Source organism: Cibotium barometz, chromosome 42 (assembly GCF_041138505.1).
Source record: "Cibotium barometz isolate CiBa-2024 chromosome 42, ASM4113850v1, whole genome shotgun sequence".
NCBI lineage: Eukaryota > Viridiplantae > Streptophyta > Polypodiopsida > Cyatheales > Cibotiaceae > Cibotium > Cibotium barometz.
The window spans coordinates 39045824-39190002 of NC_141087.1; the positions used below are offsets into that span (position 1 = coordinate 39045824).

At 45.1% G+C, this 144179-nt stretch overlaps 1 protein-coding gene across 3 annotated transcripts; it reads left to right on the forward strand.

Annotated features, from left to right (window-relative positions):
* Positions 1-31809: 31809 nt before the first annotated feature.
* On the forward strand, positions 31810-110880 carry LOC147614460 (uncharacterized). 3 transcript variants are annotated; one of them, XM_086780992.1, is made up of 12 exons: positions 31810-32011; positions 32480-32703; positions 32849-32973; positions 33108-33561; positions 33652-33767; positions 33897-34788; positions 101804-102229; positions 102309-102497; positions 102667-102897; positions 109204-109573; positions 109727-109910; positions 110071-110880. In XM_086780992.1, the coding sequence occupies exons 2-12, from the start codon at positions 32491-32493 to the stop codon at positions 110540-110542; spliced, it is 3672 nt and encodes a 1223-aa protein (XP_086637118.1). In that variant the 5' UTR covers positions 31810-32011; positions 32480-32490; the 3' UTR covers positions 110543-110880. The 3 variants fall into 3 exon arrangements, with proteins under 3 accessions (XP_086637118.1, XP_086637119.1, XP_086637120.1); XM_086780993.1 differs by having other exon boundaries at positions 31816-32011; positions 32276-32703; XM_086780994.1 differs by having other exon boundaries at positions 31825-32011; positions 32472-32703.
* The last annotated feature ends 33299 nt before the right edge of the window (positions 110881-144179 follow it).

Sequence of the window (144179 nt, forward strand, 5' to 3'; positions counted from 1 at the left end):
TAGTAGACTGTGGAGCACTGTCAGCTAGTTGAATGACTTCATTCACAAAATGTCTGCCTTGGTCACTGATCAGCTCGACTGGGCACCCAAATCTTGTCTCATGATGTTCTCATACAAGAACTTGACCACTGAGTTTGCTGAATTCTCTCTTAATGCCTTTGCCTCTACCCACTTGGTGCAATAGTCCGTTTTTGCCACCAAGATGTATTTGTTGCCTGTCCGCCATACTCGAGGTTTGAAAGGTCTGATGAAATCTAGCCCCCATTTTTGAAATGGCTCTATGGCAATATGGGATGATGCGGCATCCAATTTGATGCTAATGGCTAACCTAGCCTTTGACATACATCACACTATCTGGCATAATTCCATGCATCCCTTAAGACTGTTGGCCACCACAGACCAGACTGCATGATCTTTTTTCCTGTTGTGTCTCCGAAGTAGTGTCCGCCTGATATTTCTTGATGGACTTTTGCAAGTACTGCATGGCAGCTCATGGTCTGGCACACATCTCCTAATGATCTGATCCACTCCGAGCTTGTATAAAGCTCCTACAATTTCCAAGAAACTTCTGCTACGAAGAGCAAGTTTCTTCCTCTGGTCCCTTGACATGCCAGTTGTGGCAAGGTTCCTTCAGCAAAACAAACCACAACATGTCAAAGTACCAAACTATCTGGCATAATTCCATGCATCCCTTAAGACTGTTGGCCACCACAGACCAGACTGAATGATCTTTTTTCCTGTTGTGTCTCTCCGAAGTAGTGTCCACCTGATACCCCTTGATGGACTTCTCCAAGTACTGCATGGCAGCTCATGGTCTGGCACACGTCTCCTGATGATCTGATCCACTCCGAGCTTGTATAAAGCTCCTGCAATTTCCATGAAACTTCTGCTCTGCTGAGAGCAAGTTTCTTCCTCTGGTCCCTTAACATGTCAGTTGTGGCAAGGTTCCTTCAGCAAAACAAACCACAACATGTCAAAGTACCAATTTCTTTCTACATTTGCCGCTTTCACTCCAAATAGATCTGCATCCGGAAATTGGTCAGGCACGCCTGCTGCATCTTCTCCCATGTCAATGTGGTTGAGAAAGTCAGCAACAACATTCTAATTGCCCGGAGTGTGCACAATTGTGAAGCTGAACTCCTGCAGCAGCAGCATCCACCTTGCCAGCTTTCCCATTAAATCTGGCTTCTTTACCAGTTACAGCAGTGCCTGATGATCGAGATGAAACACGAACTGATTACCCAAATGGTAAAATTTGCTTACCAAGTATATCAGTCCGAGAGCTTCTCATTCCGTTGTGTTGTAGTTCTTTTCTGCCTTTAATAGCATTTTGATGGCATAGTAGATGGGCCTATACCACCCTTCTTCTGTCTGCCGCATTAGCACATTGCTGATTGTTGTGTCGTATGCATCCATAAACACATGAAATGTTTGATCCCATGCTTATGGCTGAATGATTGGCGCACTTGCCAACATCTTCCTCAGGTTTTGGTGGAAGGCCTTGTCTCTGTGAGCTATCCAAATGAAATCTGCTCCTTTTTTAGTAAGGGCATATAGAGGCTATTCTATATTTTCCAAATACCTGAGGAATCTGTTGTGCCACTTGATTTGTCCAAGGAATCTGCTCAGTTCTTTCAGGTTTTGGGGTGCTCCCAACTTAGTTATCACGCTGACTTTTGTCGGATCCACATCAATTCCGTCTTCAGACACCACGTGTCCTAGGAGTGCTCCACTAGACAACGAAAGCACACTTGGCCAGATTCAACTTGAGCTTTGTTTGATGGCGCCTTTCCAAGCATAGTAGCAGATGATGTAGATGCTTCATCCGCTTTCCAAAGACACATAAATCATCTACAAACACCTGCATAAAATCCGTTAGATAATCATAAAAGATTTCTTGTACCATGCGTTAGAAGGTTGCCAGTGCATTCTACAGTTCGAATGTCATCACATTGGAGGTGAATGCGCCCCACTCTGTATTATGAATGATGTCTTTTCTTTGTCCTCCGGAGCCATCTAGACTTGGTTGTAGCCGTTATCCGTCCAGAAAAAAATACATTTCATAGCATGCTACAACTTCTAGCGTTGAGTCCGTGAATGGTATTGGAAAAGGATCAGGTATGAAGGCTGCATTCAGCTTTCCGTAGTCCACACATACCCTCAGTTTCCCATTCTTTTGAGTACAATCACTATCAGACTCAACCAGTTAGCCTTCTTTATTGGGTATATAAACCCTACCGCCAGCAGCTTGTCGATTTCATCCTTGACTTGATTTGCTTAGTTGGGGTTCAGCCTATATCTTTGCTGCCTTATTGGAATTGCATCCTCCTTCATATTGATCGTGTTAATAAAAGTTGGGGTCAATTCCAGGCATGTGTATGTAACTCCATGCAAAGACATTTTTGTACTAACGCAGCAGCTCTCGTGGAGTTCTGTCCTCATTTTCCCTTCTAACTTGGCGCTGACTCTGACAATTTGGGGCTTTTCTTCATCCTCTAGATTAAGCTCTCTCAATTCAACTCCCTGCACCTGTATGCATTTCTGCTGCTCTCTGTCCTTGCATCTGAGAGCTTCTACCCAATCTTTTTCTCCTTGTGCTGATGGATCTTCTTCCTCCCTCCTTCAGCGGATTTGTGTCTGCACTCTGTTCTTCTGAACTCTCAGCTGCTTTAGCTTGGTGTGTCCTTTGCTCTTCTAATTCTTCTTCTTGTGTCTGCACATTTAATACATCTACCATGTATCGTGCTAGTATTTTCTCCACATTCAACTGAAACAGAGATATTAGTTCCGGATTTTCTCTAATGATCTGTTCTTTCTCATGTTCCTCAATTCCTTCCAGTAGATTCATTCCTTCAGCATGCAAAGATCTGACTGCTAGTTTTACTTCTATGTTGGCCAGTGTGCTGACCCTTATCTTCTTTTTTCCTTTGCGGATCATAATATGATCCTTCTCCTAGTCATGCTTGATTCTACCATGCCTTATCCATGGTCTTCCTAGGAGCATTGGGTAGGTTTCTGAGTTACTCTCCATCTTGAGAACTAAGAATACAATGGGAAAGTTGCATCCTGCGACATTGATCTACTCTCCTCGGACAAGTCCGAGTGGCCTCACTTTCCAATTGATCCTCCATCCGCACCAAGAATGGGGCTGGATGGAACTTTGTGATGCCAATCTCCTGTTCCATTGCTTCTGAGAGTATGTTTACTCCTGATCCACTGTCCAATATTGCTCCTTCAATCCTCTTCCCCCTTAGCTATACTGTTATTTGCAGCACTACATTGTCTATTTCGTGGACATCATCTACATCTACCATCTGACATGTTGCATCTGCTTCGGAGTCAGAATCCCCCTGTGAGGAGCTAGCTCCATCCCCCTGTGAGGAGCTAGCTCCATCCTTCTATTCCTTGGGGTTTACTAGCTTTTTCAGGAGTTATCTTCTGTAGTTGGGTACCAGTGACAAGAGCTGATCCAGATTGATGTCCAGCTTCATGTTCATCAGGTCTTCCCTCAGATTGTACTTTCTTCCTGCTTCCACGTCTTTGCTGCTTCTTTGAGTAGTACCCTTCTCTTTCTGTTTACTTTTTGTTGCTGCGCCTGAGGCTGCAGCAGCTCTTGAAGATTCTTCCTTCTTTAAGCATCTTTCAGCATCTGAGGACTCTTCCTCATCCGTGCTGACTTCTGATTTAGCTACATTCGAGGAAGCTTCCTTCATGCCTTTTCTGCCCTTTTGGTCTGGGCTTTGCTCTCCCCTCAAGTTTCTCTCCTGACATCTATGCACTACGAGGATTTTCTTTGCACGTCACTTGATTTTCTTTTTCAGCTGCATCCAGAATCTTTTTGATCTCTATCTGATCAGATCATTGTGCAATCTCCTTCTTTCCTTTGTTCTATGCATTCTACACTTCCCTGGTTACCTGATTTCTGATCTTATGCTGCTCATCCCATTTGATGAGAGCCTTCTTCTGAACCGTCGGTGTGGTTTTCGGATACCATGCTGTATCCATTTTTTCTTTTTCTTTTTCTTTTTGAGCTCTGGTCATAGCCATTATTGTCGGCGCTTACTTTTTCTTCTAGTTGCTTGATTTGAACCATGTTTATAGTGGCCGCTGCCATTGAGGTTCCTGGGCCTTCTTGTAGCTCCCGCTGATGTTTCAGATACAGCTAACACTCCGTTTTCTTGTGGCCTTGCTTGTGACAGTAGTAGCACTGAAATGCATTTTGATGTCCCCCACCTCTTTCTCTACCAGCTCCTTGGCCGTAGAATGGTTGCCGCCATTGTTTTGGATGTATCAACTGCATTTACAAACTGCTACTGCACGACTTCGGATGTTGTATCTGCAATTCTCTGTCAGGTGCGTGTAGGTCTGACAGATTTCACACGTTGATTGCATCTTGCAATCCTCCTTAAAATGTCCCTCATTCTTGCAGATTGGAGAGAACACACTAGGTCTGTAGTAAGACTTGTTGGAAGGTTTACCCAAGCTCACAGCTAGCTTCTCAGCAACCCTCTTGGCCAGGACATCCACTTCGTCCTTTTTGCCTTTGCGCTTGCTTTTCTTGCTGGACTTGGCTTCCTCCTCATCCTCTAACTCACTGGCTGATTCATCTGAGTCTGACTCACTGCTCTAGCTGCTATCTGATAAGTTATCCTTCTTTTTCTTCTGTGTTCTTTTCTTTCTGGACTTCTTTTCCAAGCCCATGTTTCTTTCTTCTCTTTTTGCTGCATCAACCAGCCCATTAAGTCCGTGCTGTGTGATGTCAATTATAGCAACAGTTGGTTTAAGCTTCTTAGTCCATGTAGAAACTAATCCGTAAGCATTTCTTTGGATGGTATGTCTGCTTGAGGTAGCAAGTTCTCCATGTCCATGTCCAAGTTCCATGCCCAAGTTCTATGTCCAAGTTCTCCATGTTCAAGTCCAAGCTCTATGTCCAAGTTCATATCCAAGTCCAAGTTTAAGTAGTCCAAGTTCCCACGAGTAATCTCCATAGCTCCTATGACCTTGTCGATGAAGAAAACCATGGAAAAGCTCTTTTTGGCAAGAAAACTAATATAAACTTGTTTTAATGGTTTTTGGGCGATAAAAACCTCCCAAAAGCAGTTTTTGGAGCAGTTTTAGGGTTTTTAAAATTTCTTTCCGCACATGTCCGTACAGCTCTATACACGTGTCCGTATCGCCCATGCATATGTCCATACAAGTCTAGGGTTGACCGTACATTTGAAAAGCAATTTGGAGAAGGTGTTGATGGCGAAGAAGAAGCTCTCCATGATGATAATCATGCCCACACACACTCCATGATCTCCTTCAATCTTCAATGATCTTGTTCATGGTACTATAAGAGAAGTCCAATCCTTTTATACTTGTAAGAGACCTTGCTTTTTGCTAAAAAGCCTTCATGCTTTTGCTTTGTCTTTTTATGGTTTGCTTTTCTCTTTTTGCCTTTGCTTTTGCTCTTTTTACTTTTATTATTAAAATATTACTCAACTTTTGGTGCTTTGCTTTTCTTGCTTTAAAGCCTTGTTTTTTAGCCTTAGAGTTGCTTTTTGAGAAAGCACCTTTTAGCTTTTTGTTCCGGCTCAGTCTCCTCTTTCCAATGGTTCCCTTGGCTTGCGGTCAACCTTGTTTGACTTTTTGCTTTATCTTGCTTTTTGACCAAGAATGGTGCTTTTTCTTAATCAAACCTTATGGACCCTGTCCCTATGTCCTCTTCCACCATCACATTAATCTTAAAGAAAATTTCAAACTAGTAAGGATGGAAATATGCATGAGGAATTTCAATTATGTTGATTGATTAAGGAAGAGATTAAGAAGTTGTTAGCTTTTGGTTTCATCTATCCAATTGGTTTAAGTAGATTGAGAAGTTGTTAGCTTTGGGTTACATCAATCCAATTCAATAGGCCAACTAGTTATTACTAGTAGTGATTGTTCCTAAGAAGAATGGCAAACTCAAAACTTTTATTGACTATAGAAAGTTGAATGATGCAATAAATTTAGGTTCTTTTTCTCTACCTTTTAATGATTTCATGTTGGGTGCTTTAGTGGCGGGTCATGAAAATTATTTATTTATGGATTGATTTAGTGGTTACAATCAAATGTTAATGGTACTAGAGGACATAGAGAAAACAACCTTTATTACGTAATGGGGTGCATTCGCCTACAATGTCATGTGGTTTGGGCTGAAAAATTCTTCCTCATCTTGGCAAAAGATGGTCTAAGATATATCTAGTGAATAACTATTAGTGTTCATGCAAGTTTTCATCAATGATTTTCTTGTGTATGGTCACAAGGAAGATCATCTTTGGCATTTGCAACTGTGTCTCGATCGATGTTAGCAAATTTGATTGAAATTAAATCCCATGATGTGTGCTTTTGATGTCTCATCAAGTATGCTTCTTGGTCATATTGTGTCAAAGATGGAAATGCCATGAACCCAAAGAAGGTTTTTGATGTTGTTAACACTAGTTTGGTTCCATAAGTGAACGTAATTGTGTCCTTATTTTAAATTTGCAGCAAGAATTAACTCTACTCTTAAACTATATGAATTTATCATTCTCCTTTTATAGGGGCTTTTTCCATGACCCATAAAGTATGGGAAATATGCTAAACCCAAAAAATATAGTTACTCATGACCGTGAGAGTGGCCAAGATACATGTCGGTACGTAAACGTGACTTAAAAGCCTAAGTTGATCTACAAAAGTTGGATAATCCATGCTTGAAAATTTTAGTTTTGTTATAAAAAGATATAAAGAATGGATTAAAAATACACAATAGGAACATTTATTGTGTTTTTATAGTACATATGGAGGTCTTGAAGTATCTCCTCCTCAAAATATTCATCTCGTGTGATAGATTTAATGACTTAAAAATTAGCAAAACCTATCATCATTTGTGCCATCATATTTGATCAACATTTCTCAAACAACATTGATCTAATTTATCCAAGTAGCCTCAAAGGGGGTGTAGCCACCCAATACATTTACTATTATAGTAATTTCTCTCCACATAACGGTTTTATATACTAGATGAGAAAACATGTGCCACTCTCCAACATTGCCCACATTTACCTCTTAGTTTTGCATGTCATGCTGGCAAAGGTCTAAGAAGCCATAAAAGCTATGTTAGGACCCCACTGAGGTCTTTAGCCAACTTGCAACAACTAATCATAGCTTTGGTTCTTAAAACTCTTGAAAGAAATCGTAAGGAGGAGCAACACTAAAATAGCATGTATTTTCATTCATGTACTCAATATCATGAGGTTTTTTAAAGATGCCTTGATCATTGTCATTGATTAAGGCGTTAAAAGACCAATTTGCTTTGCAATATTGAATATTATAGCCTTTTAAAAGACCAATTTAATATTGTAGCCTTTTAATGGTCAAAATCACTAATTTGGTCTTATAGCTACAACCTATTGTTCAAACTGCAAAAAAACCAAATGTAGACACCAAAGGTAGCCTTGTAATGTACACAAAGAACTACAATCTAATGAAAAATACATTTTTTGAATGAGCTTTAGGTTATTAGTAGTAAACAAGAAACAAGAGGATGCCTGCAATTGGATTTTCTATTATATAGTAATAAGCCATCACTTTCTACAATACATTAATGTCCATAGGACATTAGAATGTCCAGTAACTAAACTAGTGTTACGGCTCCAACTCCAACCAATGTCAAGGAGTTACAAGAGTTTTTATCAAGTGGCCATGCAACCAATACAACAAATGCCACAAATGCTCACAAATCCCCTCAGCAATGGCCAAATAGCTTTCAAGCTTCAAACTCAGGTAACCCCCCTCTTGTTTATGTAGTAGAATCGGAGAAGGCTCTAGTGCCTACCTTCTCCAATATGGAATCTACTCTAAAAAAAGTATTTAGCCACTACAATCTCAAGCCTGAAGAAGGAAATGATGGACGCAATTGGTGATCAATTGAGAACCCTGAATGTAAACACTTCAATGGCTACTCCTGTAGTGCCAGTTGGAAACGCCTTGCAACAGAATACTTAGTGTGGCAAAGGCCATCAGCTTGGCCACTTGGCCATAGAATGTACCCAAAAGCCTACAATCCTAGGAGCTTTTTGTTCCTACTGCCTATGGAAGAACCATATTGAAGACATGTTCTCTTTAAAGGAAATGCATGAACGCTAGAAGAATGCAGAGGATGCACGCTTGAATGTAAGTTATCAACCTAGGACATTGGTCCCAAACCTCGATATTTTGGAGCCAACTTTGGCCCAAAGAAGTTCCCATCCCAAAGCAACACCACTATTGTACACACATGGTGAACCTAGGATAGCCCCACATGGTGCACCAATTACAAAGCCTAGGAGAGAACCGGCTTAGACGTTGCTAAGCATGTTCCGAAGTACACAGGAGAGGGTGATCCACACTCTCACCTGGATAAATTCCAGCAAGTCTATGCATCTTTGGAAGATACCATGCCCGGGCATCATTCTGGACACAGGCTGGAGACACTGTCTCGCGCGAGTTCTTTGCAGCCTCGGGACCTCACTTCCGACGTGAGGGGATACGAGCTCTCCATGGTCCCATTGCCACCGACCCCCAGCAGATTCGGCCAGGAGAGAGGAGGCCCGTAAGCAGCCATATACAGCCTTGCGTTTCGGAGTCCCTCAGGGCTCACCTGGACTCCGATATGGAGCTTGCAGAGGCTCTCCAGGCCCTTCCTCGCCGCCGGAAGTGCCCAAGAGAGGATGGTCTTCCTGTTCCACTTTTTATCCAGTTCTGGGACCTCATGGGGGCGGGCTTTCGGGCCGCCTTCAATGAGATCATGCAGCGTGGCTTGCTCCCCGAGCGCTTGTTCGAGGGTCTTATCTGCTTGATTCCGAAGGAGGGTGGTGGCCGCCTAGAGATTTGACAGTGGCGGCCTATTACTCTCCTAGGGAGAGCATACAAGATCCTGGAAAAGGCTATCAGCCTTCGTCTCCAGCCAGCCCTCCCCGACTTTTCACGCCTCACAGACAGGCTTCGTCCGAGATCGCAGCATCTTGGATAACATCTTCACCTTCTGGGAGGCGACAGCTACAGCCCGTCAGAGGAGAGGATTTAGCTGTTTGCTTCTCGACTTCGAGAAGGCTTATGACCGGTCCTTTCTGGTGGGGACTATGCTTCGTTTCGGCTTCTCCTCCTCTTGGATCCGGGGAGTTGCCTCGCTCTACTCCAGGGCCCACAACCAGGTACTTCTCCAGGGGGGCAGAGGGGAGAGATTCGCCATCTCCCGCTCAGTTCATCAGGGATGCGCACGGGCCTCCTTCCTCTTCCTCTTCGTGGCGGAGGCTATGAGGTCTTTTCTCAGGGCGCAGGACACAGGTCTACAGGGGTTGCGCCTTCCATCCGCACGCTGGAGGAGATTTTGGATTTCTGAGTTCTCTAATGATACTGCCGCCTATCTCACTGGCGCTTTGCAACAGTGATAACTTGGCTTCAAGTGTGAGGATCAACTGGCACACGTCATGTGGATTCTGGGTCAATAGCACACCCAACCCGACTTGGAGACCGGTTGAGGAGTTTCAATGGATACCCCATGGCAATGCGGTGCGTTATTTGGGATGCCTGGAGGGCATCAACATCTAGGCCGAGCAACAGATAGCCCCTCTCGTCCTCAGCATTCGGAGGAAGCTTTTGTTTTGGAGCTCGGCTAGACTCTCCCTAGCCCGACCGTGCGGTTGTAGCCAACCAGGTTCTCTTGGCCACCATGTGCTACATTACCTCCTACTGGGCATTCGACCGATCTTGTATTGGACAGGTGCAACGATTGATCCGTAATTTCTTGTGGTCGGGAGGAGATGGTCACCCAGCAAGGGCGAAGATTGCTTGGAGAGTCCTCATCTAGCCTTGAGCCAGGGAAGGCCTAGCATCATTGACCCCACCATTCAAAGCAGAGCCCTACTAGACAAGCTAATCGTGCAAGGATTGTAGCCAGGGGAGGAGCCCTGGAAGGATTTTCTGATTAGCTACATTTCCTCTTGCCTCCCCTCCAAAGGAGGCCCTTGGACCCCTGGGACTAGATGGATCTTCTCCGAGGCCCCCCTTCAAGCGCCCAGTACCAGCTTTGCCGACTGTTTCGCGGCACGCATCTTCCACACCTGGCACCTTCTTCACCCAACTCTCATCTAGGTGCCTCCTTTGTGCCAGGAGGAGCGCGAGAGACAGTCCTTGGCATGAAATGCCCTCATTCGTACTCCCTCTGGACACCCGATGGGAGCCCGCTCTCATTTGGCTTGGGGCTTGGCTTGGGGCCGAGACCCAGCAAGAGAGGCTCGCCCCCATCTGAGGTTCCCCCTCCATGATCGTTGACATTGACTCTGCCATTCCTCCTGATTGGCTCATTCCCCTCAAGACTAAGTGCCACGGCGTCTTAAAGACCCTCGTCAAATGACATCAATGGATGGCATTGATGAAAATCGCGACGCCTTTTTTGGACCGTCTGATAAAGTAAACTAGGTCCAGTAAACTAAGGGTGAAAAACATAGAATATAATGGCTTGAAACCACATGGTATCATTCCTTGAAGGTATAGTGTAGTGGTAAGATGTTTCCAATGGTGACCTATTGTCTCAAGTTCAAATCCTCTTTTGCACATAACATCTTGCTCCAAAATTTTCTAAATCTTAAACCCAAATTCACCCTCATTCCATGGTGTGAACTATGAAGTAAACTATGATTTGTTAAGTAAACTATGCCCGTTTAGTAAACTAAAAAGTACACTATGATCGCTTAGTAAACTAGGAAGTAAACTATACCCGTTTAGTAAACTAAGAAATAAACTATGATCGTTTAGTAACCTAGTTTACTGGCCCTAATTTACTTTATCCAACGGTCTCCAAAGGACATTGATGACACGGAAGCGGTATAGCTATATATGTCTTTATAGAGTGTCACACTTCCACACACTGATACAAACACACCCAAAACACCAGACCCAAGAGTATGAACAAAACTTTATTTCAATACAAGTCTTCGTCTTTACAGAGTTGAACATCCATTACATCCTCAGAACCATCTTCATCTAGCACCCATTCATAATCAGCCCACTCCCCTTCATCGACATGAACTATGACTGACCAGTACCCTGCATCACTCTCAGAATAAACAACCTCAAACATTGAAGTATCTTAAAGATATAGTTCTTCGATGTCTGGACCAAACTCCAGGACAAGATACATATCTGAGGTGGGCTACCCTCAAAGCTTTACTTCAAGTTTACAAGACTGTATTTTCAGGACAGCAAACTATTACAAACATGTATACAAGAGCTCAGCTCCAGCTTTGACTCTTTACACAAATCTTCCCAAAAAACATGTCCAGTATGCTCTCACACATGGATTCAAGTGCTGGTTTTTGATTGATCAACCAAGAACACATGCATATATTACCATCATCATCATAATCATCATCATGGCCATAGAATGCACCAATGTCCACAACTCACAAAGGCAGCAATACAATCCCCAACAAGGACCCTATGGCAGCCAACCCTTGCATTCACAGTCGGACAAAACTTGACCACTGCAGGCCCACTCTTAACACTCCACAGTCTTTGATTTCATGGCTAGCATTGATTTTTACATGAGGTGAGAGGCTAATTATCAATAAGATCATGACTAGAAGTAGTGTTGTGATGAGAGTTTTCTATTCAGGGAAAGGGGGTATATCAAACCAAAGGACTAGCAAATACTCTATCTCAAAGAAGCAAATGAGTTGCCACTGCCTTCTAAGCTACCACCTTCTTCAAAAAACTCCAATAAACCAACAACTTCAGGGGGAAAAGAAACCTTGCAGCACCACATCCACTTCTATAAACATTCCGACACTGTGTGGTAAGTGTTTGGGGCACTGGTGGTACACTCGCAATAGCATCACGATCTCAAGAAAAACCATCAACACCTCATACAGCCGACCCTTCCACCATTTCAGAGCAGCAACGAGCAGGTCCCAAAGCTCCATGGCTCTAGCTTAAAGAAGGGTGTCTCCCAGCCAACTCTGCAAACCACCATATCACAGAAGGGCACCCGCTTGTCTTCTTTCCCCTCCAGCTTCCACACCAACTCTTCTGCCCTTGAAAACCTCCAGCGCAGCCCCCAACTAGTCACCCTCTTCTCTGGTTCTTGACTCTGGAGCTTTCGAAAGCCACTTCCCTCTGCGATGGCGATGCAAAACTTCGACCAGCTCTCTATTGCTTCCCTCGGCCTCCTATAGCGAATTCAGCAGCCTTTGCTCGCCATCAGTTCCTCGGGCATTCGTAGCAGCTCCACAATCTCTCCTCTACGTCCACAGCTTCACAGTCCCCCAATTCAAAAGGACAGGCGCACACTTTAGCTTCACGCTCTCCCCTTCATCACCTTCTCAATTTTTTGCCGCTAGCTAGCCCATCGACGTCCTCTCCTCTATCCCTTCTTCCCAATGCAGCAAGTTCACTTCTTTTTTGGCCATGTGGTCCTTTCAATCCCTAATGTCCACGCCATCTCGGATTTTGGCGCACGCGGTGAAGGTAAACCTGCCAGGATGTTGGGCGGCCGCCATTCTGACTTTCTAGAAGCTTGAAGCTTCTAATTTCATATTAGAACTTTTCATTATTAATAGCTATTCATGCTGCGCAGCCCTTTCAGCCAAGTCCCCAAGCCACTTAAGCCTTCCCATCCTTTGCTCACATGCCATTAGCACCACCCTTTTTGCCTCCTCATTCGCCTTAGGTCACACGCCACAAGTCATCCATGCTATATATTTACAAAGGGCATGCTCAGATGCAAACAGTCAGCACTCATGTAGGCACTGACACACACACACACACACACACACACACACACACACACCCGAAGGCTCACCAACAAAAGCAACACGATCACCACATCATGAGGATGCAAGGCCTGATGGTTATGCCTCTGCTCCTCCTGTACAATAGATTTAATCTCAACCAAAACTCAAAACTGACCCAAACTGATTACATATTTCCTAAAACTCTTAGTACTCTGCACAGTATATACACATCATCAGTCTCTGTTTTTGTCCACACATATTTAGCAACCCCCTATTTCTGCTGAGACATTCATGTCCAGCAGCTGTACAAACGGGGATGTAATATTCAGATCTTCCTCTGTACTCTCCACAACCTTCTGACATGCATCACAAGCTTCCTGACCTTCTTCTTTCAAGGCTAACATCAATCGAGCAAAATATTTCTTTAATCGCAGACCATTCACCCTTCTTTTATGCTTCTTTCCATTTAAATCAGTAAGCTGATAGCTTCCATTATCAAACTTTTTCTCAACTTTGTATGGACCTTCCCACTTTGTCTGAAATGCAGTATGAAATGTAGTGTCCAGCTTGCTATTATACCTGAGAACCAGATCACCTTCTTCGATTTCTTTTTGCTTCACCTCCTCATTCTCTTTCTCTTGTCTTTTCAATTGCATAGTGGCATAGTGATCAAAAGCTAACTCTCTGTCTAATTGGACTGTTTGCAAGGCCAATAATCTTTCTCTGTAACAATTGATGGGTTCATGTCCTTCTTCAACCAAAAACTTCAAAGCTGGAATTTCTACATCAATAGGCATGAGTGCTTCTTTCCCATAAACTAAATGAAATGGTGAGAATTGTGTACCAAATTTCACCGCAACTTTGTATGCCCATAACACACGATTCATCTCTACATCCCAATTTTTGACATGACTTTCTGTCATTTTAGTCATCATCAACTTAAATTCACCATTGAATTTTTCATTCAAGCCATTGCATTGAGGGTGATAAGGAGTGGTATACTTGTGGTTGATGTTTAGTCTTCTGCATAAGTGGTCAACTACCTCTCCTCGAAATTCAGGACCATTGTTTGATAATAACTCCAGAGGAATACCAAATCTGCAGCATATATGTTCATACACAAAATTAGCCACTTCCTTACTATCTACTCTCTTCACTGCTTTCACTTCTGCCCATTTTGATATGTAATCCACCGCAGTAAGCATATAACACCTCCCTCTGGCCGTCCTAGGAAATGGTCCAATTGCATCCACCCCCCACCTCTCAAAAATGTCATATACCAGCATGATATTTCTCGGCTCCATTTTTAAGATTCTCTTCCCCATTCTCTGGCACTCATGGCAAGACCTGCACGAGTGTTGAATATCCTTCTGGATGGAAGGCCATACATAACCCTCCAGTAATATCTTCTGCAAGGTGATCTTAAATGCATAATGACCTCCACAAGCTCCCTCATGATTTGAAGATAGAATATGATATATTTCTTCCCTCCAGGGAATTCTTCTCAATACCTGATCAGCTCCTTGCATGTACAATTCATCTCCAATCATGACATAATGCTTACTTTTCCTGATAAAATGATACTTTTGGCCCTTTTTGAGCTCCTCGGGCAAGTGACCTGAGAGTAAGTAATCCACCACCTTAGACATGTATTCTCTCCCTCTGTATAATGGCTCTTCAATTTTTGTAATTACTGGGTCCTGATCAATTACCTCCTGGGCTAACTCATGTGCAATATGATTGTCCTCCCGCTGCACGTGTTGAATACTCCATGCTGTGAATTGATGCAGCAGCCTTCTAACATCAGCCAAACATCCTTTTAATCTCGGATTCTTCGCCCGCCAACTACCCAAGACCTGCCTTACTACTATAACAGGGAATCTCCTTTTATGATTGACTTCTGAATTTTCTGTTTTAGAGCAGCCTGCAGCCCCTTAAACAATGCTGCGTATTCAGCCTCATTATTACTTTCGGCTTTCAGACGTATTCCATCTTTTAGGATCAGCCCGCCTTCTAAATCCTGGATTATATAACCCCCGTTGGCCTGATGTATACTCCTCTTATATGAACCATCAAAGAACAAGAATTAGCTCTGGGAATGATAATTTGTTCCTCTTTTTCTATCTTTGAATCCACTTCCTTCACCAGGATCGGACCCTCCTTATATGTCAGAAGATCTCCCAGAGTTGCCTTGCAAGAATCTTCAATCAAAAATGAGAATTCATATTCTTGAAGCTCCACTAACCATCGCATCATACCTTTTGAGAGCGAAGTACCATTCACCAGCTGAGGGAGAAGAGTATAGTTTGTCAGAACCACAAATGGTCTCATCAGGAGATATGACTTGAACTTCCTGCAAGCATATACCAGACTTGACAAAACCAATTCAGCCTCTGTATATTTCCTCTCTACTTTCGTCTTCACCCTACTTGCATAATATACAGATTTCATGTATCTGGACTCATCTCCTCTTTGCATTAAGATTGCTGCAACCACATCCAGACCAAAAGATGGATTCACATAAAAGACCTGGGAGAAATCTGGGGCTTTTACACTGGAAATACCTCCCAATACCTCCTTCACTTTCTCAAACACTTCCTCACATTCTTCATTCCATTGCAATGGTTCTTTCTTCATGGCCTGTTGAAGAGGATAAAGCAATTGAGATATTAAATGAATAAATCTCGCCATATATTTTACCTTCTGGACAAAAGTCTGCAGAGCTGCCTGGATGTTGATGGAGATAATAAGATAAGAGCTTTTATTTTCTCTGGATCAGGTTCAATTCCATTTTGAGATATCATATGGCCCAACAGCTTCACTTTTGAACATCCTAAATGACACTTTTTAGGATTCAACTGTCCACCTACATCATCCATTTTAGAAAATACTTGCTCCAATTTATCGCCATGCTCCTTTTGAGAACTATATACACATATATCATCCAAAAAAGCTCTCACAAAATCATCCGTAAGAGGTGCAAGTACTCTACCATGAGGGTGCATTTTTCAAACCAAATGGTACTACTCGATAACAATAACAACCCCACAGTGTAATGATAGTGGTTTTAGCTTGGTCTTTCTCAGCAATAGAAATCTGAAAATACCCAAAGAAGCCATCGCATACACTATATCTCTCGTACCCAGCCACCCTATCTAAAATATCATCAATGAATGGCAGAGGATAGTGATTGCTTTTTGTTGCAGCATTTAGAGGCTTGTAATCAATACAGACTCTCCACCCACCTGTATGCTTTGGAGTAATGACCACTGGATTTGCCCAATCTGAGTGATCTATTGAATAAATTAATCCTGCCTTTAACAATTTATTCAACTCTTGTCTCAACACGAGCAATAGCTCTCTATTTATTCTTCTCAACTTCTGAAATACTGGCTTCACACCCTCTTTCAATACTATAGGCATTGGTTCACATTTGAACCCTCGGATTTCTTCATATGAGGTAATGAACAAATCTAGAAATTTATGTATTACCTTCATATATTCCTCTTTTTCCACTGGCTGCAAAGTGGGATTCAACATACCCTGTAAACAGCTTCTCTTTCTCTGCACTGGGTGGTGGAGGCTGCATCAGACTGTCCATATCTTCAAGTCTACTCTCTTCTTCCTCCTTTGACATCTCTTTTGCTTGCATTATATACTCATCTTCTTCTTTCACTAAAAATGATACCTTCATCATCTGAAGTAGAACTTTCTTCCTCAGTTTCACTATCTGTATATTCATCAACACTTGTTTCTTCAGGCTCACTCTTCATTTCCAGCTTGCTACTCATATTGAACTTCCTGGCTCTCCCTCTCTTATTATGTACAGTTATAGTACCCCTCCTCCAATTTCGGATGGCACCCACCTGTCTGAGCCAAGGCCTACCTAAAATCAGTGGATAAGCTCCCAAACCAGCCGACGTAATATGGCAATTTATGCTGCAAATCACACCAAAAACAGTCACTGGTACTCCTGTACATATACCCAGACACTTCACTTTTGCATGATTCGCTAATCGAAGTCTAAAATCTGAATTAGCATTCAGCGTTAACCCCAATCTCTCCATGCAGGACTGAGTCATTACGCTGATTTGTGCACCGCCATCTACATATGCCTCTCCAACACTCACACCTCCACACCAAGCATCAACCGACGGACAGATATCAGGAAGGTCTTCCACAGACATCAATTCCATTTCACCCTGTGTGGGCTCCTGTTCATTTGCTTTCCTCGGATTTGCCAACCTCTTCCACTCTCTCTTGAGCTTCGAACACAATCCAAGCAATTGGGCAAAAGTTATATTGGCTACCCTTCCTTTCAAATCGCCCATCAGCGTGTATTCTTCCTGACCTTGACCGATACGCAAATCTAAAGTTTTATAACGTCTTCTTGGCTTTCTTTTCTTTTTCGGGCTGATGTCAAATTGGACATGTTTTCCTTTCTCTGGTTGAGGGCTGATGTCAAATTGGACATGTTTTCCTTTCTTAGAAGACGGTTCGGCTTTTGCCATTTGTTTTCTTGTCCTCTTGGCCACAGGCATGATCTCTGGAATGGTCTCCACTCCTATCAAGCTAAGAGCCGGTCCCTTTCCTTTATCTTCCCGTTTAACTCCATTGGTAGAGGGCTGATTTGGATCTTTTACCTCAATACTGTGATCTCCTGATCTATCATTAGTTCTTTGCATCACAGGATACATTTCACCACCCACCCTAGGCGGTTTATCACATTGAGGGCTGATATGTCCCCGCTCCCCGCAATTCCAGTAGTTGACATTGCTTAAATAATATCCCCGTTCTCTCCCTGATCCTCCCATATTTCCTTCACCTGTTGGCATAATATCTCTCCTATTATTTGGAGCACCTCTGCTTCTTCCCCTTCCACCTGCTTCCATCCAATTCAAACTTAAAGACTTCATGAGTTCCACTGCATCATGAATGTCTCTCTTCAAAGTATCCTCCTGTTCAGGAACAACAGCAGCTTCTCTTTCAGGATGCATATTCTCAGTCTCTGGCATCTTCACAAACTTCTTTGGCTCTTCCTGTATTCCCAACTGCCTCAGACGCTTCACCTTCCACTCCTCTCGAGCAACTCTGACAGCTTCCTCAAAGCTATCCAGATTCTTCAGCTCTACCTTCAGACGGAGGGTTTGGCTCCAGACCAGCCACAAACCGGTCTCTCTTTATCATTTGCGGGGGTACTTCAGGAATCAAAGCCTTACACCATAGACTCCTCAGTCTACCAAACTCTATCAGATACTGATCCACATCCTGACTATCCTTCTGCTGAATTTTACACAACTCTTTCCACACATCATTCGGACTTCTTACACGGGCAAACTGTGTCAAAAATGTAGCTCTAGCTACACGGTACTCAGGGTCCTGTTGATGAGCATTCCTGTGTGTAGTCACAAACATCTGTAGCCATGCTTTTGCATCACCCTTTAAGCAATAAGTCAAAATCTGAGAGAGAATCTCCGGGGTTGCCCTGTCTTTCATCAAAGCTGTAAATTCCATCTTTTTCAAAAATTTAAACGCACTTTCATGCGGTAATCCCCAATATTCTGGAAAGTCCTGAGCCATCTCTACACAAACCCTTGTCTTATTTCACAAACTGAAAGAAATTTCTTCCTCAGTGGGGGCACCAAAAAGTGATGACATGGAAGCGGTATAGCTATGTATGCCTTTATAGAGTGTCACACTTCCACACACTCATACAAACACACCCAGAACACCAGACCCAAGAGTATGAACAAAACTTTATTTCAATACAAGTCTTTGTCTTTATAGAGTTGAACATCCATTACATCCTCAGAACCATCTTTATCTAGCACCCATTCATAATCAGCCCACTCCCCTTCATCGATATGAACTATGACTGATCAGTACCCTGCATCACTCTCAAAATAAACAACCTCAAACATTGAAGCATCTTCAAGATACAGTTCTTCGATGTCTGGACCAAACTCCAGGACAAGATACATATCTGAGGTGGGCTACCCTCAAAGCTTTACTTCAAGTTTACAAGACTGTATTTTCAGGACAGCAAACTATTACAAACATGTATACAAGAGCTCAGCTCCAGCTTTGACTCTTTACATAAATCTTCCAAGAAAACCTGTCCAGTATGCTCTCACACAGGGATTCAAGTGCTGGTTTTTGATTGATCAACCAAGAACACATGCATATATTACCATCATCATCATAATCATCATCATGGCCATAGAATGCACCAATGTCCACAACTCACAAAGGCAGCAATACAATCCCCAACAAGGACCCTATGGCAGCCAACCCTTGCATTCACAGTCGGACAAAACTTGACCACTGCAGGCCCACTCTTAACACTCCACAGTCTCTGATTTCATGGCTAGCATTGATTTTTACATGAGGTGAGAGGCTAATTATCAATAAGATCATGACTAGAAGTAGTGTTGTGAGAGTTTTCTATTCGGGGAAAGGGGGTATATCAAACCAAAGGACTAGCAAATACTCTATCTCAAAGAAGCAAAGGAGTTGCCACTGCCTTCTAAGCTACCATCTTCTTCAAAAAACTCCAATAAACCAGCAACTTCAGGGGGAAAAAGAAACCTTGTAGCACCACATCCACTTCTAGAAACATCCCGACACTGCAAATAGCCTGTGTGTTAAGTGTTTGGGGCACTGGTTGGTGGTACACTGGCAATAGCATCACGATCTCAAGAAAAACCATCAAAAACCTCATACAGCCGACCCTTCCACCATTTCAGAGCAGCAACAAGTAGGTCCCAAAGCTCCATAGCTCTAGCTTAAAGAAGGGTGTCTCCCAGCCAACTCTGCAAAACCACCATATCATAGAAGGGCACCCGCTTGTCTTCTTTCCCCTCCAGCTTCCGCACCAACTCTTCTGCCCTTGAAAACCTCCAGCAGCGCAGCCCCCAGCTGGTCGCCACTTCCCTCTGCGATGGAGATGCAGCAATACTTCGACCAGCTCTTTGTTGCTTCCCTCGGCCTCCTATAGCGAATTCAGCAGCCTTTGCTCGCCATCAGTTCCTCGGGAATTCGTAGCAGCTCCACAATCTCTCCTCTACGTCCACAGCTTCACAGTCCCCCAATTCAAAAGGACAGGCACCCCAATTCAAAAGGACAGGCACCCACTTTAGCTTCACGCTCTCCCCTTCATCACCTTCTCAATTTTTTGCCACCAGCTAGCCCATCGACGTCCTCTCCTCTATCCCTTCTTCCCAATGCAGCAAGTTCACTTCTTTTTTGGCCATGTGGTCCTTTCAATCCCTAATGTTCATGCCATCTCGGATTTCGGCGCACGCGGTGAAGGTAAACCTGCCAGGATGCCGTTGGGCGGCCGCCATTCTGACTTTATGGAAGCTTGAAGCTTCTAATTTCATATTAGAATTTTTTATTATTAATAGCTGTTCATGCTGCGCAGCCCTTTCAGCCAAGTCCCCAAGCCACTTAAGCCTTCCCATCCTTTGCTCACATGCCATTAGCACTGCCCTTTTTGCCTCCTCATTCGCCTTAGGTCACACGCCACAAGTCATCCATGCTATATATTTACAAAGGGCATGCTCAAATGCAAACAGCACTCATGCAGGCACTGACACACACACACACACACACACACACACACACACATCCGAAGGCTCGCCAACAAAAGCAACAAGATCACCACATCATGAGGATGCAAGGCCTGATGGTTATGCCTCTGCTCCTTCTGTACAACAGATTTAATCTCAACCAAAACTCAAAACTGACCCAAACTGATTACATATTTCCTAAAACTCTTAGTACTCTCTGCACTCTGCACAGTATATACACATCATCAGTCTCTGTTTTTGTCCACACAACGTCGTGATTTTTAATCAATGCCATCCATTGATGTCAACTGACAAGATCTTAAAGACCTCGTGGCACTTAGTCCTGAGGGCTCCTTCCCCCTAAGGACCTCCCTTGATATTCCGTGGATGGCATCCTTTACTCGTACGAGCATCCCTCTCGTGGTATTCGGGTTCTAGCGAGCCCCTCACCAGCACCTACAAGGTAGGCCCCAATGGACCTTTGACCACTTTTCACTCGCTGATTAGAGACAATCTCCCCTCCACTCTAAGTAGTGGGCCGCAAAGGACCATCGATCCTCCCCCCTCTTGATGTCAAAGGCACCGCATCCTGGCGCCTCTGGCTTTGGGAGAAGAGCCCCCTAATCCATGTTCACTGGGACCCTAGAGAGTGGCAATGGCGCGACCCGCCGGTCTTCCCAGATCCCCCGAAGCATCTCACCATCTTCGACTACTCCGCCCGCCTGGGCAAACGCATCCTCCTTCAGGTTATCGATGGCACCCTGCCGCCCATCCACATTGCTGGCTTAGGGAGTCACGACCCCCTTCCTAGAGGACTTTTCGCAGAGCAGGTTTTGTTCCTTACTTCATCTGGCTAATGGCCATAGGAGCCTTGCTATGGGCAACTAGCTGGCAATCTCTGGTAGACGAGCTCAGTGCTCACGATGTGGCCACCCCAAGGAGAGAGAGAGACATTGCCTTTGGGACTGTCCCAAAGCGCAGCACATTTGGCAGCCCATTCTCCGGATCTTTACCTCAGATCCTGGCATCGCTGCATAGCCACTTGGGGGGTAGTTGTCTGGACCACCAGACCGAATAGGCCCTTCACTACGCATTATGCCTCTCCCACATGCACATTGGGGTAACGAACTGATGCAGTGGGCTCTAAGTAGATTTCGGGGTGCCACACAACGTGGCATCCCCGTGGCACGTTGGCCCACCATAGCCGGTCAACGTTGGCCCGTCGTCGGAGCCAGGATGTCAGCACTATTTTTATCCCCATGGAAAGTAAAAATAGCTAGTTTTGGGGTAGATGACTGCGTGTGTGGGGTCAGATCGTGAGGGTCCCTTCGCGATCTTTTGCATGCTCACAGATTGGAAATTGTCCCTCCCCGAATCTGGTTCATTTGGCGCCATCTAGCCTTCTCCAACAGAATTCAAAATCCTCCTCAAGTTCGTTTCTGCCCCTCCCCTTTGCTCCAAGCTTCCCCTTTGCTGTGGCCATTTCTGCCCATCCCCTTTGCTATACGGGCGACTGTGTGTGTTCCGTGTGTTCCACCACGTCTGGTACGCGTGGAAAAGCACCCATTTCTGCTACGCGTGGCAAAGGAAGATGCACGCAGTAAACCCCCAAGGGAAGGGGTGCAGGGCCATCCCGAGCTCCAAAGAGAGGTGAACGCATCCCCACTCCACACGGACTCCACCGGCTAGCCATTCAACAATTCCAGATGAGCACGTGATTCCTAATTCCGGATTGTTGGACGATGAAGCTTATACCGTTCGGAGGCACTCTGATGAGGTTGGCTTTTACACCATGTGCTCTTGTGTCTTTCATTACTTGTTGCTTGTGTAATTTGGCGACAGGCAGAAACATACATTTATGTCCATACATGTGTGTGAGTGTGTTGGCATGTGTGTGCATGTGTGCATGTGAACGTGTGTGTGCATGTGTTCATACATGTGTCCATACGTGTGTGCATGTGTTCGCATGTGTGTGCATGTGTTCGCATGTATGTGCATGTGAGCATATGTGTGTGCATGTCTTCATACGTGTGCCCATACATGTGTGTGTATGCATGTGAACGTATGTGTGTGCATGTGTTCATACATGTGTCCATACATGTGTGTCCATTATTGTGTGAATGTGTTCATATGTGTGTGCATGTGTATGCATGTGAACGTATGTGTGTGCATGTGTTCATACATGTGTGTGAATGTGTGTGCATGTGTATGCATGTGAACGTATATGTGTGCATGTGTTCAATCATGTGTGTGAATGTGTTGGCATGTGTGCATGTGAACGTATGTGTGCCTGTGTTCACACACGTGTGTCCATACATGTGTGTCAATGTGTTGCATGTGTATGCATATGAACGTATGGATGTGCATGTGTGTTCATACATGTGTGTCCATGCATTTGTCCATACGTGTGTCCATACATTTGTTTGTTCATGTGTCCATAGATGTGTTTGTTCATATGTATACACACACACATGATAACATGGCTGTCCATACATGTGTTTGTGTCCTTACATGTGAGTGTATGTGTATGCATGTGAACGTATGTGTATGCATGTGTTCATGTGTGTGTGTCCATGCAAGTGTCCTTACATGTGTCTCCATGCACATGAATGTATGGGTATGTCTCGATGCATGTGCTTGTGTCCATACATGTGTTTGTGCATGTGTGTGTCCATGCATGTGATTGTGCATGCATATGAGTGTATGTGTCTATGTTAGTAGCATTTGTAAGTATGTGTATATGCATATGTACTTATGTGTTTTTGTAGTACGAGGGGCGCATCTACACTAGGTATAAGACAATTCAGTTCTTTTGCAAGCTATGGGCTTGTCGCCATGTATCGGGTGTCCAACGCTGGTTTTCTTCGAAGAGTCGCATGAACAAACATCTGCACGGACATGGTTTGGAGCCAATTCCAGAACTTCGCAACAAGCAGCCTCGAGCATCATCATGCAGACCCTTGCCTAACTTTGGTGGCATTGTATTTGAGGATGGAACATGAGAGCAAGCCATAAAGGCCCTTGCAGCCCATGCACCCAATGTAGACATACAGTCTATGGAGGGTGTGTTCTTTATCAATGGCTATGCTGCGGGTGCAATGGATGTAAGGAAACATGAAGGCAATATAAGTTGATCTATTTAAGATGCAATCCTTTTGCTTCTCCTATTTGCTTGCTTGGTACTTATGCTATGCGTTTGTACATGGTGGTTGTGCTATCTACAGGTGATGCTACGAAGAAGGCCAGGAAGGTAGTACACACTGTCGATCTGTGTACCCCGCCTCAATCTACATACATGCAACAGCCCTCAATGTCTGCAGGTGGTGATGATGACAACATTAGTCATGATTGAGGATGACAATATTACAATAGATGGTGATGAGGATGACATTGTAGTACACACTACATTTGATGATGAGGATGACAATGATGAAGAGGATGACAATGGTGATGACATTTGATGATGAGGATGACAATGATGATGAGGATGACAATGGTGATGAGGATGACAATGACGCACTAGCTTCATTTGTTGAATGAGGATGACAATGGCCCACAAGCTTCGTTTGATGAGGCATTGGATGAGCATGGTATGACAGGGCTAGCAGACGTGCAGCAGCAACCCGCCGCTCTCAACCCGTCTTGACCATGTAGTTGATGAGCTCATTAAAGATGCACTACATATGCAGGAGAAGCATATGGAGGAGATTGAGCACCATGTAGATGAATTGTTGGATCAGGTCCATTGTTTACAGAAACGAAAGTCTATGGAGCTTGAGAAAGAGGTGGACCAGCCTCTAGAGTAAGCCCACAAGCTGAATGTAGACAATGCTACAGAGCCAGTATATGCAGGTGAGGGACAACCATCTGTTGGAAAACGTAGACATGGTGGAAAGGCTATGGCTGGTCATGCAAGAGTATCACGCGTGCCTAAGGTCCAAGCGCAGGACAAGCATATGGAGGAGATTGAGGTGGACCAGCTTCTAGAGCAAGCCCACGAGCTGAGGGACAACCATGATCATATACAGAATGTAGACAATGCTGCGGAGCCAGTATATGCAAGTAAGGGACAACCATGATCATATGCAGAATGTAGACAATGCTGCGGAGCCAGTATATGCAGGTGAGGGACAGCCATATGTTGAAAAACGTAGACAGGGTGGAAAGGCTATGGCTGGTCGTGCAAGAGTATCACAGGTGCCGAAGGTCCAAGCGCAGGACAAGCATATGGAGGAGATCGAGGTGGACCAGCTTCTAGAGCAAGCCATAAAGTTGAGGGACAATGTTGAACAGCCATCTATTGGAAAGGGTAGAAAGCGTGGAAAGGCATTGGCTGGTCGTGCACAGGTGTGGAAGGTCTCCATGAGCTCACCAAGACAATCCTCTCGGCTTAGAGCATAGTGTCCAACGATCCTTGCAGGTTCAGGGTTTTTTGTTGTACTGGCCATGTGGTCTTTGGTGGATAGACTTGATATCTATTGTCTCACCTCTATGGTGTGTGGATAGACCTTTTGTATGCAGAACTCCTGTGTCATGTACTCATGGATTATAATGCGATTAAATATTTCTTTATGCTTAATAGATGAACACAATACAAAAGATGGACACAATAGATGAATTTGAAATCATATCACACTTCAAAGCATGAATGTTACATAGTGGCTATGCCGCAACAACTTTAGCATGGTTTGCCCCTCTCTGATTCTTTGATTACTCTTACATCAATTTTTTGTTGGATTGTGTGTCTTTTACTACTGGTGGTCGGTGTAGTGAATGAGGTAGTTGTTGTGTTATTCAGTTTGCTATCTTTTCTTCCTTGATCCCTTCTCAAAGAATGGTTTTGCTCTCTTTAAAAAGTGTTCCCAAACCCATCCTCAGTGGCAACAAAAGCCTTTGTTGCATCACAAGAATCTTGCCTTTTTGCTTTCAAAGCTTGAAGTTGATCCAAAGTCGTCTTAATGCTAGAGGAGGCTTCCAAGATGAGCTCCGCATCCTATCCTACAAATGCAACAAGCTCTTGGCATAGGTGATGTAGCATTGTAGGGCTTTGAATCTCCATATTTGTCATTCCCGATTCTTGATCCAAAGTTTGAAATGGTTCCACATCTGCCATTTCAACTTCTTGATCAAAAGTTTGAAATGGTTCCACATTTTGAAGATGGATTTTTGAATGACCACTCAAAACACCTTTGTACAAGTCCATGCAATGTGATAGAATTGTGCTCATAGATATACCTGTCATAAGCATGACCTTGATTTGGTGCCAGCCCATTTGTTATTGGCATTGGGTTTGATTGTGACAAACTCATCTGAAATCTTCAATGCACGCATGAATGAGTTCTCCACTACCTTTTCAATTACATTATTCCTAAAATCCACGTTACCTTGTTATAATTTTTACCAGTCTCAAGAACTTCCTTAACCTTAATCCGACAATACCAGGTTCGTGAGTTAGATTTGATTAAGGCGTTAAATTGTCGAAATAGTTCACGTCTCGCAAAGGGAAAATGTTTCACGTTGTGAAATGAAAATGGTTCACGCTGTGAAATGAAAATGGTTCACACCGTGAAAGGCTCTGAATAAACAGTTCACGTCGTGAAATGCAAATGTTTCACGCTGTGAAATGCAATCGGTTCACGTTGTGAAATGCTCTGAATGAGTTCACGTCATGAACATTTTCTCCTAATTCATGATTCTTAATTTTGTCAGACCCATGGTTGCAGGATAAGGCTATCTATTTTTAGCAAGGTAATCCCGTGAATTGCGATGCTAATTGCGGCAATGATGTCGGGAGCGTTTCATGCCGTGAAGTTGCAAAAAACGTTTCACGTCGTGAAATGGTCTCTTGCAGTTTCACTTGGAAAATTTCCGCATCGACTGAGATGAAATTGGGTGCAAAATACCTATCCAGATGCTTCCAAAATGATTGTGTCACGCATAAAGAATGTAATACGAGTTCAAGACACAATCAATGGCTCCTTATTTTTACGATTTTTGTAAATTTTTGAAAGGAAAGAAAAACAGAACATCACCCTGCTCATTCTCGTTAACAATTCTGGTGATACAAACATCAAAATTGACTAGAAAAAATAGTGGAGCGTTCTTCCAAGGCCACTCCACCACACAACTACACAACAAAAACAACCAATTTCTCACATTTTTCACTTTCACTCAAATCTTATCCATTCATTGCATACAGAATGCACTACCAGAATGCAAAGGTAATGATGAATCTTATGTAATGAGAGTTGAAACTCAAAGAGGATGGAAGAAACAAAGGTGTTTCCCTGGTAGCGGTGCTAAAAAAAGGTGTTTCCCTGGTAGCGGTGCTAAAAATGTTATGGACTACCACACCTCCAAGAGGGAACTTAATGCATTCTTCTTTGGGAAGAGCAATAGAACACAACTGTCATAGGGCACTTACCAATGCTTCGAACTTGTGTCCCTTGAGGTCTCCAAGCTCGCTTGAGAAGCTCCAATTCTCCAAGCTCCACCTCCACGCTGTCACCATAGAGTCGCTCACACCACCACACAAGGCAATCACTCTCTCTCACTCCTCAATACAAGCATGCAACATATAAGTATAGAGAAGGCGCAAGTGCTAGAATGTTCTTTGTCAAGACAAAAGCAAGAGCTCTCATAGCACAAAGGGGGATTGTGTCCATTCATTATGAGAAAATGCCTTATATACAATTGGCCCTTATTCACACTTGGGCTCCCAAAACTTACTTAACTAAAGCCTTGGGTGGCCAATATCTCATAATGTACAACTTTTATAGTGCCTTTACATGACACTTATTAATGTCCTCAAATGGAGGAGCATATTTGTTAATCCAAAATGGGATTAACACTCTCCAATCCCCCACCGTCAAGCAGCTCCCTCCTAGGAGGCTGTCTTGCTTCCCCGAAGAGCTGCTAATCTTGGCCACACCTTATTGGTCTCGTATTCTTGCCATCGCTAATTAGGCAAGGAGTCAGTACAAAACCTACAATCGGGTGCTGACCATCTAGTCTTAGGGCACAAAACCTATTCAGGGTGCCCAAAAAAAACTCTAAGTCAAAGAGAACGGACATTCACTCATGAATCCATGACTGTTCACTCATGAATCCACGGCCGTTCACTTCAGCTCCACAATTCCATGGCCGTTTATCTGTAAAGCCACAGTCATCCACTCTTTCATATACGGATGTTCACTGGTCAATCCACATCCGTTCACTCGTTAATCCACAGCCGTTCACTCGTTAATCCACAGCCATTCCTCAATGGAGCCATGCATGTTCCTCTGTGAAGCCACAACCGTCCCTTCCTTGAAAATCTATATAAGGGCCCACTCCCATTCATATCTCTCACTTTTCTTCTTGCCTCCTAGCCAAACTATTCCAAAATTTTCACTCTAATTTTCACTGCTTCTTGCCTGCTTACCCACCCACCGCTATCATGGCCAAGCCCGAACACTCTGAATCTTTCTTTGAGTTCATTGCTCACACTCCCTGGAAGAAGAGACAGCATGCCAACCCACAGGTTCGAAGAGTACAGTGAAGTAGGTTGATGGCAGTGCCATCCACAGCCTATTGAAGAACACCCACAAGGTTGAGCACAAGCTGCTCTATTACACCGAACCTTGCTATCGAGCCATTGCTGAACCCGCTGTCATCACCCGCCTAGAGAAGATAGGGCTCGACAGATTGCCCACCTTGTAGCCATGGGGACTCAACCTCCTCAATTGTCTCTATTTCATCGAGACATACAATCCCAACCATGTTACAAGGCACGTCCTAGACAATGAAGGCGCTCCCCATACCGTCCACCTCAACCTCAACCTTGTCCGCCATACGCTCCATCTCCTCGGAGTTGAGTAGCCGTACATGTGCCACGTGGGCGATGTCTTCAAGAAGGGACCCACCACCAAAGATGGAGTGGACTGGTAAAATATTACCCGACGTGTTTAGTCATGCCCGCTTGTGCTCTTTCTTTTCTCCTCATGACGCGTTAAGCCGACTACTTCAACCGCTGTAACCTATCGACTCTCGCCTACATCCACCAGGGTGTCACAAGTATCTGCACAAAGAACTACACGCAATCTGCTCCAACCCCCAGGGCGGTGGCCTCCTCACTACACACTAAGGTGCTCTACCATGTCGCCAACTGGGAGGATCTTCCACAACCTATCCACCTCCAAGGTAGCACCTCCATCCCTCCCCCTATCCCTGAACCCCAACCTTCACCTACCTCACCCCCCTCCTAGTGCCACCATGCAACACCGCAGAAGAAGAGGAGCTTTAACAAACCGCCCAATTCCTCAAAGAGAACCTCCTCCAAACACCCATCACAGGAAGCCAATCCCTTCCTTTGTTGCCCCTAGCCCAATTCAACTTCCCATGGTTCCTCCCTCCTATGTCCCAGAGCCCGTGCGCAGAGCAAAGCATGCTCGCTCAAATGCATGTTTTCATCAGTAAATATGATCAAGTGCCGGATCCTGCCATCGTTGCCACTATACGCTTCTTCAATCTCATTATCACCCTTTTGGTAGAGTTACCCTAGTGGCACCATTATCGTGAAGGTGCTCATGGCCTTGCCTTCGATCTCAAGAAAGGCCCCACCCTAAAGCAGCTTTTCAGCTACTACTACGAGCGCATCTAGTGAATGCCTGCCTGGCGTCTCCAAACCTTCGAAGACATGATGGAGACCACATTCTGGACAAGCTACAAGGCCTTTTATTGATCCGCCGATTATCCCAAGTCACGGTATGATTTTGTTTGCACATACTCCCTCTACTACTATTGATTCTTCTTGCCAACTCCGAGGACAAACCTGAATTAGGGAGGGGGATATGTTAACCACAACGGTTAACATTATTTTAAAGCGTGGTTACGACCGAGCTTATGACATGTGTGATGTCGGTCATGAGCATAAGCCTAGGTGTACATAGAGCTAGAAGAACCAAATTTGGCCCCCTCCCCCCAATGGTTAATGGGCAGTTGGCTCCATTGTAAAAGAGAGCTCATGTATATAAGTGACCTATGAAATATGAAAAGGGACAATCCCATTATCATAATTGAGTTTTGCTCTCTCTCTCTCTCTCTCTCTCTCTCTCTCTCTCTCTCTCTCTCTCTCTCGTGGCTATGGTGGTGAGCTTGTGTTTGTGCATGCTTTCTTGCTTGGTTGGTCATGCTCTCTTTGCTTGCCTCTTCTTCTTGTTCTTCTCTCTCTCTCTCTCTCTCTCTCTCTCTCTCTCTCTCTCTCTCTTACGCGCGCGCACATGAAGGCATTGAGTAGGTGTTGAGCTCTCCATAGCTCCTTCTCTCATTGCTCCCCACCTAGCTTGAGGAAAGCTCGACTTGGGTTGCACAAGTGGTAGTGGAGTGAGTCCCTAGCAGCTTCACATTGAGGAGTTAACCCTCATTTTAGGGTTGCCTCTCATTAGGGTTGACTAAGTGCATGTTTCCAAACTGACTCTTGCATTGTCTCTTTTCTCTTCTCTTCTTCTTCTCTCATGCAAGGAAGTATGCTCATTTTTGTGAACAATGAGATTTTTTGGTGACCACTATATAGCTTATAGGAACTTTGTTATGTAAGACATTCCAAGTAGCACATTTTCATATAGTTTTCGAATATATTATTTTTTGTGTATAATGTTCATTCATGAATCTAACTTTCGTTTTGGTCATTTACAAAATTTCAAGTTTTGAGAGAGAGAAAGAAAGAAAGAAAGAAAGATTTTATTAACGTCTTCCGAAAGACCGAACTCGGCCTATGAGACAAATCGGTGTACCTGTATGGGGTATCCTCTATCATCCCAACAAAATGAAAAAGTACTGAACTAAAAAGCTGAATCTGGGTGTGCAATAAGTACAATGAGTGGGGGAGGGGATGGAGCTCTCCTACTAGGAGAATGCAAAGCTATATGCATGGAGTATACAATCATGATATGCAACCTAGCTAGCTCCATCCTGTACCATACTGGGGGTATAAAATGGTATACATCAATGAAGGGGGTGTCCACAGCTCCTTGAAGAACATGCTTGGGTGTGCTCTGAAGCGAGCCAGTCGCTCCGCACCCTCTTTGTGAAACTGAGCTCTGATCTCTGTCATCTCTCTCTGGTATAGGCGTGGTGTCCGAAAGCCAAGTGTCCTCTGTCTCCTGCGGGCTCTGAGTGTCTCTGCTCTCTGGAGAGTAATTCCCTGCCGTGTAGGGACTGGGAGTGGGATGGATCTCTGAAAAAATGTAGTAATGTGTGTCTGTCGTCCCCCCTCTGGAGGTGTCTGAGCCTGTAATGATGTCTCTCTGTGGCGGTGTATGTCTAGAATGAATCTTCCTAGTATGCGTTGGTCTGCTGCCTCAAAGATCTGGCATAGGGAATGTGGCTCTGTGAATAAAATGGGATATCTCTCTCTGATGGCTATATATGCTCTGCATCTGCATACATAATGCTCCTCACTCTCCACCTCCTCTCTGCACAATCTGTATACCCTCTCCTCTCGGGGGATCCGTGCTGCTCTGCCAGTCTCAATCTCCAATCGGTGTGATGAAACTCTAAGCTGACCAATAGCCACTCGGGAGCCGTGTGGTAAAAAGCCCTCCATGTATCTAGGCCTCTCTATAAATCCATCATCAGTGATACTCATGAAGTGATCTCTGTAGTATAGCATCTTCGGTGGAAGAGGCTGTGTAGGCGATATCCATGTCTCTCGTGTATAGAGCTGCCATAGGTCCTGTCTCAATACTCTGTTCCTCTCACTATGAGAGAGACGTATATGTGGTGCATCCCTATCATACTGGAATGGTGGTAGATGATCCATGTCTAGGCCATGCTGTGAGAACCAATGTGTGACCTGTGCATACCATGATCGTCTGTCTCCTGCCTCAGCCAGCTGTCTAGATGCCTCAAAAGCTCTATAGAGAAAGAGAGAGATTATATAGGAGATGATGAAATCTACGAGAGAGATTGTATTACCTATTGATTTAGAGTGGATTTGTGCCTATGCCCAACGTATTGTGTTGGGATGAACCCAACAAGTTAGTAGTTTGCTGCATCAGAGTGAACATCTTGCATAATTTGTTTGTGACTTGGTGATGCAAGTCAAGTTACGATCAAATTGATGTTATGATACTTATCATTTGTGTCCCAAAGTGTAAGCTATGGTAGGACCTTGGCATTGGATGGTAGGGTGGTTGTGAGATTAATGAGAAGACCGTAGGGAGATGTGTAGGCCAATATAAAAAGGGCCATGAACAAAAAATATTCACATTCCACTTCGTGGAAGAGCTCTGTTTGAGCATTTGAGTGAAATTGTGTCCAGCCCCTCCTCTCGAAGAGGGAGAAAAGGGAGGAATATTTTTGATTTTTGAAATTTGAAATAAAGGTATAATTTACGCTTGGGTTTTTGTTGTACGGCCCGTCAGTCACAACGGTAAACATTTTAAAAAAAAAGAGAGAGATATAAAGTGTTGCAAAGGCGCGCGTGCGGCACGCTCCAACTTTCGAAGTTGCGCATAGACAACATTCCTTTTCTTTCTCGTTCTCGAGTCGCGTTCTTCTTCCTTCCTTGTCTCACACTCACTCGCACAGGTACTCAAAATCGAAACTTCTAGAACTCCTTACAACAAGTGTGCTCTTTTCGCGATCTGGCCTGCAATCCCTTATTCTCAACTGCGATTTTAGCAGGTTAGTGCTTGCCTTCGCTCTCTCTGCATGCTGTCCTGTTCAACAGGCTCTCCCGTCAGATTGCGTTTTTGTTCAGATCTGCTAGAATTTTGCTGCATTTTTGTACGAGTTTGCTAGAATTTCCTGCATTTTTGAACAATTTTGGTAGAATTCCCTGCATTTTTGTACAAACTTGCTAGAATTTTCTGGACAGATTTGCTAAGATTTCCTGCGTTGGTGTACTAATTGCGTAGAATTTCTTGTATATTTGTATAAATTTGTCAGAATTTCATGCAACCATCGTGAGTTTGCCCCACCTTTCAACGTGAGGGGATGTTGATCATGAACATATAATGGCACATTTCATATTCCTGTCGTTAGAACTTTTCCCTCTCTTCTACAGCAAGTGAAAATTGTTGAGGATCTGCTTTTCTGAAAGATTTCTGCATACAGTAAGCTTTTTGTGTCTTTTCCGTACAAGTATTGCAGTGTCACCCACTATGGATCTTTCCACTGCTTGCGAAGACATGATGTGCAGCCCTGTTCCTGGCATTGCCTTTGAGGTGGAAATATCAGATTCCAATGTATCATCCCCATCCATCCCTAAGCGAGTCCGACGTAGACTGTTGGAAACCTGTGAGCACAGAAGCAGGTCTCCTGCTAGCCTCCAAGAGATTGAAGCAAAGCTGAAGGAAGCTGAATCAAGGCGCCAGGTAGGAGAACTCTTCTCCAATGATGAGGTTGTTTGTATAAGTACTTCTCTTATGACAAGGTTGCAATGTCATTTATACTTGCTTGTAGCTTTTTGGGGAAAACAGAGAATATAGTTTGATTCTCGAATTGTCTCCCTTGCCATAGCAATTCCATGAATGGTTAGCTAACAAGGCTAAGCCAAAGACGAAGATTCCTTTATGCTCATCACCACAACCTGAAAGCCTTGGGCAGCGTTTGCGGACCAAGCTTATTGTTGCAGAGCAGAAAAGGTTGGATTTTTTAAGGGAGTAATTCCCCCATGGTTGCACATGTGGTCATTTAAAGCATGTAAGTGTCATGAGGTGCCAAACCACCATTTTTTCTTTTCAAATTTTTGCCTTATACATTGTCTTTGTTTTTGTAGATTGGATCTTTTAGCACAGGAGCAAACACGATTGGCAAGATCACATGAATTGAGGGCTGCTGCAAGGATTGAGGTGCAGCTTCGTGCAGAAAGGGAGCGTGAGGAGCTAGAATCAAAGGTTGAGTCTCGTGTGCAACAAGCTGAAGCAAACAGGTTGGCTTTGCTAGAAGTAGAGAAACTGAAAAGAGCAGCAGCACATGAAAGACTGACACAGTCCGTTATGCAACGAATGACACAAGAGGACAAGGATCGAGAACGGGTTGAGGCTCTTAGAGCTTTGATATGCCAAAAAATAGCTGCTGCAGAGGAGAAGAGGGAAAATCTGTTGAAGGCAGAGAGGACACGTGCCCAAGCTTTAGTGCTACAAGCGAGGCGAGTTGCAAAGGCTGTGAGAAGGAAAAGGGAGCTAGAGTTGCGAAACAAGAAGGAACTCCTTGAGGCGCGCTTGCAGAGGGTATGATTATGCAGTGTGTTTTTGAGAACATGTGCCTCCTTTGATATTCTCATATTGACAACTATTTTCTGTCTTCTGTTGTGACTGTAGGCCAAAAAAAGACGGGCGGATTATCTCGAACAAAGAGGAGGTTGCCAAGGTGTGTGCCACAATGACCGTCACAAAATGAGGAGGCATGGTGAACGCCTTTGCCGAAAGCTCACAAGGTAGAGAATGAGCCAGTCACCAGTGTTTGGGTGCATTGGCTTCTTTAAAAGGGCCATGTTTCTTCCCCGGGGAAAAAAAGGGCCATGTTTCTCTTACCCATCCTGTTTGTAATTTTCTCTTGGTTACAGATGCTGGAGGCAATTTCAGCAATCAAGACACACAACTTTAAAGCTGGCTCAGGACTTTGCTGCCTGCAGTATCAACCAGCAGGCAGTAATTTCACTTCCTTTTGAGGAATTGGCTGCTCGAATCACATCCTCAACCACTTTGCGTAGTGTCAAGGCTCTGTTGGCACGGCTTGAGAGCCGATTTCTTCTTTCATCAGCAAGCAGGTCAAACATTGCCAAAATTGATCATCTTCTGAAGAGGCTTTCTCCACCAAACAAAAAAGCAGGAGGGAGAATACGCACTGGCCGTAGAACACATGCTCAAGAATCATATAAAGTCTGTAGTCAAAATGTTTCCAAAGGTTCTAGTAAGGAGGCTGAAAAGGCCCTAAATAGCACGGGTGTAAGGAATGGAAATGGTTTTCTGAATAAGGAAGAGAAAGGGCTAGACCGGTATCCTGCTCGGGTTTTCCTTTGTGCTTATATGATACTGGGACATCCAGAGGCTGTCTTTAGCACTCAAGGGGAACGCGAGGTTGCACTGTCAAAGGCTGCTTTGAAGCTTGTTCCTGAGTTTGAGGCACTAGTGTCCACTATTGTAGATGGCCCTCCATCAACTTTTCATACAAGGCCATCATCACCCAGCTTCACTGCTGCTGAAATGAAGACAAATTTGGATGTGGAAAACTCTTCAGCAAGGTCCTTTGCAGTGCAGCTTGCAGAGTTTGATGCAGCTTGGGGCTCATATTTATATCAGTTTGTGGCTTGGAAGGTGCAAGATGCACACCTATTAGAAGAAGATCTGATACGAGTAGCTTGCCAACTAGAGCTTTCCATGTTACAGAAGTGTAGTTTAACATCTGGTGATGCTGGAGCTGAGGCAAGCCTTGATAGTCAGGCTATTCAGAAGCAGGTATTTGTAATTTGCTCTCAGTTAATATGTATGAAATGTGAGGTAAGTAAAGTGTCATATAAGTTGATTGTGTGCCATAATAGTAAGCTGATTCTTTATAGGTGCTTGCAAAGAGCATTGATACATGCTTGATCTTTGCCACTAGAGGTGTGTTTGCACACTTAATCCATAACTCTTGAGCTTATGTGTCCTTTAGTGACACCTTCCTGACTCCCGTTTATGTGATCATCCCAAAATATCAATAGCAAATCTTGCTATGTGTCCTTTAGTGACACCTTGCAAAGAGTGTTGATACATGCATGACCTTTGCCACTAGAGGTGTGTTTGCACGCTTAATCCATGACTCTTGAGCTTATGTGTCCTTTTGTGACACCTTGCTAACTCCCGTTTACTGAAATTTCATCTTTCCTTACAAGACAAGGTCGGCAGATTTCAAGGAGCTACTGCCTGCATGGGAGATCTAAAGCTCTGGGAGAAAGCAAGCCTTTGTGTTGCAACTATGAGAGGACTCAGTAGAAGTGGATTTGTATCCATGAGCTGCCTATCTAGGCGGCAACTTGAGAAGTGCCAAATTTAGTAGGTGTAAGCAAGCAGGAGCTCTCTAGCAATTGGCGCACATACGTTCTAGCAATTGGCGCACATACGTTCTAGCAAGTCAGCGTGGCTAACCTTGCACATATGCCAGCTCTACAAGTTGAGCAGAAAACAAGCACAAGAAGTTTGTTCAACACGACACCCTAAGGCCCCGAGGCAGTAAACCAAAAAGCAACCAGAAAAAGAGCAGCTGGTAACTCAAGGAAAGAAGCGGCAAAAGGGATAAGTGCCTACTAGCAGAGAGGGATCCTCAGAAGCACGAGGTGAAACAGGCAAACTAACTTCGAGAAGACAGAAGTGGGTGGCTATAGCATTTTAATCCATGCATTACAACGATATTTTTTCGCACATTGAGTAGCATTTTGAGGAGCATTTTTGCATATACGAGAGCACAATCAGCACAAACGGCTGCCTCCATTGCGAAACTGCACCTCAAAATCTGCCCAAGTAGTGGGTTTATCCTTGAGTTCTCTGCACCAAGTAAGAGCCTTCCCCTATAGGAGAAACTCACCATCTGAATCTTCCAGGCATCCGTGAAAGGGTGAAACTCAAAGTGCACGTTCCAACGGTTGAGCTAGGAGTCTACAACCTCTTGTGTCCTTTCCTTCTTCTCAAACACAAAAAACATCTGGCGTGAAAGGTGTTACCTTGAAGTAGGGGCCGATCCAATCACTGCCCTCTGAAGGAGTATCACCTGGTCCCGCAACTGCTGAATATCAGCCTGTAAATCTGCCTGGAGTTTGGCCATTTACTCCTTGAAGTAGGATTTCTCCACTCCTGCAACCTCCTCTTACTCGACCTCTATAGGCTCCCCATCAGGTTGAGGGTGATCCTCATGGTCCGATAGGTCATTATTAAAGTGAAGTGTAGGCTCCATAGAGGTAGGAAAGAGAATAGAGAAGGTGGTGCAGCAAGAAAACTGTGTACTGATTCTGAATTTCAGAAAATAAAGACAGCAAAAACATGCTATTTACGTTTGGAAAGACGAGAAACTATGCAAAAAAGCACCGACCTACTGTTGCTCCACACATGATAGATGGAAACGGTGTTGTGAATCCATGCAACAGACTGTCTCCAAAGTTTTGTCCTATCCGGAGTAGAGGAAGATGAGTTAAACACCCCTAGACCATGTTCTTTCTACAATAAAAATAACAGGGATGCCTCTTTTAAAAGAGTTAGAAGGTATAGATCACCCTGTGCACACCGCCGCACACCCCCCCCCCCCCCCCACGTCCCCGCGGCCTCCCCGGTGCACATTTTCTCCAAATAACACAAGAGTTTCTGTTTTCAGTCCATGACTTGCTTAAAAAAAAAAAACTACCCCTAAAAATAGCATGTGGCACCTGCTTCTCTGTCTGCTTCTGCAGCCCTTTTGTACGACTGTTGTACGGCTGCCTCTGTAAGGCACGCCACCCCTTTCCCTTGCCCTTGCGCTGCCCCGCTGTAGCATACCCACCTGCTTTACCTGCTGTGATGCCTGCAGGTGTGTGTACAGCAACATAGTTGCACAGCTGTACGGCCAGTAGTACTGCTGCTGGTTGCCCTGTACATTCTCGCTGCTGTACCACCTGCTGTCCATGTGCTCAAGCCTCACACAGCCCAACCAGCAGTCCCAACTCGCACATATGCATATATCTCTCTCTCTCTCCCTTGATGGCCCCCTCCCCCTACTGGGGGGTTAGCTCCATTGGTTGTATGATGATGATGGTCCCACTTTGTATCATATGGCTCGGATTTGACATTCCCAGCTCATAGCTCTAGTTTTTGGTTCTCTTTTGTACCATGATGAGATTACATGGACACTATTGTATCACTTTTGGTCTCAGACCCACTGGGTCTTTTGAAGACGTTTAATATAACTCTCTCTCTCTCTCTCTCTCTCTCTCTCTCTCTCGATATATCTCTAGTTTGTTGCAGCCCCGATGGTAGTGGATGCACTTTTGGTATGGTAGTCACATACCTCCATCGCATCAGTCACATGGATCCCCACAGGTACTTGAGGCTTGCCCTGAAGTCCTCGAGACAGCTAGCACTTGTGGGCCACTCGGGAGTATGGTATGCATTAGTTTCCACTTGGTTCTCAGTATATGGGCTCTGCATGGACCGCCTACCACTCCTTCAGTATAGTTTGGACTCCCCTTTTCTCCGGCTCTCTAGACTCTCACGAGGATACCAACCAAGTTATCCGGTTAGATCTTCTCAGCCTCTACACCCATTGCACATGGATCACACCTTCGGAGCTCTCAACAAAGATGCACTTCTACATAGATCACTTCCTCACGCTCACTAAGGATGGGTTCATCCAGCAGCCGGGCTACCTGAGTGTTCACATATCCCATGCCATGCGGATTGCCATTGGCTAGATACGGGTTTCATCCCACCACCTCAGAGTGGAGACAGGTAGAGTCGAGTGCGTCTTCAAAGCCGAGAGGCTCATATGGAGGCCCAAAGAGGAGAGGATCTGCCGATTATGCCACACAAAGGTTGAGACGGAGGAGCATTACATATGCCGCTGCCCAGTATACTATGAGATCCGCGGGAGGTTTCACTGTCTGTTTTGTGAGGAATTTGGTCCACTCTTGAGGATCATTGACTTCCCGGACCAACGTTGCCTAGGCCTCTTCTTGCTTGAGCTCCGCAAACATAGGGACACTTTCTTGAGAGAGCTTCGGCCCCAGCCACCTTGCCTCCTCCCTTGCCAGCCAACCATCACCAGTTTCTTCTGGACTGAGAGGAAGTGGAGGACATCAATACAGTGGATCTTGTGGATCCATCTCGAGCTGCTCCGGACCCACCTCGCCCGAGAGGAGTTACCTCGGACCGGGCCTCTGCACTCCAACGTGCCTAACGCCCCCGGCCCCTCGGTCGTCGGCCACGATCACCTCATCAGCTCTAGATCCAGGACATGCTCCACCGCCATCGAGCTACCTTTCTACATGACGTAGCTGAGGGAGACCTCTCATACTCATTAGCCCCATGCTTGATATTTTGGAGAGTGGTATACCATCTACTGGGAGCTGATGTTGCTCTCATGTTTTTATGTTCCTAGTATTCCATGATGAGTTTCCGTGGACAATTTTGTATCATCTGAGTGAGATAGCTTTTTTTATGTTTTATTTTCCATTCCATGATGAGATATGTTATGGACATTATTGTATCACTTTGGTCTCATAGTTCCATTGGGTCTTTAGTAGACGCTTAATCTCTCTCTCTCTCTCTCTCTCTCTCTCTTCTGAGAATCCACCTGGTTTCTTCATGCAACCCCAACAAAATGCGCTCACCAAATTTGCAAATCAAACATAAATATTGCGATCGAGAGATACTTGGACAAGGCGACTATAAACATCACATGCTAGTAGACACGCAAACCTTGTATAGTCTCTAGCATGATCAGGCAAGCTCCGATACCAACTATAAATCTCTGAGAAGATAACCTAATATACAAGCTAAACACACAAGGTTAGAACACATAGAAGGGTGCAGGCAAACTCACCTCCCGATTGTAGATTCCATTAGGAAACTCCCCCAAGCCAGGGGCTAAGGTTCCATTCCCCACAGGCCAAGCCAGACAGCCCTGGCAACCCATACCACTAGAGCTTGTCCTAAGGGACCCTCGGCAAGATTGCCTTTGAACCGTCATGTCCATGGCAGGAGTAAGACTACCCTAGTCCAAGCACAGACCAATTGTCAAGTAAGACAACTTAAGAACACAATAACCCATAAATCACTTATATAGTGATGACTACTGCTATCAATAACCGACTTGTCTCATAAATAGCTAGTAACCATGGATTATCAATAATAGTGAACCTTAGCCACTTGTAACTTGCTTGTAGCCTTTCCCCTAATCTTAGGGCTTCCTAATCCTACCAAAATTAGGACCTAATCCTAAGGATTAGTGTTAGGTACATAACACATCTGATCGGGTGATGGGCAATAGTCAAAGTCAAATAGGTCTTAGATGTCAACATGTGTGAGCCTTAATTTCCAAGGCCACTAACAATGTTAAAAGGTCTTGGCCACCATTCTTGATCATCGACAAAACCTCATGGATCATTAAAATCCTCAGCTAGTCAGGGATTGAGTCCGCTTTTGATGAGTTCATGCATACGTTTATCATGGCATCTATAGCAGGTCGGGTTGCTCAGGTACGGTAAGAGGATATGGTGGTTCACTCTTGGACAACATGTCCAGGGAGTCACATGACAGAACAATAGGAAGAAACGATGGCATACATACTTTGTCACGTGCATCCCGCACTTGGATGCCACGTAGATGCAGGACCTCGGATGGAAAACTGGTCCCATGTGAGCCTAGTCCAGGACGAGTCAGTCAAGGTTCCATTCCATTCTGAGGTTAGGTGTGCATTGTCCTGCATATGCGTCCAAGGTCAGGTGTGCATTGTCCTGCACATGAAACAGTGCTAGTCCGCGGTGTGAGTCTCCCTCTCGAATGATGTCAGTGGTTCTGTGTATGTGGTATGATACTAGATGCCAGATCACTGTGTAGACAGTTAGGGTTTGCATATAGGAAAGGGGCCAGCCCATAAGGCTACCCCAAGGTCAGATGTGGGCATGGGGGAGGTGTCGAACCACCCCCATAGGGGCCAGGAAGGCCTTGGCTGTACCCACCAGCCATGGGATGGCCATGGAGGGGCTGTAGACAGCCCTAGGGCTCCTGGACAGGTGGCCGACTGGTTACACAGCCCCTAGGGGACTGTAGGCCAGGTGTGGGGCAGCCCACACAGGCTGCCCAGCAGCCAGATTTGAGGTGCCTGATGGCCAGCATTGATTTTAAGTCATGCACAGATTTTTACAGCATTTAATGCTGAATATTCCAGTCGTGGAGCTATTTTCAGGCAGCCGACTGCTGTAAACTAGTCGACTGGCTTTCCTGAAGGGTATAAATACCCAAGGGTATAAATAAACCAGCCAGCTGGCTTTCCCCTAGTGTAGGCCAGGTGTGGGGCAGCCCACACAGGCTGCCCAGCAGCCAGATTTAAGGCACCTGATGGCCAGCATTGATTTTAAGTCATGCGCAGATTTTTACAGCATTTAATGCTGAATATTCCAGTCCTGGAGCTATTTTCAGGCAGCCGATTGCTGTAAACCAGCCGACTGGCTTTCCTGAAGGGTATAAATACCCAAGGCTCAAATCAGTTCATTTATCTCATCATTCACCAAGTGCTGAAGCTGAACAAAGGTCTAGGACAACCAAGGACAAGCTAACGCAGAAGGGGTGAAGGATTGGAGGTCAAGGGCAGAGATCTATCTCAGCCAAGGATAAGCTCACGCAGAAGGGGTGAAGGATTGAAGGTCTTGAGGGCAGAGATCTATCTCAGCCAAGAAGGTTCAGTCAGTCTTTTATTTCAGTTTTGCATCATTCTAATAAAAGCAAATACACCATTCGTGGTGGGGGCCCTACAGAGGGTATTCGGGACCCAATACTGTGTCCTCTTCTCCCTCTCTCTCTCTCTCTCTCTCTCTCTCTCTCTATTTTTCTACACATCTATATTCAGTTTTGTGTGTTAATTTCGTCGTGACAAGTGTGCTGTTTTTTCTGAGCATTGAAGTTACCCATCTCCCCTGAAGCTTCCGCATGTTACATACTTACTTAGGCAATACTTAATTAAATTGGACAAACAAGGAACAATGCAAAAAAATAACGTACTCCACTTGTATTACTATGAATCAGCAGTTACGAACACCACTCACTGCACCGTGCACACTCAATAGTGGTCACAGTGAACACAGGACTCAAGTATAGTGAGATAACAGGGGATAGCACAGAGTAGTACAACGTAGTTTTGGAATGAACAAGGTCGAACTACAGAATAGCCTCCATCCCGTTTGAACGGGTAAAATGTCTTATAACTCCAGAGAGCCACAAAGATGTTGTCGGTGACTGTTGGTGCCACATGCACTGTCACGTGCATCCCGCACTTGGATGCCACGTGGACATATCTGTATAGCAGGCGCAAGACCTGGAGTGGAAAGTGGTCCCTTGTGAGCTCCAGTCCGGGACGAGCCAACCAGGGCTCTGCTCTAAGCATCCCGGGTCAGGTGTACAAGTCCAGTACATGGTCTTGGTTAGGTGTGTGAGTCTTGCACAAGAAGCAATGGCCAGCTCGTACTATGAGTCACCCTCTCGAATGATGTAGAGGTGTACTAGGCTTTGCCTAGGACACCAATTGTAGGTTTAGGTTTGAAGCATACTTGGTTTAGGGTATGTGGGTAAGTAGGTAGGGCTACCCCAAAAAAGGGTTTAAGGTCCTTGCCTACAAAGGGGGTAGCCCTTGTGGGCCACCCTAGGGGAAAAGGAGACCCATGACCAAGCCCAACAGCCCATAAAGGGTTGGGCATGTTGTCAGTGAGCCTGGAGGGCCTGGGTAGCTAGGCGGCCAACCTCCAAGGGCTATAGCCCAGTCGGCCAGTCCTTAGAAGGGCCTCCACAATAGTCGGCGGCCAGGCTCGGGGCAGCCATTCTATAGGCGGCTAACACCCAGGCAGGCAGAATTAGCATTGGGGTGGTCAGTATGTGAAATGCGTAACTTTAATGAAGGGCTAGGCATGCAGCCAGCTTGGAGGGTCTGGGTAGCTAGGCGGCCAACCGCCAAGGGCTATAGCCCAGTTGGCTAGCCCTTAGAAGGGCCTGCACAATAGTCGGGAGCCAGGACTTGGGTAGCCATCCTATAGGTGGCCAACGCCTAGGCAACCAGCCCAGCAAGACGGCCAACATTGGGATGGTCAGTATGTGAAATGCCCGATCCCCTCAGTAGCAAACCGACCAACAATATAGGACCTATATAAGCATGGGCTTGTCAATGGGTCAAGTCATCTTATATTCATAAAGTGCTGAAGAAGTCCAAGGGCTAGGACAACCAAAGGGAGCCTAACGCAACGGTGAACTTGAAGGTCAAGAACCAGGTCATCTTCAGGTTGAAGGTTTACAACCAAGGAAGATCTCCAGGAAGTCAGGCTTTTTCATCATGCAATAAAGAAAATACACAGCCCTGCAGAGGGTATTTGGGACCCAATCGGGTGTACTGCATCTTTATTCTCTCTCTCTCTCTCTCTCTTGTTCAATCGTTAGGAACCAAGGTGCTGAATATTCGTTATCTAAAGTGTAATCCTGTCTGTAAGCTTCGGCGTGTTACAGTGGTATCAGAGCTTTGCCTTTTGGTAAAGAAATTCAGCCAAGATTTTTTTTTTTCGTTTGTGTGGTTGGTTTTCAGACACCGGCAATTACACTCCCATTCTGGTGTGACTCTTGTCCCTCGAAGGATGGTTCATTTCTAGCCTATGGAAGCAACTAGAAACGTCTCCCACACCCATTATGGTGAATTCGACGATGAGAGAACACCAAATCCCAACAAAAACTGTTTCTTTGACAACGACTGTTTCCAGAAGCCAAGTCAAGATCACTGATGACACAAACGCCATGTTCTGGGAATTTATGCACATCATAGCACAACAACAAGGGGAACAGATGCAGGCATGTACAACTTCTATAAAGGAGTTGGAGAAATGGATACCTCTTCAATAAACCTCGACACCCATCCCCCCCCTCCTCCACCAATCATCATCGAGATCCCTTCCCATCCCCCCCCTCCTCCACCAATCATCATCGAGATTCCTTCCCAGACCCATGGTTCGACTATCTCCTCCTTGAGGAGTTAACACATTATTCTCGTGTGTTACATGAACTAGGGAGGATGATGTACCGGTCTTTTTTTCTGTATAGGATGGATGGCAGTTGGAGAGATGTGACGTGCAGGACCTTATTGAGGGCCCCCAAATTCGTCCAGTCAGAGTTGTTGGCAGGTTCGGGAAGCACGTCTTTGTTGACCACCCACCCCCCGCCCCCCCCTCCCCCCCCAGGGATGATCACAGAGTGTTAGCCTTTGGTTGTATGGTGGCTGCCCTATAAGACATTTGCATTGGGACTCCAGTGAGTGGGTGTGGAAGGATGCTTGCAACCCCTTGAAAAGCATGCCTTTTTTCAGTTATACGGTGCGGAATGCCAGACATCTTATATTGGGACACATTCAGAGTGTCCCTACTCTTAGACCCCATTGGGAATCTTATGGCATTTCGACTGACATTCAGAGGGTTTTTTGGCGGAGATTGTGGCATTCTTATAGGAAGCCACAGATTTCCTCCTTTATCTGGGTTTCTCTTCATGGTGGTCTAGCCACCAATCAGTGGAGGTCAGTTATACTGGTGCTTGCCCAGCATGCCCTAGATGTGCAGGAGTTTCGGAGTCAGTTTACTATTGTTTATGGGAATGCAGGGAAGCACCGAGGGTTTGGTCTGTGGTTGCACACCTCTTTGGTAGAATTAAGAGGGATGCTATCATTTCTTTTGGTTCTATCATTTGGTTGACACAGTTCGGGTGGTGGACTCATTGGGTCCAGGTCAATTCCAATTATGGAATTGCTGCCTACGATTGGGACTGATTTGTCACTAACTTCCAAAAGCGGTTTCTACCGCCTTATTATCTTGAGCGACTCGAGGACGAGTATCGGGGATTGCGCTAGAACGCGCTACTTGTCCTCCAATTTGCAATTTGCAAATAAAGTCACCCACCTGGCCTTACAATTGCAGAAACCAGATGCGGGCAAATGAGGACAATTCCTCTACGGTTTGGACACGCAAATCCAGTGGGATGTGCGCATGTTTGAACTAGAGACTTTTGATCAGGCACTTTCTCTTTCGACCTTTGGCTCCAAGAACTCGAACACCGGACCTTTCCTTACTCGAAACCAGAAGGGTCTGGCTGGCGAGACAGATGGTAAGCTCAGTTTCTAAAGAGCGCGAACAATACAAGGAGGAGAGGTGGTGTTTCTTTTGTCATACAAAAGGACACAGTTCTAAGGATTTCCCTAAGAAGACCCCTGCTCAGACCACCATCTCGGCCTCGACAGCTGTCATGGTGAGCCATCCTCCCACATGGACCCTGCAGGTTGTCGCTAGTCCTCTCGCTCCCACTCCTTCGGTTGGTGCAATTGTCAGTCGGGAGCTTGAAGATGGGCAGAAGGACAACCATGACTTGGAGTATGAGCGAAACGAATTGCTCAAGACTTTTTGCTACATAGGTGGCTAGAGAGTCGCCGTCTTGTTTGACAGAAGTGGCAGTACAGAGGATGACGTGGTCACGGAACATGCCACCAGCGAGCCCGTTTTTCGTTGACCTCGGTAGATAAGAAAGTGGAGGGATTTAGTATAAGCATGGTAACGTGCATCAAGTTTGAAGCTTGTCAGGCTGAATTAGTCATCCAGGGCACAGAATTTGTGCGCGATTTCATGGTTGCCTCTCTTGTAGGTGCTGACATAATCTTAGGGATCCAATGGTTTCACAAGTTCACCCTAGACATTAATTGGGACCAGCACACATGCTGGACTACCTGGTGTCACAGGCTCTTGTGATCATTAAGTTTGAACCCGAGATCATAGTCACCAGACACGGGAAACGGAAACAGAAATGGTACCCCCTCGGAAACAGAAATGGAAACGGCAATCGCGGGAAATAGAAACGGCTAGGAAACGGCACATATACTTCATAAATTAAACTATAGAACCAAAAACTAGTAATTACAAACTCAACACCGAGACTTTCTCAAATTTGTATAAAGGACACCTCAAGATGAAGTCAATTTCTTGTTGAATTTAGAATAGAAAGTACAATGCAAATACATCAGCCAAGTTTGGAACTCATGAGTAGACTCAAACTTGTGAGATATGCACATAGTCTGAGCCCAAATCATCATAATCTAGAAAGTCGTTGGAGCCGTAATCCCCTGCTTCGCCCAAAGCAGCTATCGGCGTAGGCGGTAAACTGGCATGCTTCTCTGCCTCTGAACCCTTCTCATCCTCCTCTGACCAATGCTTCCAAGATTGGGGGTTCTCATTTCGCTCAAGAAGACGCAAATTGGCACTCACAAAAATTAGATCATTGGTCTTTTGAGTGCCAAGCCGGTTTCACTTCTTTGAAGCGATATGGCTAAATGAGCTCCATAGTTGCTCCAAACAAGACGAACTGTGACTGCCTGGCTCAGAATCTTGATGGCCAATTGTTGCAACTCTGGAGTGTTTGCCCCATAGTCCTCCCACCAAACACATGGATCAGTGGTGAAGCGATCTGCCAAAGCATTGGCGTACCTCATAGGTATGATCGCTGGGTGTCGTATCAAGACTCAATTTCTGCACAAGTTTGTAGTTAACAAAGTTGTGTGAGCTACCAGGGTCTAAAAGAATGTGAATCCTATGGCCATTCACTTCTCCATAAACTCGGAGAAGATCATGCAAGCCAAATACTTTAGAATTAAACAGACAATCAGAACAAGTACCAGGGCGAGAAAGTACAGTAATTGACGTACTTGTCAAAGACAACTGGTTAGCTGCCTTTGGCTTGGGTCCTGCGTTTGTCTTGGTACCCTTTTGCTTTGGGCACTCGTTACCCATGTGTCCTTTTTCTTCGCAGATAAAACAACGTCCTTCCTTCTTGAGCTTTAAAGCCCGAAGGAGTCGTTTCTTCTTCGTTGGTGTCGAACTTGAATTCTTCGAAGGTTGGTCCGAAGACTTTCCTTCTGTCGTGTTAGCCATAGGTGCGGAGAACTTTCTTTTATGCTTGTTCCCTTGCTCGGTAACGGGTTTCGACTTAGAAGAGACCATTGTATCATCATAGATACGAGCTGAATGAATGGCCTCGATGTTTTACATTTGTTATGTAATGCATCTAGAAAATGTAGACTTGTTATTAGGGATTAAGTGGTTTAAGACTCTTGAAGTCCAGATAGATTGGTCTAGTCATATTTTTTCTTTTCAGCATAAGGACACCAAGTATAGTATTTTAGGTGATTGTATTCATGCCTCTCAGGGACCTCTTGTAAATACTATTGATTTTGGAAATATAATGGATTCTTCTTTGTATACCGCTTTCCATTGTGTATTGATTTCACTTTCTTCCTTTCTCATCCCTTCCATGGATGTAAATGAATTAATTGTGTTTGAAAGCAAAGAATTACACAAGATACTTGATTCATTTCAAGATGTATTTCCTAAGGAACTGCCATCGGATTTATCACTTGAACGGGCAGTAGATCATCGTATTGACTTGATCCCTGGTGCTCATCCTGTTAGTATTCCACCTTACAGGATGAGCCAAGCCGAGGAAGATGAGTTGGCTAAACAACTCGAAGATTATTTAAGGATGGGCCAGATTTGTCCAAGTAAATTACCTTGGGGTACACCTGTGTTGCTTAGGAGAAAGAAGGACAATACCTGGAGAATGTATATAGATTACAAGAGATTCATTGACTATGACCGAGTTCAGAAGGTTCTGGACTGGCCTATACCACGAACAGTGAAACAACTTCGTTCTTTTCTCGATTTTGTTGTTTTTCTTTGGAAATCTGTACGGAAGTACACTCAGCTCACACTACCGATGACCGACTTATTGAAAGGTCGTGGACGTAAGTCAAATCAGCCTATCACTTGGAATAACGATTTGGATATGGCCTTCAGACTTTTGAAAGATAAAGTCAAGGAAGCACCTATCTTAGCATTACCTGATCCTAGTTGGTCTTATGTTCTTGAAGCTGATGCCAGTGACTGCTATCGGGGCTGCTTTATTTCAAGATGGTAGACCGGTTGCTTTTGAAAGTAAAAAGCTAGACGACACTCAATCTCGTTGGCCAACCCTTGAGAAGGAGCTTTATGCTGTGATTCACGCTCTCAAGTTTTGGAGACATTATTTATATGGCTCCAAGTTTGTGGTATTGACTGATCATCAGTCAATTAAGTATGTGTGTGATGCGGATGATTTGAGAGGAAGGAAAGCTCGTTGGGCAGAGTTAATGCAAGATTTTGATTTTGAGATCCGTTTTATCGGAAAGGGTCCATGAATAGTGTTGCAGATGTGCTTAGTCGAATTAGAGAGGTGAATACTTTGTCGTTCACCAAGATTTCTACTGACTTATTTCAGTCATTGAGAGGGCTTTGTAGGACTGATAGTTATTTTGGTCCATTTTGGCAGAAGATCTTGGCAGAAGATCCAGGACGGGAGCTCATTGATTGACCAAGACTTGATGACTGAGCAGTCTACTATTCAGGCTGCAGGAGGCCAGTGGATGATTCGGAATGGTTTACTATTCCGTAATGACAAAATTTGTGTACCACAGATCCCGGACATTAGGTCCAAGATTCTTAAGGAGTGTCACGACGCCCCTTCTGCTGGACACCCTGGGGTACACAGGACGCTATCGTTAGTGAAACACGCTTTTTATTGGCCAAAGATGAAAGGGTATGTAGAAGATTATGTTCTCAAGTGTCAAATTTGTCAGGCAAATAAAGCTGAACGCTTTAGACAGGCTGGGTTGTTGCATCCTTTGTAAATCCCAGGTAATAAATGGAAAAGTATTTCCATGGATTTTATTACCGGTTTGCCAAGAACACATCAAGGCCACGATTCTATTTGGGTTGTGGTAGATCGCTTGACAAAAATGGCTAGATTTTTACTGACTCGGAAGACTATTACAGCTACGTAATTAGCACGGCAGTTTATCGAGCAATCGTTTAGACTGTACGGGTTACCGCAGGACTTAGTCAGTGATAGGGACTCTAAGTTTACGAGTGATTTTTGGAAACTTGTTTTTGAGAAGTTGGAAATAACTTTGAATTTGAGTTCCTCTGATCATCCTCAATCTGATGGCCAGACTGAAAGAGTGAATCAGATTTTGGAGGATATGCTTCGAGCATATGTATCCAAAAGACAGAGTTCATGGGAGGATTATCTTCTTATGTTAGAATTTGCATATAACAGTACTAAGCATACGAGTACAGGTTTTAGTCCTTTCATGCTTATGTATGGTTTTCAACCTAGATCACCTGTTACAGTTGGATTCTTAGGACTTCAGCATGATGCAACACGTAATTTTTTGCAAGATATGCAGGAAATGTTACAAGTTGCGAAGGAATCTATTAGAAGTGCTCAAGACCGAGACAGGTTTTATTCTAAGACATCGTTCACCCAGAGAGTTCTTTGAAGGAACGATGGTGTATTTGCGAGTTCCGAAAGATTTCGAGACTTTACGGACAGGTCGATCTCCGAAATTATCCCCTAGATACTGTGGACCATTTCGTGTTACACGACGGATTGGTTCAGTTGCATATGAATTGGATTTGCCTTCTCATGTGAAAGTTCATCCTGTATTTCATGTCAGTAGACTTAAGGAAGTACTGGGTGGAGCAGATCAGTTAGTTACTCCTCAAGAAATTATAGATGTCGAGGATATGACATTTGTTCCGCACGAACATGAAAGGATTCTTGGATTTCGTGAAAGAAGATTGCGTAATACGCTTATCACAGAATACAAGATCAAGTGGAAGGATCGTGTTGAGGAGGACGCTACATGGGTGACATTGACTACTCTGCAGAGAGATTACCCTGGCTTTTTAGTGAGCTCAGGAGTGAGCTCTTAGAGGAAGGGGAGTATGTCATGTGCACAGTGTGTATCTACGGTGTGCTACACGCACGCAAGACTAGTTTCGAGGCTTGGGGAAGCTTGAAGCTAGGCAGGCTGATTGACGAGCTGAGTTAGGGATATACTAACGGGCGGGCACCCAAGTATGGACGGGCGGGCGTCCAAGTGTGGATGCTCGATGACTGGCCAAGAGTCTATAAAAGGGTGGCCAAGGTTAGTTATTGAGATATAGAGAGTCTCGCGAGTTTGTGAGAGCGCTATGGTCTTGGAGCTTGGATCTAGTGCAGACGTGCACCTGCTTTATGCAGCCGAGGCCGGCAGCGATCTCGAGGCCCGCAAGGGCAGCTTTGTGGCGGTATGGGACGTCGCGAGGAGGAGATTGGTCGGTACGTCAACCTAGTTAGCTCAGCTCGTGGCTCGGTGGGGACAGCCAAGAGTGGGCTCGCCCACGGCTGTCATGGTTGGGAGGTGAGTCAGAGGCCTGCACCCCCTTGTTGTTTGTTTGTTTGTTTGTTTGCAGGATTCGAGTCTCGTACCAAGAACGATCATGAGGAGATCCGTGGGGATTCGAGTCTCGTACCAAGAACGATCACGAGGAGATCCGTGGGGATTTGACACCACATATGTGGAAGGATCTACTCCCATCCTTGCTCTCCGAGCCGATGAAGATGCCCGCGTTGCTTCGTCTTTTTGACGAAGCTCCTCTCATGCTTCACTAGTGATGTTGGTATAGAATGCAATGTCTTGTCAATGCTGATGAAGCAGTGTGCTCGAATACGAGTTGCACTACTTGACTTCGTAAGGAGATAATATTTGGACACCCTTGTGCCCATTGCTGGTGGTGGTGCACCAAATGGACTTGCAGTGGGTCCAAAATATGATGGCATTCCACCAAATGAAGACCTAGTGGTTCCAGAGGTTTGTCTTGAAGTGCCCACATATGTGGAAGGATCTACTCCCACCCCTGCTCTCTGAGCCGATGAAGATGCCCGCGTTGCTTCGTCTTTCTGACGAAGCTCCTCTCATGCTTCACTAGTGATGTTGGTATAGAATGCAATGTCTTGTCCTTGGAAATCTGTACGGGAGTACTCTCAGCTCACACTACCGATGACCGACTTATTGAAAGGTCGTGGACGTAAGTCAAATCAGCCTATCACTTGGAATAACGATTTGGATATGGCCTTCAGACTTTTGAAAGATAAAGTCAAGAAAGCACCTATCTTAGCATTGCCTGATCCTAGTCGGCCTTATGTTCTTGAAACTGATGCCAGTGACTATGCTATCGGGGCTGCTTTATTTCAAGATGGTAGACCGGTTGCTTTTGAAAGTAAAAAGCTAGACGACACTCAATCTCGTTGGCCAACCCTTGAGAAGGAGCTTTATGCTGTGATTCATGCTCTCAAGGTTTGGAGACATTATTTGTATGGCTCCAAGTTTGTGGTATTGACTGATCATCAGTCAATCAAGTATGTGTGTGATGCGGATGATTTGAGAGGCAGGAAAGCTTGTTGGGCAGAGTTAATGCAAGATTTTGATTTTGAGATCCGTTATCGGAAAGGGTCCATGAATAGTATTGCAGATACGCTTAGTCGGATTAGAGAGGTGAATACTTTGTCGTTCACCGAGATTTCTACTGACTTATTTCAGTCATTGAGAGGGCTTTGTAGGACTGATAGTTATTTTGGTCCATTTTGGCAGAAGATCCAGGACGGGAGCTCATTGATTGACCAAGACTCCATGACTGAGCAGTCTACCATTCAGGCTGCAGGAGGCCAGGGGATGATTCGGAATGGTTTACTGTTCCGTAATAACAAAATTTGTGTACCACAGATCCCGGACATTAGGTCCAAGATTCTGAAGGAGTGTCACAACGTCTCTTCTGCTGGACACCCTGGGGTACACAGGACATTATCATTAGTGAAACACACTTTTTATTGGCCGAAGATGAAAGAGTATGTAGAAGATGATGTTCTCATGTGTCAGATTTGTCAGGCAAATAAAGCTGAACGCTTTAGACAGGCTGGGTTGTTGTATCCTTTGCAAATCCCAGGTAGTAAATGGGAAAGTATTTCCATGGATTTTATTACCGGATTGCCAAGAACACATCAAGGCCACGATTCTATTTGGGTTGTGGTAGATCGCTTGACAAAAAAGGCTAGATTTTTACCGACCCGAAAGACTATTACAGCTACGTAATTAGCTCGGCAGTTTATCGAGCAATTGTTTAGACTGTACGGGTTACCGTAGGACATAGTCAGTGATAGGGACTCTAAGTTTACGAGTGATTTTTGGAAACTTGTTTTTGAGAAGTGGAAACAACTTTGAATTTGAGTTCCTCTGATCATCCTCAATCTGATGGCCAGACTGAAAGAGTGAATCAGATTTTGGAGGATATGCTTCGAGCATATGCATCCAAAAGACAGAGTTCATGGGAGGATTATCTTCCTATGTTAGAATTTGCATATAACAGTATTAAGCATACGAGTACAGGGTTTAGTCCTTTCATGCTTATGTATGGTTTTCAACCAAGATCACCTGTTACAATAGGATTCTTAGGACTTCAGCATGATGTAGCACGTAATTTTTTGCAAGATATGCAGGAAATGTTACAAGTTGCAAAGGAATTTATTAGAAGTGCTCAAGACCGAGACAAGTTTTATTCTAATAGACATCGTTCACCTAGAGAGTTCTCTGAAGGAACGATGGTGTATTTGCGAGTTCCGAAAGATTCCGAGACTTTACGGACAGGTAGATCTCCAAAATTATCCCCTAGATACTGTGGACCATTTCGTGTTACACGACGGATTGGTTCAGTTGCATATGAATTGGATTTGCCTTCTCATGTGAAAGTTCATCCTGTATTTCATGTCAGTAGACTTAAGGAAGTATTGGGTGGAGCAGATCAGTTAGTTACTCCTCAAGAAATTATAGATGTCCAGGACATGACATTTGTTCCGTACGAACCTGAAAAGATTCTTGGATTTCGTGAACAAAGATTGCGTCATACGCTTATCACGGAATACAAGAAAGGCCAAGTAGGCAGCGTCGACTCCCGCCCCCGTTTTTGGCCATTTCATTGAGGTTGACGTGGGGAAACGGCGTTTTCCCGTTTCGGGGCACCGTTTCCCTTGTTTCCTGTGACTGTGCCCAAGATACGTAACTTTCCGTTCATCAGCCATATACATGCTAAATGAGAGATTTGGAAAGGCGTACAGTGTGCGGTGATTTATGTTTAGACCACCCAGACAACGACGATTGCTTAGGAGAAGTACAAGGCTCTACATGACCGGTTCCAAAAGATCTTTCTTCGGGACAACTTGCCTCCCAAACTTCCCCCATCTAGACTAGAGGACCATAAAATTGAGCTCCTCTTGGGTTCCGACCTGCTAGAAAGTTTCTATACCGCTTGAGCAAGGCCATGGAGATGGAGTTGGATCGTCAACTCCATGAAATGTTGTAGTTTGATTTCATACGTATTACGTTTTAGTGTGTCTCCATTCCCAGCCCCGATCCTTTTTCTTGAAAAAGAAGGATAGATCCTCCTCGCTCTGTGTAGATTATCGAGTGCTCAACAAGCTGACGATACAGTGCAAGTTTTCTATGCCTCCGATTGATTACATCTTAGAGAGGCTGAATGGAGCAAAGGCCCTTCTTCAAAACCGCATTCCGAATGAAGCAAGCCCACATGAGTTCGTGGTCATGCCTTTTGGATTAACAAACGCCCCAGCTACGTTTAACCGCATGATGATGCAAGTTTTTAGGGACTTGATAGTAAAGTGTCTTCATCTTTTTGGATGACATATTGATTTTTCCAGCTACGCAAGAGCAGCACGACATTGATGTCGAAAAATTATGAAATTGTTGGAAAGCAATGAGCTTTATGCCAATGAGAAGAAATCAAAATTTTATTTATATGAGATTCACTACCGTAGATATATAATCAGTGCGAAAGACATCTGATTAAACCCTGCAAAGGTGGCAGAAATCCTTAATTGGGGGATTTGGCAAATGACATGACATTCAGTCGTTTGTGGGTATTTGCGAGGCATATTCCACCCACATTGACAAGTTTTCAAATGTCTCGGCAACTCTTACTAATTTGCTTAAAGGCGTCGAGACTCGGAGGCAACGGATTAAGATAATCCCTTGGGGTTGTTCTAGCTTAGTAGCTAGGTTTGCTATTGGGGCGGTCTTGCAACAGAACTAGCTTACATGTCCCGTAAGTTGATCCTTGCAGAGAAGAATTACTCGGTCTATGATTGGGAACTCCTAGCGGTGACACATGCCTCGAAGCATTGGAAACGTTTTCTTTATGGGCACCACTTTGATTTCACACATATTCCCCACGTTTTGCGTTGGCTTCAAACGATGCCAAGCACAAATTGGAGTGACTGTCAACACCGCTGGAGCCATATTTTCTAGTAGTTTGTGGCATGATCTAGCATCTTCCGGGCAAGGCCAACCCAGTGGCCGACGCCTTGAGCAAGAAAAAGAAAGGAACTGTCTCCCACGTCCAATCCACAAGGGTAGAATCTGTTGGCAAGGACTAGATGAAATGAAGCACAAGTACATAGATTTCGTGGAATTCGGTACTCAGTGGGAACATGCATTGGACGCCACAGGACTATGCCATTTCTTGATATAGCTCCATTAGTCAACATATTTTCTTTGCTATCATACTCTTAGCTCTAGCTTTGCAATGGCAGTGACCGTAGCGGCTGGCACCGACCGCATCATCATCATCATCTCTCACTGCAATGTCTTTATCAATGAGAGGAGAATGGCTATGTTTGCACTTTGCATAAGTCGACTAAAATCGGCGATGACAGTCGGCCTAGGGTTTTTTTAGCCCAAATGTTTTTAAAAACTGCCACGTACTTGCCAATGAGGTGATAACTCAAGTAGTACAAACGAGCGCCTACGGGCACCTACGGGCGGTGAAAAATCAGTAACTATGGGAGGATCTTGGACCAAAGGTCAGCCGGGGAAGGGGGGGGGGAAACTGCCACATGCAGATCCGCACAGTACGGTATTGTGCCGTAATGTACATTAAAACGCACCTTATAATAAGGTATGGACGTATTGATGCAACCTTGAGCATATCCCAAACTAAATCCTAGAGTCGATCGGGGCATGAACTTGACTTTGGAGAAGTGAGAGCGGCAGTTTTATTGGCCAAGGATGAACCAAGATGTGTTCACTCATGCGCAACAATCTTTGGTTTTTCAAAAAGTGAAAGCTTCTTGTTGGAAGAAAATAGGGTTGTTACAGTCTTTACCTAATCCCGAAGGCCCTTTTCAGGACATTTGATGGATTTTGTGACGAACCTGTCTTCCAGTTTGGGTAAGCGTAATACGCAGTGTTTGACGATTGTTGATCGTTTTAACCCATTTGTTATGCTTATTCTTGTAGGGCTAATGTGACAGCTGAAGATGTTGCTAGATTGTTAATCACGCATTGGTACCTAGTAGGTGGCATACCTAGGACCATTGTGTCAGACCGCGATGCCAAGTTCACTAGTCATTTTTGGAGGGCATTATTTGATAACTTTGACACTAAGTTGAAATTTTCCAGTGCATTCTACCCACAGACGGACGGCCAGATGCAAATTTACAATGAGTTTGTGTTCCACATGCTAAAGTGTTACATTCACGATCATCAAGGTAAGTGGGAACAATTTTCGCCTTTAGTTCAAGCTATGTTGATTGGGTATATCTCAGTTCTAGGTCTTTTTTGACCAGGACGTCGTCCTCAGTGCCTGAGCTAACAGGTTGATAGTCTTACTAGGAGATTTTGGAGTCTGTAGATAGGTTGGCTAAAGCACATGAGGCTACACTCGACAAGCCAGCAAGGACAGAAGAGATGTGATCTTCTTGGAAGGAGATTGGGTATATCTTAGTATAAAGGTTGAAACAAGTGGGCAAGTGATGCCCAAAGTTGTCGTTTCAGAGCTTCGGACCCTCTCCCATTCTAAAGAAGATCAATGAGGTTTCCATGAAGCTGAAGCTACCTCCCAGTTGGATCATGCATGATGTGTTCCATGTCAGTTGGTTGAAGCCTTATATTGGACCTCCTCTCTCCGATGTCCACGATGAACAAGAACGAGACATAGTAGACGAAGTTGAAGTTATGGTTCCAGAATAGATTCTCTTACATTGTTTCAAGCATAGCTTTGGCCAAAAAGAAATACAGTTCCTGACGAAGTTTCAAGACTGAGGGACACATGAAGCGGTGTAGCTGGACAAGAACTTCTTCGAAGATTATCTGGCATTATTGATAGACTATTTGGAGGCTTTCCAGCTTTTGTGAAGTTAAGAAAAAGGGGATGTCACGTGGACATATCTGTTCACTTCAGGACTAGTCAGCTAGGGTTTCACTCTAAGTATTGAGGGTTAGGTGTACAAGTCCTGTACATGGTCTTCGTTAGGTTGCAAATCCAGCACACGAAGCAATGCCAATCCATACCGTGAGTCACACTCTCACCCTTTGGAATGATGTAGAGGTGTACTGGTCTCTGCTTAGTCGTAGGTTTAGCCTTTAGGTTTGAGGCATACCTAGTTTAGGGTATGTGGGCAAGTAGGTAGAAGTGGCAGCTCACGACCCTGTGAATTTGTGCAGCGGAGGTGTGTGAGCATGGTGGACAGGGCGTAGGACACAAGTGTGTAGGACAATGGTTATATATGTTCACACTTGGGGACACATATCTTGAAGTTTCCCTTTTATAACCCCATGTGGGGGACAAAGGTTTTAAAAACCTTAGGAGGGGACAAAGGTTTTAAAACAAAAGGATACTTTTTGGGAGAATTGTGGCTTTGGGCTATTATTGGCAAAAGGGCTTCTTTTGGAGGAGTCGGGCAGCAGCCAGGGGGGCGCTTTTGCTCTCACGCTTCTCTCTACTCTAAAAAAAAGACAGGCAGGCTGGACTGCACTGAAGTTATGCAGGTGCTTCCACACACTCTCTCTCTCTGGCGACAGACTGGCTGCAGGGTTATTTGGCTGGACTGCAGCTACACGCAGGAGGATTAGAGCTTGGGAAAGCTGCCGACTGGCTGGGCTGAACGCTGAGGACACACAGGACAGAAACGATCTTCTCTCTCTCTCTCTTTGGTGATGGCTGGACTACACGTGGACTGAGCTGTGGAGAACTGGCAGGTGTTGACTGCACGTAGGCGGACATGCTGTAGGAGAACAGCTCTCCCCTTTGTGAGTAAGCCGGCAGCCAGGACTGCAGCACAACAGGTTGCAGGTGGAGGTGTGGGCTCAGTTATTTATGAGTCAGGACTCAGGCGAGGCATGGAGACTATTCCATGAGCATTCACCATCACCAGCCATTACCTCCACAGAGATTTGGGGTGAGTATGCAGCATCCCTGTACACAGCAGCAGGCCAGCCGCCCCTGCCAGACCTATCGGAGCCATGCCCAGAGACATGTGCTTTCTTTACTGCTGAGATGGTAAGGAAAGCTATTGACAGGATGAGGACTGGGAGAGCATATGATCATGATGGTTTGGTAGCAGAGCACTTTATTCATGCCAGAGATATGCTTGCAGAGCTTATTGCTATGATGTTTAACCGAGCCATGTGTGAGGGTTTTCCTGAGACTTGGAATATGTCCACGATTGTGCCTATCTTCAAGTCAGGGGATCCCATGCTTCCTGGGAATTATCATACCATCATGATTGGTCACACATTGGCTAGATTATATGCATCTATTCTTGAGCAGGAGTTGAGTAGATGGGCAGAGAGAGAGGGCATACGTGCATCAGGGTAGGCAGGGTTCAGGAGAGGTTTCTCCACTCTCGACCATATCTTGACACTCAGAGCTATTATTGAGGAGGGCAGATTATATGGCAGGAGGATTTATTGTTGCTTTGTGGATTTCCGCAAAGCTTTTGACACAGTACCGAGAGCCAGACCGATGTGTAGACTACAGGAGATGGGAGTGCCCACAGAGCTGATTTGGGGAATCATGGCTTTATACAGGACAGTTGTGGAACAGGTACGTACTACTCAGGGTATATCTGAGATGGTTCACTCCACTATTGGGGTGAAACAGGGCTGCCCCCTTTCTCCCACCTTATTTGGGATGTACGTGGATGAGGTTTCAGACTATGTAGAGCGAGAGGGTGACAGAGGAGCACAGCTAGCAGGGACATGGATTCCGCTGTTATTGTATGCTGATGATATTGTGCTGATCTCAGATTCTCCAGAGGGGATGCAGCGTCATTTGGATGCATTGCACACCTTTGCACAGGACAGTGGATTGTTTGTTAACCTTGGTAAAACCAAGGTGATGGTGTTTAACACCACAGCACAGTGGGTTAGGAGGTCAGTACCCACCTTTACATATGGTCAGGAGACAGTGGAGTATACAGATGCATATACTTACCTTGGTGTGGTTTTCAGTGGCCCACTATTTTCCTTGAGGAGAGCAGCGGAGACCAGATTGACCAGAGCTTATGCAGCATTGGGGAGACTAGAGAGGATGTGTTCGCAGGTTCAGTTTCAGGAACCTCGAACAAAGCTCTGGCTCTTTGACACTTTGGTCACTTCAGCCATGCTGTATGGAGTGGAGATATGGGGACCCTCAGTAGATCACCACAGCCGAGCTGGTAGCACTGATGGATGGAGACATATGGAGAGGCCCTTGGTTTCTATGATTTCCCAGATGATTAGGGCCAAGGCCTTCGTACCACATGATATTATCCGTGCAGAGATGGCTGCTCTCCCATTGGTAGTAGAGGCACTCACTCGATCGGTCTCCTTTATACATAGCACTTGGACTCTCCCTAGAGACAGATATGCTCGCTTAGCCCTGGAGTCTTCACGACAGTTGGCATCACAGGGAGACGGATCATGTTGGTATGCACAGATGACAGCTTGGTTCCAGTTGCATGGCTTTAGTATGGAAAGGCTACCTCCATTTCAGTACTCCCTGGATGCACCCTCCCTCTCTCTCACACGGGCAGAGATTACCAGACTTATCAGGCAGGACTTGATTCAGCTGGACACTAGGAGGACATGGGTACAGCCGACACAGGAGCTTGGTACGAAGATGGCTTTCTATAGAGATCATCTTCCCCAGCTCACGCAGGATGGGTTTGTGATTAGACCCAGCTACATGGATACTCATCTTTCTCATGGGATACGGTGTGCTATTGGTCAGATGCGCACATCCTCACACCAGCTAGAGATTGAGACTGGCAGATTCAGAGGAGTACCAGCTGAGGCCAGGATTTGTCAGCTATGCCAGATGGAGCCAGAGACAGAGTTACATTACATATGTCACTATCTAGTATATTATGAGATACGAGGCCGTTTTCACTGCCTGTTTAGAGAGGGTTTCGGACCACTTTCTAGAGTCATGAGATACCAGGATTAGAGATGCCTTGGATTATACTTGCTGGAGCTTCGTAGACATAGAGAGGGTCTCTTGAGAGGGAGGGGATCAGAGAGGGAGAGACACCTACAGAGGCAGATTACAAACTTCTTTCGACCAGAGATTGAGCAGTCATGCCAGCAGGCATTGCAGCTAGCCCCAGAGTATAGCCGCACTAGAGGTACACTGATTGATCGGGCTATAGAGCTGGGGCGGTTTAGGCGCCCCAAGATGAGAGGCCCATCTCGACACCGGCGGAGACTACAACAGAGGATCAGGACCATACTAGCATGGCATGGGAGACGTCCAGTCAGAGTACTCACCATGGAGGACATTGAGGATATCCGCCATCGACCGATGAGAGACTTCTTTCGATAGTGATGTGTATGATGCTTACCTTTGTTGCTGGAGTTTTCCTCCCAGATGTTATCCATTAGGAGCTCCTGGTACCGTACTTTTCCTCATAGTTATTTCAGTTTCAGTTAGTTGTTTTTAGCTTTTCTTACACAGACATTTGTATCAGATCCACCAATTGTTGTAACCTTTTTGGTCTCATAGGTAATTTTGGCCTTTTGAAGACGTTAATATATCATTTCATTTCATTTCATTTCTCTCTCTCTCTCTCTCTCTCTCTCTCTCTCTCTCTCTCTCTCTCTCTCGACCGGTCTTGGTGAAGATAGAGGTTGAGGCAAGGATGATGGCTGCTCTGGTCACATGCTTGCGAGCCTAAGGAGTACATAGCTTCTCTTTCTTCCAGTCAAAGGGCTGTTCGGGGGTTCTTCTCCCGGTTCCTTGTGAGAGGAGGAATTTGCAGCCCAAGAGGGCAGAAACAGGACCAACAATTGAAGGTTTCAGGAAGGGTTCATGGACTGTTTCATGGCTGTGTTTTTGGCTACGTGCATGAGCAACTTGATTGTGTTTACAGGGCCTCATGAATGTACTATCTTGGCTGATTAGAGGTGAATAAAAGTGTGTTGTTTTGGGGCACAGGGCTGTGTGAAACCTCTATGCGAAGAGGTCCAAAGGACTGGCAGTTTGGACATGCATATGTATGAGCCATGAATGGCCATGATGTATTCAGTTAAACTCTTCTATTGAATTGAATAAAGAAATACCGAAAGGGGTGCCAAGCTTTGGGGCCAACAAGTGTTGTTGTTCTTTTTGTGTAGGAGAACTCTAGCTCCCATTCTATTTGTCTTATTTGCTGGATTACAACTGTGTTTGGGTGACTGCTAGTCTACCGCACTTTGGTTTCTACCATAGGCCGGTTTCAAGGTTCCATTGCCGGGACCATCACCAACTTTCTTAAGGGGGTGAGCTTGTGGTTGTCTCAAGGAAAGTTGTTGCTGAAAATTTCAGCAAGATGTCAGACTATGAGGATGACTATGACTATGATGATGAGGAAGAGTAGGAGACCACTCTTGTGAGGACTGAGTTTGAGGCTGCAGAAGATGCACGTTATGAGGATGTAACGCAGCCAGAAGATATGCCAACTAAAGAGGAAGATGATGCCCAATTCAAAGCCCGTTTGTTGGTAGGGGCAGTGGATGTGCTTATGCAGCTCACACAAAGTGAGAAGTTTGCTGAATTTATGAGGGTCCCTTTTGAGCCTAAGAAGAAGAAGAAGAAGGTGCGTTCTAGGAACCCACCTCAGGGCAATAGTTTTGCCTTCCCACAAGATCCTGCTTTTGGACAGTTTTCCAACATGCAGAACACTTATGGTGCAAACCCATAGAGTTACTTTTTCGGGCAGCCACTTATTCCACAACAATCGATGCATCCAGGCTATTTTGGTGGTGGTTTCAAGTTCCAATCTATGACTGGGGGTTACCCTCAAGGAGGCATGGGAATGCAAGGGAATTTTGGAGCTAGTTTTCAGCATGGCATGCAAGGCAACATGTATGGTGGTATGCAGCCCGGAATGCAAGGGAATATGTATGGAGGCATGCAGCCTGGAATGCAAGGAAACATGTATGGGGGCATGCAACCCGGTATGCATAGTGGTATGTTTGTAAACATGGGAGGATTAGTAGGATTGCATGGTATGCAAGGTGCGGGAACTGGTAATGTTGACCCTAGTATGGGCATGAATGCAAGGGGTAGCAATCTTGTGAAAGCCACTTCCTTACGATAATCTAACGCCTATGGGTAAGGCGAAGGATTATAAGGAAGGGGAGTTGTAGTGAAATTTGACACATTCAGTGGGGCCAAAGATAGGCTCAAGGCTCTTACCTTTTTACAGCAGTTTGATGTTGCTTTTTTTTGGTGGAAATTACACGGAATCCTCGAAAGTGAGAAAAGCTGCGACTTTTCTCAAGGGCAATGCATTGCAGTGGTGGTCCACTCTGCTTTTGCAGGGCATAGCACCATCTACTTGGGTTCAGTTTAAACAGGTGTTCTCTTCCGTGTGGCTCATATCTACATTTGAGGTGGATGTAATGACAGCATGGCATAAGTTTGGATGCATTGAAATGTGAGAATCTTGAGGATTACAACAAGAAGTTTTGGGAAGCTTTACTCCCAGTTACTTCTTATCGTGGAGTGCCACTGTCAAAGCAGGTTGAGAAGTATTGTTTTGGGTTGCCCAAGGAAGTGCGTGACTATTGCATTAAGACTCGAGTAACAAATATATCGTAGATGATAGAGAATGCCATGACGGCAAATTTGTTACTCACTGGGGTTTCAACTGGATTTAAGGGCAGCAAAAGCACTGGCAAGAAAACTTAGAAGTCAGGACATGCATCTCGTGATGCAACAGTGTCTGCAGAGAAGCGGCGTAAGATGCTACCAATGCCCAAGAGAACTCCTGAGGAGAAGCAAGCTTTGTTGGATGCCAAGAAATGCTTTTTCTGTACTGAAGAGGGACATATGTCTTTCAATTGTCCCAAGCGTAAGTCCAATAAGGACTCTGACACTGAAGGGGAACCCAAGTCTAAGAAAGCAAAGCCTTATGTGGGGTTAGTTCCTGATCTTGTTGGGGAACAGCCAGGTGGTGAGAAGAGACTGAGTTGTGTAGAGCATGGAGCAAAGTTAGAGATTAGAATGCTTTGATTTTCTTTGACGCAGGTGCTAGAGCCAACTTTATCTCACGAGATTTGGCTGGTAGATTGGGGATTCGTGCAGAGGAGATGGGGTCTTTGCATGAGGCTGATATGGCTTGTCCTCGGTATGCAGAACCCATTACCCCTATTATTGGGAAGCTGAGGCTTCATGTGCAGGGTTATGTGGACAGTGAGGAGTTCTATATCATGCCACTTGATGGGTGTGATGTTTTGTTGGGTATGCCATGGTGCCATAGAGTACATGCAGTGGTGGATACGTACAACAGGAAGATTACTTTGACCTATAGAGGGAAAGAGTACATTTTGAATGTAAAGCTTAAAGGGGAATCTGTTCCTATTGTATCGGCTTCGGCCATTTCATCAGTAATGAAAAAGCATCTTTCCGCGTACTTGGTTTTTGTAAAGGATGCAAAAGATGATGAATCTCAATCTAATTTGTCTATGTTAGATAAAGATAGTATTAATTTTCTATGTGAGTACCAAGATTGCTTTTTCGAGTCATTGCGAGGAGAACTTCCTCCGAAAAGGCCAGAAGATCATGCTATTGATCTTATTCCAAGGAGTACTCCACCAAATAGACCGTCGTACCGTGTTAGTACAGCCCAACAAGAGGAAATTATGAGCCAGGTACAGGAGTTGTTGAAAAAGGGGTTGATTCAACCTAGCTCATCACCCTTTTGCTCACCTGTGCTATTAGTGCAAAAGAAAGATGGTTCTTGGCGCATGTGTATAGATTACAGGGCGCTAAATAAGAACACCATCAACGATTGATTCCCTATTCCGAGGATCGATGACATATTGGACTGCTTACAAGGCTCCACAGTCTTTAGTCAGATAGATTTGAAAAGTGGGTATCATCAGATATGCATTAGACCGGAGGATGTGCATAAGACAACATTTCGGACCACCTTTGGGCTATATGAGTTCTTGGTCATGCCCTTTGGCTTGACAAATCCTCTCGTCACCTTCAACAAGATGATGGATAGGATTTTTTGGCCTCATAGAGCGTTTGTGGGCACATTCTTTGATGACATGATTGTGAATTCACGCTCAGAGAAGCATAGGGAGCATTTTTTTTTCTTCAAAAAGAGACTTCTATTAAGTATGAGAAAAACATACAACAATCACAGCTATAAGCCGGAAAAGAATAGAATCACCCCAAAATGTAAGGTGATTTCATCCACTGAGGAGCATCATGATGCCATGGAAGACCTGTGGTACTAGAGGAAAAGAAGATGCCATGGTCCCAGTCCCGCATAAATATCACGTGCTTCGCCTGCGCAGAACGAGAGGGCCCCTGAATGCGAGCCCAAGTAGCCGTAGGAGTATGGATGATATCACCCCATATAGTACTAATGCACTGAGTCCCAAAAATTTGGACATCCTCAATAGCCTCCGTGCATCTAGCTCTCCATATCTGCCATGCTGTAATACTAGCAATAATCTCCCAACTGGTGTCAATCCTCTGTTTGGGGGGTGTATAATCAAAGTGAGGAACATCCTGTAATAAACCATGCTGGGCAATACCTCTACGAATGAAAATAGCAGAATCTGTACCACTGCCCTCATAAAAAAGTTGTGGACCGGACTAGGAGAGCCAAGCAACTGCCCCCCAAGTCACATGCATGGCTCGACCACTCAATTTGCCCATAAGTTGGGCTACAGAACCCAAAATCTGCCGTGCAGTGCTTCATCCCCATAAACAATGTTGTACAGTCTCAGAATCTGCTGCACACTTAGGACAGGAAGGTGCTACACTGAAAACCGATCTCCACTGATTGGTGGGGAGACCACCATGTAAGAATAACCAAAAGAAATGAGAGATCTGGTGCCTTCTGTATGAGTGCCAAAGTCTATGCCAATATCTGCATTGTATCACCAGAGAAATATCATAGCTCTCCCAATGAGGCTTGAGAGTAGGGATCCTATGCATCTGTCGAGTAAGGAGAAGCCTGTCATTCCGGACAGTGAGACTGAAAAAAGGAAGGCTTTTCAAAGGATCGAAGGCATCAATCCACTCCCACTCTCCTGGATCATCCCACTGAAGATATCTGATAGGACTGCCACCATATAACCACAAACACCAAGAGCCATGAGTCACTATCCGAGGAGAAGGGTCAATGAACCTATGCTTCCCCGAACGACCAACAATCCTCCTTGGACTAAGCCTAGTATGTGGGATGATCACCTCCATACTACATCTTCTCAATCTCCCTCCAGGCATGATAGAGTAAATAGCCTCCTGGCCCGGGAGAGCAATGACTTGGAGAGGTATGCCTATCCTCGAAAAAACTCCCAACCAACTCGGATGATAGTTTCCGTGAAAGGTCCCAAAAAGCCACTCATGCGGAATAGTTGCATCAATCTGATCAATACGAATGCGAGAGCCCCTAAGATGCTGAATGGATGCAGCTCTCCGATCCTATGGAGGACTCTTAAAGGTCTTCCAAGCAAGAACTTTGTATGCACATCTCTCCCATCGTGACCACTGCATATAACGAGATGCACAAGAGACACAGAGAAATAGGCGTGTAAACTCTTCTCTATACACAAGATCCCGCACAAAACTGAATGATTCAATGGTGAGGAGCATGGGGCCTATTTATATGCCCCATGGATGCAGTCGGCCAGCACATGAGGCTCTCCACGACTGCATAAAGCAGTCGGCCAGCAGCAGATGTCTCCACGACTAAGTAAAACAAGTCGGCCAGCATCAGCACCTCCACGACTGCAGAATGGGGAGTCGGCCAGCCACCATGGGCTCCTACCAATCATTTGGCATCCATCCACACCATGGAAAAATGGGGAAGAATAGGGAAAAAATACAGGGAGTGAGGAAAAATGATAAAACACCTATACAGGGCGGGCACACCCACAACAGAGGCCTTGGTGTATAAAAATAGACAGGAGATGACTTCTAACACTTCCGGATACTCATATAAGTACTGGAGAAAACTGCTTGCAGGAGAAATATCAATCCCAACTTGGCATCCCAAATATCTAGCAGTGCATCCTCTGCTGATCCAAGTAAAACCAAGCTCTGCACCCCAATCAACTCTCAGTGAATCACTAACCCAAAAAACAACAGATTTGTGCCAATTAATGAGTGCCCGTGCTGCCAAACAGAATTCCTCTAGTGCATATATGTGAAGCCTCCAAGAACATGACTGTGTCATCAGCTAACTCAGAGTCAACCAAGTCCTCTTGACTACGAAGAGGCAATCTCAATCCCAAAATACCAGCAGTGGAGCGGGGAAAGATGCTCATGGCCTCTGCAACTATGATATATAATAATGGGGCTAAAGGGTAGCCTTGCCATACTGAGCGAGAAATCTGAAACCGCTCTCCTCTATCACCGCAAGCGAGCACTCTACTGTGGGCATCACGATACATGCATGAAACTCCCTTGATCCATCTTTGAGAGAAGCCCATATGGCTAAGAGTACCCTCAAGGAAGTCCCAATCCACTCTATCATAGGCCTTCTCAAAATCCAACAGCAGAATGGCTAAGGGCTGATTGCTCGCTGTAGCCCATTCGACGGTCTCCCAAAACGAGAAAATGTTATCAAAGATGCTCCTGTCGTGTAAGAATCCAGTCTGAGTATCACGAATGACATCTTGCAAAATTGGCTGCAATCTGATGCTCACTGCCTTAGCAAGAATCTTATAGGCAGTCCCAAGGTCTCCACTGGCCAATCAATGTCTTATCCTTGCTCTTAGGAATAAGATAAATAAGCCCCTCAGTGAGAGAAGAAGGCATAGAACTTGTGTCCCACATCTCCTGCAGAGCCGATGTGATCTCAGCCCCAATCTCATCCCAAAAAGTAATGAAAAAAAAGGGGAGAGGCCATCCTCCCTTGGACACTTACCATGAGGTAAGGCATGATTCATGAAGAGCATGACTGAACTCCTGCATAGAAAAAGGGGCATCCAGAGTGGCACACATCTCCTCAGTGATCAAATGTGGCAATGCATTCCAAACCTTCCTCTGTGCCATGTGTCTCAAATCAGAGTGCGGCTCAGCACTAAAAAGCTGGCGATATAAATCAATGGCAATCTATCTAACCATAAGAGGATCTGAGTGCAGAGTGCCATGTGAATCCTACAACTGCCTGACACTATCTCTGGCATGAGATGGGTCGTGAGTAGCAAAGAAATGTTTGTTACATCTGCCACCCATCTGTGTCCAAAAGGATTCCTAGGCATGAAAACGGTACTCCGTGCGCTGCTCAAGAGAGTGATGAAGTTCTGCCCTAACAATACATAAAGAATCTGCAACCCATTGAGCATGAGGATGTTTCTCGTGCTCTTTCTGCAAGGCAACCAATCTACGTCTAATAGCCCTTTCTAAATCCAAGGCCTCTTGCCTCTTAGATAGGGCACATGTGTGATAAAAGTCACTAATATCACAGAGAGCAGAGGCCAGGCTTTGAGAGGCCTGTGAGAAATCATGAGATCTCCAAATATCAAGCATAAGATGCGATAGCCATGCATCTGAAAACAATGATCACGGATGCATACATGGGGTGCTAATCCATAGCAATTCGGATCTTTAATACATAAAACCACTGGGCAATGATCTGATTTAGAGGTGCCTGTAGCAATAAAAGTATGCCCACCTCTGTCATGCACCCAATCATCCACATAAAATCTGCCAAACCGTGCATAAATACATCCTGCATCTCTTCTGCTGTTAGACCATGAATAAAGAAGAGTGGATGGACTCCTCAAAATGTCATCCTCATGCCAACAATCTTGTCACGTGCACACCATTCAGGTGCACAGTGACATGGCATCATATTAGCATCATAGACATCATCAGGCATTTAATCATGATTTATTCAGGCATATATGAGGGTGTTTTATCACCAAAATCAGCATGACATCATTTATGACCAGACGACTGGCATTTATGACATTTATGCCCAGTCGTGGACATTCAGCAGCTGGCTGACTGCATTAATGCTGGCCGACCAGCAGCCCTCATTCATATAAATAGAAGAGCCTCATCATATCTCAGAACCAAGCATTCAGCCCAGGGTGCTCCAACGCATCTCCTCCAGGAAGCTTTGGGAGCAGCATATCCAGCCAACGCATCAAGCATTCAGCAACGCATCATCATCAGCATCATCTTCAGCAAACGCATCAGTCATTCAGTTCAGTCCAGCCATCAGATCTGCAAACGCATGGAGCATCCACCTTCCCGTGTTGGAGAGCATCTGCGTTTCATCATCAGGTCAGCATAGCATCTGTTCCAAAGGATCCCTTCAGCGTTTCCTTCCCAAGAGACAAGGGAAAGATAGTGGACAGCAGTTCATTCAGCATATTCAGCATATAGGCAGCATATTCAGCAGTATAGATCCATTTGGATCTCATTGTAACCGCATTCATCATCTAATATAGCTGCATTGCATTGACACATATCTGTCTATCTCTTAAACATCATTAAGTGAAGTTTAGTTAGACTAAGGTTGTGATTATGACGGTCTTAAGCTCTCACATGTCACATTGGTATCAGAGCGTTACAGGGTAACCAGCCTTAGAGCATGTTCAGTTCATCAGTCATTCAGTCAGACATCATTTTTATTGCTTCCGCACAGTTAAACCCAGTTCTCAAAATTTTGCAAGCCACCCTTAGGGATTTTCCCTTAGGTCTACATCAGTAACCCATCCATCTGCATTCTTGCACAGCATATAGGGTTGCACATGGCTTGCATAACAGACATCCTAGCAGTCAGTCTTGCATACATGTTGCCCATGAACTCTCAGGGAAGAATGACATCCATCATCAAAGGAGGACATAAGTTTTGGGCTTCAACTGGCAGCAGCAGGGGGTTTCTCTTCCACAGAAGACGGAAGTTTGCTCCAACATCGCCTCAGGAGGTTCAGAGCTTCAGGTACGACGGAGATGGTAGGTGAAAGGTTTCCAGAGGCAGGTCAGGGGTGACTCAGGTATTTGCCGTTCAATTCCCGCAATATATAGAGTCTTGGCTCGAAGGATTTCACTCCTGCAGACGACCTCAGTCCCGGCAGCAGAAGACAGAAGGGGGCAGTGGTTCGGAGGAGAAGGATCACAGAGGAGTCGAAGGTTGCCAGGTATACCACCCAGCAACAGTTTAGCAGCGGGGAATGTCACGTGCACACCATTCAGGTGTACAGTGACATGGCATCATATTAGCATCATAGACATCATCAGGCATTTAATCATGATTTATTCAGGCATATATGAGGGTGTTTTATCACCAAAATCAGCATGACATCATTTATGACCAGCCGACTGGCATTTATGACATTTATGCCCAGTTGTGGACATTCAGCAGCTGGCCGACTGCATTAATGCTGGCCGACCAGCAGCCCTCATTCATATAAATAGAAGAGCCTCATCATATATCAGAACCAAGCATTCAGCCCAGTGTGCTCCAACGCATCTCCTCCAGGAAGCTTTGGGAGCAGCATATCCAGCCAACGCATCAAGCATTCAGCAACGCATCATCATCAGCATCATCTTCAGCAAACGCATCAGTCATTCAGTTCAGTCCAGCCATCAGATCTGCAAACGCATGGAGCATCCACCTTCCCGTGTTGGAGAGCATCTGCGTTTCATCATCAGGTCAGCATAGCATCTGTTCCAAAGCATCCCTTCAGCGTTTCCTTCCCAGGAGACAAGGGAAAGATAGTGGACAGTAGTTCATTCAGCATATTCAGCATATAGGCAGCATATTCAGCAGTATAGATCCATTTGGATCTCATTGTAACCGCATTCATCATCTAATATAGCTGCATTGCATTGACACATATCTGTCTATCTCTTAAATATCATTAAGTGCAGTTTAGTTAGACTAAGGTTGTGATTACGACGGTCTTAAGCTCTCACATGTCACAAATCTTTGCCATGAATGGAGAGTATAAACCTCTCCCAAGACGCTCTTTCAAGAGGATGCACCAAGCCCTCATGTCCACCTCTTTTATTCGTTGGCATCTCAACCATGTTAAAATCCCCACCAATAATCCAATGGTCGGCAAGAGGCATCAGTGTAGTGAGAGATTTCCAAAAGGCAATCCTCTCACCTCTATGGTTAGGAGCCAACAATCTTTGCTCCATGAATGGAGAGTATAAACCTCTCCCAAGACGCTCTTTCAAGAGGATGCACCAAGCCCTCTTGTCCACCTCTTTTATCCGTTGGCATCTCAACCATGTTAAAATCCCTACCAATAATCCAATGGTCGGCAAGAGGCATCAGTGTAGTGAGAGATTTCCAAAATGCAATCCTCTCACCTCTATGGTTAGGAGCATAGAGGTTGAGAATACCAATGCGTGTAGTACCCTGCATAAGAAGGATCCACCGTGCTCTCGCAGGCAAAATGACACCATGTCCAATGATGCAAGGCAAGATCAAAGTTGAAACAGAGATATAGACACCACCCTTGGTACCAACAGCCGTTGACCAAAAGGTGTGTCCGGAGAGAAGCTTGCCTGATCTCCCACATTGGCTAGCATCCAGTTTATGCTCTTGCAAGAGCAATACATCCATAGCTCCACCTGTGACTGCATAATGAAGTTGGGTTTTTACAATTTGTTTATGCCGACGCGGAAAAAAACCCACAAGACCCTGAATGTTCTAAGAGACAATCCTCATAAGGACTTAGAGTAGGAATGACCAGATCTCGTGGTCGACGAAGGACCCCCTTTAGAGGTGGAAGTATGTCTCGCATAGGTAAGGGATGGAAAATCCGACGATGTAAACCTTACCTCTCTCTCCCACTCCGGGGAAAAGCCACGGCTAGTTCTCAGAATTGGAGAGGTACCATGACAATGTGAATGCGCAACATCATCCCCAATGGTACAATCATCCTGTAACTGTAATGCAGCATCCTCCTGTGAAGGATCCAGATCATGTGCAAGCAAAGCCTCATCCTCCAAAGAAGGATCAACATCCTGTTAGCCAAGAGCTGCATAGGGGTTAGGGTGCTCCACAAGGGGTGTGGGTGAAGGGGCAGGTACGAGCGTCCAAGGGTGCGTGTCATCCCTAGCCACAACCCAATGCTGTGTGGTCTGGTGTGGCAGAGAAGCAACTAGAGTCTCGGCATCTGTAGAAGGCCTCTGATGGGCAGGACCACGTCGCCTCCTAGCATGGCCCCACGATCTGGGACAATCTCTAGCAATGTGACCTTGTCGACGACAAATCCGACACTGGTCAGGTCTGCCTGCAATCTCCATCCTCTGGCGGAAATGCGATCCGTTAGGTCTTTGAAGCATAACATGATCATCAGTACTCGATGGATCAGGAACAAGCAGAAGGACCCGGGGTACACCATCAAGAGTAGCGGTAATGGTCGTGGAAGCGGAAGGCGAGAGAGCTTGGAAGGATTGGTACCTCTAGAACCTGGCCAAAGGATGCACCTATGGAAGCTAAAAGCTTCCAATAGGACCGAGGAAGAGCAGGGAACCATAGTGAGACCGGGGTAAGGCGCCGATCCTCCGCCACTGGATCAAAGCCCACTTGGTACTGAAAGAAGAAAATCTTCCTAGGACCAAGAGGGAAGGGGCTGCCAGCCAAAACCTGAGAAGTAGATCGTAAGCGAAAGGCGACCTGCGAACTCCCCGAACCCCCGCCTCTGTTGGCTGTGTTGCCCCCCATCCTTCCTCCGCCCCCCCCTCCTTTCTCCCTTGTTGCTTCTGCCCGCCTCTCTTCCTCCTGCTGCTGTCTCCAGTCTGCGCCCCTTCCCCTCCTGCTCTCTTTGTTCGCCTCCCCTCCTCTCTCCGCCGCCTCCATTTTGCGCAGCCTTTGTTGCGCTGCCCTTCCCTCGCCCTTGTTCGCCTATGTGTCCAGCCTTTTTTTATTATTGTGTCCAGCCCTTCTTTGCTTGTGTGCCTAGCTTCCTCGCCTGTGTCTCCTTTTTTTTGTGGCCCTTTTCCACCCTCTCTTCCTCCTTGCTTGCCTCTTCCCCTTGGTTCAGATTGCTCCTCATCCTCCGGGTTCTAGTTGGCCTTTTTCTTTGATTAGCATCATGGCTAATCAATCTCCCTTGGCCGGGTGAACCATTGTTTTTTCCGAAGCCGAGCTCGCGGTCCTCTACGCCGAAATCGAGAAAGACTCCAAAACGACCCTCATTGCCAGAATCTTTGGATCTCACCTTCCCGTCTCCAGGCTCGGGATTGGGTCATGGCGGCTTTGCCCTCCGACCTTGCCTCTCACTTTCGAGATGTCAGGTTGCTTGGAAGAGGTTTCTTCCAAGTGGATTTTGATTCTGAGGATGCAGCCTCAGAGGTTTTGAAGGGCAGCCCTTTCCCATTGGGCCCGAGGAAGATATTCTTTCTTCCCTACTCCAGCTATTTTGACCCTGTTGAGAAAGACTAGAACTGTTTCCCGATTACTTACAGATTCCCGGGTCTTCCTTGAACATATTGGCCTATGTTAGAGGTCATCGGGTCCGCCTTTGGGTTGGTTATTCAAGTGCCCCCCCTCCACGCCTTGCTGACATCTTCTGCCCAAGTGGTCACTGCCTCGGCGAAACTTGTCCCGAGGGTCATGGTTCTTGCCCGTGACATTGAGCTCTTTGAGGACTATGTTTTACTTCCGGGCCCTTGTGGCCCTTTGAAGCAACGTATGGAGATTGCAGGTAAACCCGATCAGTGTCGGGTTTGTCACCAAAACAGGGTTACTTTGCTCGAGATTGCCCTCGGGGTCGGGGTCGCAGGAGGCCTCGCAAGCGTGCTTCTCAAGTGCCACCTCCCTAGGTTCCTTCCCATCCTTCAATCCGCTAAGTGTGGCGAGCTGTCTCTCATGCCCACCCCCCTAGTGCGATTGATGGGAAGGCCTCCTCGGATCATGTACAGATAGATGATGCTTTTGGTCAGAGGGATGTGTTAACTAATGCATCTTTGCAGAGAGATGATATCTCAGATTAGGATGATTTTGTTGAGTCCTCTTTACTTGGAGGGGGCGATATATGCAGGATGTTTAGTGCAGTGGGGATCATGTATTGCAGGATTTTCAGCATGATGTCATTGCCCTTGATGCCCCGTAGGGTGCACAAGTTTCTCGTACATATGCAGGTTCTGTGCAGGGCCTCGGACAAGGGCATGTCAGTGGACTTTGCCCCGTGGATTATCCCGTCCTCCAGCATTATGAGAGGCGTCCTCAGGCTGCCCATTGTCTTCTTAGATCGGGGGCAAACCCTCTTCGCTTCCATGAGAATCGTCTTATGGAATGTTCAGGGCCTTGGAGGGCTTCCCACCCGTGGTAGGAAGCACCTTCTGAAGGACGAGCTTCACCCTGTTGTTACAGGAGGGTCTATGGATGTACTTTTGTTGCAGGAACACAAATTGGATAGTTCTTAGTGTGGCAAAACTGGTAAGATGCTTTCTGGCCACACCTTCTGGTCCTCGGCAGTTGGGACTAGAGGGGGGGTGTTTGCATTTCACTGCCAGCATCTGTTATGCCTCATGTTATTGGGCGCGGTGTTATCATCCCTGCTAGAGCGCAGTGGATCTTGATCATGCATGAGGGTCAAAAATTGGAAATCTTGAATATCTATGGACCTAACGTGAGAGGTGAAAGGGTGGCCTTTTGGGACACCATTACAAATGTCATTCCCCAGGTTGATCATTGGATAGTGGGAGAAGATTTGAATATGGTTGAGCAACCTTCTTACAAGACAGGTGGACGTGAAGGGGGTTTACACTCTTTGGAGTGAAACTCATGGAAGAGGTTCACGCTTTCTTTTTTTGGCAGGGATTGCTGGACTGAGGATGACTTCCAGAGAAGGCGAAACTCCTTATCTTTCTCTTGGCATAACCGCAGGAGCGGGGATGAGAGCATCTTTGCACGTCTGGACAGGTTTTATGTGGATGATTGGTCCTTGGACAAAGGAGGCACCATTACTATTATGCCTGGCACCACCAAATCCGATCATTGCCCCGTCATTTTGTGTCTCAGGGAGCTTGGGGCTTGCTCGGCCTCTCCCCATGTCCGTATGCCTGACTCTCTTTATCTAGATGTGGACATATCCCTTGAGATCAGAGAGATATGGAGATCTTGTGATGGTCCTGATCCTCGTCATAATATTGCGCTGGCTCTTGAGAGGACCAGCCATCATTATCATAGCACTGCCTTGTCCAAAAAGAAGGAGGCTCTGGACAAGGAGAGAGCTATTAGGCGTAGGATTGCTGCTCTTGAGAGGGAACATGAAAAACATCCACATGCGTCTTGGATTACAGACCTCTTGACCACAGTTAGAACAGAGCTGTAGTTGGCCATGGACAGGAGCGCTGAGCTTTTTGGACTCAGATGGGTGGCAGATGTAACAAAGAGTTTTTCTCAGCACACAGGCCTTCCCATACTAGCATGGATTCGGTGTGGTACTTGCAGGATTTACAGGGTGAGGTTCAGATTGAGCGTGATAAGGTGAGGGGTATTGCTTCAGACTTTTATCGGTCCTTGTCGAGTACTGAGGTGCCCTCTCCTCAGAGAGATGTGGCACGGCAGAAAGTTTGGGAGTGTATTGCTTCAGACTTTTATCGGTCCTTGTCGAGTACTGAGGTGCCCTCTCCTCAGAGAGATGTGGCACGGCAGAAAGTTTGGGAGTGCATGCCCGAGCTCATTACAGATGCTATGTGTTCTTCCCTGCATGCTCCTTTCATGAAGGATGAATTCCTTCACGCATTGCATGCTCTTTCCAGTGGTTCATGCCCAGGGGATGATGGTTATGATGAAATGCACACACCAGGGCCAGAGATTTTTGGAAAACCATTATTAGGCCTAAGCAGGAAGGGGGATTGAATATCATTGACCTTGAGGTGCAATGTAAGGCTTTGCTTTGTAAGCTTGTTGTTAGGGGCTTTCTTCTAGGCACTTAGCCGTGGAAGGACTTTCTCATGTAGGAGATCACGAAGTGTGCGTATTTGCAGAGCTGACTGGACTCTTAGCTCACGCTTTATTTTTTCGGATGCAGTTCACCGCTCCCCTTCATCCCCCTTGGTTAGGTCCCTCCTATTGGCGTGGGACTGCCTAAGGAGTTTTTTGGTACACACCCCCCCGCGTTCAGTGGAGGAAGCTAACCGGCAGCCCATTGTGTGGAATGATTTGATCTTAGATGTGCATGGTAGGCCTCTTGGGGCAGCTATGCATATTCTTTGGGTTGTCTAGGAGACCCTATGCCCCACAGTGCTGGCTTGGAAGAGGCTTCAAAGCCTCACCGAGGTGCAGAGATTGGATTTCACGTAGCATTTGAGAGGCTCTAGCCAGAGGATTGCACAGATTGATGCACCCATTCCCAACCACTCGATTACTGGATCTTTCTTGGAAGGCCGTCATCATTTTTGGTTTGGGGTTTTTTTTGGGGACAGGTGTTCCTCTTCAGGTTATGGGTCTCCCCTTGCCTAGGGATGTACCGGTCTTTTTTTCTGTACAGGATGGATGGCAGCTGGAAAGATGCGACGTGCATGACCTTATTGAGGACCCCTAGATTCGTCCAGTCAGAGTTGTTGGTAGGTTAGGGAAGCACGTCTTTGTTGAGCCCCCCCCCCCCCCCCCCCTCCCCCAGATTCGTTCAGTCAGAGTTGTTGGTAGGTTAGGGAAGCACGTCTTTGTTGAGCCCCCCCAGGGATGATCACAGAGTGTTAGGCTTTGGTTGTATGGTGGCTGCCCTATCAGACATTTGCATTGGGACCCCGGTGAGTGGGAGTGAAAGGATGCTTGTAACCCTTTCAAAAGCATGCCTTTTTTCAGTTATACAGTGCGGAATGCCAGGCATCTTATCTTGGGACACATTGAGAGTGTCCCTACTCTTAGACTCCATTGGAAATCTTACGACATTTCGACTAACATTCAGAGGGTATTTTGGCGGAGATTGTGGCATTCTTATAGGAAGCCACTTATTTCCTCCTTTATTTGGGTGTCTCTTCATGGTGGTCTGGCCACCAATCAGTGGAGGTGTGTTACTGGTGCTTGCCCAGCATGCCCTAGATGTGCATGAGTTTCGGAGTCAGTTTACCATTGTGTATGGGAATGCAGGGAAGCACAGAGGGTTTGGTCTGTGATTGCACACCTCTTTGGTAGGATTAAGAGGGATGCTATCATTTCTTTTGGTTCTATCATTTGGTTGACACAGTCTGGGCCTCAGTTGAGATTTGAGGGGATTGACAGGAGCGTGGCAAATATGGTTAGGCAAGGAGTTGCTCGGTAGTGTTGTCTTCAGGATTTGCCACTTTCACACTTTGTCCCTCCGCACAGAGGTTAGACAGCTCTTGGGAGATTATTGCTAGTGTCTCAGCCTGGAATATCTAGAAGGCTAGATGCATTGGGGCCATTGAGGGTACTCCCGTTCTTGTTTCTCAGTGTCTTTGCACGATTTGGAGTCATATTATTCACACCATTATGGTTACTTGGGCCAGATTCCAGGGATCTTCGAGGGCTGCGGAGAGGAAGCGCGGCCAGTTTATGAGAGAGTGGGACATTGGTATCCTATTCACATCCTCATTCGAGACCCTATTGGCAGCATAGGGCTCCTGATTGGTTGAGATCTCCACCTTGCTTGGTGTGAAATCTGCATTTTGTAAAAAGAAATTCATACTTAATAGAAGTCTCTCCTTTTTGAAAAAATTTCTGCTTCTGAAGAATGAAAGTCCACTTGGCAGAAGCGTGGACCAAGCAAACGAGTATCCTGAAAGTGTACAATCAGCTCCGAAGGGAGAGCTGCTAGAAGCCATTCATGGGCCTACGAACGAGAGGGGTGGGAACCATAAACTCTCGCACAAGGGTGGTCTGGACCTCAAGGTCAATGTCATGTTGAATAGAGGTGAGCTCGTCTTGTGATAAATTGATGATTCTCTCGGCCAGTGGGAGTGACGAAAGATTGACTGCGGCAGAAGAAGCCATAAAGCCAATCAAGAAAAGTGGGCGGCCGAATTAAATCCTGTGACATGTGTGGGATTGATCGTCATAAACACAACCTTAGGCTAGCTAAACTTCACTTAATGATGCTTAAGAGGTAGACAAATAGTGTCAATGCAATGCAATGCAGCTATATTAGATGAATGGGTTTACAATGAGATCTAAATAGATCTATGATGCTGTCCTAGATGAAGATCCTTCTCGGGATGAGAGGATGGGCTGAATGCTGATGCTGAGGACTGTTCCTTGCTCCAATGCTGAGGTCCACCCTTCGATGCCGGCTTCCCTCTATGTAGGAGGTAGGAATGATGAACTATATGCTGCCTATGCTGCCTATGATGACTATATGCTGGATGAACTGCTGTCCCACTGACTTTCCCTTGTCTCCTGGGAAGGAAACGTTGAAGGGAATGCTTGGAACTGATGCGATGCTGTCTGTATGCTGAAACGCTGATGTACTAATGCTGATTTGATGCTCTCCTTGTTGCCTAGGAAGGAAACGCTGAGGAGATGGATGATCTATGCGTTGAACTGAGATCTGATGGACTGAATGAATGCGCTTCTTATATATATGTGGGAATGATGCTGGTCAGCCAGTGTTGCTGCTGTCGGCCAGCTCCTGGATGCTCACAACTTGCCTTCAATGCCTAACTGTTGTCGGCTGGTCCTAACATGCTATCGGCTGATGCTAACAGCCCCAACCTGATACAAATGAATGCCTTACATGCTCATGAAGGCTAAGGTACTAATGTTTGTGTTGAAACACCCCGATATACATGCTTATGCTGATATATGCGTGAATAATACTTAGATGTCCTATTTAATGCTTGATGATGCCATGCCACCTGTACACCTGATGGGTGTGCACATGACAAATCCAGATAAAATGCTGAAAAAGAGGTGAGTGTAGAGGAAGTGGGGTAGAGGCGGGAGCAGCTGGTGTAGCAAAGGCAATGGGGCAGGCGGGGACTGCAGATGGGCAGGGGGGCAGCAAAGGGGGGGCAGGCGAGGGCAACAGATGGGGAGGCTGTGGCTGCAAAAGGACTGGTGGGGGTTGAAGAAAGGCAGGCAAAGGCAATAAAGGGGCAGGCGGGGGGCAAGAGAAGGGCAGGCGGGGGCTGAAGAAGGGCAGGCGAGGGCAACAGAGGGGCTGGTGGGGAGTTGCAGATGGGAAAGCGAGGGCAGTAGAGGGGTAGGCGGAGGCAACAGAGGGCAGGCGGGGGCAGCATAGGGAGCATTCGGCCACAGTGCTTGGAGAACTCCGGAAGCATAGGCTGGTCATAAATGGCAAGAAGAGTGAGTTCTTCTTGAAAGAAATACACTTCTTGGGACATATTGTGTCTAAAGATGGAGTCCGTATGGATCCTTCGAAAGTAGAAGCAGTTCTCAATTGGCCAGATTTGAAGACCGTGCATGATGTACGCAGCTTTTTGGGATTGTGTTCCTATTACAGGCGGTACATACGGTATATTGCTGAGATTGTTTTGCCCCTTCATGCTTTAACAAAGAAGGGAACTCCATTTTGACGGGTTAATCGGAAAATTGGAGCCTTTAAAAAGCTTAAAGAAAAGCTTACTTCGGATCCCGTATTGGTACTACCGGATCTCTGAAAGGCTTTTGTTGTCCAGTGTGATGCATGTGGGAACAGCATTGGGGCAGTTCATGCAAGAAGGACATGTGATAGCCTATAAGAGTCGTATATTACAGAATGCCGAGAAGCATTTACAGGTCTATGAGAAAGAGATGTTGGTTGTAATTCATGCTCTTTCTACATGGAAACACTATTTGCTTGGGGTTGATTTCACTGTGCAGACAGATCATTAGACCTTGCGTTATTTTGTCACGCAAACGAAACTTTCTGAGAAGCATATGAGATGGGCCAACTTTCTGTTTATGTTCCACTTTTAGATTGTACATGTGGAAGGCAAAAAGAATGTTGTGGAAGATGCTTTCTCACGCAAGCCATACGTCTCAACAGTTTCACTTGCTTATCATCATGAGCTTGATGAGATGAAAGAGCAATATGCCCAGGATGAGGATTTTGGTAGGGTCTATGATCAAATGTCTGAGGGTCAGCGGCATGATCATTATACTCTCAGGGATGGCTTCTTGTTGATGCATGGTAGACTGTGTTACCAGGTAGTTATGACTCAAGGTTATGATTGAAAGTCATGCTCCATTGTATGCAAATCATAGGGGCATTGAGGCCACGGTAAAGGCAATTGAGGCTTTCTTTTATTCGCCGACCTTGAGAAGAGATGTTGATACTTTTGTTAGGCAATGCAACGTATGTCAGAAGGTGAAGTTTGACCGTCAGAAGACACCAGGGTTACTTCAGCCTTTACCTATTCCAGATAGACCATGGGAGAGCATTGCCATGGATTTTTTATTTCATCTTCTGACGACACAAACATGGAATGATAGCATTTGGACTATCATATGTAGGTTCAGTAAGCAGGCTCATTTCATTCGCGTGTGTAAGAAGATCAAAGTTGATCACATGGTGAACTTGTGCATGGCGAACATCTTTTTCTTTTTTTTTAAAAAGAAAGGAGACTTCTATTAAGTATGAAAAAATTTTACAAAATGGAAATTTCACAACAAGCAAGGTGGAGATCTCAACCAATCAGGAGCCTTGTGCTGCCAATAGGGTCCCGAATGAGAGGATGTGAAAAAGATACCAATGTCCCACTCTCCCATAAACTGGCCGCACTTCCTCTCCGCAGCCCTCGAAGATCCCTGGATTCTTGCCCACATAGCCATAATGGTGTGAATAATATCACTCCAAATCGTGCAAAGACACTGAGAAACAAGAACGGGAGTACCCTAAATGGCCTCGGTGCATCTAGCCCGCCAGATATTCCAGGTTGAGATGCTAGCAATAATCTCCCAAGAGCTGTCTAACCTCTGTGTTGGAGGGACAAAGTCTGAAAGTGGCAAATCTTGAAGACAACACTGCCGAGCAACTCCTTGCCTAACCATGATGGCCAAGGTCTTGTCAGTCCCCTTGAATCTGAGCTGAGGCCCAGACTGTGTCAACCAAATGATAGAACCAAAAGAAATGATAGCATCCCTCTTAATCCTACCAAAGAGGTGTGCAATCGCAGACCAAACCCTCGGTGCTTCCTTGCATTCCCATAAACAATGGTAAACTAACTCCGAAACTTCTGCACATCTAGGGCATGCAGGGCAAGTACCAGTAACAGACCTCCATTGATTGGTGGCTAGACCACCATGAAGAGAAACCCAGATAAAGGAGGAAATCTGTGGCTTCCTATACGAATGCCACAATCTCCGCCAAAATACCTTCTGAAATGTCAGTCGAAATGCCGTAAGATTCCCAATGGGGTCTAAGAGTAGGGACACTCTAAATGTGTTCCAAGACGTGCTTCCCTAACCTGCCAACAACTCTGATTGGACGAATCTGGGGGCTCTCAATAAGGTCATGCACGTCACATCTCTCCAGTTGCCATCCATCCTGTACAGAAAAAAAGACCGGTACATCATCCTTCCTAGGCAAGGTAACCTGAAGAGGAACACCTGTCCCAGAAAAAAACCCAAACCAAGAATGATGACGGCCTTCCAAGAAAGATCCAATAATCGAGTGGTTGGGAATGGCTGCACCAATCTATGCAATCCTCCGGCTAGAGCCTCTCAAATGCTGCGTGAAATCCAATATCTGTACCTCGGTGAGCCTCTTCCAAGCCAGCATTGTGGGACATAGGGTCTCTCAGCCAGCCCAAAGAATATGCATAGCTGCCCCAAGAGGCCTACCAAGCACATCTAAGATCAAATCATTTTAGAGAATGGCTGTTGGTTAACTTCCTCCGCCGTTGAACGCGGGGGGATGTGTACCAGAAAACTCCTGAGGCAGTCCTTGGCCCGTAGGAGGGACCTAACCAAGGGGGATGAAAGGGAGCGGTGAACTGCATTCGAAAAAATAAAGCGTGAGCTGAGAGTCCAGTCACCTCTGCGAACAGGGACACACTTCGTGATCTGTTGCATGAGAAAGTGCTTCCACTGCTCAGTGCCTGGAAGAAAGCGCCTAACAACAAGCTTACAAAGCAAAGCCTTACATTGCACCTAAGGGTCAATGATATTCAATCCCCCTTCCTGCTTAGGCTTGATAATGGTTTCCCAAGCAACTCTAGCCCTGGTGTGTGCATTTCCATAAAGCCTTGGTGAACATCTTCAAGTATCATGCCATGCCTTTGTCTATCATAAGTGACCGTGATCCACGGATGACGAGTTTATTTTGGAGAGGGTTGTTTGACAACATGGGTACAACTCTCAAGTTTTCATCATCGCTTCATCCACAGACAGATGGGCAGTCGGTAGAGGATAATTCCACAGTGTTATATCTTCTCAAGTGCTATGTGTCAAAGCACAAGCAACAATGGGAAAAGTATCTTCCTTTGGTGGAGTTTGCTTATAACAACACCATCCATACCTCGATGGGCAAGGCGTTGTGAGGTGAAAAAAAGAAAAAAGACCATGCCTCTATAGCCCTTCACCTCCCAAACTTGGATACAACAACACGAACGGGGGCACCACCAGCCACCGGCTGGAACACTTTGTACAATTCACCACCCACCCACACCACAAAGACAGCTCAAAACCACGAAAGACAATTGATTATCCAGCAAAATACACAGCACCATCCACATTTCAAACAAACTCAGCAATTACACCAAAAACCAGGACTCTGGCCAGGATTTACTGCCAAGGGAATTCACCCTTGCATCTGACAACCAAGCCTCTGTCTCCCGGTCTCTGCTTCTCTTCAGAGGGCGCCCCACCAGCAACCCTCAGCTTCCTCTGCTATCAGCCCTTGACCTTTATGGTACCGGCCCTTCTCACCTGTCTCAGCATTACCAGCCACCTCTGCAGCTGCTTTACGTGCCAGTGACACTCGAGACGGCCTCCAACTCTGCACTGCTCTCTGGGCTCTCTCTCTCGTCAGCATCCACTCTCTGCCTGTAAATCATCGCCCACACAAAACAGCCACTCTCTCTTCAGAAGGCGCCCCACCAGCTAACCTTCAACTCAGCAGCTCTCACTCTCTGTGTGTCGTGACCAGCAGCTTCGCCAACCATAGAGCCTCTGCAGCTTCTCTTCAGCACCACGAACCACTTCTCTCTCTTCCCTACTGTCCAAAGGCGGCCTCCACTGTCTTTTCTCTCCAGTGAGGACCAGCCACCACTTACACTCAGCAACTGCTCTGGCCAACTCTTCAAAAAGAACCAACACAACCCCACTTACCCACGCGGCTCCCTCTCATTTGTCTTCACTTTCACCCCGTGGTCGGTGCCTGCAGAACCACCAGCGCCGCTTACCCGCCAGCCTTTGTATCAACGAGGCGACCACTTTATCCACAGGCGGCCGTCTGCACAAGCCTCTGTCTCCCGGTCTCTGCTTCTCTTCTGAGGGCGCCCCACCAGCAACCCTCAGCTTCCTCTGCTATCAGCCCTCGACCTTTATGGTACTGGCCCTTCTCACCTGTCTCAGCACTACCAGCCACCTCTGCAGCTGCTTTACGTGCCAGTGACACTTGAGACGGCCTCCAACTCTGCACTGCTCTCTAGGCTCTCTCTCTCGTCAGCATCCACTCTCTGCCTGCAATCATCGCCCACACAAAACAGCCACTCTCTCTTCAGAAGGCGCCCCACCAGCTAACCTTCAACTCAGCAGCTCTCACTCTCTGTGTGTCGTGACCAGCAGCTTCGCCAACCACAGAGCCTCTGCAGCTTCTCTTCAGCACCATGAACCACTTCTCTCTCTTCCCTACTGTCCAAAGGCGGCCTCCACTGTCTTTTCTCTCCAGTGAGGACCAGCCACCACTTACACTAAGCAACTGCTCTGGCCAACTCTTCAAAAAGAACCAACACAACCCCACTTACCCACGCGGCTCCCTCTCATTTGTCTTCACTTTCACCCCGTGGTCGGTGCCTGCAGAACCACCAGCGCCGCTTACCCGCCAGCCTTTGTATCAACGAGGCGACCACTTTATCCACAGGCGGCCGTCTGCACAAGCACCCGCCGGTCTTCTTCACGTACAAGGAGGCCAACAAGTTGACGCCGGCCTGTTCTCCTCACACGGGCGGTTCCTCACTTCACCTGCACGCTGCACTCCAGCCACGCTCACAAACAAGGCCACCTACTCTCTTGCGCCCCTCTGTCTTCGTTTGCAGCCTGTACGCCGGCGTCTCAGTCGCCCCACCAGCAACCACGTCGCTCACACCAGCCGTCGAGGCCCTCTGCAGCTCTTCGCCAGGCGTCCTCCAGCACCGTAGGCTACCCTCTCACAAGGCCTGCGCCTCACCTCTGGTCTCTGCAGCGCCTCTGCAAGGCGTCTTCCTTCTGGACCCGCGATCCCACTCTTTCGAAGCGGCCACTTTTTACTTCTTTGCGTCTTCGCCACCACCTTCTAGATGGTGTGTTGGCAGCTACGAAGGCTTCCACTTGGCTATTCCCAAGTTGGCCACATTATTTTTTATTTATTTTAAAGGCTCAATGATGGCCACCACACTACAATGGCTCCTCCTTTCCTTATGCTTCGGGTCATCATGCCGCGCCCACGACCTTCCAGAACATATTTGCCCACAGCTCTTCAATTAGCAGCATCATTATTACCAAAACATGACAATTGCCATCGGTGCCCTGCATTTGGCAACTACCCGCACACCATACCGTTGCAATAAAAAAAACTTCCAAATCTCCAGCATCTGCTCCAAAAAAACAACACGCGTGTACCAGCTCACTGCAAAACCATTCACTCTATACATTTGCCAGGGCATTAAGGGCAAAGTTTATTCACACACCACGCATCCCATATATACACAGATCCAAAACACCTTTCAGATTTTAGCCTGACATACTTTGCCCAACCCCTAGCCTGCTGAATCATTTATGATCAGCAGCAAGAATATGACCACGTTTCCCTCCATCAATCCTTTGAGCATCATACAGGGTAACCAAAACATCTCTATTCCAAATGATCAAAGAAACACTATCATTTTCCACAGGCGTAGTTTGCCATCCCACATCCCACCACATAACATAAGAACTTCTGGAAACAAAGCTTCTGACATACATAGCATCCTGCCTCATTTCAATCCCAAAATCACTGATATGATCAACACCAATATTGGAGAACCAGTGAAGCGATTCCTGCTGAGGATAATAACCGATGAAAGCTTCATCAAGAAAAACCTGCTGTGCCATAACATTTTCTTGTCCATCCACATCAGAAGTATCACCATCAAAACCAACCACTACAGGCAAACTAAACTCCCCTTCAACAGGCATCATTGCCAAAGCATCCACCTCAGTTCCTGTATGCTCATCTTCATTAAGGCCAATAAGAAATTCATCTATCACAGCATCCATAGTCTCATCCATAGCATCAACATCATTCATAGTCTTCTGGTGTTGCTCTTCCTTCATAGCATCAATTCTGATCATGGCTTTCTTAACATTAATGCACATCTGATCATCCAGCTCCAACTCAGGTTCATCATCCTGCAGACTTTCTATATCCCACTCATCCCATAAAGGTTCATCACCCAAAGACTCAAAAGCAGACTCTTTTACATCACATGCATACCTTTGCTCATGGTTCACTTGTACCTCCTCGCATTCTTCCTGTATGGCCTCTTCTTGTTGGGCAACCTCACCACCAAGCACTTCCTCATCAACAACCAGGGTATCCATGTCTACATCCTCCTCACTGGATGAAGTGTCATCTGTTCCCTCACTAGTAGTGGTGCTACTAGTCGTATCATCAACACTCGAATCTGCTTCACTTTCCTCTTCATCATGAACAGGCTTCTGGTTATCCATGTTAAACTGCTTTTTATCCCCTCTCCTGTCATACAGAGTAATGACGCCTTTCCTCCAATCTTGAACAGCCTTCACCGCTCTCAGCCATGGTCTTCCCAAAATGATGGGGAATGCACCCATTCCTGTAGGCATAACATGACAATCCACAAGCACCTTTACATCGAAAGCCTGCAATTCTAACTCCTTAATCATACCTAAGCATTTGACCTTCTGGTGATTGGTCAGCCGAATACGAAAACCAGACGCTTCAGTAAAATTAAGACCAAGCCTCTCCACAGCTGCTAGTGTGATTACACAAATTTGTGCACCACCATCTATGTATGCTTCTCCCAGATTCTTATCTTTGTACCATACATTCACCACAGGACATATATCAGGCAGCTCCTGAACAGATAGAACAGTCACTATCCCTTTGGCAGGCTCCTTCTCTCTCGGGTTCACAAGTCTTTTCCACTGACGCTTCAATTTGGGAGCTAACTCTATCAATTGCGCAAAAGTAATATTAGCTTTCCTTCCAGCCATGTCCTCCTGCAAATTGTAGCTATCCTGCCCAACCCCTAGTGGAAAATCAGTTACCTGAAACTTCCTACAAGACTTCTGCTTCTGCTTGACCTTTACATCCCCTCCTTCCTTCACTTTACCTTTCTTCTTGCTAGGCCCTGCAGCATCCGTGCTTTCCCTTTCCTGTGGCATCCGTTTCCCCAAAGGCATCACATCAGCTTCTATCTCCTTCGTCTTCTCAAGGGTGACCACATCTATCACCTTAGTTTTACCTTTCTCCTCATTTGTCAACCCACTGGTCCCTGCTTCACCTTTAATTTCAATTCCATAATCATTTGCCCTATTGGGAATCTGAGAGGGTAAGGGATACATATCACCCCCCATTCGCTGAGGCTTATCACAGTCTGTACTTAGATGTCCAAGCTTACCACAATTCCAGCATGTAGGAATAAACCGTCTACCCCTGTCAAAACCACGGCCACTTCCATAGCCTGTCTGACCTTCACTCCCTTCTTGATTATAGCCTCTACCTCGGCCACGTCCACCACCTGTGTTCTCCATCATCTTCAAACTCAGATTCTTCATACAATCCACCATTTGCCTCATGTCCTGTTGAAGCCTTTCATCAGAAGCTGTAATAGCTGTGGGTGCTACCTTTATCCCCTGTGGTGTGACATTATTCACCTGAGCTTCTGTCGGTTGCACTCTTTCCAGCACGGTTCTCATCGGTACCGCTTCCACCCTTCTCATTTCAGGCCTCACTGCCACAAAACCATCCCCAGCTGGTTCATCCGTTGCAATTTCCAATCCTTTGATTTGGCTATCTCCACCGCATCCTCATAAGACCTGGGCTTCTTTAATTCCACCTTCCAGCGAATGCCTCCCTTCAATCCTGCAACAAAACGATCTTTCTTCATCATGTCCGGAGGTACTTGATTCTCTCCCAAAGCCCTGCACAAAGTCTCCCACAGCAAAGAGAATTTCTTCACATAATCATCAATTGACTCCAATTCACCCTGTGTCAATCCCTGCACCTCATGCCAAACTCTATCTGGATCGTCAATCTTCTTGAACCTGTTCAAAAGAGCAGTCTTCAATCCATCCTCAGTCATTAGAATGCGTGGCTCAGCATCCTTTAACGACTCCTCATAAGCTCTGTACCAAATCCTTGCATCCCCTTTCAACAACCGCAATACCTGTGCTGGCTCGTTGATGTGATTGCTTATGCATGCAGCCTCCATCCTTTCCAGAAAATCTGCCACATCTTCATTAGACCCACCAAAAAACTCTGGATACGACATCATTTTGATCCCCAAGCTTCACTTTCAAACCCAAGAAAAAAACTGGAAACACCTTTCTTCAATCTCCTACTCTGGGGCATACACCCTCGTAACAGAAATCCCTGAGCTCTCCTCAGTGGGGGCGCCAGAAGAATGTGAGGTGAAAAAAAGAAAAAAGACCACGCCTCTATAGCCCTTCACCTCCTAAACTTGGATACAACAACACGAACGGGGGCACCACCAGCCACCGGCTGGAACACTTCGTACAATTCACCACCCACCCACACCACAAAGACAGCTCAAAACCACGAAAGACAATTGATTATCCAGCAAAATACACAGCACCATCCACATTTCAAACAAACTCAGCAATTACACCAAAAACCAGGACTCTGGCCAGGATTTACTGCCAAGGGAATTCACCCTTGCATCTGACAACCAAGCCTCTGTCTCCCGGTCTCTGCTTCTCTTCAGAGGGCGCCCCACCAGCAACCCTCAGCTTCCTCTGCTATCAGCCCTTGACCTTTATGGTACCGGCCCTTCTCACCTGTCTCAGCACTACCAGCCACCTCTGCAGCTGCTTTACGTGCCAGTGACACTCGAGACGGCCTCCAACTCTGCACTGCTCTCTGGGCTCTCTCTCTCGTCAGCATCCACTCTCTGCCTGTAAATCATCGCCCACACAAAACAGCCACTCTCTCTTCAGAAGGCGCCCCACCAGCTAACCTTCAACTCAGCAGCTCTCACTCTCTGTGTGTCGTGACCAGCAGCTTCGCCAACCATAGAGCCTCTGCAGCTTCTCTTCAGCACCACGAACCACTTCTCTCTCTTCCCTACTGTCCAAAGGCGGCCTCCACTGTCTTTTCTCTCCAGTGAGGACCAGCCACCACTTACACTCAGCAACCAACTCTTCAAAAAGAACCAACACAACCCCACTTACCCACGCGGCTCCCTCTCATTTGTCTTCACTTTCACCCCGTGGTCGGTGCCTGCAGAACCACCAGCGCCGCTTACCCGCCAGCCTTTGTATCAACCAGGCGACCACTTTATCCACAGGCGGCCGTCTGCACAAGCACCCGCCGGTCTTCTTCACGTACAAGGAGGCCAACAAGTTGATGCCGGCCCGTTCTCCTCACACGGGCGGTTCCTCACTTCACCTGCACGCTGCACTCCAGCCACGCTCACAAACAAGGCCACCTACTCTCTTGCGCCCCTCTGTCTTCGCTTGCAGCCTGTACGCCGGCGTCTCAGTCGCCCCACCAGCAACCACGTCGCTCACACCAGCCGTCGAGGCCCTCTGCAGCTCTTCGCCAGGCGTCCTCCAGCACCGTAGGCTACCCTCTCACAAGGCCTGCGCCTCACCTCTGGTCTCTGCAGCGCCTCTGCAAGGCGTCTTCCTTCTGGACCCGCGATCCCAATCTTTCGAAGCGGCCACTTTTTACTTCTTTGCGTCTTCGCCACCACCTTCTAGATGGTGTGTTGGCAGCTACGAAGGCTTCCACTTGGCTATTCCCAAGTTGGCCACATTATTTTTTATTTATTTTAAAAGCTCAATGATGGCCACCACACTACAATGGCTCCTCCTTTCCTTATGCTTCGGGTCATCATGCCGCGTCCACGACCTTCTAGAACATATCTGCCCACAGCTCTTCAATTAGCAGCATCATTATTACCAAAACATGACAATTGCCATCGGTGCCCTGCATTTGGCAACTACCCGCACACCATACCATTGCAATAAAAAAAACTTCCAAATCTCCAGCATCTGCTCCAAAAAAACAACACGCGTGTACCAGCTCACTGCAAAACCATTCACTCTATACATTTGCCAGGGCATTCAGGGCAAAGTTTATTCACACAGCACGCATCCCATATATACACAGATCCAAAACACCTTTTAGATTTTAGCCTGACAGCATCTTTTGAGATTGCTTATAAGAACACCATCCATTTTACACACAAAGGATAAGATCTTTCTGGCTGACCAGTATGTGGAGAACATGGATGAAGCTTATAGGAGAGTTAAGTTGGCACTCCAAAAAAACTCAACAAATGCAAAAGAAGGCAGCAGACCGTCACAGGCGTGCATTAGAGTTTGCATTGGGTGACTGGGTTCTTTTGCGATTTGAAGAGTAAAAAGCGCTTATTCCCTAAGTTGAACATGCGCTACTATGGAACTTTTTAGGTATTGGAAAAGATAGGTGAGGTGGCCTACCGTTTGAAGCTGGAGGATTCACAATGCATTTCATGTGAGTCTACTTAGACCTTTCCATGGGGATGTGCTTGAGGATGTATCAAATGAGGCTCAGCCGAAAGTGGAGGAACTTGATGAGGTTTCTTTTTTTTTCCAAGAAAAGATCCTTTCATTAGTTATATAAAAACGCCCGTAGGGCTACAAAAGATCTCTCCTGCTCATAAGAGAAGCAGAGCAGTGAATACAGCAAGGCAGCTCGGGAGACTCTCCCTAGGTGCTGCAAAATACAAGCATCAGTACAAAGGACTGACAGGCTAAATTATACAATAGGGGGCGGGGGGGGGGGGAGCCAAACAGGTGGCCTGTAGTGCCCAACGGGGGGACCCCGTGTGTAGGGTATAGAAGGGGCCGCTGCGCCAGATGGTGTGAAAGGCCTGACGCCGCAAGATCGTCTCATCCCGGATGCGGTCATACTGTCCTCGCAGGTGTGGATCAACTCCTGCCAAATCCCCCGTACAGTCTATGCTGGGGGCTCCAGTCTCCCCTCAAAGGCCGTGAAACACCGGGCCCTCCAGGTGAACCAGATGGTGAGGCTGCTGAGGAGCTCCCATCGTAAATCCCTCTCCTGTGTCCAGCTGGCGGACGAGAAATCCGGTGCCGGAACCAGGCGAGGCTGGCCCCTAATGAATCTGATGGCCTGACTGTCCTGCTCCATCTCATAGCCCATAGCAGGCCCTGACGAAGTCGACCAAGCAGCGGCACCCCACGTAAACATACCCTCTGGAGAGAGGGGGGCCAGAATACGCAGCATCCGCAGCCAAATCTGCTGCGCCTGAGGGCGATCCCAAAGGCAATGTCTCTGTGTCTCCATAGGGTGGCCGCATCGGACGCAGGCCGCCGGAAGACCGCTGTAAACAAGCCAGGTGCCAACTGCTGAGCCCCTGTGGGCGACCAGCCACTGGAAAGTCAAGATCCTACAGGACTGTCGACTAGCCCAGAGCCGAGCCCAAAAATCCTCCAGGAACTCCTGTGAGAGTCCTTGTAGCCGCCAATGCCCCGTTGCAGCTGGAGAGACCATCCTCCTCGCCGTCAAAATATGCCGCCCCAGCCGAACTGTATACTGGAAAAAGGTGATCTCTGTGGCCTCAAGGGATGCATAAGGATCATGCCACTCGTACTCCCCAGGGTCCCACTGTAGCCGGACCTAGGGGCGCGCTGCATATGCCCATATGCGCCAATCCGGGAGCACATTTCCAGGGTCGGGGTCAATATGTCACCTCCGAGAAGCGGCGGCCACTACCCGTATCCTCTGAAAGGTGCACTCTGCAACCAAAGGCGACTCCACCTCCACTCTCTGAAGTCTGCCCTCATCTTGAATCTCATAGTAGAGGCATCTGCCATCCTCAGTGCAAGCTTTGACAGCAATCAGGATCTCCAACTGTGTAAAGGCTCCCTCCGTGGGGCCACTAGCTCGAAAGGCGTGAACCACTCCTCTGTGAAAGCCTCCTGAATATCATCCCTCATAATCAACCCCCCTCTGAAGTGACTCAGCCTCTCCACCTGGATCTCCTCTGGGAGACTGCAGAAGGCCTGCCAGTCTCCAAAACTACGTGCTGGGCTTGCCGCTAAAGGTCCCCAAGCTAGACGAGGCCGAGAACCCAGCATATGACCCTGCTCTGTGCGAACCGCTGGGCTCCAGATGAGCGGCTGTAGGGCCTGCTCCTCAACACAAGAAGGAGGTCGCTGAGAGAGCCCCGGTCTCAGCAGCTCCCAAGCTCTCAGGATGCTCAAAGCAAATCTATCCTCCCATCGTCTACTGAGGCCTGTCCTCCTCATCTCTACGAAGATCCAGCGAATCTCTGGTGCCCAAGTGCCCCCTGCTGGGGGAGCCCGAGCCTGCAGCCGTTGCAAGAGAAGCTCTTTCCAAGGCTCAGCGCCTGGAAGCAGCCCCCGAACGAGCCGAAGTGTAATAACTGCCCATGCAACCTTTGCCTGGGCTGGCTGACCGTCCCGCCCAGACCAAAGAAAGTTCTTGATCAGCCTCTGTACCTGGCTGACGCAAGAGCTCGAGAAGATCCAGCAAGACGTAATGTACCACATGGTCGCTAACAGCACCTGATTTGCCACCACCACCCTCCCAGCCAAGGATAGTCGAGTTGTACTCCAATACAAAAGCTTCTTCCGAATGCTCAGAAGAAGCGGGGCAATCTGCTGCTCAGGTGACAAATCTAGTCCAATCTGGCATATCCCAAATACCGCACTGCTATGCCAGGAGGAATCCATCTAAAACCGGGATCCGGGCTCCATGCCGGAGTGGGAGCACTACTGATCCAAAAGGCCACTGTCTTGCGCCAATTGATCAATGCTCCCGAAGTTGCACTAAAAACCTGGAGCGACTGCTCTGCCCGAAGAAGATTGGCCTCTTGACCATGCAAAAATAAGCCCATGTCGTCTGCAAACTCAGTATCGAGCAGGTCCTCCCCCCTGACTGGGAGCTGGAGTCCTCTCAAACCCACCTCCTCTGCCGTCAAATACATACTCATAGCCTCCACAAAGAAGAGAGAAAGAAAAGGGACGAGGGGACACCCCTGACGGACTGATCTGGTCAGCTCAAAACTCGGCCCCCGTCCTCTTGCAATCAACACCTGGCTACGAGCTGTGGAATACAGAGCCACCACCCCTCTGATCCATCCTGGCTCAAAGCCCAGGTGAAGCATAGTGCCCTCTAAGAAACCCCAATCAACTCTATCGTATGCCTTCTCAAAATCGAGAAGCATCACGACCAAGTCCTTGCCAAGAAATCTAGCTCGGGCCGTCGCCTCCCAGAAAGTAAAGATGTTGTCAAGGATACTGCGCTCCTTGACAAATCCTGTCTGGGTAGCATGAATCAACTTCCCCAGGAAGGGCTGGATCCTCAAACTCAAGGTCTTTGCTAAGACCTTGTAGACAGTATTGAGGATCATAATAGGCCTCCAATGCCAAATATCATCTGATACTCCCTCCCCCTTGGGGATAAGAAAGATCAAGCCCTCTAAAAAGCTCTGTGGCATCACCCCAGTGTCCAAAACATATTGAAAGCCCCTGCGGAGGCCTGGTCCCAAAAGGTCTCAATAGCGCATAAAAAAGGCCGGCGTCAGTCCGTCCTCCCCTGGGCAACTATGTCGCGGCAGGACCCTCAAGGCCTCGGCAAGCTCAATCTCTGAAAGAGGCGCACCAAGAACTGTACGCATATGATCTGTGACCCTCCTCTGCACATGGGCCCACACAGTCTGTCTGCAAGCATCTCGATCCTCAGTGGCTGGCTCCGCTGAAAGCAGGTCTCTATAGAAGGCAGTGGCAATGGGTCTGATCTCCCCGGGCTTAGTAGCTACCGATCCATCCGGTCTACCAAGCCGACGGACTCCTGCTCGAGCATGGCGGGGTCCAGTGATCTCAAAAAACTCCCCAGTTACTCTATCACCAAGCTGCGTCCACTGAGAGGCTTGACGACGATAATAAAACTCATGTCTCTGCTCCTCTGTCTCTCTAACCTCCTGGCGTGCCTGGCTCAGCTGTGACGCCACCCACTCACATGCAGGCTGTTGCTCCTGAAGGCGCTGTAGCGAAGCAAGGCTGCGTCTCAGCCGATGCTCCCGCTCGCGAATCTCTCCCAGCCGTGTCAAAGCTGCAGCGTGCAAAAAAGAGCTAAGCTTGATGAGTCCCTGGGCACACTGGCCTGCTGCATCCTGGTCAGAGCACTGGCTATCATGCTAGATCCTCTCAATGTCCTCAGCGAGACTGGGATCTGTAAGTACCCTCTCTGGGATCCTCAACTGCAAGCTGGGCTCCCGTGTCCTCTCCTCCAACGTCAAGATAACTGGCGAATGATCTGAAAATGAAGTGCCAGCGAGAATGCCGACGGAGCCCCCCCCTCGCTCCCGTAACCAGTCGCCCACATAAAAGCGATCAATCCGTGATAGATTAGTCCCTCCCTGCCGGCGATCCGACCGAGAGAAACTAAGACTGTCTTGAGAGTGGGAGAAGGCCCCATGCTGCCATGCATCAGTGATCCTCAGTGACATGCAAAACCGGTCCCAAGCTGCAAGCTCCGTGCCGTGCACTGTAACATGACTGCCTCCCACCCTATCGGCCGGGTCCTCAAGCATGTTGAAGTCTCCCCCGACACACCAATGTGCGGCCTCTGGCAATGCATCCGTAACCTGGGTCCAGAACTCTGCTCTGGCACTAGCATGATTGGGCGCATAGACGTTGAGCACGCCCAATAGCTCATCATGCATCCTCAGAATGACATACTGTGCTCTACCAGGCACAATGATCCCTCGATCCACAATGGCCTGCCGCCATACATCTGCAATGACCATGCATACTCCTCCCTGTCCACCCAAAGGACCAAACCCTGCAGACCAAAAGGTGTCCCATCTACCAGGCATCACCGAACCATATCTCCAGATCCTGCTCTCACCCAAGTGGTGCTCCTGCATCATCAAAATATCAATGCTGCCACCAACCAGGCATCTCTAAAGCTCCTGCCTCAAGCAACCACGATAGTGTATAAAATGTGCTCCGCCAAGGCCCTGTACATTCCATGAGATGATCCTCATGGATGACCTGCTGAGGTGGATGTTGTCTCAGCCGTACGGCGGGCCTTCGCAAGCGGCTTGGATGGAGAGTAGTCCCCATGCGAGCGGTTGCGAATCTGCCCACCCGGTGTACTGCAAGAATCACGGATCAGGCGCCAGTGGCTGTGGCCCATGGCGACTGCCTCCCGCTCTGACAGAGCAACCTCGTGTATACATACATATCCAGGGTCGCGTGCTAAGTCTGCCACTATGCGAACGACCAAATGACGAATCCCTAAGGCATCCACACTCCCGGGATCCAAGAAAAAATGAGCCAACTCCCATAGTCGGCCTATCACATCTGTCACCTCCAGATCGCTCACATGATGAGAAAACTCAACTGCCTGAGTCTTCAAAGTGCTAAGAGCGAGCTCTAGAGTCCACTCCGGTCGCAAGGGCCACATAGAGGGAACGAGAAGGCCACCGCTGAATCAAGTGCCTCCTCCCCGCGGGCCGGAGGTATCACTACATGAACTCGGATGGGTGTTGGCTCATGGGGGCCCTCTGCTCCAAAAAGCCGTGTGAAGGCGTAATCAAAAGCCTCCGAGCGCTGTCTAGTGCCGAGGCGACTCAGCCGACTGCGGATAGATGATATCCGTGAAGCCCGAATCAGCATGGCAGGTCTCCTCTGTGGTGCTCGAGCGAGGTCGGTGCTCAGCGCCCTCCGGACTGCAGGTGCACGCCAGGGGACTGCCAGGGTCTCCCAGGAAGGTGAGGCGGGCGGGGGGGGGGGTGGGGGGGGGGGTGGAGAGGGAGCCGCTGTCGAAACCGGAGCGGGGACGGGAGGAGGCGAAGGTGGAAGCGAGGCGGTGGGAGGGGACGGGGGTGGGGGGGGTGAAGGAGGGGGTGCAGGGGTCTCCTCCTGGAGAGGAGCAAAGCTGTTCCTCACGGGAACCCAGTGAGGCTGAGACTGTGGCTGCTGCTACAGCGGTCTCTGAGCGTGTTGCTGCGGCTGTCTCCCTCGGCGGCGCCCCTGTCCAGGCTGCCACTCCGAGGTCTCTGTGGCCTGAGCAGGTGTCCCGGAGGCAGCCTGCCGAGCCGCATCTGTAGGCGGGCCATCAGGGGCCTGCTGCTATGGTGAGGGTCGGGGTCTCCTGCGAGGGCAGGCCTTGGCCTTGGCCAGATGACCGACCTGCCTGCAAATGAAGCACTGGTTCGGGAGCCCCGAGAACTCCACTCTCTGATCAATCCATCCCACCCCTATCCTAGGTAGGTGAATGACCTTAGGAAGGGAGGAGATGTCAGACACCAAAACTCTGACCGAAGGTAGCCCAGCTGCTCTGGCCACCACTGAAGCTGTTGTGGGGCCAGTCTCTAGTACCGAGCCCACCAATGCTCCTAGCCTAGAGAGGAGCGGAAGATACTCCCGGCGGAGTCCAGGGAAGCAAACTGTAACATGAAAAAGGCGCTCTCCCTGCTCCGCCGCTGCTGGGTCAAAGCCATGCTGCCAAGGTCTGAAGAAAGCCCGAGCACCCCTGATGTCAAGGGGACTCATGGCAAGGACCTTGGCCACGCTCTGGGCGGTCTCGAACTCGATCTGGTAATGTCCACGGCCCAGTAGCTGTACGTCCAGGATCTTGCCCACATCTGCAAGAAGGCGGGCCTGGAGAAGATCCCGGATCTCCCCTCTGCTGGGGCGAGTGCCGACTATACGGCAGATGGTGGAATGAGCCTGGAGGCGTTCCACCTCTGCGATGAGGCTCGCTTCCTCTTCTGGCAAAAGAGAAAGCCTGATGGGGGGGGTGTCCTCAGGGGCGGGTGAGGGGGCTGCGGATGAGTCCCTCTGAGGCGGGGCGAGAGGAGCCTCCATTAGAGTCTGAAGCTATGGCGAAGGCGAGGCGAAAGCGGAGATCCTGCAAGAACCGAGCTGCACACAGACAGGCGGAAGACGAAGGCCGGCGAAAAAGGAAAAAACCCCCCTGGGGGCGGAAGTCAGCAAGAAAAAGGAGGGGGGGGTGAAGCGGCTAAGGAGAAACCCTAGGGGGGGGGCGGGAGCTGCGCGCAAGAGGGGAGGGGTGGAGAAAGAGCTGGCGGAGGGGGGGGGGGGGGGGGCGGGGCGGGGCGCTGCAGAGTGATCGTGGGCGCGAAAGAAGGGGGGGCGCGAAGGCGAGGAGGGGCGGCGGGCAATGCAGCGAGGGAGGGGGGCGCAGCAGCGAAGGCAGGCGGGGGGGGGGGGCAAAAGGAGGGGCGGCGGGCAGTGCAGCGAGGGAGGGGGGCGCAGTAGCGAAGGCAGGCGGGGGGGACAAGGGGAGGCGCGAGGAATGAGGGGGGGCGCGAGGAAAGAGCAGGCAGGAAGGCAGGTATGCAGGTAGCGCGAGCAGGGAGGGGGGCGGGAGCTTCAGCGTGCCAAGCGTGATTTGCTGTATTTTTAACTTGATGAGGTTCTTATTCCCGAGCAGATACTGGCACATAAGGAAAGAAAGATACGAGCTAAAGTTGCCCGTCCCTATCTTGTGAAGTTCAAGAACTATTCACTGATGGATGCGAAGTGGATGGGGGAGGGTGACTTAGCAGATTCACCTCAGGTATTGCAGCTTTATCTTGATGCCTTTGAGTTGGAGCCGACTCTTGCTACGGCTGATTCAGGTTCAATAGAGCATAGTTCTCTAGCTTTGCTTGATTCTCAAGAGGGAGGTAGCACTTCTGCTCCCTTGATACAGACACGCTCAGATGTCATCTAGAGGTCGCTTGGTGCAGCTTTTGTCTCACCCGAAGGTACTGATAGCTGACAATACATCTGCTTATGGGACTTCTATGATATGTGTACTAGTCACATTGGATGAAGTGGAGGAACTTGATGAGGTTCTTATTCCCGAGCAGGTACTGGCACATAAGGAAAGAAAGATACGAGCTAAAGTTTCCCGTCCCTATCTTGTGAAGTTCAAGAACTATATTCATTGATGGATGCGAAGTGGTTGGAGGAGGGTGACTTAGCAGATTCACCTCAGGTATTGCAGCTTTATCTTGATGCCTTTGAGTTGGAGCCGTCTCTTGCTACGGCTCATTCAGGTTCAACAGAGCATAGGTCTGTAGCATTGCTTGATTCTCAAGAGGGAGGTAGCACTTCCGCTCCCTTGATACAGACACGCTCAGATGTCATCAAGAGGTCGCTTGGTGCAGCTTTTGTCTCACCCGAAGGTACTGATAGCTCACAATACATCTGCTTATGGGACTTCTATGATATGTGTACTAGTCACATTGGATGTTGTGGTTATGTATGGTTCACAGTGGTATACAACTTGACTATTACTACACCATTGGTTTCGAGTGAATGTTGCTACATATACATGGCTCAGAAAGATTGGGGCGCTGATCTTGCCATATTGTACTTTTTACTTTTAGTTGGATCACATGGCTGATATCTTACGTTATGGGGCAGCCTTCGTTATCAGTGTGGTTCCACTTTGGATGTCTTGTTGTATCACCAGAATGCAATCGAGGACGCTTGCCATTTTTCAAGAGGGGGGTATGTCACGACCCTGTGAATTTGTGTAGCGGAGGTGTAAGCATGGTGGACAGTGCGCAGGACACAATGCGCAGGACAATGGTTATATGTTCACACTTGGGGACACTTATCTTGAAGTTTCCCTTTTATAACCCCATGTGGGGGACAAAGGTTTTAAAAACCTTAGAAGGGGACAAAGCTTTTAAAACAAAAGAATACTTTTTGGGAGAATTGTGGCTTTGGGCTATTATTTTGGTTTCTACCAGAGGCCGGTTTCAATGGCCTTGTGGGCCACCCCAAAAGGGTTTAAGGTCCTTGCCTACAAAGGGGGTAGCCATTGTGGGCCACCCTAATGGCCAAGGGGGGCCATCGCCAAGCCCAACAGTCCATCAAGGGTTGGGAATGTTGTCAGCTAGGCCTAGAGGGCTTGGGCAGGTAGGCAGCCAGCCCCCAAGGGTTGTAGACCAGTTGGCCAGCCCTTAGAACGGCTTGCACAATGGCCAGGCCTTGGGCAGCCATCCTACAGGGATACCTGCGTTGAATGGCATCCCACAATTCTTCTGCGGTCTTATCATCATTGTCATCAAATGGACTAGAAACAGATGGTTTAATGTTGAAGATGATGAACGTATGTGCCCGAGCATCCTTATCAAGCTAGGCATCAATCTCAACTCGATGAGGAGTTGCAATTGCCTGGGAGTCATCCCCGGTAACAATACCCCGTAGTCTTCCTATATAGTGTAGAAGCACGAGCTTGAGAACCTAAGCACTCTGATACCATGAGGGAATGGCTGAAGGCAGCAAGCGGCAGTAGAGGAGAAACTTGGAGAAGCCAACAATGAACCAACAATTCAACAAAAATGATGAATGAATTATATGGCACAAAGACGTGTCCTTATATACATCATGAAGGGGCTAGCCGGATAGCATAAAAACCCTTATATACATCTCCGGGGTTGGAGATTATCATTCCAACAGAAACAATATCATGGAGTCACTCCTAGCTAGGTGCAAAGAGAGAAAAAATTTTGTTACCAACATCAAGATGAGCATTGGATGCTGTAAATGGAGAAGAATGGTACAAGAAGATACAAATGATGCAAGTTTTTCCCTCAAAAATGTACAATAGTTTGGCAAGGAGTATTTCCCAAGGAGTGCCAAGAATTGATGAGCGTAAAAATGTGTGGAAGATTATTAGATTAGGCTGGGTGTGAGGCACGAAATATCAAGGCAGATCAGGAGAAGGCAAGATGTTACCGTACTAGGCAGTGTTGGACTAGTTTTTGGCAACCTAAGCATTTGCATACTAGCCTAGCCAAGGGGCCAAGCCTAATAAGAACGTGTTAAATGACTTCTATGGCACTTTTTTAGGGTTTGCAAAAGGCGTCAAACTTGTGTTAGTTGGACAAGGATTTTTCTATAATTAGGCCCCTCCACTTCCCATCCAGGCATCTCATCTTCCAGTTGAGTTGAACCTGTATTTGCTTGTACTTGTTCTTGTGGAACATACTTCAGGAAACTCATTGATATTCTAAAGCAAAAACTAAGGCCATTGCCCTATCAGTTTCCGAGAAACCTACTTCTGCCTCTGATGAAGAAACATCATTTGACTTGTCCTGTTGTGGTCACTATTAGAAATTCTGCATCTCAGTTTTATGAGGATTTCCCTATTTTATGGGATTTTATATATTTCTCCTATTTTAGGAAGTCGTGAGCAATCGGCGAGCTCCCTCACTTCACTATAAAAGGGGCTCTCCCTCCAACATATTCCTTGTTGGCTATCGCTATTGTAAAGCTTCATGCCGTTATAAAAGGTCTCTATGTCCTTTGCTCCTTCTCTCTTGTTTGGACTACACTTCCGCCTGTGCATACTCCAACATGATATCAATCGCTTAGGTACCCGGATGCATTCTACAAGGCGACTTTGTTTTCTTCATCTGCTGGCTGCTCTTGAAGGTGACTATTTCTTCTCCTTCCTCTGCTGCATTTTCTGGAGATCCAAACAGTAGCTGCGTTTTCTGAACATAGCTGGGTTTTTCTGCTCCCGGTGCTCTTCTTCATCTGCGTTTTCACTCCCCAGGCTGCCCTACTATTGCTGTTTCATACCCAGCATTATTGGCAAGCTTCTTGGTGCTGTTTTACAGTGTTTGATCGTGGTGAAAGAGCTGTTCTCTTTGTTTTTACAGCGTGGACCGCAGTGGAAGGCATTCTCTTTGCATGTGGTGCAACCTGACAAGCGGCCCCGACATCTCTGCTTCTTCCCCGGCTTCCCCTCCCTGCGGTTGGGTGTTTCTAGTGAGTTTTGGTGGAATGTTGTGCTGCTGTCCAGCCTCTTTCTCTCTCAGATTTGAAAGGGGGCTGATTTGAAAGGGGGAAAGTGCTCGAGAGGAGTCTTGGAGTGCTGAGATTTGTGTACTTGGTTCTTGTGGATATGGCTCCCCCTGTACGAACAGGGATGACACGTTGGACGGAACCAATTATGCCCATTGGAAGCTGAACATGCGGATCTGGTTCATCCACAAGGGTTTATGGGAGATTGTTCGGGGCAGTGAGAAGAAGCCCGAGCGTCCTGAAAACTCGAGGAGGTGGACCTACGATCAGGAGGATGAATTCCTTTCGGAATTACAAGACTGGGAGAATTGTGATTCAAAGGCACAGTCAGTGCTTTGTGCGGACCATTACAAAGGAGGTCTCACCGGCCGTGCAAACTCTTACTAGTGCACATCAAGTATGGTCCAAATTGGAGGATCTCTTTGTTGGAGATTCGTCGATGAGGGTAGTTACTTTGCAAGGGAAACTCTATGGTTTGTTATTTCCTGGAGGCAGTTCTATGCAATCATTTCTCATGAAGGCCAAAGTTATCCATGACCAGTTTACTGGCAATGGGTGCTGCTTTGTCCTTTGCTCAGTTGGTTGCACTTATCCTCACCAAGCTTCCCCTGGAGTATGATGTGGTTTCTCAAGCTTTGAGGTGCGAGGTCACAACCACTCAGTTGGATTTTGATAACCTTAGCTTCCTTCTCTTGGAAGAAGAGTCGTCCTTGTTTCTAAGGGTAAGATCAAGGTGTGTCTCAATAGTTCTGATCAAGCACTTATCTCAGTTCAGAAGAAAGGTCGGAGTCGTTGTGGGAAGAGAGGACATTTGTCTAAGGATTGTTTGTCCAAGAAGAAGGACAAAACGAAGTTCAAGTCTTCATCGAAAAAGAAGGACAAAGACACGACACACGACAATGATACAGATACTTCCAGTAACACATCTAGGGCTCCTAGGGTGCTTCCGGCTCGGGAGGACCAAGATGGTGTACTTTTCTAGTATACATGCAATTTCCCCCATGTGCTTTCAGCCAAAGGAGGCTGGGGGGCGGGGGTAGCAGCTTCATTTCCTGGTGCATGGAAATCGTGAGTCGGAGTTCCAGGCATTAAAAATCTGGGAGAATATGGTCATCTTTGGTGTAGTAGAGATTATAGACATGATCTGTTGTTCTGAGTTGGGACGTGATGTGTTGGGGATTATGGGCGCGGTGTGTCCACTGTTGGGGATTATGGGCGCGGTGTGTCCAGCAGCTCATCATCTTATTCTTGGAGTTCTTGCACGCTTGTGTGGGAATTCGGACCCAAGCAAAGTTCCTTGCTGTTTGTGGTGGCATTTTGTTTTCCGGAAACAGGTTGGCGGGTGCTCTCTCTCCAAGGTGATTCCGGTATCTGCAGTACTGGAGTGTCCATGATTCCATCTTCATTAGCTTATCTTCTTGAGACTCTTGCACACTATGAGCTGCAGAGGGCATGTTAGAAATTGTGCATCTTAGTGTTATGAGGCTTTCTCTATTTTATGGGATTTTATCTATTTCTCCTATTTTTAGGAAGTCATGAGCAGACGGCCAACTCTATGAGCAATCAACCAACTCCCTCACTTCACTTGAAAAGGGGCTTCTCATATTCACTTATTGTCGGTCCAATCCAGATTCCAAGCACAGTGTAACACATATTGCCATTGTAAAGCTTCATGCTATTATAAAAGGTGATCTTGTCCACGAGCTCTCATGTTTTGTCTACGCTTTCGCCTGTGCATCCTCCTACGGGCATAGCTATTGAAGAGTCTCCACCAATCACAGCTAATGGTTTTAAAGAGCCTTTCTCAGTCACATAGCTATTCTGCTAGCTGCTAGGCATGGAATTTTTCCCGAGAGAGTTGGTGCTTCGACATTGTCCTGCTAAAAGTGTCGTTATCCTCTTTGGTCTTAAGTTGAATGAACAACTCCTTTTTTAGAACTATTCTTGTCCTTCTATTGCTAGTGTCAAGTCCGTTTTGGATTTTCTTGAGACTCCCAATGTTTCCTTGACTCGATGTGGCACTGTTGCTAAAAGGCTGCCACTTGAACATTGAGAATGCCACTGTCGGATCCTCTACGGCCATGATGAAAAGATGACAATTGAATAGGAGTAAGGGAAGCCTATGGGTTGATCCCTACTATTTTTTCAAACCAACACAATGGAATACTAGAAACATTTTTTTAAACAGAAACCCTAGGCTTTGATACCAATTTTAAGACTACTGGCTAGACAGAAGTGTCTAATAGAGGGAAAACGGCAGCGGAAGGTCAAAGTCTTTATATTATTAAGTGAGAATTCACTGCTAAAACTGCAAACTTAAAAGAAGGTGACCTATTGCATCAAAAACGCCCAATTTGGGGAAATCGAGATGCTTCTTCAAAATGTTGGCAGACTTTGTTGCCACCTCTCTTTGAAGGCATGCTTGAGAAGTTCTGTTGAAGTATTTGTTTCACTCCCTCTAAGAAAATATTTATTCTCTTAGTCAAAAAAGGCTTTTTCTCTCAAGAGGGACATTTCCCAACCTACTACGAACTTGACTCAACTTGACCGAACTATTACCAACCTGATCTGTCCAGCCTGCTTGGCTAGTCTCTCTTGTAAGGAGACTACAACGGAAGTGGGGGTTTGCGGGGTTGGGGACATTGCCCAACCTTACTACGAACTTGACTCAACTTGACGGAACTATTGCCAACGTGATCTGTCTAGCCTGTCCAAACTTGGCCAACCACTTGTCCTGGCCACATGTCCAATACCCATCCTTTGTTGTCCAGTGCATGGTTGTGGCTATCTGTATTGTTGTCTGGCACCTATTGGCAGCCCATCCCTGGCAGAGGCTGCATAGCACGTGTGCTCTACTAATCTGTAGGTTCATTACAATCTAGCTCTTCTATGGGGTGTGATCATGGGGCAAGCATCTCACAATTCCAAGGGTATTTACAACATTTCACATGCTTCATGTGAGGCATATGAATGTACAATGCTGAATAAGCAAAGGATAGAGGGCGAGGAAAGCAAAAATTGAGAGTCAAAGAAAGTAGACCCGAGTTGCCGTATGTTAGCATATATTCGCATTGATGTATGGTGCACATCTGTAAGGCCCACATTATGAGGACAAGCCATTGGTGCACATATCTTTAGTGGGAACCCCAGCTTAGATGCTGGAAGGGGTTGTAGTTGTGACTGTTGATGGTTAGAAGATGATGAGAGGTACAAGCGTTTGTTGGGGTCCGAGGAATATTCCCTCGGATACTAATTTCATCATTTGTGGGCGGTGGTCAGTTGGGACGCATTATGGATACGCCGGCGGTGAGCCGTGTCAATGCAGCATAGCCGCCCACATCTTAGATGCGTCCACTGGACTACTTGCAGCACTATAAATGGACATAGTTGGCACAAGCTATGGTATCCAGTGCTTGTGAGTATATATTCTCTATGTTCGTAGTATGCCCTCCATCTAGAGTCTGTCTAGATCGCCATCTAAGCTCTACACTAGAGCGCATGGGTGGACAACACAACACCATCATATTGTACCTATCTCTTGTTTGGTATAATCAGAATTTTAAAATTCTCTCCATTCTCTCTATTGCATTGTCTACTGTACTTTCTCTTATCTCTTTCCTCTTTGCCATATTCTTACATGGTACACATGGATTTAGCCCTAGCAAGCATAGTATACTCCTTGCCAATGACGAGAGTCTCCAAAAGGACTATTTGTTGGAGGCCCGAAAGATATATAGGTTTGAAGGTAGAGGACATCCAGGATAAGTAGAGTTATAAAGGATAGAGTTGTGAAACTAGGGTTGTGCTGAAGTGATCAACCAATCGTAAATAAACAATGTCTCAGAGTCAAGTGGGAGCCACCAAAGTTTATAGCCTGTTTATTAACTTATCTTCTGTTTTTTTTTTGTTTTTTTTTTGTTTTTTCCCCTGGGTAGAGATCCTCCTATTCAGTCGATGATGTTTCACCTCTTGTTCAACCCATTGGGAGTGGGGAGAGGCTATGCTATCCATTGGCTGAAGCGAGCGAGAATTGGACTTAAGCCTCCCGCCCAACTTCCAAGGGTCCAACTACTTACCAACTAGCTTGAAAAGCCATGGACATCTTCTGTTTTCCTTTGTTTCATGGTTATTTGGAACTATACTCTTTTTTGGCTTGTTTAAGCCATCTATATAACCATTCGCTTTGCTGCTGTTGTTTTTGTGGTCGTAAAGACTACTTTAAAGTGCTAAATGCTCTTGAAATCACAACTCAAAACAGTAGTTATTCCAATGGCTTATTTGTTCATGTACAAAAACAAGAAGGCAGGGAGGAAAAATGAACGAAACCAATTCAAACTGTATTGCTATCAATGTTTCAGAAGCACATTATAAACATTCCTTTGGATTGCAGGTGCTGGAGGATCATCAACTTTTGAGAGAACGAGTGTTGCATCTTACTGGGTCTGCAGGTGTGGCAAGGATGGAAGAAGCACTGTCACAAGCTCGTACCCAAGTCTTTGAAGCGCGAGAAAGAGGGAGCCTTCCTCCCTCGCCATTTACCTCCTCACACTCGTTCAAACTTGAATCAAAGGAGGGAACAAGTGATGAAAATTTGTCCAAATCTCTTTTGTCATCTTTCAATCAAGGTAGAGAGATGAAAATGAGCCCTATGAAGCATTTTGCATCTTCGTTCCAGCTGGTGCAAGACACGACACGTGATGAGAAAGGAATTGACAACGAGAGACTGGTAAACGAAATGCTTCATGAGCCGAATTGGAGTGCTCCTGATGTGTTTTCTGGTGTGAACAAAACCCCTGGCAAACTGGCAGAGATCCAGGTGATTCATTGTTTCATGTGTGCTTTTTAAGTATGAGTCAGCTTTGTATGCATTTAATTACCACCGTTTCAACATGCAGGCTCAAATCAAGACAACTATTGAGGATGCCTTCTGGAACGTGGTTATGGAAGGGTTCGCCAAGGACCCTCCAAACTATGAGACGATTATTGGGCTGCTTAAAGAGATGAAGTTAGAGCTGGAGAACCTTGCTCCAGAGAGTTGGAAACAAGAAATAAATGAGTGTTTGGATGTTCAGATATTTTCTCAGGTTCAATTTTTCCATCAAAGTTCCATGTACTTGTGATAATAAGAGTTCCTTATGTGGGTTAAGCCTCTTTTAAGCACCTTCAATTTCTGGACTGTTTTCTGTCTTTTTGTTTCCAATTAGAGGCATGGTTACAACTCATATATATTCCCTTAAACTTGCATTTTTGCAGGTTCTTCAATCTGGTAGTCATGATTATGCTTATTTTCAGAAGCTTTTAGACTATGCCTCGGGCATTGTTCTGAAGCTTGGAGCACCTGCTAGAGACAGTGATGCAACCGAATCACTTGAACTCTTGTTGAAAGAATTATCACAAATTTCATCCAGAATGGGAGAGAAGAGTCAAAGTTCATTTGGAGTTGCCTTGGTGAAAGGCTTGCGGTTTGTACTGGAGCAAATTCAGGTATATACTCAGCAGATTGAGCTTGGTTTTGGTGATTGTTTTCGATGTTGGGAATCCTTATCCACTAGGAACTTTTTCTCCACACACGGGGCTTTTTTTTTTCACTCAACTTGATTACTAGTGTGATCATTATTAAAAAGAGGATGCTGAACCTCCGAAAGCCAAAAATGGAAGGGAGGCATACTCAGTTTCTCACGTTCTGAATCGGGCTTCTTGTTAGAAGACTTGTCCGATGAAGACTTCCCTTTGCCCTTATTGTTGTTGTTGTTACGGCGCCATTCGACCGTCGGCCAGCCAAGGCCTCAGAACCTCTGCCCTGTGGAGGGTTCATAAAACGCTCTTCATGGTCCAAGACCATAGGCACAAGCTCCTCCCATGTGATGGTGCTGAGCCTGCCACCACTGGTGATCAAAGAGGAGTAAAATGCTGAGTACTGAGAGGGCAAATGAGACAACAAGGTGATGGCCATGTCCTTTGAAGATATCTCTTTCCCTACCTGAAGAACCTCTTGCTGAAGAGCCTGTAACTTGTTGATGTGCTCACGCATCGTCGAAGACTTCGCAAGATTCATCACGTGCATCTACACTTCCAGGGAGATCCGCTTCATGGGTGATAACCTATTATACAGAGAAGCCAAATGTTGCCAAATCCCTCTGGCTAGCGTTATATGCCTAATATGGTTAATCACCTGTGGCGTGCAATTTAGGAAGATGAAAGAACGCACATAGGCATTGACACCATCCCATAACTGTGCCTAAGCCTCCCGTTCTTTCCGTATTGAGGGTGACTCCCCATCTTCCAACTCCGACCGTGGAACACCAACTACAATGAAATCATCCAAGTCATAAGACTCCAAAACAGACTCCATCATTACCTTCCATATGCCGTAGTTGTTCCCGTCCAACTGTCGGGTCCATCGGAAACGTGGAGAGTGTAGGGATCTTCACGTGCTTCTCAGCCATCTCAAGCAAGTCTGCCATCTCAAGGGTTCACAAGGTCTTGTGAAGGAAGGCTAGGTGGAAAAAGAGAAGAAGAAGAGGCTGCAAATAATATGCAAGGTGGCTGTCCAACAGTGATGGCCGCCTTCTACCCAATCTCCAAGTCCCGAACAGCCCAAGCAATCTCCAATCAGCACCTCAAATCAACAAACCCTCGAGGTCCCACTGTCTCCAAGCTTCACGCCACCTGGAGCTTTGATATCATGTCAGAATGCACAATGGAAATGAAGACAATTGCTGTAGAGAGAAAAACGCAGATGAGAGAGGGAGAGAGCTGTATAAACTCTGTATGTACACTAGAAAAATCCCGGAATGGTACAATGACAAGTGTGGGAAGCAAGGGCCATTTTATATGGCCTCATGTTGTTGGTTGGCCAGCCCAAAACAAGCCGACTGCAACAAAGATGCTCACAACCAACAGAAGACCTAGTTGGCCAGGTGAAGACAAGTCAGCCAATGTTGCAGGTCAGATCGGGTAGCACAATCCTAGTCCACCAGCAACAGATATAGCCGATAGGCAGAAAATAGCCTCCCACACGTAGCAAAAAATGGGAAAAAATACATGGAAAGTGAGGAAAAATGGGGGAACACCAGAAATGTGCGGGCACACCCACAACAGAGGCCCTGGTGTAATGTACAGATAGGAGATGACTGCTAATAGAGTGTATGCATTAGACTCAAGCACAATTACGTCACAAGATTAAGACTTGTACTCATAAAGAGGCTTGAGATGTGTGCAAGTGCTTGTACATCCATTGCTTGAAAATGACCCCTTTTATATGGGTAGAGTACATCTTTGCTTGGTCCTTGCATGTGGGATAAACCACTTTTGTCATGTGCCTTCCTCCTCACCTACTCACTCCTTGCCTCTACATGTGCTCTATGGCACCACAGTTCTCAATAGCTTCTCCACTAGATAGAGGTGTAGGCAGGGCTTAAACTATCACTAGAAGTGATGATACAGTAATGTGAATGCTAAGCATTAATCCTAATGACATGCTTAACTAGAATTAATGTCTATGCTAAAATCTAAGTTGTGATACCAATTAAGAGGTATCTTTGGTGGATTAAACACAAGGATTAGCATGGTGGATTAAGCTTGGATTACATATAAAGGAGATTAAGACTAATCATTAGCATAATAACAACATAATGATATGAAAATGAGAGTGATTCCTTGCATTAGATGAGTGGCTCTTAAATAGCAAGAGTACAACAAATTAAGTCTCCCTAATCCATGATTAGGTGTGGAATAAAGTACCTAGAATCTCCTCTAATGTAGCACCACAAAGTGAGCCACCATCTCCTATAATTAGACCCATGAATCTCTCAATCTACAAGATATTCCACGAGTTGCTTTCTCCTTACTGAATGAAACCCTTTTTCTTATTACTGCCTGGTGATATTAGATTTTGACCTTTGAACCAAGTGACCCTTAGGTTTTGCTTAAATCTTTCATTCCCACTAAAATAAATTTGTCCAACAAGCAACTCTCGAAGTGAGGAGATGGAGGTCTGCTTTTGAGAAGGAAAGGCAAGGGACGACGACCTCGGTTGAGGATGACGGAGCGGCTGCCATGGAGTCCTCGTGGAGGTGTGAAGACCAGAAGATGAAAACACTAGCCGAAGAGAAAAACACGTGATGAGGGAGAGGATAGGGATTGGGTGAAGAAGAGGCTTAGGCAGGGGGGGTACAGGCAGCCAGGGGGCTAGAGGTGGGCGAAGGTAGATGGCAGGCCGAGTGCAGAGCAAGAAGGCATAAGGCAAGGGATCAATAGGGTGAAGGAGGAAGGCGGAGGACAGGAGCAAGGGGCGAAACCAAGTAGCGGGGACCGAGGGCAGCGTGTGAGAAGGGGAGTTGGATGAAGGCGAAGGCGACAGGGCAGGGAAGCTTCCATGCTTGCTTCACGATATTTTTCAGTCTAGGGAAATCCTTACTACTATACAGGCTTTGTAAAACTATTTCTTTTGGCTAAATATCCGTAAGAACATTAAGGCCTTTGTGTGGGAATGCTTGGTATGCTAGAAGGTCAAGTTTGAAAATATCGCTTCACGATATTTTCAGTGTAGGGAAATCCTTACTACTATACAGGCTTTGGAAATCTATTTCTTTTGGCCAAATATATGTAGGAACATTGTGAGGCCTTTGTGTGGGAATGCTTGGTGTGCTAGAAGGTCAAGTTCGACAAGCATAAAACTTCCAGATTGCTTCAACCTTTACCTATTCGAAATTAGCCATGGTAGAGCATAGCCATGGGTTTTATTATGGATTTATCTATGACTTCTTATCTATGCCATTGATAGGTTTAGCAAACATGCACATTTCATCCCCTTGCGCAAGAACATCAAGCACAGAAGACAGCTTGACTTCAAAGAGGGTAGTTGGGTGTTACTCAAATTTAAGAAAGCTCGTCTTCGGAAGAGGCCAAGGAAACCCTTAGCTCTCCAATAGGATTTATGGGTCTTTTCATGAAGTTGCATACCGGTTCTTTCTTTCAGATCATTGGAGGATACATAATGCTTTTCATATGACTCTCCAATAGAACCAAGTTTGGAAGATCCCCGGATGAGCTTGAGGAGGTCCTATAACCTGAGTAGACTGTATTTCATAAGGAGTGCAAGGGCCCTAGGAGGAAGATTATACGCAGATACCTTGTGAAATCTAAGAACTATCCAGCATTGTACTGAAAGTGGGTGGATGAAACTTGCTTTCACGATTCTTCAAATCTTTTGAAGGCCTACTTGGAAGCTTTTTAGTCACGGACAACTAATTAGAAGCTGGGAGGATTTCACAAACCGATCATTTGGCATATGATTATCTTGATTAATCATGCAAGCATGTGCCTTGACTCTGGGTGGGGCCCATGATGGCTATCTAGAACATGGCGGGATTATGGTGGGATATCTCTGGCAGGGAATGTGTCTAGACTTTGGGTGAGGCCCATGATGGATATCTAGAACATGGTGGGATTATGGAAGGATATCTCTAGCTAGGCCCATAGAGATCGCCTTTAGATTGGGCGGGGCCCGAGGGATTTGTAAGCTCTGGTCGTGTACAGGGATGAGTACCTAAAAGATCAGATGGGTGACTATCCAAGTTTACACGTGCATATGCGTCATTGATGCTTGCTTGGAGTTTATTTTATTTGTGTGACATTGTTTTGTTGCCTCATATTTTGTGTCTGAATGTCTATGGGACTGGGGATGCCTGGGCACCTTGTGGAGATGTGTTTGTGCACACTTGTTTTGGCCTAAAGAGGTGGTCTTATGGGTTTTGCATGTGGTGAGTACACACTAGACATAATCTTTATGACATTGGTATGTGTGGGTCCACACTACATGAAAACCAAGGCCAAACAACACGGGCTCATTAGTAAGGGCAAAATTCATACACTTATGTGTGGACACTCAGGGCAAGCCAAAGCATCTTGAAAGTAGAGTCTGGGAAAGGTTGCTTTTTTGGAGTCCTTATGCAGGGCGGAAAGATCCAAAGATGACTCTCGTCGCACGCTATCAACAGGCTCGGTGATTTTGAGGCCTGATTGTTTGATTGTATTTATTGCATGTACTGGGGTTGGTCAGGTGCAGACCGGTGGTGAACCCCGGGCACCCGAGATCTTTTATTCGGAGTAGATTCCTTTTGGTAATATAACCTAAAGAGGGGGGGTGTCAGCCCATCTTCCCCTAATTTGGTGTATTGTGCAGATATTTCATTATTGTTGACTGAGAGCAAGAGTTGGGGCAGAAGGTTGCCCCAAAGTGATGTAACCAAGAAAGAAGAGTGGAGGAAGACGCTGAGGATGTTTACATGTCGAGGATAATTATGAGGGCTAATGGTCTTGTTTACATTGGGCCACCTCAGCTCTGGAGCACGTTGAGCCTACTCAGCCTCAAACTACCACCGATACTTGCAGCCTCAAATTCCAGTCTCATGCGCTCGAGCTTAAGCGCATGTGGATGCTCACATTCCAATTGTTCTTCTATGGGTCTTGTTGGTACTTGAGGGTTGCTCACGTGCAAGAACATCTGCATCAGCGTAGAGGTGTTAACAAACTCTTCACAGGGGTTGGGAAAGATTAGTCTCCATGGGAGTTGTCACACGAATCCCTCTGGCAGAGGAACTTATCTCGTCATGATGGCTCATAGTGAGAGGCTCAACGGTTTTCCTGAAGTACAAGGAAATATCCACTAGGGATAATTTAATTTCCTTGCAATGGACTGTGCATATCCTTGAGAAAACCTTAGCTGTGATACCAATGTTACATGCATTGCGGAAGCTTGAGTGGTAAGCAATGCGACAAAGATTTTCGTTACCCTACTTTTATGCTAATCTACTTTGAAGAGAATGCAGCAACACCCACTGCCCCCCATTATTTCGGTGTATTTAGTGTTGAAATGAGTACAATAAATAAGACCTGAGCTGTCGTATATGTGGAGATTGGCCCACAATCTGTATGGCGCCTTCTTCTTTGCTGAACTGACTGCAGGCCGAATTTTGGGCTGAGTAGGTGGGAACTGCATAGAAGGATTTGTGCCTTTTGAGCTGTGGAGATCTTGAAAACTAATGCAGGGTTAAACAACATTGATCTGCGCAGGCTGATTGCAAAACCCATTCTCTTGGCCGTTACTGGCTGCTCCCGTGATTCAATGATTACTTGATGCTGGATGCCTCAAGTGGGGAGAGGAGGGACCTATTTGTAGGGCCTTTTTCCCTTGGTCGGTTGGTCAGCTTGCCCGACCAGCTGCCTGGCCTCTCCACATATATGTCCTGCACCCGGCTCTTGGCCTAATAAGCTTCCCTTGACAATTGTACATACTTCTACTTCACGTGCACAGGACTTCGCAGGAGCACGCTGTTCAGAGCTTCGCGCTGGTGAGTGACTCACCTACCACCCTAACCTTGATGGCAATTGGCGACGTGGATTATGCCGAAACGTGCACTGTTAATATAGTTAAGTCCATGTGCCACCCAAGTGCAGTGCGAGCACATGTCAGTTCTGGCCATGGTTAGGATGTTGAACTTTCCATAGGCTCCTATGATCATTAGCTGCCATGATGCATTATTTACATTGCAAAGGAATTGCGCATCGGGCAGGAGGGGCAGGGTCAAGTGAGATCGTGTTGAGCAGGAGAGATTGGGTTTCACTGGATTGAAAAGATGTTCAGTTCCTTGTCAATCTTGGGAGCGAGGGACATATTGAAGTGTTGTAATTTCTGTGTTTCAATCAACTTTTTCGAACTAGATTTTTTGTCTTGGAAGGACAGGTGGATAGATGGATCAAAGACTAAGGTGTGCAACATATTTACAGATTCTCAAGGCAGACATTAGCGTAGCACGAATTCAAGCTCTTGCACCAATCATTCAGGGATCTGCAGGTGTTGAATACTTGCAAAAGTCTTTTGTTAAACGTTACAAGCTTCCTGAAGTAAGTTCAAATCAGCAAATGGATTCCTTTGAGAAGCTCCCAAAGACTCTGGAATGGCTGGCGGGTGTGCGGAGAACCTTAGAGCTGGAAAAAGAAGAGCTTGAAGCCCTGCGTGCTGCATATTGGGCCACTGTATCAGGAAAGGGAATATGCAGGGAACTGGTTCCACCTATTTCGTCAATGCGCACTGGTGCTAGAGTGGTGGTTGGAAAGTCCACTCCGATCCCAACAAATTCTGCTGCATCCTCCCCAGGTGTATATGCCATTATTTTTATGAAATTTGACTAGCATTTACTTCTAGCCATTCGCTTTCTTTTCTCTAATCAAAGACCTTTGAAAAGGGAGGAATAATGGGCTCTTAGTTTCTACACTCATGTTGATCTTCATGCTCTTATCACTTTCTCAGGGCTTGAACAAAGAGTTCTGTTCTGGAGATCAATGCAAACAGTTGTAGGCTTGGGCTTAGTTCACACTGTTTGTGAAGTGCAAGCATTGACAGAGGACACTATAGCTGAAACTCTGAGGTTGAATGCACACAGGCTGAGGAAGGCACAGAATGATTACCAGCGTCTCATTATCATGGCAACAGGGTGAGTACTAATTCAATGGTCTCACGAGCAACACTGCACAACTACTCGGTGGTAATAAAATGCAGCAGTTGCAGGTCTTTTTTTTGGGGGGGGGGGGGGGGGGGGGGGGGGGGGGGGGGGGGTAAATTTGAAAGCTCACCACATCCTTTGAATTTGGCAGGCTTCTGCTTCTACGACAAAATGCCACAGAAAGAGGGCTATCTGGATCTGAACTGGAGAGTTCATTGGGCAATTGCAAAGAGGAACTTGATACTCTTCTTAATGATCCTGGAGTCACAATCTCCCAAATCGCTTTCCTTCTTGCCAAATATTCTTCTTATGGAGGTAATGGATCAGATACAAATGTGGTGACAGATGGTGACCTTATGTCTCGGGTACTCAACCGTAGCCTGTCTTCTGATGATACAGTCTTTAGACATGTGTCAGCAGCAGTGCAAACAGCTTTAAGGGCCATTATTCTACTAGAGAAAGGAGCTGAGGGTCTGGCACTGGTTAATCTTGCATTACAACGTATTGGGGCTACTTGTCTTCAGGAGTTGATTATTGATCTGGGAAATCGTTTGCAAAGGCTCACATCTGTAAGCTGTTCGGTTCATGAGCCCTGGTATGCTTGTATGCTCGCCTCTAATTAGAATTTAATAAGGGTGTGAAGATATTTGCAGCTTGTTTATATTCTTGTGTGGAAAATTCATTTCCTCCCTGCAAGAGAGTTGGATCTTTAGTATCTAGCTACTAGGAGTGACAAAACATGCCTATTTAGATTGGCAAAGTGTAGGGTAAATGAACTGCCTCTAATGAGGATGTATTCTCTGGTGTACTGGATGCATTGTTGATTGTCGTTCCTTTGCCTGTTATGTATACTTTTATATCCCCACTCCCACTCCCCCTCCCCCTCATCCCCACACACACAGGTTTTATGAACGCTAGTCTTGTAATTGAGCTATAAAAGTGGCTTAGGGTTTCAAATCAACTTAAGAGTCCATGAAACTTCTTGAGAATGTTTAGTTAGCATGCATTTACTTACAGTAAAAGTTTTATTAAAAATCATGTACGTAATAAATTTATAATATATGAAATCACTAAATGAATGCTATGATAGCCTTATCTTCTGGTGTATAAAGAAGTGTGCTTTACTTGATATAAGGAACATGCACATGGTCTAAAATACGTACAGAATGGTTTTTGTATTACGTTTACATAGTGTTTAAAAAAAATTTAAGATGTTTTCAAAGTAAAATTTAAAAATTGTTTTTTTTTTGGTTGCATAAAAAGCATGTAAATAAAAATCACTGAAGGTTAGAGACTTTGGTTAAAAATCATTTCTTTTAAATTTCATTGTTTCAAATGAATTTCTACTATGAAATACTCTAGAATGCCAAAAGAAATTGGTGTTGCAAGAGTGGCTTTTTCTTTAGTGTTAACATCCACAAAAGATCTAAAGAGTCTATGAGACCAAAAGATGTTACATATATAATCCATGAGGGTGGTTACAAAGAAAAATAATCTTGGGAACTTCAAGAGTGGTTTAGTAAGTCACATGCCATAGGTTTTCAAGATTGCTCACTCGGTGGAATTGCCTTGCTCTCTTGTGGTCCATCTCTCTCTACATGGCTAGGTTCTCTGGTGAGGTAATGGCAAAAATGATGATTATTGTAGCTAGCCTTATCTTCTTGATGTATATAAAGAACTGTGCTTTACTAGATAAAAGGAACATACAAATGGTCTAAAATACATATAGAAGAATTTTTGTATTGTGTTTACAATGTTCCAAAATTATTTAAGATGTTTACCAAGTAAAATATAAATAATTATTTTTTTGTTGCAGAAAAAGCATGTAAATAAAAAATCAAGAAAGGCTTTGTTTTAAAAAAAAATGGCATTCTAGAATATTTCCTAGTAGAAATTCCTTTGAAACAATGAAATTAAAAAGGAATAATTTTTCAACCAAAGTGGTGTCACAAGAGTGGTTTTTTCTTTACAAAGCGAGTGTCAACATGCATAAAAGATCCAAAGAATCTATGAGACCAAAAGATGTTACATATAATCCAAGAGTAATGACAGAAAAAGAATCTTCGAAACTTCAAGAGTGGTTTTAGTATGTCACATGCCACAAGCTTGGGATTGCCTTGCTCTCTTTTGGTCCATCTTTCTCAACATTAGCTAAGACTCTTTGGTGAGGTAATGTTGAAAATGATGATTATTGTAGTCGAGTTTTACAAGAAAATACATTTGTTACAAGTCCAAAACATCAATTAAGAATTTAAAGCCTATTGAGTTGTTAAAGTAAATAGAACAAAAAGAAAAAGAGAACGTACTAATCACCGTCTATATCCTTCCTGAGTGGAGGATGCATTAGGTGAATATTGGGAGTCGGTTCATTGGTTGGTGAACTTTTCTGAAGTCAATCTCTTATTTGTACTACTATATAAGCATGTTTACTTTTTTGATGAGTTTTTTTGAAGCCAATCACTCTTTTGGTATATCATTATAAAGGTAAGGACAATCACTCTTTTTTTTCAACAAGACATAGTTCACCTGAACATTAGAGTAAGCAACCTCCTCTCTCTTAGATTATGGTTAGATAAGCATATCCCCTCCTTTGACTCCTCTGACCCCTTCTACTCTTCTTTGACCCCTCTTTTGACTCCTCTATTCTGCCTCCTTTGACTCCTCTCCATTGATTCTGCTAACTCCTTTGCCTCCTTTAACTCCCCTCCCTTAACTCATCTAACCCCTCCTTCAACTTCTCCTCTAACTCCTCTATTTTGCCTCCTGTGACCCCTCCTCCGATTCCTCTGACTCCCCTATTTTGCCTCCTTTTACTTCTCCTCGGATGCCCTAACTCCCCTTCTAACTCCTCTGACTCCCCTCTAATGCCCTAACTCCCCTTCTAACTCCTCTGATCCTTAGCTATCCAGCCCATGTCTTTCTAAAGCTACATGTATATACCTTCCCACACACCATTGGTTCTACAGGATCATACAAATAACCTCCTCAACTCCGTTGTCTTCTCTACCGTGTGCTATCTGTTGTTCATGACAATATCATTTGACCTGACACTCTTAACATCTTGAGTTGAACTCTGCATATCCTTGAAAACTTCATACAGTTTCTCCTTAGTACCTATATCCTAGCCATGCAACTCCTTTAAACTGTTGGGACTATCACCATCTGAAATCTGTGATACCTCTTTACAACAACTGCCTCTTGAAGAATAAACCACATTGGCACTACACCCGGCAAGGACATTCATACCTTCATCAACTTTTGACAAAAAACTTTGAACCTATTTTTCTCTTTCCAAAATTCTTTTGATGTCTTCTTCCTTGTAAAAGTTCTTAAAAACAAAATTTTCACTCCTATCCAATCCTACTTTTGATCCCATCTAAGATCATCCCATCACCATCTAGATGATCCTATTCAATAACAAATCCCGCAATCTTAACCTATCATGATCAGTGTCCTTATATGTAGCTAGCTCTAGCCTTCTAAGAAAGTGATCCACATCTTCATCCTCCTTCCTTGAAAACTCCACCAAGCTGATTTGCAACATGGCTTAAATTGTTGGCCCAAATACCTAACAAACGGCTTGAGCTAACTTCAGGGAAACCTCAACAAAAAAACCATTTAGATCCTTAGTGGATCTCTTCAGTGGGGGCACCAAAACATGGAAAGAGTGAAAAGAATTTGGTCTCTGCAGCATCTAAATCACTCAAAACACCAAGCTCAAGACACCTAATAGCCCTACATCTGTCCTCTGACCGTCTAGTGACGCAGTCGGACGACATCTAAACTCCCTCAGTTTGAATAGAGAAGGCATAATAGAGAAGTCAGAGAAGGAATTAGAGGAGGCAGAATAGAGAAATTAGAGGAGTCAAACGAGGGGTCAGAGAATCGTACAGCCATCTGCTACTCTCGGATGCCTCATCAACCAGTCCTTTTAAAAGTGGGATAATACATCCTCGTGGCAATTGACTATTGTACTAAATGGGTGGAGGCAAAAGCCCTTATGGATAATTCAGCTAGTAGTAGCCAAATTCTTGTATGAGACATCATGACGAGGTTTGGATGTTCAGTGGAGCTAGTAAGTGATCGAGGGATTTAGACCCAAGCAAGCTAAAAATCCATTGGATGGGTCCCTATTAGATAGTAGGACAATTAAGCTCACGCACATTCACGCTGCCGACACTAAGTGGTAAAATACTCCCCAAGCTTGTAAACGGATTCTGAATCAAACCCTACACAGAGAAGGAAAGGGATAAATATTTTGATGGCATAGATGCACATTATTAACCATCTTTGGTAAGACCTTGCTAAGCAGAGGTGGGTGTTCCACCTTGTGTCCATTTTTTCTTGGCACATTATTGATGGTCTATCCATGTGTGCAATTTTGAAGTTTATTATGCATTTCAATGCATAAGAAGGACTTTGTTTATGGTGTCATTATTTATTATCGCGCGGAAAGGATTTATTTTTTGATTTTTTGAGCATTGTGTTGGTGAGTAGTTTCCAGGCTCCTTGGTAGCAAAGTTAAATTGTTTTTGTGCCACATATATGTGTGTCTTTGTACACAAATTTTATTTTGGCACACGCAATCACAGGATTGGGGAGAAAACCTTTTGTGAGGAAAAACATAGGGTGATCAAATTAAGAAACTAGTGAGAGACTGAATAGAAGGATAGACCGAAACTTTGTTTAGAGAAATTTTTAGGATATATCTCATTAGTTCGTATATTATAAATTATTAAGATTATAACTCCATTAATGTTTGAATAGTTGACGTATGAATGTCATCCATTGGATGCTTTACACTAGGAAGATCATCCAAGATCTTGAACCCATCTCAGACAAACAATGGGTCTAACTTCGGATGTGTAATTCCTAGAGAATCATGCTCTTAGATGTGTTAATCCCAAGATACTAGATGTGTAATTTTCAAAAAAAACTAATCTCAGACATGTTAATCTTGATAATCTTTGGATGTGTCAATCCCAAGGCACCAGATGTGTAATTCTCAAAAAATGAAGATCTCACATATATTAATCCAGAGTGCATTTGGATGTGGCGCTATGATAAGTATTTGATAGTTTTGAACTTTTCATGGATACAATGAAAGAAGCAAGTTCACCCTTGCTCGTCTAAAAATCGTAAGAATGAAAGTATTTGATAGTTTAGATTAATCCAGAGTGCATTTAGATGTGGCGCTATGATAAGTATATGATAGTTTTGAACTTTTCATGGATACAATGAAAGAAGCAAGTTCACCCTTGCTCGTCTAAAAATCGTAAGAAATGCCGAATTAGTTGGAAGCACTGTTGTCAATCTAACCACTAGAACTAGAATCAGTTATGGGATGTAATCATATGTTTGTTATTGTAGCAGTCTTGTAATAGAATGTTCTTGTAACAGAAAGGCCAATGGCACGATAAGAAAGAGGTTCCTTCCAAGATAGTAAAGTAGGAAGCATTTTGGATTACAAAATAACATAGAGTGATAGAGATAATAGTAGCAAATATAGAGTTTTTTGACTGAGCAGCATTGTACTAGTTTGAGGAGCACAGTAATAGAGGTGTCTGAACATTATTCATTGTGTACTATCTAAGTGAGCGAGTGAGAGAGTGAGCTTCTGTGTTTCTGTGTGTGTATTCTCTGTTCAGTTTGTGAGCTTGTGAGTTCTGAACCCATTGGGCTTAGGCATTGACATATTTTTTTTCAACCACCAATAAGTGATTGTCTTGCCTGTCGGATTGACCCGTGCAGCCTGCAGACCTTTCCTTTGCAATAGTCATCTAGATTTTCCTTGGACCTACCTACTTATCCATCTTCACCACATCATTGACCCATTCCTCTGTCTCATCCAAAGAAGACTTTAGAAGACCTGGTTGAATAGGATGCTTGTGCTCTCCAACATGTACCATCAATCTTGTGTAATGTCTATCGTGAGGTGTCACATAGTATATGAATCAATCACAAGTCTCCATGCAATACACTCTCTCCTTGCAGTGATGAGTACATGTGATCTTGTAGTTTCTCTCTACAGCTTTGTTCCTCTTTTCACCCTCTTAGTTAGAAATTCTTTAAATTAAGCTAAGTTAAAGCAAACATGAGTCAGGGAATAAGGGCAGGCAATCCTATGACACTCCAGGTATCCTATGCAATGACTCAATATGACTGTGATGTTTGGCAGAGCCATGTTTGTTGTATGAGGTTTTGTCCGCACATGACTAGCGTACCTATGCTCCATGGCCTCCATCTTTTTGGCACTTCCTTCTTCATAATGTGGAAACTCCATAATGAGGTTTCCATCATAATACATTGGTAAATGTTGCACTCTCTCTCTATTAGGAAAATGTATTATATATTGGCTCAACTGGCAAGATGGTTTCTATTGTAGCAAAAGGGGGATAATTCTCTTCTCATCAACCACTTGGTCGAGAGTTTTCTTGCCTTTGTCACACATAGCTCTTGGGAAGTCCAAAGGTAGTGTGAGGTCAATGATATCCTCAAAACTGTTAATAGTCTTTTATAGAGAAGAAGGCCCAGCCCTATTCGCTTTCATATCCACACTAGCTGTCCACTGAGTTCCAGGGCTACCACCGAGCCACTCAGTGTTTTCTTGCTTACCAAGACTACATATTCCAAGGACAAAGAGCTATCAAGCATGTAATACATTTTCATCATCACATCCACATGCCCAATCATTGGCTCTAACACTGTGTCAGCACAACATTGTATCACTACTTGCAATTTTTGAAAGTAGGACTCTGGGGAAACATGATATGCAAGAAACTCCTCACTAACCAACATTTTCCTCCTCCTTCCCTCCCCTGACTCCCCTCCTCTAACTCCTCCTATGACCCCTCATCTGATTGCTCCTCTAACCCCTCGTCTGATTGCTCCTCTGACCCCTCCTTTGAGTCCCCTCCTCTGACCCCTCCTTTGACTCCTCCTATGACCCCTCCTCTAACTCCTCTAACCCCTCCTCTAACTTCTCCTTCCCTCCTCTAACACCTCTAACTCCTCTCATTCCTCTCCGACTCCTCCTTCGACTCCTACGACCCCTCCTCTGATCTCATGAGCCCACACGACCTGGAAGCCCCATTTTCCTTGGCGGTGTTGTGCTTGGTGATGCCACAAAGGTTTCTATGCGCATGCAGGGAACCTTTGTGAGCTTGGGACTCCTCCTTTGCCCCCTCCTATGAGACTCCTCCTCTGACCCCTTCTCTGACTCCTCCTCCCCTCCTCTTACACCTCCTCTGACTCCTTTGCTTCCTCTCTAACTCCTTCAACCCCTCCTCGGATCTCATGAGCCACCCATAACCTAGAATCCCCATTTTCATTAGCGGTGATTCTCTTCGTGATGCCACATATTTCCTCCATGCACGCATGATCCTTTGTGAGATCGGGACAACGCCTCTTACTACTCCTTTGCCCCCTCCTTTGAGACTCCTCCTCCCCTCCTCTGATTTCTCTTTAACTCCTCTAACCTCTCCAACCCCTCCTCTAATCACATGAGACACCCATGACCTCAAATCCCCATTTTCCTTGGCGGTGGTGCTCTTGGTGATGCCACAAAGGTTCCTGCACACAAGAACCTTTGTGAGCCTCCTTTGACTCCTCCTATGAGGTTCCTCCTCTGAGACTCCTCCTTTGACCCCTCCTCGCAATCCTCCTTTGTCCCCTCCTCTCTGAATCCTCCTCCCCTCCTCTGACACTTCCTTTGACTCCTCCGACCCCTCCTATGATCTCGTGAGCTGCCCATGACCTGGAAGCCCCATTTTCCTTGGCAGTGCTACTCTTGGTGATGCCACAAAGGTTCCTGCATGCACACATGAACCTTTGTGAGCTTGGAATCCTCCTCTGACTCCTCCTCCCCTTCTCTGACACCTCCTCTAATTCCTCTCTGACTCTAACCCCTCATCTGATCTTGTGAGCTGCCCATGACCTGGGCGCCCCATTTTTCTTAGCGGTGTTGCTCTTGGTGATGCCACAAATGTTCCTACGTGCACAAAAGAACCTTTGTGAGCTCAAGACTTGTCCTCTGACTCCTCCTTTTCCCCTTCCTCTCACTCCTCCTTTGGCCCCTCCTCTGACACCCCCTTTGACTCCTTTGATTCCTCTTTGACTCCTTTGATTCCTCTTTGACTCCTCCAACCCCTTTGATCCCCCTTTGACTCCTTTGATTCCTCTTTGACTCCTCCAACCCCTCCTCTGATCTCATGAGTCGCTCGACCTGGAAGCCCCATTTTCCTTAGGGGTGCTACTCTTGGTGCTACCCGCAAAGGTTCTTGCGCACACGTAGGAACCTTTGTGAGCCTGTGACTCCTTGTCTCACTCCTCCTTTTCTCCCTCTGCTAAGACTCCTCCTATGACCCCTCCTTTGATCTTGTGAGCCACACATGACCTGAAAGCCCCATTTTCGTTTGGCGATGCTACTGGAAGGTTCATGCACGCACGTAGGAACCTTTATGAGCTTGGGATTCCTCCTCTAAGTCCTTCTCTGAGACTCCTCCTTTGACTCCTCCCTCCTCTGACACCTCCTTTGACTCCTTCGACCCCTCCTCTATGACCTGAAAGACCCATTTTCCTTGGGCGGTGCTTCTCTTGGTGATGCCACAAAGTTTCCTGCATACACACATGAACCTTTGTGAGCTCATGACTCCTCCTCTTCCCTCCTCTTTTGAGACTCCTCCTATGACCCCTCCTTTGACTCCTTCTTCCCTTTGAAACCTCATTTGATTCTTCTTTGACTCCTCCGACCCCTCCTCTGATCTCATGAGCTGCCCAATGACCTAGAAGCCCTATTTTCCTTAGTGGTGCTGCTCTTGGTGATGCCACAAAGATTCTTGCACACACGCAAGAACCTTTGTGAGCTAGGGACTCCTCCTCTGAGTCTTGCTCTGACCCCTCCTCTGACTCCTCCTCCCCTCCTCTTACACCTCCTTTGACTTATCTATTTCATTTCTGACTCCTCTGACCCCTCCTTTGATCTTGTGAGCCATCCATGACCTGAAAGCCCCATTTTCCTTGCTCTTGGTGATGCCACAAAAGGATCCAATGTGAACCTTTGTGAGCTCGGGACTCCTCCTCTGCCCCCTCCTCTAAGACTCCTCCTGTGACCCCTCCTCTAACTCCTCCTCCCCTCCTTTGATTCCTCCTCTAATTCCTCTCCGATTCCTCCTCTTACTCCTCTAACTCCTCCTCTAATATCGTGAGCCACCCATGACCTGGAAGCCCCATTTTCCTTGGCAATGTTGCTCTTGGTGATGCCACAAAGGTGCCTGCATGCACACAGGAACCTTTGTGAGCTTGAGACTCCTCCTTTGCCCCCTCCTCTGAGACTCCTCTATTGACCCCTCCTTTGAGTCATCCTCCCCTCCTGTGACACCTCCTTTGACTCCTCCTCCCCTCCTCTGACACCTCCTTTGACTTCTACAACCCTGCTTCTAATCTCATGAGCCACCCATGACCTGGAAGCCCCATTTTCCTTGGTGGTGGTACTCTTGGTGATGCTACAATGTGCACACAGGAACCTTTGTGAGCTTGGGATTCCTCCTCTACCCCCTCCTTTGAGTCCCCTCCTCTAACCCCTCCTCTGCCCCATCCTCTATGTCCTCTCCTCCTCTGAACTCTCCTCTGACTCCTTTGACTCCCCTCCTTTGCCTCCTCCTCTTACTCCTCTGACTCCCTTGACTCCTCTGACTCCCCTGACTCCTCCTTTGCCTCCTCCTCTGACTCCTCTGACTCCCCTCCTTTGCCTCCTCCTCTGACTCCTCCTTTGCCTCCTCCTCTGACTCCTCCTCTGACTCCTATGACTCCCCTTCTCTGACTCCTATGACTCCCCTTCTCTGACTCCTCTGACTCCTCCTCCTCCCCTTGTCGGACACCTCTAACTCCCCTCCTCTGACACCTCCTTTGACCCCTCCTCTAATTCCCCTAAGTCCTCCCCTGACCCCCTCCTCTGAATCCTCCTCTAGCCCCTCCTCTGACTCATCCTCCCCTCCTCTAACGACTCCTCTAACCCCTCTCCTCTGAGTCCCCTCGGCCCCCTCCTCTGACTCCTTCCCATGATTATTTTTCCAAAAGTGAGGTAACCACCTAAAAATTTCATGATCTCCATGTGTGTTTACATTATTTTGCATGCCACATTTATAACTCTTTGGTCCACATTTACACCCCTTTTCTTTTCATCATGCATTCTCTCTCCACCACTTGGCTCCATGTTTACACCCTTTGCTTTTTATCATGCATTTTCTCTTCGTTTGATATTACCCATTGGAGCGCTTTACACGTGCCTTCACTGGTTGAACTGTGTAGATGGGGATCGTTACCACCATGCACTGCTCCACTATTTATGCCTCTATGTCCTCTTGACCTTTTAGTTGCTTCCCTTTATCCTTTCCTTCTCTGTAGGGCCTGAGTTGGTATCCATTTACAAGTTTGGGGAGTATTTTGCCACTTAGTGTCTATATCCTAAATGTGCTTGAGCTTAATTGTTGTGTGTTATCTGACAAGGACCCATCCAGCAGATTTTAAGCTTATGTGGGTGTTTTCCAAGCTTTGAATTGAACAGCAGTACTTTGTCTCCCTCCTGAAAGATCTTATGCTTGTTGCTATTCTTGTCCACCCATTGCTTTCTTCTTTTTTGAGTGATGTATGCCACCTATGCACTGTGTAGTCTACTTTCTTCCAACTGTATGAGATGTTGCGACTGATTCCTATGGGTTGAGCCTTTCAATCAGGGCTATTCTGAGACTAGGGACAATATATTTCATTGGAACTACTACCCTGTAAGGCATAGACTAAAGAGAATGTGGTGAGCCCAATGCTTACCTTGTGTGCAGCAGTGCAGAACGCCAAGAGTGAAGGGTGCAGCTTTTGATCCCGGTTTGTGCTGTTCTAATTAATTGTCTTTAGGTGGATCCACTCTAGCACTTGATTTTGTAGATTCTGCTTGATCATTTGCCTATCATGGATAGTAGACAATTGATTTCTTATCCAGGATCATGTGCTACTGAGTCGGATTTTGAAGCACTTCAATTATGAAGTGTCCTCGACTTACTAGCTCCACACTGGACATCCAAACCTCGTCTCATGATGTTCTCGTAGTACAAGAATCTGGCTATTGTTCAGGGCTTTTGCCTCCACCCATTTAGTGCAGCAGAGTCAATTTTGCCATGAGGATGTATTTGTTTCCAGTCCTCCTTGATGGGGTTTAAATGGTCCTACAAAATCCATTCCCCACTTTTGAGAGGGTTCAAGTGGTAGGACTAGTTGATGAGGCATTAGATCATTAGAAAGCAGCAAAAGGTTGTCCGGTCCTCTAACATACATCACATTGACATAATTCTTGAAATCCATGGTAGCTTCACTAATGCAAGTAGATTAAGCTAATTACATGCTAATGATAAATGATTACACTAAGCTAACGTGGATGGTGTCTAATTACACCCATGATGATCCATGGTGTCTAATTACACCCATGATGATGATGATGATGATGTGTGTGTGTGTGTGTGTGTGTGTGTGTGTGTGTGTGTGTGTGTGTGATAGACTCAAATTAATTAGGTTCCAAGATAGATTAGCTTGGACTCATAGAGAGACTTGAGATGTGTGCAAGTGGTTGTATTTCCATTTCTTGAAAATGACCCCTTTTATATGGTCAATGCATGTGGGATAACCCAGTTTTGGGCTTCATACTCACCTACTCACTCCCTGCATCTACATGTGCTCTATGGCACCACACTTCTCAACACCCCCATCCCCTTGGTGCCATATCTTTGGGCTACTCAAGGTGGTCAGATGTTAGTTACAACAAACATTACCCCCCTTGGGTGCTCAACTAGCTAATCTCAGGTGGTCAGGTACATACACACAACAAACAAGATGATAAGATGGGTGTAGAGTCATATGGCGACACCTCTTTTATAACAGATGGCTAGGGTAGTGGTGGCGTTTGCCTCCTATCTTTTTAGAAGAGTTGATCACTAGGGACCTCTTCGTACTTGGTGCCATATCTTTGGGCTACTCAAGGTGGTCAAATGTGAGTTACAACAAACATTTGTTAGAACATGAAGTCAAAGTGAGTGTTCTAGTGTGTCTAAAGTGAGTTTTATGTCTAGTCTTTGTGTAAGTGCCATGTGGCATATTGGGATTTATCCCATATACATGTGACACTTAGAGTGTGTGTGCCTATCCTATAAAGGCATTGTACTTTCTAGTCTTAGTGAATCAATCAACATCAAGCTCTCTTGGTCTACATGTGAGTACTCTTGGTTATCATTGTTTTGCACTTGTATTGTCATTTCATTTCCATTCCGTTCCGTTCCTGTGCCTTCATGTGGTATCAGAGCCACTGCTCCTTTGCTCCTAGAGATTGAGGAGAGGGAGGCCAAAAAGAGAAGCCATGCCCTCTCTCTCTTTCTCTAAGTGCAAGAGAGTATGCTCTCCTCCATCTTGAAGACCTCTACTACCTGCTGCCCGTCTTCTCCAAGTGGCTGCCTCGATTTCTGTCCACGTTTTGCTCCATCAGGCCGCCTCTATTGCTGCAGATTTGCCCGCCATATTCTGCCCCGATTCTGCCCTGAATCCAGGCCGCCACATTCCTGCGCGTCTTCTCCAACAGGCCGTTGCTGCTGTCCACGAATTTCTACAACAAGCCGTTTGTTGCTGCCGCTCCTGTTCAGGCCGCCACACTCTGCTGTCCTGCTGCCGCTCCTGTTCAGGCCGCCACTCTGCCCAGCTGCTGCCCGTAATTTTCTGTTCGAGACAATGCAGGAGCTGCCCCACATTGCTGTCCTGAATTGATGCTGATCTGTTCGTGATGATGGAGCTACCCACGAATTTATGAAGCCGCTGCCCTGCTTTATCTTCGACAGGCCGCTGCCCTGCTTCATCTACTCCAACTACCCGTGATTGCCATGGAGTCCTCGAAAACAAGTGCCTTCATTGAAAAGTTCACTGGTAAGAACTTTCCGACATGGCAAACAAAGTTGCGTCTTATCCTTATGAAAGACGGGGTGTGGAATGTTGTTTGTGGCAAGGATAAAAAGCCACAATCGGATGAGAAGAAAATTCTACACTGGGAGAATTTAAACGACAAAGCCCTTTCTCTCATCACTCAACTTGCTGCGTTGAAGGCCCCAGTTGGGGATGAAGACCAAGTCGCGGTGCTCCTCACGAGCATTGAAGAAATTCCTAAGTATCGGGAGATTATACCAGCATTAAGAGTGGCAAGCATGAGCTACCATGACATGGTTGCTATGCTTCTTGATCATGAAAGAAGGCATATTGATACTCCTGACGCCAATGCACTATTTTCTAAAGGGAGGTTTCATAAAGGGAAAGGTAACTTCAAACCTTTCAAGTGCACTTACTGTGGAAAGCTTGATCACACCGAAGATCGTTGCTTCCAGAAGCTGGCCAAACAACAATCTAAAGACCATGCCAACTTGGTTGGGACTATATCCAACGAAGACGAAGACGATGCAGACACCTCTACTCCAAATCATGCTCTCACTGCTCACATCCAAGATCTCTCTCTTGATGAAGAGGTCTATGCACCGGATGATCTTGACTTTGTTTTTTGAGTGTGTTGAAGGTACTCTGCCTTGGGAGTCCCCCTAAAATGAATGCAAATAAATCATGTGTGTTGAGTCAATAAAGGTTCACAGCCTTGCATTGTCCTCCTAAAATGTTGTAATCTTTCCATTTTTTCGTGTCTGACTCCCCACCATTCTGTTATGGAGTCAGGAGGGGGGTGTATTGTGGAGTCATGTATTAGCTTTGATAGGATCTCAGGTTGCTCCAGTTGTCTAGACCTCTGAGTTGTTCATGCATCCATGCATGATGAGTCTCTGAGCCATGCTTGATGAGCCTCTGAGTCATTTGTACCATGCTCACTAGCCTCTGAGCCATGCTCACTTGCCTCTGAGATTGTGTGGGAACTATGTCTAGTTCTAACTTGGAGGTTGGTAGTCCGTCATTGCCATGTTCTGTTCTTGGCTCATTCCAGTAGTCTCTCACCTTGCCTTCATCGGGGGGTGTTAGAACATGAAGTCAAAGTGAGTGTTCTAGTGTGTCTAAAGTGAGTTTTATGTCTAGTCTTTGTGTAAGTGCCATGTGGCATATTGGGATTTATCCCATATACATGTGACACTTAGAGTGTGTGTGCCTATCCTATAAAGGCATTGTACTTTCTAGTCTTAGTGAATCAATCAACATCAAGCTCTCTTGGTCTACATGTGAGTACTCTTGGTTATCATTGTTTTGCACTTGTATTGTCATTTCATTTCCATTCCGTTCCGTTCCTGTGCCTTCACATTACCCCCCTTGGGTGCTTAACTAGCTATTCTCAGGTGGTCACGTACGTACACACAACAAACAAGATGATAAGATGGGTGTAGAGTCATATGGTGACACCTCTTTTATAACAGATGGCTAGGGTAGTGGTGGCGTTTGCCTCCTATCTTTTTAGAAGAGTTGATCACTAGGGACCTCTTCGTATTTGGTGATCGAAGTAGCCCCCATAAAGTTGCCTTCCCTTTTCTTCAATCTGCACTCTTCTTCTTTGAGCCCTAATTTGTTGCAGTTTCAATCTGCAATCTTCTTCCTTGTGCCCGAATTTCTTGCAGTAGTTACACTTTGGCTTGTCTTAAACCTACATTCATTTTGAAAGTGTCCTTTCCTGCCACAATTGTGACACTTCACATTGCTTTTGTTGAACAATGCATGCTCAACAGTGCTGGGACTGCTTCCTTTTAATACTCTCCTTCTCCAAAACGGAGGAGACACATCCATCAAATGTTGGCTCTGGTAGATTCTTTAAGGCTATAATAAGTGCATTATATTCCTTTGGCATGCTTTTTAAGATTATTGCTACATCTTTATTTCCAATCATAGTATCTATGCCATCTAACTAGGTCATGATGCTTTTCATTTTACTTACAAATTGAGCTAAAGATTGGGATACCCATAGCTTACATCAAAGCATTTGTGGCTTCATGTGTGGATGTAGTTTTGGGAGGAAGCAACATGACTCATTGAAATTCATTTGTAGACCATAGAATTCAATCTTTAAGTGAATTTCGTAGTTCTTTGCCTTAGCTCCAAACACGAGATTCAATGTATCCCATGCATATCTTACATGTTTCTTAGAGTCAATGTGATGAATAAGACTAGTGCTCATGTGTAAACCAATAAGTGACAATGATTTCTCATCTGGCACATTTTCCTTAATGATTTTCCATAATTTTTCATGCATTAGAAGGTACTTTATCTGTGTAACCCATGTGTGGAACCCTTCTCCATTGAAATTCTCGTCATGCGAACTGATGCTTATTGATGTTGCCATAATGAGAAGGTCTTACCAATGAGCTTATGATGCTTCAATTGGCAGTGTCTATTCATATACAACTTGACAAATGTGGGTGCTTTAAACAAGACGAAATGCAAGTAGTGCGTGTGCTTCTAATTTTTATTTTTTTGCTTCTAGAGCTTCCTGAGGATAGCCCCAATGCAAAATTAGTACTTTTGATGTGTAAATACACTAAATGCAACCCTAATTACTCAATTGTATCCCTAATTGCACCAACTCTCTACTAATTACTTATTAATTATCCTAATTAGTCTTAATCACAAATGATTAAGCAGTCAAGAAAGTGGAGGCTAAAATTGAGCTTTTGAAAGCAAACATTGAAGGGGATTTTTACCCAAGGTTGTTCCCTTTGATATGAATCAAAGTCTTGAGTAAACAAATTAGCTAAAAAACACCAAAAAATGGCAGATTTGCACCAGTTTACAGCAACTGTGTTTTGTCTCCTCATGTCCACTGGTTTGATGAAACGGACTGAAACTTTGGCTGGGGGAGTAGGTCATATCATTGCTAAGGCAACTCTAAAGAGGCTTACCTTAATTCAACGCACACTCACCGAATGGCGTGAATAATCAGTCAATAGAGAAAAACGTAGATTGTGAGAAATTCATGATGAAAACTATTGATTCCTCCAGTGAGAAGGGACACCTTTAAGAAAGAGAAGAGGTCGCCTAAAGTTTTTTGCAAATGATTGAGAGATTAAGGAGAAATAAATAAGTCAATGTTGGCCACAAAGAGGAGAAAGTGGATAAGGCAAAGATTAGTGACTAATTACTTGATTAGTGAAGTGTTTAAGCTAACATGAGCTGAGATTAGTGATGTGGGAATAGGGAAGGCTCTAATAACATGTTGAAATCCATGGTACCTTCACTAATGCAAGTAGATTAAGCTAATCACATGCTAAATGATGAATGATTACACTAAGCTAAGGTGGATGGTGTTTAATTACACCCATGATGATGTGTGTTTATGTGATAGACTCAAATCAATCAGGTTCTAGGATTAGATTAGCTTAGACTCATAGTAGAAAGACTTGAGATGTGTGCAAGTGCTTGTACTTTCATTACTTGAAAGTGACCCCTTTTATATGAGTAGAGTACATCTTTACTTGTTCAATACGTGTGGGATAATCCAGTTTTTCCATATGGCTTCATGCTCACCTACTCACTCCCTACCTCTACATGTGACCTATGGCACCACACTTCTCAACAATAATCCCATGCATCTTTAAGTACCGTGGGCCACCATAAGCCAACCTGTAAAACTTTCTTGCCTGTTATTTCTCCAAAGTAATGCTTGCTTGACACTCCCTAATGTGCTTCTACCAGCACGGCTATTTTTTTTTCTTTTTTCAAGAAGAGACTTCTATTAAGTATGAAAAAAGTAAGATGTGCTTCTATCATCACGGCGTTTTTTTTCTTTTTCCAAGAAAGAGACTTCTATTAAGTATGAAAAAATCATACAACACTCACGTCTATAAGTGAGAATAGAATAGAATCACCGCAATATGTAAGGTGATCTCAACCACACTGAGGAGCGTCATGGTGCCATGAAAGACCTATGGGACTAGAGGAAAAGAAAATGCCATGGTCCTGTCGATGATATCACCCCATATAGTGCTAATGCATTGAGACTCAAAAATATGGACACCCTCAATAACCTCCTTGCATCTAGCTCTCCAAATCTACCATGCTATAATACTAGCAACAATCTCCCAATTGGTGTCAATCCTCTATCTGGGGGGTGTATAATGTGAGTGAGGGACATCCTACAGCAAACCATGCTCGACAATACCTCTGCAAATGAAAATGGCAGTGTATGTATCACTACTCTCATAAAAAAAGTTATTGACCAGACTGGGAAAGCCAAGCAACTATCTCCCAAGTGACATGCATATGGTGTGGCTACTCAATTTGTCCATAAGTTGGGCTATAGAACCCCAAATACACTATGCAGTGCTGCATCCCCATAACCAATGTTGTATAGTCTCAAAATTTGCCGCACATCTCGGCAAGTAGGTGCTACACCAAAAATTGATCAACACGGCTGTTTGTTCCTCGTCTTGCACACATTTGTGCAGCGAACAACTTAGTCTATGCCTTTTTTGTATAGAGCTCCTACAATTTCAAGGTTATTCTTACTTCTAAGAACCAATTTCTTTTGTTGATCTCTACTCATGTCAATAGGTAATGTCCCTTCTATGATGAAATGTAGCATGTCAAAGTACCAATTTCTCTCCATGGGTATAGACTGAACAACAAACAAGCTTGCATTTGGAAACTGATTAGCCACCCCTGTAGGTTGCTCTCCTATGTATATTCTGTTGAGGAAATCTGCTATTGCATTATACTTACTGGGAGTGTGCACAATGGTGAACATAAATCCTTATAATAAAAGCATCCACCTTGCCAACTTTCCAGTCAAATCTGGCTTATTAACCAAATACAATAGCGCCTGATGATCTGCATGAAACAAAAATTGATTGCTTGAGTAATATAATGACAAACTTTATTAACTAAGTAAATCATTCCCAGAGTTCCCTTTTAGTGGTGTTGTAATTCTTCTTAGCATTTGACAACATTTGACGAACATAATATATAGGCATGTACCTTTCTATATGCTACATCATCACACTTTTGATTGCTATGTCCGATGCATCCACGAACACATGGAACGTCTTGTCCCATTTCGGTGATTGAATTAATGGAAAATTAGCAAGAGTTCTCTTCAGATTTTGGAAGCCCCCTTGCGCTCTTCTGACCAACGGAATTTTCCCCCCTTCTTTGTGAGGCTCTATAGAGTGGTTGTGCCACATCAGCAAGGTACATGAGGAATCTATTGTGCTATTTAATTTGGCCAAGGAATCTATTGAGTTCCTTCAGGTTTTGAGGTGGATTCAAGTTGCCTATTATCCTAAACTTTGTCGGATCAACAAAACGATTCCATCTTTCGACACTATGTGTCCAATCAGTGTTCCACTTCTCAAAGCAAACACATATTTCATTGGGTTTAGCTTCAGCTTAGTTTGCCTTCATCTTTCTAATCATAGGCATAGCTGATTCGGTTTCTCCATGCACTTCCCAAAGACACTAAAGTCATCCACAAACACACGCATGAATTCTGTTAGATAATCATAAAATTTTTCTTGTACCATGCATTGGAATGTTGTGGATGCATTCCGAGGTCCGAATGTCATGACCTTTGATGAGAATGTCCCCCATTCCATGATATGAATGCAAACTTCTCCATTTCCACAGGTGCCATTTGGACTTGATTGTATCCACTGAATCCATCCAGGAAAGAATACATCTCATGGCCGGCTACAACATCTAGCATTGAGTCTGTGAAAGGCAATGGAAATGGATCTGGTATGGTGGTTGCATTTAGCTTCTTAAAATCTACACAAACTCTTAAGTGCCCATTCTTCTTTGGAACGATCACTATTAGGCTCAACCAAGTTTCTTTCTCAATTGGGTGGATGAATCCCACTAACAACACAACAGTTTGTTAATCTCCTCCTTGACTTACTTGGAATAGTTGGGATTCATTCTATACCGTTACTGCTTGATCAGAACTGCATCTTTGTTCAAGTTTATCTTGTGCTGATAGAAGCTTGGGTCAATTCTAGGCATGTCTCTATAGCTCTAGGAAAAGATATCTTTATACTAGGTCAACAGTTTTTGAAGTTCATTTTTCATTTCTTCTTCCAACCTTGCACTGATTTTTACCGTCTGCAGGTGCTCTTATGTTCCCAAATTGAGCTCCATGAGGTCCTTCTCTTGTACTCTGATGGATTGTTGTTGCTGCTCCCTGTCTTTGTGCGCGTAGCGCATTGTCTCCATCCATTATTTTAGCCCTTTGGTTTACAGGTCTTGTTCTATATTCTCTAAGGATTTAGCTTCCTCTGTCTGCTCCTTTAACACTCCTTTTGTGTCTACTGCATCTTCCGTTAGAGTCTCCTCCACACGTTGTATATTTAGTACCTTTGCTAAGTACTTGGACACGATCTTTTCTATGTCCATCTGGAACAAGGATATGAGATTTGAATTTTCTATGAGGATTCTTTCCTCCTCCTCGTCCTCTTCAATCCCTTCTAGCATGTTCAGTCCTTCTGTATACAGTGGTCTGACAGTTTCCTCTTGGGGTTTATGGAGATATTCACTTTCTTTTTCCTTTTTCTAATTGAGATCTGATCCTTGTGTCAATCATGCTTGATCTTACCTTGCCCTAGCCAAGATCTTCCTAGCAGCATTGGATATTATCCCTCATTCTCCATTCGGAGAACTAAAAATATGATTGGGAATTCATAGCCAATAATTTAAATGTATTCCCCTCGGACTAATCCTAGGGGTTGGACTTTGCAGCGATCTGCCATCTTCACAGCAAATGGAGCATGGTCATATTTTGTGAGGCCAAGTACTATTGTTGTGGATTCTGATAGTATTTTGACTCCAGTACTGTCGTCATATGCGTCTACCGAGGAGATTTTGAATTCTGGAGCCGAGCTGCTCTATGTACATGCCTCCATCGAGTATTTCTCCTTGGATCTGCTTCCCTTTTAACATTTATTGTTATTTGAAGTACATCATTATCCGACGGGTATTTTTGTTGTTTCGACTGACTTGCAGTTGGATTTTGACTCACTGCGCTAGAGGAATCAAACAACTTGTTGTCCTCTTCCTTAGAACCTAGTAGATTGCTAGCAATTTCTTCCTATAGTTGGTCACTAAGGATAGGAGTTGACCAAAAGATATGTCCAGTTTTAAACCTTCTATTGTTGTGGATTCTGACAGTATTTTGACTCCCGAGCCTCCATCTAGTATTTCCCCTTGGATCTCCTTCCCTTTTAACACTATTGTTATCTAAGGTACATCATTATATCCGATAGGTATTTTTGTTGTTTCGACTAACTTGCTGTCGGCTTTTGACTCACTGTTGGGGAGAAACTAGACAAGTCGTTATCCTCTTCCTTAGAACCAAGTAGATTGCTCAGCAATTTTCTCTTGTAGTTGGGCACTAAGGATAGGAGTTGATCAAGACATATGTCCAGTTTTAAACATTTCATATCCTCCCATATATCGTATTGTCTTGCCTTTTCCTATATCCTGCTGTTCTGTTGAGGAATTTCTTTTTCGTTTCCTTCTGTCTCTTTTCCATGGTGCCTAAGGATTCTGCCTCATTATTGCTTCGTATTTTGCTAATCAGCTCTTTCCATGGAATTTTCCACCCCCATGCCATTTTGTTGCTTTTGGGCAGGCCGTACCTGCTTCTTGATGAGCACACTTCCTTCTGTTGATTTCCTGGGCTCCCTTTGTTCCATGGGTGTTATTGTTGTTTATTGCATTAACATCTATGCCTTCTCGGTTCTTAACATTATGTCTGCAATTGGATATCAGGTGTGTAAATGTTTGGCATATGGCACAAGTTGGATGCATCTTGCATACCTCTTTTAGATGCCCCTCATTCTTGTAGATCGGGCATAAGACACCTACTCGATAGTTAGATGAGCTAGATGTCTCTCCAAATCCCACAGGCAAGCTTCTCCACAACATTATTGGCCAGGACGTCCACCTTGTCCTTTTCTTGCCCTTGCATTTGCCCTTCGCCTGGTCTCCTCCTCAATTTTTGACTCTGAGCCTGAGTCTTCTGACTCCAACTCGCTTCCAAAGTCACTGCCTAAATAGACGCACTTCTTGCTTTTCTTTTTCTTTGACTTTTTTTCCAAGCCCATGTTTTGTTCTGCTATTTAGCTACTTCCATGAACCCGTCAAGCCCTTCATGGTCAATTTTGGTGACCGCCACCACCGTTGGCTTTAATTTCTTGAGACCATGTAGGAGCCAGTCTGCACAAGAACTACTTCTAATGGTCTGTCTGCTAGAGGTAGCCTTGCACACAGAGTGTGGAACTTAGCTGCATAGTTAGTCTTCACACTGGCAGTGTCTTCTGTTTCAGACTTCCTAGCTTATATTGTAGTTAGAGTTAGTTTTGACAATCGTGAATATTTTAAGGAATGCCTCTTTCAATGCATGGAAGGTGTAGAAGTAGTATATCTCATTCAGTCAAATGTGGCCTAGAACTGGTCCCACTTTCTTTCATATGGAACATTGGCGCGAGTGTGATTCCCTTTCCACATAGCCTCGAATTTTGTGATGTGTGTGTCGTGGTCTTCATCCTTCTTCCCCTTATAGGCGGGGTACTTTTCGTTTCCTCCTTGGTTAACCATTTGGTGCTTATTAATGTTGGGAAGATGGGGAGCATTTGCCAAGCCTAGTGGGGCGTGCTGCTTGCTCCAATTGATTACTAGGGGCAATCAATTGCCTTGCTATTCCCTCTGTACAAAGTTCCTCTCCCCTTATGGAGTGTTGCACGCTAGAATGTTGTCTTAGTGAGAAAATGTTGAGTGTGAAGCCAGTAGGATCGCCAAAGTGTCAGGGGTCAATCCGACGGGGGCAAGACAGTCACTTACTAGTTGAGAGAAAATTTGTCAATGCCTAAGCCCAATGGGTTCAGAACTCATAAGCTCACAGACTAAACATAGAATACATACTCAAAAACACAAAAGATCACTCTCACTCGCTTACTCATATAGTATACAAGGAATAATGTTCAGAAACTCTCTATTATTGTGTTCCTCAAACTAGTACATTGCTACTCTGTCAAAAACTCTCTATCTGCTAATGTTCTCTCTATCACTCTATATTATCTCGTACTCCTAACTACTTCCTACTTTACTATCTTGGAAGTACCCTCTTTCTTATCCTGCCCGCCACCATTGGCCTTTCTATTTTACAAGAACATTCTGTTATAAGATTGTTACAATAGCATACATATGATGACAATGAGCACACATGTGCACACTGTTACATGTGCACTACCATCTATGCACTGTCGTTTGTGCACTGCCATCATCTACTATCAACCTATGTTCACTGGCCAATTTTTTAGGTCCCACCAATTTGCATCTTTTGTCAGATGGTCTCAACAATGAGCATGAGAGCACAGGGGAGTTGTCAGAAAGTGAATTTTATGCTCCATGGTTTTGGACTACTCTCATGTTATCTTTCTTTTTGTCCTGGTGCATAGCTGTTAGACTCCTTGTCATAGTTTTTTGTACTGCCATGTTGTCATTGGACATTACAAGTCATTTTGTTGTGGACTACCATTTTTGACATTTGTACTATATGGGCATTCTTGTGCTAAAGACTGATTGTGTTGTCTAATTCATCACTATTGCTTATGTAGCTCACATGTCTTTGCATTATTCTTTGCTTCCAAGTAACCTGTCACATGGAAGGTTAATTATTCATTTGTAGCATGTCATGTGGATTCCAAATGTGGGCATAAGACATCATCAATGCTTATTACATAAGTGATATCCGGATGTGAGTTAAGAGCTACCTAACTCCACATCCCTAGTAAGGTATTTATCCTTTTGATAGTTTCTAACAGTGGCTTTAGGAACTTACTCATTACTATAGTCTGCAAAAAGCCCACCAAGTGATGATAAATTATGTTATTAGCCTAAATTGTAGAAAACTCTCACAAAAATTTTCAAAAAGCTCACCATAGGAAGCTCAACAAAAATATGCACCCCCTTACAAATAGTTGTTGAGTTGCTGGTTTTGTATGTTGTCCTTACTTTTTATGAATCAGCTTCCTTTTTCTTAAAGTGAATTGGATATCCAAATCTTGGTGGCCTTTTAAGAGCTTGGATTGTTTAAGTAACTTGGGGTGGAGGTCACAATGGTATGATCTTGGGCGCTTCCTTCAATGGTACTATAGCATGGCTTAGGTCATTGCTTAGAAAGTACAATCTCATACATTTTGTTTACCATCCCTTTGTTAAGGTGTTCAAGTCAAGCCTTACCAAAGTATGTGTCTTTAGGTCTTGTCTTAGAGTCAAAGTTGAAACTTCTTGATATGGGTGCACTAGTAGCTTGTCTATCACATCCTCACTCCGTCACACCGGAATGCTCCTTTGCTACTGGGGCAAAAAGAGAGGGAATGATGATTCTCTCTCACCACAAAAAGATAGCAAAGAAGAAAAATCTTTGAGTAAGAGGAAAACCTATGAACAAACCTATCTAGCATCCAATCATCAAGCAAGTAAGATTCAATAGCATACATGCAAGCAAGAAGAGAGAATAAGGGGAGCTCACAAGTATTAAATATTACAAGGGCATGAATGTATATTGCTTGGTGTCAAAAATGACTTATATACAAGTGACTAGTTTTCACATTAGGTCAGTCTCTATTTCTAGTCTCAAGTCCTTAGTCTTTCTCTATTTAACATTAAGCACAAGGTAACATTGCTTTGTATGTTCCAACAGTCTTACAAAAGATAACTACCCATTTAAACTTGTAAGATGGCAAAATTGTTATGGCCCATTTCTACTCTTCCAAGAATTCTTTCATTCACACAAATAGTGAAATAGATAATAACCATCATGGGATTCTTACCTTGCTTCTCTCAGACATGCACATACATACATAAACCTCGGCACCAATGTTGTCCACACAGCCCACAATTTTTATGGCAAAAAACACTATTTGCAAATGCTGAAAACAAGTTTGTGCCGCTCACAAATTCTAAGAAATGCATCCAAAATAGTCATCCACTTTTCAAAAACCTTTAATTTGCTCATATTATATATACAAGATCATCCACATAGAATTTAAGCTTAACAATGTACGAACAATCCACTTTGCCTTGTTGTGACAGGTTTTTTCGAGCCTTCCAATCTTCCACTAGGAAATGATCAAATCAAGTGTGGACAATATGCATTGGAATCCATACATCCTCCATGTAGCATATCAACATCATCCAAGCTCATAAAGTGCCAAGTACATGCCAAAAATACCTCTCTGTTTTGGTCGGGAGCCTGTAAACTGTTAATTACCATCACTAATCCGCTTCCAATTCACTCGATATGCATCCAAATCTTAGGCCAAGGAATTCATTGGCTTTGTATCAATGTCCTCTAACTCCATATGCAATTAGTTACTCACAATTGTGAAAGTGGAGGGAGTAATTAGTAATTTAGTGAGGCTTTGTTCATTAATCATTGTTAACAACTTTGTTAATCATGCATTAATCAGCTCCCTTTGCTCCATTACACTCAAATTAGGGCTTTGGGTATTCCATAAACAACATATAGTTGCCATGGGACCATTTGCTAATGTGTGTGACCAACCAATGTGTACTAATGGTATAGTTTTAGCTCCCAACAACCAGTAGGCAGTTTGTGCCAGTTTTTTGCCCTATTTTTGATGCTAAACAACAACTCCTAAGATCACCAATGCCTTGCAAGCCTTCTAGGGTTCAAGTACATCATTTATATTGCTCATTCCATGCTTCAATGGCCACCAATATGGCATTCTTTGGCATTGTACACAGCTCAAAATAGCCTTTCACAAGCCTCCAAATTCTGGTTTTTTTTCAACTTCGAAGTGTTTAATGCATGCCAAATCAAGAATTTGATTGACAGGTTCACTCCCAATTCTCATACATCAAGTACATATGACTGAGCTGCCAAACATGTGCATATACTTGCATCCAACTTCAATGGAGAGCTTTAAAAACCAGATTTTTCCTTTGCTTGGGACCGCCACTCTTTGGCTCCAATCTCATTGAAAACACCTGCAATCCGCAGAGGGAAGCTAGATCTTCTTACCCGGTAGGGCAAGCTCTCAGATCTGATGCCAATGTGTGTGCTCCACAGCTTCTCTTTGCTCCAATGGTTTTCTTCTTCACAGCTTTTTTCTTCTTCTTCTCTCACTCACTCACACAAAACCCTAATAGAGAGCACCAGTCTCTGATACCATGATAAAAGACTGATAATTATAGAACACACACACAAGAGAGAAAACCCTAATCCATTAGTGTAACCCTAACCATAGAGGGAAGCCATATCCACTCTCACACAATGCATAATAGAAGAGAACGACACGCCACACACTAAATGTGCTATGTTCACACACCAAGTAACCTTATCTAATGTCCACACACTATGGCCAGCTGAAAGCGGCCATTTATTGCCACACACATGCTACTATCTACCATGCCAACACATATCATGCCTGGCTCTAGCTGTCATCAAGCTTGTGATCTCAACAGTTAGTAGGGGAACAAAGCTAGAGTTGATTAATAAATACACCTCCTTCCTTAAAGTTAGTGGATAGAATGTGTACTCCCCCCCTCTCCCATTGGTCCAAAAATTGACCAAAAGGTCATTAAAATTAATCCTAAAGGGCCCTTTTTATAGTCCATACTTGCCCTAATGAGAAGGATGTACTACAGCATGTTCGTCAATACTTAGTCTACTACAAGGTTAAGGCCCCAAAAGAATAAAAATTCCAAGAAAATTTCATCCCTTAGATATTCCACATCAAATGAAGTGGGAATGCATAAGCATGGATTTCATTTACTAGATTACCTTCAGTCAATATTGGATACGAATTGATCTTATTTGTGGTAGATCGATTCACAAAGGTCACTCATGTAGTTCTAGTGGAAAAGACTTGTAAAGCTCTTGATGTTGCTAAACTCATTTTAAAAGAAATATTCAGACTCTATGGATTGCCCAAAAGGATTGTCTGATGATCAATATACAAAGTTCACATCCTGCTTTTATATTGCATTCTTCAAAGCTATGGGAACCTCTAAATCTCAAAACTACATATCATTCAGAGGACTAATGGCCAGACTGAGAGTAAATCTAGTAATCAAAGATATTCTTTGAGCATTTTGTGGACGAGAACACAAGAGATGGATGAACTATCTTCATTTGGTTGAATTTTCTTTTAATGCATCTCATTCGATAAAGAAAGATATCAAAGCTACCTAAGACAATTAAAAGCAATAGGCCAATTTGAAGTAGACTTCTAAAGAATTTGAAGAAGGTGATATGGCCTTTCTTCGAGTATGAGACCCAAGAGAAGTTTGAAGAAGCTTTCTTGAGAAATTAAGCTATCACCCATATATTGTGGACCATATATAATCATAAGGAAAATTGGAGATTAAGCTTATGAGCTTTTGGTTCCTCCATATGTAAATATCCACAATGTCTTTCATGTGACTTATTGAAGAAGTATGTTCCGGATCCAAGTCATATATTGGATGATGAGAAGGTTGTCTTTCCTTCTCAACCACAAGCAATTTTGGATGTTAAAGAAAAGCACTTCATGAATAGAATCTTAAGGGAGTATCTGATCAAATGGAAGTTCTTCCCCCGATTAAGGATGCTACCTGCTGGGAAAAGGAAGATGACATAGTAAAAGATTATCCCCAGTTCTCCCTAGGTGGGGACATCTTGGATTTTTTAAGTGGGGGAGAATGTAAGACCCCTCTTATTCATCGATTTTTTTGGTAATGATAAATTAATATAAATCCCATTGTGGAGAGAGAAAATGTGTAAAATAATGTGTTTGTATTGAAAAAAGTGTAAACCCTTAATAAAACTCTTATAAATAGTTATATTAATTTAAAATAATCATTTTTGTAAGAATAATAAGGTCTAAACACATAGAAAATTAGTTATGACCGTATAGAGTGTGTACATGCACATACTGCACATAATAAGTTCTTAAAAATGTAATTAATGGAGGTATAGTTTAACTATGGCTTGATGAATTAAGAATAATAATAATAAAATTACAATGAGAAATAACAAGTGGACATGAGAAAAAGTATTTAAAACATGTGTAGATATTACACACGTCAAAAAATAATAAACTATGCTTTTTTAAGGTAAGGTTAGATGGTTAAATGGTCGAAACAAAGGAAAATTTGAATTTATATAGACCTCTAGTTGTAAAGGCAATGATTTTAGGGAAAAGAAATAGAGAAGAGTGGTATCGTGCACTTCTTAGAGCCCATAAAAAGTTGGAAAAAGGGATGGCTACATGTGAATGGTGTCTGTTGAAATATGCAAGAGAATGGGTGTGTGCAGGAACAAGCCCTTAGCTAGAGATTTTAAAAGGGAGTCAGTAATTGAGTGGGTAGCAATGAAAAGGTGAGAAGAATCTACCGGATGAGAGAATCAAGAGTAGCATGAGTGAATATAGGGGTGTGGAAAGATTCTAGAAAAAGGTGCCCCTAGATGTAGGGGAGGTGGCACAAATCAAGGAGAAATCAGTGGGAATAGGTGCTTGGCACCTTGTGGATGTAAAAGCTATAAATTGACACATTGGCCTAATGAGAATTTGCTGTTTTTGAGTATCTATGCCTACATTATACTATTAGATTAATTGTGCACTAATCTTACCTTAATCACTTTCTAATTACTTGATAATCATGTTGATTCTTGCATTTGATCCACCATAGCTCATCACATTACTGCAAATTCAACATGGTATCAGAGCCTAGCTTAGGATTCAGCTAATTTTTAAGCCTAATCTCCTTGCTAATCATGGATTAGGAGTTAATTCTTATTATTTTCAACTAATCTTCTACACCCCCAGCTGGTGGAGGGGCTTGATCTCCCTCCAATCCTCAAATTAGCTAAAAATCTCTTAGCCACACCTAGGTAGCATCCCCACGCATCGGCCTACATGACAACTCGTCAAACTGCCATCGGATGCAACCGAAAATTACGAATTTGCTGGCACCTTTTTTCTTGAGAAAAACTACAAATTCGTCATCAAGCCTTAGAATTGGAAGCATTGGAGCTAGTCTAAGGGGTTTTTGGGTGTGCTGAACATGCTGGTGGCCTCAGAATCTTGAAATTCGTCAAGGAGAAGCTACATCAAGCTCTAGATCAAATCTGCAAGTGACTTTGGTAAAACAGAGATTAAGCATTCAATAGTTGGTCAAATCTTATGTTTTTAGGCTTGATCTTCTACTAGACTAACTGTTATTGATGCTCTTAAAAGGATTTGAGCTCATTTGAACTCTAAGATACCAAATCTGGCCTCCCCGTACACTCTATTTTTTACACACAAAATAGGAGATTAATCTCACTAATTAGTGATTAATTAGCACTAATCATGGTATTTTGGTGTAATTTATGGTTCAAACTTACCATTGGGTATCTGATACAGATCTCTATCACTTTAGATTGTCGTTTGAAGTTAGTTTGATGTCCCAACTATCTAGTACAAAATCAACTATCCTTGGCTTTATGCAAGTTTTGGTGTATTCATGCTTGTAAACTTGTTGTAATCATCATTAAACACCAAATTGGAGTTGTAAAAGGGTATACACTGCCCTTGAATCTTGAATTGGATCAAGAGGTAAGACCCCCTTCACATCATCATGAGCATTGCACAAGAAGTAGTTAAATTCAACAGGGAGCAATTCCATACATGGCAAACAAAGACCATGTATTTGCTCATGGGGACGAATCTATGGGTGCTAGTTGAGGGAAAAGCTGAATGTCTAGAGAAGAATGGGGAGAATGAGTGGAAGAGAAGAAATGAGAAAGCATTAAGACTCATTGCACTTAGCTTAAATGATGAAATCATTCACCACATTGCAGGGATACAACAAGCTAAAGATGCATGGGATGAACTTAACAAATTATTTGGCACTCAAGCAAAGAATTCAAAGATAAATCTGCTAATGCAATTCTACAAACTTGACATGAAGGAAAGTGAACCTCTAACCACACACTTGAACAAATACAAAAGCATCAAACAACAACTTAAAGCCATTGGGAAGAAAGTAGAAGATGACGAGGCACTAACAGTGCTTCTAAAGAGTGTGGGGACAAGGGAGAGTATGAGAATATTGTGGAAACCTTAAAGAATGTACCAGATTTGAAATTGCATGAGATAGAAGGAGGTCTATTAGAGCAAGAGAACAAGGTCAAAGAAAAGAAAGGATTGGACCCAACAACTGGAGAGGAGAAAGCACTCTACACCCGAGCCTCGCACGAGGATGAGGATGAGGATGAGGATGAGGAAGAGGCAGGGGAGGAGGAAGCACCTTCACTTGCCACAACTGTTGGAAGCCAGGACACATGGCTAGAGACTGCTACAACAAACCAAATGAAGAAGGATCAACATCGGCAAACTTCATAAAGACTCCTAAGGTAGAGGAGTCAGAATATCTTCTTTGAGAGAGAAAGAGAGAAACCCCACAACTCACTGTAACCTGCCCCAATAGAGTAAAACCACCTCTGAGCCACCGATGATGTAGGCCACATGGTAGATGTATGTGTGATCACTTTAGTCAAAGTTACGGGCACTTGTAGTAGCCTTGGACAAATAAAGAGAGAGTGTCAAGGACTATGAGTTAGGGACTTGAGGCACTGGTCACTCACGAGCTACCAAGTAAGAGGGAAACTTGGTATAGGGCCCACGTGTGCTAGAATTATCACTTGAGGGGAGGTGTTGAAATTTGCAAGTGAATGGGTGTGTGCGGGAACAAGCCCTTAGCTAGAGATTGTAAAAGGGAGTCAGTAATTGAGTGGGTAGCAGTGAAAAGGTGAGAAGAATCTACTAGATGAAAGAATCAAGGGTAGCATGAGTGAATATAGGGGTGTGGAAAGATTCTAAAAGGTGCCCCCAGACATAAGGGAGGTGGCACAAATCAAGGAGAAATCAGTGGGAATGGGTGCTTGGCACCTTGTGGATGTAAAAGCTATAAATTGAGGCATTCGCCTAATGAGAATTTGCTGGTTTATTAGTATCCATGCCTACATTATACTGTTAGATTAATTGTACACTAATCTTACTATAAATCACTTTCTAATTACCTGCTGATCCACCATAGCTCATCACATTGCTGCAAATTCAACATGGTATCAGAGAGCCTAACTTAGGATTCAGCTAATTTTTAAGCCTAATCACCTTGTTAGTCATGGATTAGGAGTTAATCCTTGTTATTTTCAACTAATCTTCTGTACCCCCCGCCTGGTGGAGGGGCTTGATCTCCCTCCAATCCTCAAATTAGCTAAAAATCTCTTAGCCACACCTAGGTAGCATCCCCACGCATCGGCCTGACAACAACTCATCAAACCACCGTCAAATGCAGCTGAAAATTGTGAAATCGTTGGTGCCTTTTTTTCTTGAGAAAAACTACAAATTCATCATCAAGCCTTGGAATTGGAAGCATTGGAGCTAGTCCAAAGAGTTTAACTGAATACATCATGGCCATTCATGGCTTATACATATGCATGTCCAATCTTCTAGTCCTCTTGTCCTCTTAGCATTGTGTGTGCTGAACACGCTGGTTGGTGGCCTTAGAATCTTGAAATTTGTCAAGGAGAAGCTACATCAAGCTCTGGATCAAATCTGCAAGTGACTTTGTTAAAACATAGATTAAGCATTCAATAGTTGGTCAAATCTTATGTTTTTGGGCTTGATCTTCTACTAGACTAACTGTTATTGATGCTCTTAGAAGGATTTGAGCTCATTTGAACTCTAAGGCACAAGATCTGGCCTCCTCGTACACTCTATTTTTTGCACACAAAATACTAATTAGTGATTAATTAGCAGTAATCACTATATTTTGGTACAATTTATGGTTCAAACTTACCATTAGATATCTGATACAGATCTCTATCATTTTAGATTGCAATTTGAAGTTGGTTTGATGTCCTAACCATCCAGTTCAAACTTACCATTGGGTATCTGATAATACAGATCTCTATCAGTTTAGATTGCAATTTGGAGTTGGTTTGATGTCCCATACAAAACCAACTATCCTTGGCTTTATGCAAGTTTTGGTGTATTCATGCTTGTAAACTTGTTGTAATCATCATTAAACATCAAATTGGAGTCATGCTTCATAAATTGTTTAGCGATTTGAGATGCTTCATGTGTGACCTTGGAAGCAATAAAATGGGCTAATTTGGCAAGCCGATCAACCACCACAAATATTTTATCCCACCCATTATTAGTCTTGGGAAGACCCATAATGAAATCCATTGATATGTGAGTCCACTTCCCATTCGGAATGGGTAAAGGATGAAGTAAACCACCGGGTAGTTAATGGCTATCCTTGTTTATTTGACATGAAGGACACTCCATCACACAAACTTCTTGACATCCCATAATGAAATCCATTGATATGTGAGTCCACTTCCCATTCGGAATGGGTAAAGGATGAAGTAAACCACCGGGTAGTTAATGGCTATCCTTGTTTATTTGACATGAAGGACACTCCATCACACAAACTTCTTAACATCCCTCCACATGCCTTTCCAAAAGAAACTTTTGCTCACTTTGTCAAATGTCTTCAATACACCAAGATGACCTGCAAGTGGAGAACAATGCATCTCATGAAGCATGTTTGGTATGCAAGATGAGGTAGAGACAAGATACACTCGATCCTTGTTCCATATATGAGATTGTTGTGAAGCTTGTAATGAGGAATATCTTCATGATTACCTTGCTATAACTTCCTGTAAATGTGGGCAGCAACCTCATTTAGGAGGTATTCCTCTTGAACTCCCTTAATCAAATCACTATGAAACTCCATAATTGATGCCATAGTGCAAGCCCACATTCTTGAGAATGCATCTGCAACTACATTGTCTTTGCACGGAGTGTATGATATCTCAAAATCATAACTTTGAAGAGTGGCCAATTACCTCTTTTACTTGGGAGAGAGAGATGGTTGAGAGAAGAAAAATTTTAGCACCCTTCTCACCTTAAAGTGGGAACCATACAAGTAATGATGCCACTTCTTGATAGCATGAAGGATAGCAAGCATCTCTTGCTCATAAAAATGCAATTCCATCTCCTTTTTGGTAAGCTTTCTACTCTTGATAGAAATGACTCCATGCTCTTGATACAAAACAGCCCCAAGTCCTCTTCCACTTGCATCCTCTCTTACAAAGAAAGTCTTGGAGAAATCGGGATAAACAAGAATGAGGGCCAAAGTAAGAAAGGCTTTGAGCTCATTAAAGCTTTTATCAGAAATAGCATCCCAAAAGAAAGCTTCCCTCTTGAGAAGATCGGTGAGTGGTGGCCCCTGGGTGAGTGAACAGGTGGTGAGCGTTCTGGTTGTTGCCAATGATGCCATAAGTACCCCGATAAAGGAATGAATTGAAAATTAGGACTCAACTGCATAATTAGAGGATTATGATTAGTAACACTGTAATGTTCCCCCCTCCCAAAAATAGGGGAAACACTTAAGATAGTCCACTAAGTCATATCTTGGAGAAAATTTCATACTCATCGCGACACCTTGACCATGCAGAGATTCAAGGATACGATTCATAGGTAAGACCTAGTTCTATCCCGCAGGGGGAGCGTGGTCTTCAAAAAAAATGAAATCACCCATAGGGTAATTGATCATAATTTGGGCAACTACTAGTCTTTATTCCTAGAGACAACGCTTTTTTCCTCATCCACGCAAGGCACAGCCGCTAGCCTAGTCTTCTAGAATAGAATTGTCCGAGGACCTATTTATCTAATATAGGGCTTCACTTAATATGTTGGAAAGCTACCCGACTAATCGGGTCCACCCGTCCGTAGAATGGTGCCATCGGGGCATTCCATCCTCCCACTTTCCACCCTACTCACACGTCAATTTGTTTTCTAATTAATCCTACAACACTGTTTGACATAAATAAATATGTTCCTTAATTAAGGCCCTTTTCACAAGGTTTGTTAAAACAGCCTTTTTTCACAATACAATAATGCCAAAGACAAGATTTATAAAAACAAAGTTTAAACATGAATCAATTTCATACAAGCCAAACTGGCTCTCTTATTCTTTTCCTTTATACCGTCGATGATCTAGAATTCGGCCGTCCAGCCTCTACATGTTGGGCAAAACCCTACGGGACCATACATGCTAGCCTCTACATGTTGGGCAAAACCCTACGGGACCATACACCTCATCGTCAGCCCGCTGGCGAGGACTCAAGCTGGCCTGTCGCCCTCTCAGGCTCCATCGCTCGATCCTCCTTCCCCTCATCAGAGAGATGTCTGCGCTCTAGGGTGGGCTAATTCACCGCACTAGCTTGGGCTCTCAGAACTAGGTAGCATCACAATCACTCGCCTCAATCGGCAAACCTCATTCTCCCAATGGTATGAGGGATACCATGGGCCGTACCTGTACTTTAATTTAACCAAGATAACAATCCATTTACTCAACTAAACCATAGGACTAGAATCCATGTTACCTTCTTAAGAAAACATTCCTTTTCACAAAGATTTGTGCATTTCAACTTGAGATTACAATAAGACATTCTTTACTAAGGCATATGCTATTGTTTAAAAGAATACAAACTTTAACTACTAGTAAATCAATCAAATAGATCACTATTAACAATTAATAGAGAAGCCGGGGCCATACCTCAACCCCTAAGAATGATATATAATTGAAAAACAAAATATGTATATACCTTCTAGAAATTTATCGTTTATCGTTGCCTTTGCTCGTTATTAACAAGAGCTTTAGAACTTGACATATGAGAATAGAGTCTTCTAATACCTTGTCTTTTAATTGAAATCATCCAATAATCTCCAAGCTTTATCTCCTCTTACTCATACTGTGACTCTTCTCTCTTTCTAAGGTCTATGGCAAAATAGCCTTCTTCTCTTACAGGGCTACGGCATACTATTCTTTCTCTAAAAGAAAAGCTATGGAGTTTTGGTCTCTTCCTCCGAAAGACCATAGTAATCTAAGCTCCTTTTCTAAGATATTAGATAAGAATGAAGGGATATATACATCTCAAACTCTAGGATTACCTTGAGGCTACTTGCTGCCTTCTCACAGTTTTCTCTGTGTAGAGACCCTGACAGAAACACCAAAATGTTTCGACCATAACTCTCTGATAAAAACTCAGAATATAGTTATATAACCAGTCGAAAGAACGGGAAGGCACTGGGGATGATATCCTAAGACTCCCCTATTATCACAGTGTTGTATTGTATCAAAAACTCTATCTGAATTAGCATATATAGCTTGATAATTTAAAGAATGAACGAATAATTT

Bases quoted from the DNA above. Each gene is read 5' to 3' on its own strand.
- LOC147614460 (XM_086780992.1), top strand. From the start codon at position 32,491: ATGGATCTTTCCACTGCTTGCGAAGACATGATGTGCAGCCCTGTTCCT. The intron at 102,230-102,308 runs GTGATTCATTGT...TTCAACATGCAG, and splicing joins GCAAACTGGCAGAGATCCAG to GCTCAAATCAAGACAACTAT. The intron at 102,898-109,203 runs GTATATACTCAG...ACATATTTACAG, and splicing joins TTGTACTGGAGCAAATTCAG to ATTCTCAAGGCAGACATTAG.